Genomic DNA, 144,179 nt, shown 5'->3' with positions numbered 1-144,179 from the left:
TACAAGCTTTAGCTGCCTCCCTTTTCTGGGTCCAGTTGTGTTTATAGCAAATGAATAGACTGTCAAACCTCAACACGCCTTCTTAGTCTAAGTAACGTCAGCCCCCAAGTGGTTGTCTGCTTGCGTGTCTGCTGGAATTGAAGTGATATAACTATTTTTAGTGAACACCCACAAGAATCATATTGCCAGACTGACATTGTCAGTTAGAACCAAAAAACTTTTTTCTTTTTCATTTAATAAGCTACAAGTTGCAACAAATATAGTATATACACTGATACCTTAGCAAAAGTGTGGCTTAACACTACAACAAACACTCCTTGAGCAGAAATATAACAGAAAAGCAACTGGTGTGTCTGTTTAAAGCACAACCAAACAAACTTGTGTTGTTTTTAATAAAATAATAATTGCAACTGCGATTTGATTTCATGCTGCACATGGTGCAAGTGGTTTTCAACACAGCAGCAAGGCACAGTAGAGTTTACTGAGGAGTTGAGGCGCCTGTTGCTTCAACTCTTCATCTAACAGCTGACTGTGGCTGCTCTCATTCCATTACTCCCTTGCAAAAATTAAAAATGATCCGCCAACAAAAAAGTGCTAAAACAGCCATTGTTTTGTAGATGAACAATGAACACAGTCTGTGCTAACAGCAGTGACAAATATATTGTTATACAAAACCCACCCTTAGTTTCTGAAGTTTAATGTTTTTAATGTGACGCAGCAGCAGGGAGAATTACTAATAAAATTCACCATATAAAAGGATAATTACTGAATTGAAATAAATTGAATGGCTATTGCAGAAAAAACACAGACCATGAATATCAAAAATGACGTTTTATTTTATGAGAATCTTAAGGATTACAACTTTATGAAGTATTTATCACTTACATCTTCTTTAGTTGCCTGTTTGCCATGACAGTGTGTCTCTTCCTATGTTGTTATGGGAGTTGAAGATGTTTCCCCAGATGTCTGATATGATGCAATGCTGTCTTTAATGTGAAACCCATCTCGGAGCCTTTGAAATCTAATGGAGTTTCCCCCACCAAGGAATTTTTTCTTTCTGCACCTGGTGTCTGTCAAGCGAGGCCAATACAAAAGGCCAGTTGAGGCGTATCCTTTAAGAGGGTCATGTGTTCAGATTTCCTTTCACTTTTTCTCCCCTTGAACTTCTGTAGGATGCGCGTGAGCTTAAATGCCTCAGCCTGAGAGGGTCAAAACATGAAAACCAGCTACAGCGCCCTCCTGTTCCACTGATTCAGTGGAGCATTCAGGAAGGACTTTGTACTTCCCATGTGTGTGTGTGTGTGTGTGTGTGTGTACATTCATTGCTGTTTCCCTTTAACTGGTCCATTTAAAACTTTGGCTCTGACAGGTTTGTCATCTCACTGGGCCATAGAGAGAGCCAGAGAGGAATGGAAATGTAGTGTGAGGAGTTGTGTTGATTAAAGGCAGCAGCACAAGATCCCCTGAGAGACAAATGTGTTCTCTCATCACACATTTTCAATTAATTTGTGGAAGCCAGTTCTTTCATTTTGGTGCGACTGCTGACGATGTGCTTGTAGAAATCAGCCACAGTGCCTCTGCATGTGCCAAATAACAGGATGGAAATTATATAGAATCAAACAAATCTGCTTTGAGTTGACTTCATGATTCTTTTGTATTCTTTCAAACAATCCTCTATTGATCAGCATGTGTAAGTGTTTCTTCATGTACTTAGTTCATTATGCGTGTATAACCTTTCAAAATAATTGCACTGATACAAGTGAGCGTAGTCTGAATAGTACCTAACAAGACATTAACGAGAAGAGGTCATAGGAAAACACGGATCCCCGTGTCTGCCTCTTTCCCCTTTCAGCTAATTGTCGTAATAGTTGTTATCATCATTATCATTCTCATTATAACAATCAGTGCTTGTAATTGCCACCACTGCCATCATCACCACCTTTGTCACCACACTCTCATCATAACTGTAATCGTCATCACCCTGCCATTAGCATCCTCAGCATCCGCCCAAACAAAAGCCGAGTTTTCGAAAGCAACAGCAGAGTTTCCTTACAATCGCTCTTTAGGAGTTCCGACTCACATGAATGATCATGGAGCCAATTAGCATTTAAAGTTGCAGAAGTAAATAGAAGATAATGTTCTGTCATTACCATTGCTGATTGGAAAGGTTTGCCTGTTGTTTGACTGTGCAGAACTGATTTTAATTTGAGGAAACAACAAATATCTGGCTGGATGCCAGGGAGGCTTTTATTTTCCAGAACCTCCTCATCATCTGAGATGCTGCACGTCAAGTAACCCGGCCCAGATAAGATTGAGAGCTCGTTCGTCGATTCCAATTTGAGCCATGAAGCGGATGTTCCTTTTGAAAAAAACATTATCTTCTCACTTGACATTACTCCATTGTGTTCCGCAGTATCACTTATATATCGTTTTTACAGCAGCCCTACAGCAAGATGAGTTATACAGCGACTGTGTCTTAAGCTCCACTTATGATTCCTCTGACGGCTGTTCAGGCATGTCGCTATTTTCTGCCTCCGAACTGGACATGTGCATTAAGAGATTCCAGCATTCCTCACAAAATTCCCTTTTCCCTCCTCCACTTTTATGGATTCCACCTTCCTGTTCTCTGTGTTTTTCAGCCCAGACTCAGGTTAGAGAGATGGATGTTGTATAATGAGTGTAATTGCGCTAATCCTTCCGTTTTCACAGCACTTTAATTTGTTCATGCTGTTACCTAATCTTTATTGGGCCATAATTTGTATTCTGTATATGATTACATTTCCTCTTCCAGTGGTTTGGCAATTATGGGGCTTGCACTTTCATGCTGGCTTGTGCAATACTTGTTACTTTGACACGACTTGTAAATAACAACATGAAGACAAGACCTGTGCAGAGAATCCATGTTAACAAGGAAAAGTGGTTCATCCAGATGTTCTTTTTTTTTACGTTCAAAGTTTTTTACTCAGCTGCTAACCTACGCTGACATGACTTCGACGTTTAATTGAGTCATGATGTTCAATTATTTGGTGCCTGCTTGTCTAAGACTCTCAACATTTCGCTGATTTTTCACTTACAATACATTCACATTCAACAGTCCAGCAGAGGGACTATTAGGTATGTAATTTAGTGGTTTGTGGACTTCTTCTCGGTTGTGCCATGTGATGTCTGAGATGGCAGGGAGAATGCTTTTACAGTAGGTCAGAAGTTGTTTATTTTGAGAGCTTTCCAAGAGTTGAGAGAAAGAGCTCTGTCACAATCACAGCGCATTTGCTGATAAGCTCCACTTTACATTGTGCCTCCGTTCCCTTCATCCTCCTCCATCTGATAGGAGACTCTCAGATGTGTAAACAACGCCTGGATGGTGTCAGTCCCATGCTGTTTGAGTCTGAATGATGCACAAAGACGTCTTTGAGCTCGACTGTCTGCACTGTATCTCTGGGACAGGAATATTTGCAGCACAAGTAGTTGCGACAAAATGACTCCTGTAGGATATAGTTTTGGTTACCGCCCGCCTTATTCAATACCTTTGCTGCAACATCATGAGGAAGCAGAGCAGCGGTGAGGGTGTAGTGGATGCCCTGTTAGACTCATTATCATCAGAGGCACATTTTTCCCCAGCCGCACTGGCTTCTGCACCGCTAATCTACTCCATCTGATTCTCTGACTCCTCATTTCCCTGCTGATCCTGAGAGGAAAGTCCCTCCACCGCTATCTGCAGGGTCTAATTTAGCTGTCTTTACTCCATCCAATCTCTATTCACATGCGAGCGGCTCACGGGAGGTGGCTGGAGTTTGATGTAGGAGCTGACTTGACCTGGATGCCCATGTACAAGCCTTGATGAAGTAAGAGCAGCAAATCTTCTTTGATTAAGCCTCTCTTGATTTAAAACCCCTACAAAGGGTTTCTAGTAAATACGGCTGTTCAGCTCATGAAGAATGTTGCTTGTTTTCCAACTCAAATTTGCATTCATATGAAATGCATGTCAACGCAGATTAAGGGCAGCCTCCTAATACAGCTTATTATATTACAAAATACTGTATGTACTAAACACAGCTGCCTACATCCACTTCCCAGTGGCCGTTAGAGCCAGAGGTCAGAAAGTCAGAGATGACACAGGCCAGGTGGCATTTGAGAAAGAACAGCAGTGTAGTCATTCTTCGGAGATTTACATCGTGAGACGAGTTAGTGTGACAGAATGAATCAACGCTGACAGAGTCTCCAAAGTCAAGGACAGAGGGAATTTAGGAACCCATATTTCGGACTCTTTTCTGCCCCTGCTACCTCCGACTCATCAGCACTATGACCTACAGTGAAACACGTCAGGTCAGAATAACCCAAAGAGACAGTTTTGGGCCACGGTCAGTACCTCTGCAGTCTTTCAGGTTTGGTCAGTCAAGACAATGACATTTCCACACAACCACAAAATAACACAGCAGCAGTCTGCATTAGTGTTTTCCTGGGTTGATGGCTGACAGGACAAACCAGTGTTTGCTTTGAGCATTATCCCAGAACAGAGGGGAAGAGAATTGTAGGCTAATATGGTCAAGATCTCTTTAAACAATACACAATTGCGGGCCGTGATGCTGAGAAGACTGCACAGTTCATCGCAGCTCTTCACAGTACTGTAAGCAGCAACATTCAAAACTGAAAAAAAGCATTTATTTATTTATTTGCAAAAGAGATAATGAAGCCAAGCCAATGCTGACTTTCTGACTTGATTGAAACTTGAAATTTGATAAAGATGGTGAGTCTAGATGTTTGAAGGTAGCCAACAGTCTGATGTGGTTGATGGAGGCCTGCGAGTGTTGATACTAAACAGGAACAGATGCTGCTCTGTAAGGTCTGGGGAGCTGACACAGGAAGCAGACTCATACTGGTGTTAACCCCGAGGGGATCACATCACCTTGCACCGTTAAACCTGCCTGGGCAGCGTCAACACCGTCAGCATCTGGGCTTCGATGTTTCATGCTTAAAAGGAAGTTTGGTTCATTTTCAGAAAGATATCCTGCTGAATACAGATCAAAGCAACTCTTTAAGGATGAAGAAAAGGTTTTCATTGACAAGAACACAATCAGCTAAATTTAAGACACATTCAAGTCACATTTGAAGTCCAACTGAAATTTATTAGGCTGTTTTTATCCTGCAAAAGCTATCTGCACTGTAAATTATGTCATATGGTTACGAAAAAGAGAAAGGTACATTTTATAATTTTTCTCATTTCATGACAACAATGCTTTCCTGTGTTTGTGAGAATGTCATTGTTCCTCTATGTAGACAGAAAAAAATAGCATATAATTTCATTTTCAATGTGTTTGCATAAAACAATAACTGTCTCTGTTCTGTCATTGGCTGACAGTTACACTAACTGGCAGTCAGTGATGAAGTGCATCGCTAATGAAGTTTTGATACCCAACAGGCAATCTCACAGACTGCACATTAACATGTACCCTAGCCCACCTTCTTAGAGGCTCGGAAGCTAAAGGAGCATTTCTGATGTATTTCTGAAGACCCTTTTTATTACCCTTAAAATCTGTAATAACTGATTTTTTTTTGGCTACACTGAACACTGACATATCATCACATTTCATAGTTGATATGGTGAACTTGCTAGCAAACAGATGCTTCATTACACATCCAGCAGACAGAGAGCAACATTAGCATTCATCTGGAATCATGTTTTTTGCCTCCTGGCAAATGTAAGTCCAGTATACTCCCTTTGGCTCTGTTGTTGGTCACCACTAACTTCTGACAAAAAAAAAAAATCTGGCTCTTTAGCTGCTAAATGCTTTATTATGTTCATCAGCTAGTCACTAACTTTATATATCTGCCATTTGTGGCTGGGCAGATAGCGTACATTTGGATTTTAGAGCTGAAAACAGCTACTGCTGATTGGAACATTAGAAAATGAACCAAACAGTAAAATTGTGGGCATAAAACCTAAACAAAGCTCCACATAGCTGAGGGAACTGCAGAATTGGGTGACCCCCTTTCACATATTAGTATAAAATGTTGATATGAATTATTTATTGTTGAATTTTAACAATAAATGTGAAAATTGTCCTACAGATTCGTATTTCAAGAGCTTGAAATTAGAGTGTGTTAGCAAACTGTAATGGAAAAGCAAAAGCAAAGAATTGGACCCATTGTAACATACTAGTGCAGTGCCTGTTCAAAACATGCCTGTTTGGAACGGGCCGATTGCTTGACCTCCAGCCGCTGCTTTACCACAAAAATGAATACTGTTGATGTGAGGTGTGAATGAGTAAATACACCAACAACATGAAAGAATCTAACATTCTATCATACATAGATGTTATAAATAATAAGTACTCTAATAGTAAACAAATGTTCTTTTCTCATTTCAAGTAGCCTAAAATAAGGGCTGCATTTAAAAATAAAACATATCTATAATATATAATAATACATACATAATAATATAATGATACATGTAAGAGTCTTTCCATTTTTGATCAAAAGCTCTGCTTTCGCTGTCTACTTTTCTCTTTTTAGAGCACACCATTTGAAATTTTCTCTGTCTCGCATATTTCTCCCTCTGTAGTCTCTCATGAGTTCACACTCGACACTGCACCTCTTTGGGTTCTCAGCAATACACTGCCAAGTGTGAAGTCGATCAGATGAACGGTCGTTGAGAAAATCAAATATTGGCTGCTGGCTGAGGTAGAGAGTTAGACAATGCAGAGAGAGGGAGAGCATAGCCCAGACAACAAGACAGCCGAAAAAGTATTTTAACATGTAAAACATTGTGATGTTGCTGTTTCTGTATAGATACAGACACAACACCTGATTGGCTGCTGTATGTTGCAGCTATGTGTCTACATAGTCGCCATATTGGAGAGAATCAAGATCTGCAAGTAAACAAATGCAGCGCCGGTATTTGTGGCCGCCATATTGGAGAGATCAAAATCTGCTAAATGATGATTTTCACTTTGACAGACATCTCCACAAGAACTTTTACATAATTATATAGATTTAATTTCTCTCACTACGCCCTCCTGGCTTTGAGACCTGTCATTTTGCAAGAAAATTGAATATAATGTTGAAAGAAATGACTTCACTCCCTGGAATGAGGAGAAGAATTGATGTCTGATCAAAGGGAAGAACTTCCAAAAACCTTTTTTTATAAAGAAATGACAACATCAAGTCTACCCTTTGCACTGTTAGCAATAGAAGTTCTATTTTAGTTCTGTCAAAGCTCCAAATGAAACACTTTTGGCCAGGAAGCAGGACAAGGCATTAGAGAACATCTGCTAGAGATTATTCCTTCAGGGTGTTGATCTTGAGTGGCGTTCCTCATATCAAGACACTGATTAAAAGAAATCACAATAGCTGTGCATCTATATTTAACATGTGGATTTTGTTGGTACATTTGACATGCTAACATTTTTTTTACATTGTTTGACTTTTTCAGTGCAGTCAGTTGAATGCTCTTGAAATGTAGAGTGAGTAAAACCTTTTTTTTATTTGGGAGACAATATTACTCTCAGATCTCTAGGTCATTAAAATGTGACTATGCCTCACAGGTAAAATTCTTAACCATTTTGCCATATACAGTACACATCAGCAGACCGATACATTACACTCAAAGCTTCACAAACACTCACTGATGGGTTACAAGACAAGACATTATGATGTGATATTCACTTATTTTCCAACTTATTACCTCAAGTGTATGTCAGTCCATAAGGCCTACACCAGGTTCAGTGCTGTTGTCAATCAACTCGACAACCAAACTCTTGCTACATCAGTTTTCCATCTTCATTGCTTCCTCTCTTCTGACACAGGAGACTGTTTATGATGCAGGCTACACACTGAGTGTGTTATGTATTTGGGAGGGGACTGGGTGGGGAAGATGATGAAATTGAAAAATGTGGAATGCCACTAAAACTGATCATCGGAAAAATCTGTTTAGGAAGTTTTTTGTGTTTCCTTTCATTTCTGATACTATGAAGCCAATGTCATTAAAAGTCATAAATCATATGCTATTCCTTAAACTATTATTTGCAAGGCATTTTTCCTTTGACAAGTGAGGTTTTAACTAATATAACTAACATGCTGTGATTATGATTAAACAGGTCATAAAAATGCCTTGAAATGATTATTGTTGATATTAAAGGAACATGGTTAAACAATTTACAAAATACACATATTCACTTTTGAGTTAGATGAGTAGATTGATAAAAAAAACCTCTCCTGTCAGTACAGTAAACATAAGGCTACATCCAGCAGTTAGCTTAGCATGACTGGAAACAGCTAGCGTAGATTGCTTACCTAGCAGAGACAGAAAGAAAGAAAATAGAGGTAAAAGCTTTGTGAAGAGAGTGGTAGTAGCCACTGTAATTTTACAATGAAGCAACTACATCCTGTTCCATAACTGTTATCACTGCAAGAAAGTACAGCTAGGTTTGAAGTCAAAATTCAAACAAACACTCTCTGTCCCCCCTGTTTTTTGTGAGTGGAGCAGCTCCAGGTTTTGTCTCACAGATAACAGCCTTGGTTTTCTGGCTTCTAATTTTGGAGGAGAGTTGTTCATTTTCTTAAATATTGACTAGGGAAAAACTGATTCAGAAAGCCTCGGAAAAGCAACTGCAAATGTGAGTTCTGCTTGAGAATGGATATTTGCTCTGAATGAAGTATGGGACGTAGTACGAATGCCATGATTTAATATGCAAATTTTGAGTTGTTATTACAGTTATAAAGGTCATGTAATCAGCTGGAAAAACATTCTCAGTGATTCACAACTATAGCTATATCATGAATGTCCATAGTGTTCAAAAGACAAGCTTGTGTTGCACACAATAAAGTCAAAAGCAAACCCTTTAACTGTAAATCTGAATCTCCTTCAGTGCACATTTTACATTTTATGACAAGGCCAACCAAATAGGGCAGTGACACTGAACATTATTCATCATTCATATCAGTGACACCTCTCCAGAGCAGAAATGTCTCATTAGACAGGTCAGGACCTGACGGATGGCTCCTTGTTTCCCAGATCTCTCTTACCTGACAAGCAGCTTTCAGCCTGCAGGAGCAGACGTGCCTCAATTGTCCCGCATGCATCTGTGTGTGGATACCATACAGTCAGCACACAGATAAGCCATTTGATTCTCTGGCCTGGGAACAAGCGAGTGTTGATGTTTCTCAAAAACCCTGCCGTGATAAGGACACGCGATAATAGGAAGCAGCCACAAGAAAACGGAGATAGATTCCTCTCCAGCATGCCGTTTTGTCTCAAGCTTGATGTTTAATATGTCATCCTGAGGGTTAGATTTTATTCAGATCTAGTGGGGAAATTAGCTTTTGACATGAAAGCGCATCTCCTGGGTGTATAAATAGTACCCCAAGCTCACGGATATTATGTATCTCCTTCTATTCAGGTTCTAATGTGAAACTGCTCTGCTACAAAGGAAGTCACAACTTTCAAGCGAAAAAAAAAGTGTACACTATAAAAAACTTTGAGGAGATTTCTACAGTGAGGTTTAGCAGTACACTGTATCTCTGGAAAAACTGAATTTAAACCTGAATTAAATTATAGCCTAACTGGCACAGTTGTGCTTTGAGCTAAATGCTGAATGCAGGTATTATGTTTGGCACTTAACACAAAGTAGAGGCTTATGGGAATGTCATTAGTTTTGCAGGTATTTGGTCACAAGCCAAAGTATTAGACAACTTCAAATTTTGACCCGATGATGGCAATATGGCAATATCACCACAGTTATTGCAGTTCATCCTGAAGAGAAGATAGATGTGTGTACTAAATTGAATGGCAATCCATCCGATTGTTGTTAAGACATTTCATCAAAAAGTGAAAAGTTTGACCCAGTGATGTTGCTAGAGAAGAAGTCAGGGGATAACCAAACATCCAATGCAATCCATCTAGTACTTGCAAGACACAAAAATGTTAACCTGCTGGTGGCGCTAGAGGTGAAGTCAGATCACCAAACTTAGTAGGCCTCATCCACTGGGGAACATGAACATACAAAATATCATGGCAATCTATCAAATAGTCATTGAGATATTTCAGTCTGGACCAAAGTGGTGGATTGACTTATTGACCAATGCACATTGCCATCCCTAGAGCCACGCCGCAACCAGGGCTAAAACTCTTGGTCCAGACGCTGAGTGTGAGTTTCAAATATTAAATCTTAGTTTGAAGATGTACATAAAAAGATAAAAAGCACTTTTTTGGGATTGCTTCTATCACCTTGTATTTATTCACTTTTCTCGGTTGAGTTTGGGTTTCTTTGTTCCATTTCCCCAGACAATCAGCACCTGTGCATCTGTTTGATTTCCTTGCATTATTTTAGCATTTTCTTTGAAGCAGCATAGCTATTTTGTAATACCATAACAACAGTTTTAATCATCCCTTTGCTGATACATGTTCCCATTCATCTTTTCAAACTTGGCAACAGGCTCAAATGTCTCCTCACTCCTTTATTTGACTCAAGTCCCCCGACAGTTACCCTTAGCATGGCTAAGTGAGGTAAGCTTTGAAATTGGCTTTGCAAAGAGGAATGCTATGTTTGAACATCACTTGTACATCATCTACAAACCCAGCAGCATGCCAATAGGTCACAACATTTGGGGAGGAAAACCAACAGAGGAAGCTTCAGATGTGACTTTGATACACTGTAACAGCACAGCACGAGCAGAAGAATGCTCTCCCCAGAGCAGAGATCCCATTTCCACATAATCTGGGTCTGTTAGCGGGGGTCCTGCAGCTCTTGACCAGACTTCCTCAGGACAACAGAGAGCTTTACTGACCCATCCGTCAGTCCTGTTTACATTCCGTCTTGTAAACTCTCAACTAACTCAGTCTCTAACTGCCCCTTTCTCCTTTGAAATCCTTGCGATGATGGCACCCAACCCCAACCCCCACCACAGCTCTTTGTTTATGTATTCCATAGTTGTTCCAGATGTGGGAAATGATTGAGAGTCAGTGTTCTGAGAAATCGCTTACAGCTCAGTTATGTGGGGAGCTTTCATCAATGACACAGATCATTACAGTTTCAGTTTGCTACTGTGTCGACGGCAGGAGTGGATGCTGTCAACCAAAAAGGCAAAAACGTTAAATTACATAATGATGATGGATAAGGATATATCACACTGATTCTCCCCTGCTGTCAACAAATTTCAGAGTCTTACTGGTACTTATCATTGTGAGAAGTTGAATGTGACTCTCTTGGGTAATTTTTTGGGGGTAAGAGCTCATTTAAACCACATCAGAGCAGCCAAGAGATGATCTAAAGGACACACTGTCCACTTTGTCATGTGTCCCCCAATGCAGATAATTAAAAACAAAGAGGCAACCATGTTACTTCAAGGCATTCAAAGATCTATTCTCCTGTTACCTCAGAGGGCATAAGAAACCCAACATGGTTCAACTCAACTCAAGTGTGAGACGAGAGGAGAAATCAACGGAAGAATGGAAAATGAGGCAAAGTCCTTTCAAAGAACTTCCTGGCTTTACCTTAACTCAATTTATGAGTTTTCACAAGGCAAGGTTAGAAAAAGAAACAGGCTCACAGCTTGTCACGAACACCGGTAACAATTCAACCCAGATTACCAGTCAAATACAGGACCGCACAAATTTTCAACATATTTTAGTTGCAGTCTCACCAGCCACAGAGGTACTCTGATATACACGATACCTCTGCTGAGACTCTGTTCCTCTACTTAAAGAAATCGATACTTTGAAAAAGGAGCCACGGCTAAGCGAGCACCAAAACAACATCAAAAACGTAGAGCCCAATTCATCACTTTCACTGTAGCTATTCCTAGCTGAAGGTACCTGTGTTAGTTAAACAGTGCTGCTTTTCTGTACTCTATGTCTCTTAATGTGACCCAAAAGTGCATTAGCTTTCATCAATCAGACACGGAAAAAAAGCACAGCATCTAAGCGACCTTACCTGGGATATAGGGGAGGTATTGTTAATGGACCACAGCCATTTAAAGATAGTCTCACTTCGTGCCTTCATTTCTCAGCTGAACTGCATGCTTCACTTAATAGATAGGGACACACAGAGGAGAAAGCAGGGGCTGCTTCCGAACTTACCAGTAATAAAAAAAAAGAAGTTTACTTTCATCTCCAGGTATAACATAATACATGTGTTGTGCTGAACTTTATCTTTCAGTTTTGTAGAAACATGGTGTGATCTGGGATCAGGAAACAGGCTTTGAATTAATATTGTGTAGCTCTGACGTTAGCTAAACAAAAGCATAACTAACAAGTTAGTGCTAGCACCTGGTAAGCCTGGTTTTCATTATACATTGCAGATGTTTCTGGAAATCCACCCAACTTTCTACACTTCAAATACCCCAAACTCTCAAAAACCAGCATACTGAAATACATTTTTGCATCAAAATAAAGCAGCTATGGGGTGTAGAGTGAGTGGAATTGAATAAGCTTTCATTTGTTGCTGAAAAATAGCAATAACATCTGTGACAGCACAAGACAATGCTGTTTTTGTTATAATGCAGAAAACCAATGACAACTTAAGAAACACTTCTTGCACTCAGCCTCCATTTTTATTGACACTCTACCAAAAGCTGTATTTAGTTAATAATATTAATTATGTATTTTGTCATTCACACATGAGGAGAGAAAAAAGATCTCTGTGATATGATAGGAACACAATAAACATTAATTGTTTCATGGTTTTTATCATTTTTCCTTTGAGAGATGAAAAAGGCCTTGTCTTTAAACTGTCAAGTTACAGAACATTGAATGAAAACAAGACAATTTGGCTTTTCATAAATAGTAAATGGCTGCATTTACAGCATATAACGCTTTCATCCAAAACACTTTACAATGTTTCTGCTGCTCATTCACCCATTCACGCACACAATCACACTCGATGGCAGCAAGCTACCGTGCATGGGACTGGCACAACCATCAGGAGCAATTTGGGGTTCAGTTTCTTGCCCAAGCACACTTCAACATGTGGACTGGAGGAGTCATGGATCGAATCACCGACCTTCAGATTGGTGGCCAACTCGCTCTACCTCCTGAGCCACAGCCGTCCCAAGTAGTGTGTCTGGCGTCTGCATGGCATTTAAAAGACACCAGACATATGTCTGTTTAAGACACAGATAATGGGGATCAGACCACCATGGCTGTGACACGCTCTGAGTGCTGATATGGTTGATGTCAGTCAGTCAAGATCTGCTTCTGTCTTAAGTCCCATTTGCCATTGTTAAGTAAAGCAGTCCCTCCCATGTTTGGCTGCTCTAAAATCATACTCAGGCTAAGTAGGAAAGAAGAGACAGAATAAAATACTATACACTAAATGTTCATGAGAGTTTGAATCTGCAAAGTCTCATCAACTTGAAGATGAATTGGTTTTACCATAATGTGAGATTCACTGGGAATTTTCATATTGAATATTTAGGGAGAGTTATTTTAGGGAACCCATTTTTTGAGCGCTGTATAAGCCCCCTATTTCACTCGAGACAAGTTATCACATTTATTATGACTTTGGCTCTAATTAATCCTGCAGTCACCAAGTGTGGTAGTATTAGTGGTTGAAATATGACCTATTTTCTGCCTCCCAGTCCAGCCTATAACTAAGACATTCTTTAGATAAATAGCTTTTCAAAGAAAGCTCCCTTTTTTGTGGTACATGTAGCAGCTCCTTTTTTTCCCTCCTCTCTGTGACAACTTTGATGGCCAATTATATTTAATAAACAGTTAGGGCGAAGAAATAAATCAATTTCAGGAGGGCCTAATCCTCCTTCTCAAGCCGACTGTGAAGCCACAAGTCCTGAAGAAATGTTTGAAAATGAACTGTAATGGAACACATATGTCATGCAGCAGAGGTTCCTGGGAGCCCTGTATCCTGCTCGCTGCCTGCTCATTCAGCGAAGGGCTAACACGTGTGACACGCAAAGCAAAAACGCAGTTCTGTTTAGTTTATTTTTCTTACGGATTTGTGGACAATATTTTGAACCAATGTCATCCAGTGCTCATCAGGCCCCTTTTAATTATGTTGTCACCCTGGGGCTTAGCACATGACAGGGCCTACATTACAGCAGCAGATGCCCAGCTCCACACGTGTGGTTAGGATAGTTTACAAACTCTTGGGCAGGAGGTTTGGTGCTTTCACCAGTCTGGTTAACCCTGGGTACATCTGAGAGACACACCATACACTGCTGGTGAGGCCTCTCACACACAAACAAGTAATTATTTAAAATACGCCACTTACAAATCACTTCTTGGAAAGTTGTAATAGCCTCTCATTGAATGCGTTGTGTGCACATACACACCAGCGCTCCGTCAGCAGCAGCTCAACAATAGTTACAAATGTTTGCCCTTTTCAACACTTGCTCTCAGTGTTACACTTTTGCTTATTTATTAGCTCTTTAAACAGATGATTCAAAAACCTTCTTGTTTGGAGAAAGTGGAGCCAGACCATCTCAAAGCTGGTAACAGCTACTATTGATTTGTGTGTCTGTTTTGCGTCGTTGATTGTCCATCGCTAAGCAACAGTGGACAGCCGAGGCAGCGTTCAGTCATTGCTGGTGCCGTTCCAGAAGGTTAATGATGAGGCTTTGACCACGGGGGACTCCACATCTTTCCTGCATGTCCTCTGTGGTTTAATGCTGAAGTGGTTTCAGCGTGCACAAGCAGATTAAAGAAGAACTGGGGGAGACGGTGTGGGGAGGATATCGAGTTATGCAGCTGCCAAATCTCAAACACTAATTGCAGGGCAGCATCTACATATGTTGAGGAACAGTATGCTTTGCAGGAAATCCCACTTTTCGTCTTCTCCTTTTTTTTTTTTTTATCTCTGTTTCATGCTTCAAGAATAGATGTGTCACTGAATAGTGCTTCCAGTTAATTGTCAGATTTTATTTATGGTTTTATTGACATCTGTGAAATTGGCAAAATGGTGTTGGTATTTAAATACATTGGTATTGATGAAAAGAACCAATATTAGGCAGAAATACACTTGCTTTACAATAAGCCCTTATGCATGACCTTTTTTTTCCTAATTTGCATCTATTTTCTCCAGGCATGTTCAACACGGGCCAATTTACTATTAATAAATCCTCATGTATCCCCGGATATGTGTAAATAATCTTAATGACCTAATTATGATTCCACAAAGTAAATCCTCTCTGTTGTGAGAGAACACTGATTTGCATCCAAGAGGTAGTGCATATTAGGTCTGCTGCGTATCCTACAGGGAGGAGAATGTGTTTAAGTCAGGCTTACATTAACTAATATCATATAATGAGACCCTTTAAAGCAGCTTGTACTACCTTCAAGTAAGCATCCAGAGTTACTGCCAAGCTGAACTCCCCCAGCAGTGAGTCAGTGAAAGCCACAGGCTTGAAATCACTGGAAAAGTCATCTTTGGATCCGGCATCGATACCTCAAATATCATATGATATCTTACTTTGTTTGCTTACAAAATGTAACTCTATCATATGCAGATGTGCCTTCTCTATATTTTTGGTCAGCTCATCTATTATTATTGACACACTCAAGCAAAATGGTTTACTTTAACCATTTGATGATGATTTCTTTTGTATTAAAAAGACAAGAATGTTTATCTTAATAACATCAACATTGGAGAAATTGTGGTGGAACAATCATACCCGCAGTATGTAATGGGTAATATTTGATTTTAGACTTTGTGTCTTCAAGCTTTTAACTGTTTAACCTCATGAGGTTGTGGACATTTTCAACACTGCACACAAGAGTGAAGATTCACAAATGTGAACCTCACTTTGTCGTTTTTACAACATATTTGGCATTTATAGCCATGCTAGCAGTGTGGCAAGGGATGGCAATTTCAGTTGATTGGTTCACTATTTTGGTCAAATATGCCAACAACTATTGGATGGATTGCCATGAAATTTTGCACAGATACCTATGGTGCCCAGATGGTAAATCTTAATGACTTTGATGATCCTCTGACTTCCTTCAGTGCCACTAGCAGGTCAAATTTTTCACTTATCCAGTGAAATATCTCAACATCTATTGGATGGATTGACACAAAATTTTGTACAGACATTCATGGTTCCCAGATGATATATATTCCAATGTGCGACCATGAGTTTCACATTTGTAGTTTTGAGTGAAATGTCTTGACAACTGTTGGATGGATTGCCACGAAATTTGGTATAGACATTCATGTCCACCTCAGGATGAACTGAAATAACTTTGGCGTGCGCCATCATTGGCTTTGTTCAATACTTCAGTTTATTTGCATTTTTATTTATCATCCACATATGAGGTACAATCCAAGCCATAGTGGTTCAAAGAGAAGCCTTTGAGAATAAGTGCTGCAACACTCAACTCCATGTTCCACTTGACACAAGTGGTACAAGGTTGTAGGTGCATGAGCTAACACATGATTGCGTAGAGGATTTGATTTTTTTTATTTTATTAGAGACAGAAAGATAGAGAGGAAGAAAGAGAGAAAAAGAGAGACAGCATATTCTGCGAAAAGGTATATTTGTTCCACCAGCAAGGGAGCATACAGGAGAAGAGTTTGGATTGAGGTTTCCTGCCAGTGACAGTGGGACTAGTCATCGTTCATTTTCAGATAGAAGGTTCTAAAACCTGAATGAGTAAGTTCAGATATTTGGGACCTACTCTATTGGCAAGCATAAGTGACTTGAACTTAATGCAAGAAGAATGCCATGTTTTGGACCATTTTCAGAGGCTTTACTGGGCATGCTGGCAGCCCAAAACCTGCTGATGACCAAATATCTGAAAAGCTTATGACATCAGGTTCAACTCTACTCTAATGCTAATTAGAAAATGTTAGTATGCTAGCAGGCTAAACTAAGATATTCAAAATGATAAACATTATACCTGCTAAACATCTGCATGTTTGCATTGTTATTGTGGGAATGTTAGCATGCTGAGGTTAGCATTCAGCCCAAAGCACTGCTGTGCCTAAGTAGGCCTACAGCCTCTAAACCCTCCAGAACCCTCCCTCCAGTCTGAGTGGCACTCCCTATGACCCACATTAATTAAAATTGATGAACTGTCCCTTTTATCCTTACCTTTAATTTCTTCTTTTGCATTACCGACTTATTCATATAAGCCCTCCACGCTGATTATATGGTCAAAATCTAATTTGTTGAGAAGCTACCTCATTAACCATTACATTTTTCAATTTTGATGATTTAATTGAGCAAATTTGCCCCATATTATACAGGCCACAAACATTAAATTTACCACAGATGTTATGATTTTTGAGCACAGCAAGTGGTTCTCTGCTACTATAGTCAAAGAACACTTTCTATGAAGTTAAGTAGATTTGTAAGTGAGAATGGGGAGCTGTTCTACTTTGTAAAAACTTGTTTTATGTCAAAGTTATAGCTTTCTTGTGGTTTTACTGTGTTCCCATGAGCAAAGATATTGACATAGTACTTTATAACAAGAACGCTCGTCTGGCCACAACTCTAAGAGGGATGACATCATGGGCTAACTTCAAGCTATACTGGAGAACGTCCAGATAAAAGTGGCAGGATATGCAAGCCATATAAGCCCCATCTGGTGTGAGGACTGTGTATGCAGTCTCAGAGCTTTATTATATGTGGCATGAAAGGATTACAGCACAACGGTTTATTTAGGCTTCCTTGAATATCACTGATTTGGCCCTGCTGCAGAGTGAACATTTGACCTGGAGGGCAGCAGGGCAACCAGATGGACAGCTCTCACAGACCAGTAGACATGTCATGGCTGTGTTCGTAACAGCAAATACTGGGCAGCTATGAAGTATCTCTGAGATACTGAGCATCAAAGACATATCGTCTCATATAGAAGATAAAAACAAGTATAAACAATTTCACAAGACCATGAATATGAATGTGTAGATAACACAGTTTAGATTAAAATAAATAAGTCAGCTGGAACTTTAATTTCAAGCACACAAAATGCAAAAAGGTGCAAAGTACTAAGACTTCTTAAGAGTAGAGATTGTTTCCTGGATGATCATTATCTAGCTCATTACATGCTCATAATTTCCATTTAGAAAACAAAACTATTCAGGTGTGTCTGAAAGGTGTCTTATATATTAATGTGTTATTGATTCAGTGCTGCACACATCGTTTAAAAGAAAAAAAGTCTGGTTTTAATAAGCCTCGCAGTACTTGAGCTGACATTCTCAAGGTTACTAATGATCTCCCGATGGACTTCTTATTCTGTGAGCAGCGTTAGTTCTGCTTGAGCTGAGCTCAGCATTCAACCTGCCTCGTCATATAATTTTGATAGATAGTTGGACCACCCCCCCAAAATAATTCTTACCTGTCAAACATAAACTTTTAACAGTGTGGCTGATGCTGTTTCTTTTTTTTTTTTTTTTTTGACCATGTTATTTGTTTTCACCACAGCTCTTAAAGGGTCAGTTCACAAAAAAATACACGTCAAAATACATGTCATATTTTACTTACATATAGTGGTATTTAGCCATGCAGATAGTTTTGGATTTATTTGTCTGTGTTTTGAAATACAGCATCTCTTTCTGAGATTTCTATCTGCACCTTGGTGAAGCTGAATGGAATTTTGTTTGTGGTGCTCAGAGCATTGAAAAATTCAAAATTCAGCATCATAATGTTTGTTCAGAAACAATGTCCCTGTCCACAGAATACAGTGTTCGTAGGACTATTTCTTTGATAAAAAGTATATTTCCAACTACTCACACTGAGATTTGAGATGATCCTGAGTTATCAGAACATTGTTTTATAGAAAAAGGGCATTGTTGTTTTTTTGTAATTTTTCAGTACTGTGAGCATAGCAAAAATGACACCTTTATTATATTGGGATGGAGACAGAAATTGGATAAGAAAATCAAAACTATCCACATGGCTTTATACTACCAGAGGAAAGTGGCAAATGTTTTCTTTATAATTATCATTTCACTCTATACATAAAGAAGATTGTACTGAAATATTCAAATGCTACAAGAACAAGAAAATAAGTTATTGGTCCATGTCCTCCAGAATGACACATAAAAGCATTTCCTGATCTGGCGCCACTATTTTACCATCTGACAAGGTTTGGTTAAGTTTAGGCACTAAAAAACATTGTTAGGGTCACATCATGGTCGAGCAAAAATTACTACATTGTTAAGGATAAGAGACCTTTGTCGTCATGATTACAGTAATACCCACTTGGTTATACCCACAGTTAAGGAATAAAACACGGTTAGCTTTTAGAAGTTCTCACCCGTCTGAATGGTTGGCTAATGCAGCCCTCTCCCATTATTATGTAGCTGATTATAGTATTGAAACACTCAGCAGGGTGTTCAGTAAGACAAAGAGAGATGGAGTTGAAGTTCAGAACTTCACCACATAGAGTACTTCCACACACACCTACTTGTAATTTCCAAAGTGCAATAATGTGGTTCTGAAATGTGGTTGAATATGCATATACAGTACCGTATGCACACATATAAATGCATATATGTAGCCTATGAATATGCACATAATTAAAGATTCACCCATATATGCATATCTAGGTTAAGGCACTGTTAATACAAAAGAGAAAACATACAAAATAGAAGAATCTCAATCTTCCTAATATTCAACCAAGCACAGTCATGGTTAAAAGAAACCAACATTGACTGTTGGTTGATGTGAAACAAACAGCAGTCTCCTTTGTTAAAGAGCCATTTATCTACTCTGACCTCCTTCCTTTGTGAACTTAGCTGCTCCATAATGTTATACTGTTTACTCCTTTGTTCCCAGAGGATAAGAGCTATAATCACTATGACTCCTAGAGGGCTTTTGCTTTAACAAATGATGCTCTCATTTTTCTTTGGAGGACCGTCACCTGACTCATGTTTAAATTAAATATTCAGTGTGGTGCAGACATGCTGTACAATTTTGGATGTATTTTTCCTACCATTCCAGGCAGCCATTGGTTTCCATTCCATTTCCTACAGGATGAAAATCACCCTTTTGCAGGCTCTTGAACCTTGCTTAAGTTGTGTAACCCATAACAGTGAACATCAAGTCTGCATCAGAGTTACATTATTGTTAATGTTTGTTAATGCAAAGTGTGGTATTGTCTTGTAATCTATCAGTGTATTCTTTATTGATGTTGAGCCTGTACTGACCACTATTAAAGTTTGTCTCAGAGAAGTAACAGTCTTCATCTCAAATCTGAGGTGACAGGTCTACTAATGGTCATGTTCAAGTGTCCAGATGGCAAAAAAGGGTCACATTTGGAATATTGCTGTCATGTTGTGTAATAAAGACTTTTACTGTGTAATTTCTTTGACCCATTTTATCCTCATTTTCTTTTACTTAATCTTTCCCAGTTTTATTTTTCCTGCTTTCCCATTCATGCATAGAATGTATTTTTCTCATTATCTTTTATTTGTCATTTTACTGTTTGTACAGTACTTTGCTTATAAATATTTACTCCACACTACAAATTCACTTCTACATTATGTCATTGCAACAGCCAAAAGAGATGCACAGTGTGTTCTGAGACACAAACCAGGACAGCCTCAAGGTTAATATCTCCATATTCTTCTACAAGTTATTCAAGCGTTGCACATTTGCGTGTAACAAGTAGGTCAGAAACTGAAAGGCTAAATAGGATACTCATGTTTTGTACCAAGAATTAATATATTTTTGCACATAATATTTTTAAACAAAAGCTACTGCATGTTATTTTGGGCCCAGCCCACACACTGTTCCTTTGTGAGATTTATCTTGCACCGTGATCCACAGCAGAACAACCAGCATCTAAAATAGCCAAATAAAAGAGAATGAGGTTTTTTTTTCTCTCTTTATTTGGACAGTGTTTACAGGAAGGTTGTCTTCAGCTGTGGAGTGGAGGTATGTTTGTTTTCACACCGCTCCAAAGAATATAAGCAGAGACGGTATCTCCATTCCCATCTGATCTGGCCAGGTAAAGCAGCAGCACTGGCAGGCAAAGACTCCTTTGGACCAAATGGAGTTGAGTTATTTGCCTCTAAGGCATCTTAAGTGGGACAGGGAGAGGTGTACGGTATAAGCAGCCCTGCAATTATGTGATTGTGATTAAATCTTTGCTTTGCAAAATTAACTGATTGCTCATCACAAAAGAATAATTTATGGTAATTTTTAATTATATGTTCTTATGCTTTTACATATGCTACAGCTGTCTGGTAGGTCATTACTAAGAAAGATCCTTTTTTGCGTAGGTAGGTGTGTATTTTTTGACCATGATTATGAGGTAACATCAGCAGTGAGAACTAGCATGGCTGACTGAAGAACAACAGAAACTTAAATCCCCTCAAAACTTGGTTTCAAACATAAAGTATTTCTCTATAACATTAAATATCCTTGACTTAATAAGCAACAATATTATTATTATTATTGTTTATTAAGAGATAAAGTTCAAAAACTCTGCTTCAACAGGACTCTGTCGGTGTGGTTTGATCAGATACTATCAACAGTGCTGATAACATAAGCAAACATCCACAACCATCATCACATTTTTATTCAAGCATTGCTGCATCCTGATTGGTGCATGGCAATACATGACATCACCTTTCCCCAACCTAGCCCCATCCTCTTCAAACCAATGAGAAAGGCACAGACAAAAACACAAACTACAGAAATCTTTCATAAACTGTGTGTTTATGTAGGGCCACATCACTCACAGTAATGATTGAGAAAATTTGATTTTTATGGCCTTTAATAAACTTAATCAACAGAAAATTCAATAGTCATAGTGCCATTTTCATTAATTGTCTGACAAGTGATCTATCAAATCACTAGAAAAAGGCCACAGCTGTTTGCCAGAGATGGAAAAAAGAACAGCTAAATAAAAGACGAGTTAACATGAATTACCTCTTCAGGCTGCGTACTCACAACAATAAATAACATCAGAGAAAATGGCAACAATCACTTGATTATGTGGGTGTCTGTTTCACTGAAGGCTGCATTTAAAACTCCGAGTCTAAAAATACTTCATTTCAGCCACCATCCAAATCGAGTCAAACCCAGACCAGTGTTCCCCATAAGGGAAAGCAATAACTATGACCTCAGTCTGTTATTTTGGTAATGGCTAATTAGAAGGGGCTTGTTTCCGATTAGCTCCTAATGTTACTTACACAGACCATTGCCTTGTTTCCGTGTATATTGAGTTATCCCTCAGTGAACCCCACTCGCTGGTGTGCTGCTCAAATCACTGGTTGTTCCAATCAGGCTGTTTGTTTTTGTCCTTGATCGCATACACAATAATTACACTCAGTTCATTATTCTTGCTTTTTGCATTTTCAGTATTTGTCACTTAATGAAGGCGTTTCCCATTGAACTAATCACTTCTCTGGTTCTGAGAAACTCCCAGGAGACAGATTTGATATTTGGATGAATGGTTTTAATTATTCTGTGAAGAGGTGACTGGTCATGCTTGCTGGATGGACCCTATCGCTGTTTGTCACTGCCTTCCAAAACTGTCACGACAAAAGATTCATTGTTGTACCAAAAAGGATTAATAGAATGCTTTCGAATCTTAACTCACCTTGAGGTTAGGTTTGACTGAGTTTAAACAACTAAAACTATTCAGGGAATAAGTTTCCAGTAAGTCATCTGACTTTAGCCTCCTCACTTAAGGTGAAACTTATTTGTACCTTTCATTATTTAGGCTATGTAAATTTGACTGCAGGAGTGGTTTGACTTGGGTTTTTTTTGCCTGTATATATTCACTCCAGTACAAAACAGCTGTACAGCCAACTGTTCCACAAACTAGACATGATTTGCACACAGTTAGATAAATATGTCTCTTACTAACTAGCAGAACTAACTGACTACTGCTAGCATGTTCCCAGCTAGCTAGCTTGCAAGTGATAGCTCACCAGCTGCTCTAGTTTGCAACATGCCTCGTGAGTATTCACTATAAGTGCATTTCCATCCACCTTTTTATACTTGCATATTCATTTTGTGCATTAAATACCTAAGTGGAATCACAAAAATTTGAAAAAATATTTTCAGTTTTTACACTTGGTGAGGTGGAAAAGTTGGTGTATTGATAAAAGCAAAATGCCAAAAAGTGCAATGGAAACAGACTTATATAAATCACAACATACATGATGTATGTGACTTTTAGACTAGGGCAGTACACCTGTCAAATGGTAACTCAGGTGTGGTAAAGCAAGCCCAGGTAGGACAGAAACCTTCCATGGGGCAGAAGGCAGAAGGGCAACTGCTCACTTGATCTGGATTTTCAGTATGAGTACAGTACATAAACCCTGTTTTTTTGGATTTCAAGCAGGAGATATGAGAAAAGTTACCACAAACCTTTTGAAGTTTGACTGGTGCTCTTTTAATTACATCATCATGTTGCTTCCTCTTCTTCTGCAATGGTTTAATGGCCCCAAACTGGAAAATTAGCACCACCAGCTGTTCATCTCGATGACCCAACTCCAAATATTCACACAAAGGCAGTGAATAGAAATGAATTCATTCAAAATAGGCTGTTTTCAGTGACAAACAACCCGTGCTGTTGTTTTTGTGGTGAGGAGTCTCCATCAGAAGCACTATATAAATGATTCAAAACAAGAAGTCACACACCCCACTATTCTTGTGAAAAAAATATTCTGTATTCTCATGAGACTGGTGGAGCAGTGTAGCTCCACATATAGTTATTTTCTTTTTCAGCTCTGTGTAAAACCAGTATGAACACAAAATTTATGAGTATCCAAATGTTAATCTGAAGTTGACCTATTTTTAGCATTAGTGCATTGTAGTCCAGGAAGATAGGACAACTGTGAACGCAAGGCAAAACAGCCCTTAAATGCACAGTGAGGAATAAATGTGATTTTTGTGGCTAAAAGAGATTTAATATTTAAGATGCAATAACAAACACTCACAGTCAGTGTTTATATTCAGCCTTGTTATTTCCATTACCATATTCAAATATAAGTGATCTAATGAGCTGCTTGCAGACTTGTATAATAAAAGCCTAGAAATGTTGGCAGTGCTCACTAACTATATACAGAGTTGTCTGTTTGCTGAAGATGCATTAAAATTGCATTCAGAGCTAATACAGAATAGCATCTGTATGCGTCCTATCCCATCAACTCCCACTGCTTTACAAAGGGGATGTACTGTCACATTCATCAGGAGTCGCCTGCATATGATGTGACACAAATGGAGGCATAGTGGCCTCTGAGCAGCTAGCCTAGAGACTTTGTGGTGAGCGAGGGGCATAAAAATGTGACTTCCTCTTCCTTTGTTTTGATTGAGTTGAAGTCTGGCTTCAATTTCTGCAGGAACTCATGAAACCCTTACCTGGCCAGCTATAAAGCAGCTGATAAGGATTCTACTCTCTTTTTTTTCTTTATTTTATTTTATGCAAGATGAGTGATTTAAAAAAAAAAAACATATATGACACGGGATAGTACAAACGGGAGAAGCAAGAGAACTAGACAATAACCCAAACAAACAACAACATGAACAAATAAAGCAAATAAATAAATAAAAATTTGACTTAATACTAGATGCACGTGCATGCATGTGTGTGTGTGTAAGAATGTAGAGGGGAGAGAGAGCAGAAGGGACAGAAGAGAAGAAGAAGAAAAAGGAGAAGAAGAAAAAGAAGAAGAAAGAAAAAGAAAGAAGAAAGCTACAGTGCTGTTGGGGGGCATCACTGGTTGAGTCCCAAATACGATGGGTCAGGACAGCTGGGCCAGGGAAGAATTTATGTCTAAGAATTTATGTCATTCTTATTTATGTCTAAGTTATTAAACTCCCCTTTCTCTCCTCCTTCCCCTTCCTGGTTTTTCTTGCTCTCTCCTTCCACTTTCAATTTTAACCCTTTAATCTGCTATTTACTAGTTCAGGACATTTAGTACTACACAGGATCTGTTGTGTCTCTTTACTTTGATTATTAATTATTCTATCACAACTTTTCTTGGCTATACTTCTACTTTCAGTTTTTGTGGTTGGTATTGTTGTTCAGTTTAGTCCCCAAGAATGTAAGGAATCAAGTCGTGCTAGTATCATTCTCATGCTCATCAACTATGCATGAGCGGTTAGTAGGAGGGTGTAAGTGTGAACGATGCCTGTTGGATGACCTGTCAACACTGTTGTCACAGCTTGCTGGTTCATGGTTGCTGTTCTCATTATCAACAAGCTTTCAGCATAGCAGCTTTTATCTGCAGCTCCAGTTCCTGCTGTCGTTCTGCTTCAGGTGTTAGACTCAGGCAAGAACAGCTTCTCCAACGATGTAGATAATTTGCTGTATAGACAAGTCTGTTAAATCAAACAATGAAACAGATATGATACATCATCATGAGGCACATGCGGAACACGCATCTGTGTCTGCAGATCCATGATTGTAGTATGTATGGAACCGCATGCAAGTCCACAGCTGTCTGCAGAAGCGTAACGCAGAAAGTAAGAATTGGCTTTAAGGCTGATTGGGATTGGGCATTAGACAAAAGGCCACAGAGTCATTGTATCAAAAGAATTTATTTCTTTAGAAGCATATGTGCTCAGGTAATTGAATCTCATTAGAATATGAAATATCCTGTTTGCTGAACTGATATGGAATGTCCAAAGTGAAAAGCTGTCATCTCCTGGGGAGCATGAATGTGCTCAGCAAATTTCACTGTAGCCTTGCCATTCAAATATCTTATGTTTTGTATTCTATGTGAAAAACATTTGACTAATGATGGCACTGAATTAGGATCAGTGGGTGACTACAAATGTTAGAGTTTATACTAAAGAGACTGTCCATATTCATCATAGATTCAGTCACTGGTTTCTAAGATGGTTAAGTAGAAATGTGGATCTGACTATGCCACTTAAGGGAAAAATGAAGATCAAGACCAAAATTCCATTAAAATAGGAAAATTGTCAAGATATGTTGCTGTGGAGCGAAGTGTTGAAAGGACCAAACAAACGTCTGACTGTCCGTAGCAAAATGTATTAAATGTGCTTTATATGGATGTGTAATCAAAACCTTTAAACTCTGTGTGGTTTATCTTTAAATGTCTTTCTTTTTTTTTCCTTTTTTTTTTTAAATAAGCCACAGAGATAAGATGTGCCAAGTATACTTTGAATGTTATTTATGGAACCAGTGGGAACAGAGCTTCCAGAAAATCGGCAGTGCTTCACAGGCTTCAGAAAGGAACTTTTGATTGGAGATTCTCAAGTAGCCTCCTCCCCTCCTCCCCCCTGCAGAGGGACTCATCTGTTCCTAATATTACACACTTGTGCCCTGGAAAACTCTGTAACTAATGCATTATGCTAGTCCATCTGAAAAAATGCTGAAGGCTTTATACAAGATCTATAGCAGATCACACTCTGTATATAGTTTCAGGTAGAAAACACATGAACACATTGTCATTACCTGAGAATATGAGTTGTGATGCTGCATATGCCGCTAAATACTGCATTCATTTAACTCATATATGCACAGTTAGAACACACACACGCACACTGCTGTCTAAATTTATACTGCAGAATAACACCACCACTGTATAGCAATGTCGACTTACATTGTTAAAACAGGCTATAATGTAGGCTTAATTAAACTATTAGGTTTACAGTCCATTAAGAACATGCTCACTTCCAGATTGAAAAAAAGAGACAAACAACTTTGGAGACAAATTACGTAAGAACACGTGGTTTAAACCTGGATATTTTAGTCATAATGAGTGACCTGCTGCTTTGTAAAAGGGGTTATTTCTTTTACAGCTCTTACTCTCTCTCTCTGCTCCTTTTTTTAAAGGGCACTGTCGCTGTGCAACACTCAATGTGAAACTTCATTTATGAGGCTACATTAACCTTAGGTAACCACAGTCAACATTATTCTTTGATGGTAGGAGCTCCACATTATCGAACGCAACCAGAATGTTTCTATACATGAAATACTTGTAAAGAAATGTTGCATATAACTTGCTGCATTTGATTCAGGGGAGTTGCTGCTGCTTTTTATTGTGTATTTTCACTTCCTGTGGTTTTTCTTTATTAAAAACAGTCTCTACTTGAAAAAGCCCTTTACTTATTCACATTACCAGGCAAAGTGTTGCAACACGCTGACCACATAACATCATTAAGATCCAACTGGGAACAAGCAAGTATGTACATAGCATGTAATAAAGAACATACATGTTCATTCATGCACAAACCAATAAAGAAAGGTGTAGAGGGCAGACTTTCTCACATGATTATTATAATAATAGCTGCAGCAGTAGTGACAACACCAATAAAACTTGTAATAATGATAATCATTATTTTTGCTTTGGCCCAGAAATGCAGTTAAGCCAAAAGAGGGCAAAGGCGCCGTGTCTGTATACTCTTTCTACACGTCTGTGCCATGAAGATTTAATTAGCTACTGTATGTGACTGCAGATTTAGGTCAGATTTTCTTCTCAGACTTTGACTTAGTTCATATAAAATGGGGATTTTCTCCACTTGTGCAGTTTTGCTTTTGGGTAAATCTGGGTTCCACTGACCCACATCCTGTTTCAAACCTCCCTGAGAGAATTCATAACAGTCTGCTGTGAAAAGTGAGCATAATATTTATTGACTTCCTCTCATGTTCGCATAGCAGTTTGTGATAACGATCTTTCTAGCAACAGCAAATATTTTGCTCATCACTATCTCTACTGTGGATGTGTTTTTTTTTCTCTGCATTTGATTATCAATTGTGTTTAGCGAGGCGATATGCTTGTGTGGCTCAACAAGTTAACAATCAGTTGGAAGTGTCATACCTGTATACTATTAAGTGTGTCTTCAAACAACACCGCTGCTGACACCTGTGTTGTGCAATCATTACTAATCACACATTCACATGTTTATGCCTGTGAGGATGTTGTGACGGTTGAGCTGCTGTTCTCTGTCATAACACACCAACAGGGCCAGGGCCGTTGTTTGGTTCACACCATCTGTCAGTAGTGTGTTAGCAGAGGCCAGTGTAGCCTCACTGGTTTCACGTCATGAGCCCAACCTGCCCATAAGGTCACCCTGAGATCTTTCCAAACAGCCTTTAAAGTTACTCATTCACTCAAGGCGCTGGAGCCACAAAACTCCAATTCCCTTCGTGAAAGGCACAATAAGTCACTGATGTTTGTAAGAAAAACAAACCATACTATTGGCGTATAAATCATTTTGGGGCTAGACTCAGTTTTGACAATATTACTGACTCCCGAGGGAGTTGAAGGCGCATGGGAAACCACAGCGAAATGGATAGTGTATTCCTTTTGTAAGTACATCATGTTTCAGTGCAACATGAAAAGGCATCCCGAGGAGCAATAACTCATCTTTGCAGTTTCCCACATGGCCCTCATGTCTTTGACATATCTAAAGAAGAGTGGTGATGATTACTAAATGGCCCAGCTCCAAAGCCCTACAAAACACCCTCATCACACATGCTGAAACCTAGATCTCTCTGTTGCTTTACAACAAAGGCTTCAAGTAAGACGGTTCAACAATGAAATCCAGGACCACTCAGTCCATGTCACTCAGAGCATGCATTACATTGCACACTTTTTTTTTTTTGTTGCTCAAAATACTTGTTGCATCTATTAAGTGACAGATTATTAGTTTAAAATGAAAACAAAGCTTTTGCTCATTTAAAGAAATGTTTCAACATTTTGAAGAATATGCTATTCACTTTCTTTCCAAGAGTTAGATGGGAAAATTGATACCACTCTCATGTCTGTATGCTAAATATGAAGCTACAGCCAGCAACCTATTAGCTTAGCTTAGCATAAAGCTAACAAAAAGTTAAATAAATTAAATTTGTTAATTAGTGAGCTTTAGAGGTTTCTGATAGGTGCTTTTTGTTACCTTTGGACAGAGTGAGACTTGTTGCAGTCTTAATGCTAACCTAAACTACTGGGCTGATGGCTGTAAATTCATATTCAGTGTATAGACATGAGTTTGGGATCAATCTCATCTAACTCTCAACAACAAATGAGTCTATTTCCCACAACGTTAAATCTGAATCAGCTGGTGTTGTAAAGTCAAGACACTAGAAGTTTGTATTCTTGCGTGGTCATTATCTTCAAATGCTATTTTGACCTGTAGGTCTGTTGGGAGCATGTAAGTCCAGTCTGTCCTGATCCTTCATTCACAGTTTAGTTTGAAGGAGTGGGATTAACTCTTATCTCAGCTGGGACGCTGTCTGTCTTTGGGCTGTACCCAACATGGACTCGTCTAAGCCCCCTCTGTTGCCACTTCACCCAGCTTCATGGAAAACATTCCTAAATAGGCCATTCCCATCCACATACAGATAGCGTATCTTTAACATACTGTAGCAAAGAAATCCAAAAGCTTCAGCCTCTCATACTGTACATTCCTGCTTCCTCTCACTCCAACACAGTCTATAAAAACATTGATATCTTAGTTATACTGTTTGCTTGTTTATTCTCACTCCATTTTGAGAGCAAACATTTTTGAGACTGAGGCAGACCAAACAACTGACTCTCATAGTAAACAGCCGTACACAGACAGGCAGGTTGTTTGCTCCTGGGCTGAAATAATAAATCACAGGCGGCAGGTTGGCCCTGAGGTCGAGAGGCTGAGCATAGCTGAAAGGTTGCCGGTTTGATTCCGCAACACAGAGTATTATCCTTCTAAAATACCCTGAACAAAAGTGCTGGAACCTGATTTGATAGCGACCTTAAGCTCTGAACTGTGAAATAATATATAGCTTTATTGTGCCATATACAGCTGATGTGCATCAGCATGAAAAAAATCCAATTACCTTGTGAAAACTGACTGAGGAAGCAGGTGTTAAAGTGAAACACCAGTTCACTCTTCAATTTTTCATCCATTCATTTTTCCACATCTGTTTAAACATTTCATGACACATCATGTAAAAAAGTTTATTAAAGATAACTTAAAAAAAAAAAAATCAAGCCATGACCTAAAGTGTACCTGCTAAGAGAAATATGTAATCATACAGTTAGTATGAAACAGGCTGTATATACAATACAAGGACCTTTGATGTGTTCTGCACAGGGAGTTTTTCTTCCACCTCATCTAAGACATCCCATAACATCAGTGTAGGATTACCCACAAGCTCAGACTCTCTCTGTCACACTTTGTCCATGAAGTCTTTGATAAGCCCTTGTTTTTAGTTCTGGATAATGTACATATGGAAAGGTTTTATTGAGCACGGCATTGCATAAAACTGGATTTCCGAAAGAGGAGGCAACCAGTAGGAATGGATATCTAATCATGGCAGGGTCAGATCCTACTCTGGCTGTGTGTTCTGCCTGAGCAGCAGATCCTATTCTTTTCCTTCACTGAGCACATCCAGTGAGCCCACTGAGTTTCATCTACAATTCAAATACATTTAGTTCCAGAAGACCTCCTGCATGGATTAAAAATGTATTCAAATCAACGTGTCATAGAGGTAAAACAGAGTAATAGCATGCCCTCTTTACATAAGGAGTGTTTTGAGAGGTGTGTTCAAACACGAATCCTATGGAGGTACCTCAAATATTCATTTTCATACCACACATTGTGATCCAGGTTGATTTTCCCAACTTTCACCTGATCTCCTCCTCACTCAAAGTGTGTTGAAACTTGAAAGTCTCGCTTGTGGTTGTGATGGTAGTGTCCTTCCAAAGTTGCTTGTTTTCACAAGTGTTGTGCATGCCTGAACGCTCACCCACCGTGTTGTAAATATCTAAGTGTCATGTCACCTCGGCTAACATTTATGTAGTGGAATTTGGCAGTTCATCATTTAGAAATATTCAGGTGGGGAATATACCTACAGCATAGGCCTACATGGTAGACAGCATTGTCGAACTGTATTCTTATCCCATCAAAATTCCAGACTATGTGTGAGAACAAAAATTATAGGTCAAGTTTAACCTCTCACATTAGTCTCAAAAAGCTTTACACTGCCTATAATTTGAACCAATTAATGACAACCATGGTGTGTTCAGTTATTACAAGTACACAGTTAAGCTACAAAATATCTCTTGCGTATAAAACTTTTAAATCTCGACAGCAAAAATTAGCCAAATTATATTTTGTCCCAGTCTCAACATCTTATGCGCAGTTGTTAGAGTAGTTACGGTAGAAAGTTCCTCCACACTTTCGTCCCTAGAAATGTTGCCTTCACTGCCTGTCAGAATAGGTTCATTTACCGATTGAGGTCACGTGAACGGTGTGTGAGAAAGTTTGACATAGAGATAGTTTTGTGATAAACACACTGTATGTCGTGTCATCAAGAAAGACTTAAATCTTGGCATGTTGTAAAATAGACTATCTTTATTTTTTCATTCCTCTATTTACCTTTTAGGTGTCATGAAAAGCCTTTAACAACAATATTTTTCATCTAGATTTTGTCTTTTTCATGTTGTAGCTCCACAACAAAGTTGGTTCTATTTGAAAAGTCACCGAAAGCAGTTCTGCTGTATTCCTATAAACTTTTCTAACTTTTCTAACTTTAAAGCTTACGAGGCGCACCTGAAGGCACCAAAAAGTCTCGGTCAATTAGTTGAGTTTAGACAGTGAGGAGAGCTTGTAGTCGGTCTGTGAGCGCTCCACCAATGACCAGCTAAAAACGCCCCACTGCTCCGACTCAGATCTGCGGGGGTGGGGAGTCCAGAAGTTTGGATTCGGACTTTGAAAACCATGGGATTCGAGCTGGACCGCTTTAAGGGGACCGTGGACCCGGATTTCAAATGCAACTTGTGTAATAAAGTCCTGGAGGACCCGCTGACGACTCCGTGCGGTCACGTCTTCTGCTCAGGCTGCGTGCTGCCCTGGGTCGTCCAGCAGAGCAGCTGCCCCGTCAAATGTCAGCGGATCTCCACCAAAGAGCTGAACCACGTCCTGCCTCTGAAAAACCTCATCCTGAAGCTGGAGATCAAATGTGACAACCACGCGAGGGGCTGCGATGCGGTGGTGAAGCTGCAGCATCTGGCCGAACACGCCGAGATGTGCGACTACTCCCCGGCGAAGTGCAGGAATAAAGGATGCAACGAGGTGCTCAACCTGGGGGACATGGATGCTCATATGCGTGAGACTTGCGAATACAGAGCTGTGGGGATATGCGAGAACGGCTGCGGGCTGATGCTCACCCATAAGGAGCAGAAATTAAACAGCCACTGCTGCCTGAGAGCCCTGAAGGCGCACAACAGCGCGCTGCACTGCAAAATCATCAGCCTGGACAGAGAGTTCAAGAAGCAGACTATTAAAGCCAACAAGAGGGAGAAGTCACTGCTGGCACAACTTTCCGCCGTGCACAGCGAGCTGCAGATGACAGCGCTGAAATATCAGAAGAAATTCACCGAGTACAGCGAGAGGATCGACTCTCTTACTAAGACCGTGGCTTTCTCCTGCAAGGTAACTTAAACAACAAAGTTTCTACTGTCAGAGAGCACAAGCAGCTTTTCTCTCTCTCATCCACAATGCCTTTTCTCCCTGTAACTGAGGGAAAACCTGTTTTATATTAGATTAAAATGCACAACAGAGAGAAAACAGTAAAAAAAAAATACACATCTTCTTACACTTGTGTTTCAGAATGATCCCAAAATGTGAAGATTGAGTTTATTCTCATAGTGTAGACAGAGACAGTAACTAGCCTATATTTTCTTAAATATGTATCAGCAACATGCTGTATATTACTCATCTTTAGTGGCATCCTCCTGTACATATGCTTCTAGGTCAACTTTTATGGGCTCTAAAATATCTTTGCCAACATGTTTGCTTGTTTGCTTGAGCTGTGGGGACTCAGTGTCTCAGTTTTATGGGATCTCCATGTTGTTTGGGCAAGTATATTTTGACTTCTTCCCTGGTAAAAATAAAAGTCAAACTTTCTGTATTTTCTCCCCCCTGATAATTCAAGAGTCTGAGGGGCCAGTTCTCCAGGGCTCAGAAGTTTGTTTCTTTGCTGTCCTCTGCTTTGAGACATGGATGTCAGCTGTGCCTCTGGCCAGCTGGCAGTCAATGGGGGAGGGCCAAATATTTACTGCAGTTCTGTACACAACAAGAGCCAGGTTCCAGTTATATTGCCTCCTGGCAGCATGCTTGTTTGAGGCTTTCTGTCATCTGATGTTCGCCCCTTTTCCTTAGACAATCATAACAAATCAGAATCACGGAAGCAGCAGAGTTACTGGCACTGAAGTTTTAATAGTGTGGTGAGCCTCAACAGTTCTTAAAGGAGTTCTGAAGGACTGCAAGGCTTTTCAAAAAAAAAGAGCCATTGTTATGGGGATACTGCAAGCTGTGATGACGGGTGATGTTTTTTTCACTCCCACCTACAGTGTTACATGATGTAGTACAGTACCTGGTTAATGATGTATCTAAATCTGAGGGCTGGTGCAGACCCCTATTGCCGAAAAAGTGCTGTTGTAAGGAATAAGTGTGTTTTATGGTTCAAATTTGAAAACCTAATGCCTCCTTTAATGACCAATTATCAACATCATAAAGGATGCAGAAGTTCATAAGTCAGTTAATGAACTGAATTAGTGCATGGTTTTTGCACTGCTGCTGTGATCAGCAGAGGGGAGCGGTCAGATTGTAATCAGGCTTAGTTATAAAATCTGTCCAAGAACAGGAGGAGGAGCTTTTGATTCACTACAATTTGCACAGAAGGTACACAAACTGCTGGCAGTGTTACGTAAAGAAATCTGGATGAATGGGAACTTGGATGCTGGACTTGTTTCATTTTACACCTCATAACTACTTGTATTACTTCACTGAAGTTTCTTGCGCAGACACACAACTGCACGTCTTGTTTAAGTCACGTCTTTCAAAGACTTCACTTTTCTCTGAGTTTTCTTTTTCTTTTTCGGTTGGTGGTTTCATTTGTTCGTTATGGGCTCAGTTCCCAGCGATATGTGTTCCGGTAGACTGGTAAATTGCGCATCAAAAGCACCGATGCGGGGAAATGGTGAAATCGCTCATGCTGATATAAAGGAGCTTGCAGGGCCTGTAGCACAGCTGTTATCATAGTTCATTTGACAGCGGCTGCTCCTACCACTGAGGTAAACTGTAAGTTCAGTGCATTATTCCCAGTGTAACCCTAATAAAGTAATCAGAAGGAATAAATTCCCCTGTTCTGACACACCTCGAACGTATAGGCCTATAAAACACACAGGAATTGTTCTGGAAATTGTCCCCGAAAGAGAAGGAGCAGCCCGGGAAGAGATGAAACGACGTTTTGCGAATGATGTGGTTAGTTGGAAAACTTTTTTTTTTTTTCTAGAAAGGCTCTTTCACTGGGTCCAGTCAAGCAGTGAACAGGATTGTTTGATGGGAGAGGCTCAATGCACACATGAAACAGAGCGTCAAAAGTGGGATTAGCTGTGGGAGGCGGGCGATTCGTAGGCTGCCACTGAAACTCTGCCGGAGCACAGCTTCCTTTTTGTGAAGTCAGTGATCAGTTGTTATCAGATTTCATGAAATTCATGGCCTGTAGACCTTTTTCATGGGGGACATTTTGACTTGTCATACCAGGAAAAGTCCAGGTAATCATATTTATGATGTTATCCCTTTGAAGCGTCCCAGTAGCCAGCATGTTCCTCTGAACCAGCATACACAATGTCAAGGCATTGGAACCGTCACACTCAAATTGACCTCTGCCATTATTGATATTATGTAATAACACAAAAGGTCTATAGCATTATTTGTTATGACATATATTTTCCTCAAATCATTGTCAAAGAGTGAATACAGGCCCATCATTCCATGTGACGTTTGACGGGTAACCTACTTTAGTCTGTTTTTGAGTCTTCGTCTCTCCTGGGCTTAGGCTTCCTGAGCCAGATGGAGGATTTTAATGTCATCTTTTAATATCCAGGCGGCGACTGTGAGGGAGATCAAGATGACCTGGACATGTGGAATAACTGACTGGAGTTTCCAATAATAGTCCTAACACTTTTTAAACTTCTTCAGTGAGCCAGCAAGGGCAATAAACACAGTGAAAAAAAAAGACAAAGCCAAAAAAAAAAAAAAAGTGAGAGCTCAGATCTCCCTTTCACTGTCACACTTTCCGTTCAGCCTCAAATCTCTGTTTTGAACTGTGCTCCTCTGCTCTAACTGTGGCAGTGTTTGTGCTACTTGATGCGATAAAGGGCGTCTCTTCAAATCACAAGACATCAAACAGACTGAGCCTCCATTGAATTTGATCTGGGTAATCATGGGCTCAATCTGATTATGCTAATTGAGGTCTAATTTTAAAGCGTGAATCTATGAGATAATTTAGCAGAGTAATGTAGCCCATTAGTTATCTCCAATGCATGGGTGTCAATTGAATATGAGAGATCGCATTAATGAAAGGCATTAAGAAGTCACAGAAAGGATTTCCTGTTTCTTCTAGCTGATTTTATTTTAAAGTAATCCTTCAAACATAAGATATTGATTAAGCTGCTTCCTTTGTATATACTGTCTTTATATCTTTACTTCACCGCCACTCGCTTTACTTGACCGGCTCACAGAGTTTCTATCTCCTGATCACCAGCCAAAAGTTTAAGAATTAATATTTTTTTTGCTCTTGATTACAATACCAACACTATAATTAGACACACTATGTTAAGAGGCAGATGGAGGGGAAGCAGTTTGATGGAGGACAGGCTCGGAAAGTGTGACTGGTGCTGAGGTGAAGGCTCACCGTGAGTGTGCCAAGTCACCAGTAAGCAGTAGACGAAAGTTTCACTGCCAGTTTGCTTTCTTACCTCAGTAACAAAGTGCCCTGTGCTGCTTTTTCCGTAGTCACATTAAACGTTTGTTTACTTGACATTGCTCCCATGTGTTTCCCCCTAAATGATGTCAGTATGATCATGTTTTGCATTTTTGTCGGTAAGAACATTTTATTTTTATCACCTGGGCATGCCTGATGTTTTAGTAAATACACAACCTCCTGAAGAGAGACTCTTCATTTAGGGATTAGAGCTTTGCTAGAGTGTTCACAGATGTGCAAAAAAAAAAAAAAAAAAAAACACTCCTTAATTACTCTGAGTTCATTTTAATGGTTCTTGCAAGACTAAATGTGAAAGCACCTTTAAAATCCATCCAATTTGTTTTGGGGCTTGAGGCAGATTCAGTGTAACTCAGTTGGATGAAACTGTCTTTAATATGCTTGCTTTTTTGCTTTTCTTTGTCAAATACTCTGTCAACGGTTTTCACTTAATGCCCAACTGTCCTCTTGTTGACAGTAACGGCTGTAGTCACTATGATTTGAAAGCATGTGTTGCTAATGCTGCCGTGACATGGTGCAGGAGCGCACATTCCTGAATGGCCTGACATGCACATGATGGTCTTTTTAGCCTATACGGTGGTCAGGACACTGTACATACCGATAATATCTGCTTTATATTTAGTCCCTCTATGTCGCAGCATACTGGAGTGGCAGCTGAAATTATGTTACCTTGCAACTCCCCTCTAAGTCCCCTTTAAAAAAAAGAGATTAAGAGCTGACTCTGCTAGTTTCCCAGAGTTCTTCATGTCATGTTGCCACTGAGTAAGAGGTCCGCTGGTGTATTGATTTACATAGGACAACAGTTTGTGAGAGGGAAGGGCTCTTTGAACTGGTCACTTCTGGGCTTCAGGCTGGCTAAGACTCAGGGAATGGTGAAGATTATGTCTGAACAACTTTAAAAAATGATATAATTGTTTTTTGTTGTTGTTGTTTTCAGCAATATTGGGATTAAGATTTAATTAAGAATTATTTTTCATAAATTAAACTCCAGACATATATTTTTGTACGGTTTAAAACAAGATCATTTGTAGCAAGCATAAACACAAACTCACTTTGTTCTACAGTCATTTAATCTGTTACAATAATGCAATTTCTTGCTGTCACTGTTCCGCCAGAGTTTGTCAAACCAGTGAGTTGGAGAAAAGTAAAGTTTTAAGTAAACTTTCTCTTTTTCTATAGAAAAATTGAGCAATTTAGCCCACATTCATTAATACATTACATTAGTGGTTGATGTTGTAACATTCAGATATAATTGTGACATTCAACAATGGTGTTATTATTATTAATAACAGCTACATAGCTAGCCATTTATGATATTAATGAGTAAGTCATGTCTTACAATGTCTTTTGACAACCTAATGAAACAGCTCACAGCTCTGCCCTGTAGCTGCTTAAGCTAACGTTAACGTAAGACTTAGAGTCTGACTGGAAGAGCTGCTTCACAGTCCTGCTTTAAGATGATAAGCTTAAAATAATGATGTGATATACTTATCAGTTTAACCAGCAGCAGCAGTCTGTCACAACTGACAGCTACTAGCTGTGACAGACTGCTAGCTACCTGCTACTGTAGCTACCTGTCTGGAATATGAGGTACCTTGAATGTTTATTTTGAGAAAAAGTCACTCTTCTTTTGAGTGGTGAGTGATGTTTTCCTTTGACAAAACCATCTTTAACCGAGCGTTAATAATACCAACATGCAGAGAGCATATTAACTACAGAATAGTCTCATTTTTTTGCTGTCTGACCAGTTCACCCAATTAACATCAGTTAGCTACAACTGAGTTGAATTTGCCAGTTGTCATTATAGCTGGCAAAATCAGCAGTCATCTACTAAAACTGTCACTTTCTACATCTTGATAATTGATTGAATTATAATTAAAATTCCGGAGATTTTCACATCATGATTTTGATATAAAATAAAATGAAGATGTGAAAAGAAAGCTGTTACAGTTTGACATCACCCCTTAATGTCTAGAGGAGTGTATAATTAATTTCTATTACCCCTACACCTTGTTTTTTAGTGTGTCAGTGCCCCTATTATCTGCTAATTTGGTCGAGTATTTATTGGTCATTTTTTTCTGTTCTGTTCCTCTTACCCAGTTCAATCATTCTGTCGACCTCCTGGACGTGAAAATGGATTATTATGAATAACTTCCTGCCATCTCTTTGTTCACGTGTCTCTCCTCTGTCTGTCTGTAGGAAGGCGAGACTAAAAGCGTGACGGTTGTCCTTCTTCGTGAGGGCGGATCTCTGGGTTTTAACATCATAGGAGGAAGGCCATGCGCGGTAGGTTGAAAGCAGAGCGTCTTGGAGGTTTCATCTCCCCACGGTGATCAGCCAAGTGTCATATGGCAACCCAGGAATGAATAGCACATACTTGAACCACCACAAGCTTTCTCTGTACTGACTGACACAGCTTAGACAGTCATGCATGTGTTTTCTAGTCTGTGGATAGATGGACCGCATCTATCAAGTTTTTATTGTGTTTATATATTGGTCTGGTTTAGCGGATTTGGCATTACAGATTAAAAAAACTATAATTACTTTTATGAGAGTTAAATCCGGGATTATGGCTTTGACCGCAGTTGTTTTGTCTCTAATTGAGGGGATTTTGGTGGTGAGGTAAACACAGAGGAGAGGAAAGGGTCTTTTATCCCGGGCTGAACCTTTCACAGCCGCTGTGTTTTCTGCCTCGAGGCTCTGAAGTTAAAGTCATTAATGATGCCACACACTCTTGTGAGTGAAGGGTTGAAAATATCTCGACACCAGTCACAACTCTATTTTCCATACATGGAGCTTCGTTCTGCAGCGGAGGTCCTATTGAAATGGTGTTCCCTATATCTGTTTCACCGGGACTGAACTCAGCTTTAACAGGGCTGTTTTTCCACAGCCACAGTGACGCACTTTTCTGTAGCGACATACATTATCACTGTAAAACTTTTTATAGCGGGAAACTATAAAAAGATATGGACATAAAAAGCTGAGTCCACAGTCTAGATTTGCAACCTTTCTCGCTCTTGTGACAGAACCATGTATCAAACTCAATCATAAGAGAGCAGAGATAATACTTGGTTTTTGCTTTCCCTGCTAGCCTCAAATCAACAGTGTGTGTAAGGAGCTATTCCTTAAAATGGAAATAGCTAATATCCCTGTAGCCTTTGACACATATGTTTCATGTGGCTGTCATTCTGCCATGGCTTGGTAGGAGCAATCAGCTGCCAGGGTTTGTGGTCTCCAGAAGGTCTGGTTTGTCTACAAATCTCAAGATAGTTGTAAGGCAAAGTAGAAAGCTTGTCGAATAATTTGCCTCTGAAAGAGGAGGCGCACCAGAAATTATTAATTAGACAGATTGCAGTGTGACTTCTGAGGTTTCTTTAAGTATCCCATTAAATTGCAGTTGTGTTGCAGAGCTCAGCAGGACTGTAGTGTATGTTTCATGTGGTTTTAAAGAGAGTGCGAAGAGAGATCTTAGCAGCAGTTTACATTTTTTTTTAAAGCCGGTCATAGCTCTGACTCCGGGGTCATGGCCACAAGGTTCGATGCAGACTACCTTGTGTCCATGCAACATGTCCTCATGTCAACATATAGGCCCTTTTGCAAGCCGGGGTCAACCCTCCAGGCCTGGGAAGCATCTGAAGTTAAAGCTAACCCTTAAGTCCACACTCAAGGGCAGGGTGAAAAGGTCAGTTCACCCAAATTACAAAAAGACATATTTTTTCCATTTACTTCTACCGGTATGTAGCCATTCAAATAGTTTTGTTTTCATGTGCCCAGAGATTTGGAGATATCCAAAACTGAGATAGCTGCTGCCAATTAAAACAGATGACAGTGAGGATTGTGGATTACCCTGGACTGGGAAATTCCTCCTGGAGAGTTTTTCCAATATAATGTTAAATTCTTTTGAGCAGCACAAACAAAATTCCATTGAACTGCATTGTATTGGTGTTGAAGCAGAAGTTTGAAAGACCTATTTTTTCATTTTTTTATTTATTACACAGGGTCAAAGTTACATACATAAACATATAAAGGAAAATATTAAGTGTCAACAATGAAAACATACTAGAAAAGAAAAAAAAAGTTTGAAAAACTTAACAGCATGGCCAAATACAGCTAGGGTTTTAGTGATAAAATATGTTTTTTTTGTAATTTGGGTGAACTGTCTCTTCAACTAGCATGCCTTACAAAATTGGTTTGAATTGGTTGGTGTGGGCAAACCATTTGAATGTGTGCAAAATGTTTTTTCTTTAAAGTGATTCACCAGTTTTGAGAGTGTAATTGAATGTTTCTAACACTCCTTTTGTTCAGATGTCAGCCCTAACTTTAGCAAGGTTTCAAAGAATCTGTCAAAAAATTGTTTAGTAGCATTCTCCTTAACAATGTGAACACTGTGCTTATATTATTATGCTCCAGTGAATAACTGCAATTTACTCCACAGGACGACAATGACAGCACTTCAAATGAAGGGATCTTTGTATCCAAGATTGTTGAGAAAGGTCCAGCGGACAAGGAGGGCGGCCTTCAAATTCACGACAGAATAATAGAGGTATGTGACCTCCGCTGTAGTATACACTGTAATGTTTCATGATATGAAGGGAAAAAGCATAAGTTGACGTACTGTAGAAGGGAAGTTGGATTATGTGACAGCTGCTGTCTGCCCTATAAAGATGACAGCAGCGAGGAACCATGAAACCATCACTCAATATTTATATCCCATTGACCTCTGAAAATTTAACTCCAGCTTAAAGCAGCAAATGTGACACATCAATTGAGCATTTACATTTTATTTCAGCTCAAGAAAATAAATCTTGTAGACAGCTAAAGTTTCTACATATACTTCTACCAATCGACACTCAGTCGGAGGCTTTTGTTAAGTGGGGCATCACTGCATATAGATGGAGATAAACCTGAGGCGAGGCTGTCTGTCTTTAGTTTTAGGGAGTGAGAAAGAGCCCTGTGTTTTGCTTCCAAGCTGACAAATCCCCTATGACAGAGCTGCCGCGTAGCATCCTCCTCTCGCCTTTAAACAGAATCTCGTGCGGAAAGGCCAGCTCACCCTGAGGTCAACTTGAGGGATGCGTTGAAAAACCCAACATCACAAAGGTTGCTTTTATAGAACAGTTGTCAGCTAGAATCCTACACAATGGCTGCATTGAACAGAGAGGTTTATGTGGATTACAAGCGTGTATTACCGCGCCCCGCAAGATGACAAATACGGTTTGTCGCAGGCTTTATTCGAACCTCAATGAAATTGCCCTCCGAGCATTTTGACCAGCACATTGCTTACAGAGTTGTTTGTGGAAAGTGTTTACAAGAAAAGAAGACTACCACATCTGGACTCTGTTGATCACTCTATCCTGCCATTCATGCACTTGAATACTAACTGCTTAGAAAAATGCCACAACTCCTCTGGCACAAGGCTCACACTGTAGTTTTAAATATTGTGGTTGTAAGTATGGCAACACCATTACAAAGATGTGACATGTTAGTCTTAAGTTGTAATCTCTTCTAGTAACATAATCAAGTGTTTCTGCAACTTGAGACTTGTCATGAGATCCCCTAACAAAAGGCAGGTTGAACCAGCCATTCATTCCGATCCTGGTGACATCAGGCCAAAGAAGGGACTCCAAGTGGGCCACTAGCTGATGCTGGAAGAGAGATTAGCTCATATGTCACATGAATATGTATCAGTGGAACTAAAATGTGTGTCTTTGCATGCATCTGCAGTGTCTGTTTTTATGAGCTTGCGTGCATGTGTTGGCCTGGGTGTGTGTGTGTGTGAAGGCATGAAGTTTGGGGAATCATGTTAATGGACCAGATGTTGCTGTATTTGGTTACTTGAGAAGATATCTTGTGTAAGGCTTAGTGTTGAGATAGCCATTCACTTTTTATCAACTTAAAAAAAAAAAAGAAGGTACAGATTTTGCTTTAGGATAATGCTGCACTTGTGTTTGTCTTGCTGTTGAGCCATTGTGGGCGAAGTCACGGAATCTCTCCAGTGGGAACATGAGTAGAGAGAATGTGAAGAGCCTAAGGAGGTAGCAAAGCACCCTATTCAGTGACCTTTTCTTTTCATGAGGTGAGAAACTACCAGACAAAAACCGACAAAATTAATCATTCAGCCATTGAAATAGAAATGCATAGACAGTTCAGAGTTGTTGTTCCACATTAGTGCTTTTCATCGGATGGGAAACACGATAGTAGAGGTGGTTCATATTTCGAAGACTCCCTCTTTGTTGGCTGGTTAGAGGAAAAAGTTCCATGTCATGGTTTCTCAGACCACAATAAGACATGCAACGTCATAACGACATGTTTGCAATTGTGTGAGGTCTTTAACCTCGGGTGATTGGGTCTCTGAACTCTTGTTTATAGTGGTGAATTAAAGGAATTTAATCCAAGAGCCTAAAGGCAGTTTCATGTTCATGTTTTGAAACAGCTCGTTACTCTGTCCTATTTAGCATCCCGTGTGGGACGCAGTGCATTAGAGAAGCAGAAGCCTTCAAGTGGTTTCGCATCGTACCTCTCAGGAAGCATTTTTTTCAAGCACATACTGCATGACTCCAATGCCTTTCACTCATCATATCTATAGGTATGATTTTATTCATGTTTGATGATCTTTGCAGGGAAGAAACCATTGATGGTTTCTCATTAGACTTGCTGCTTCAACTATGTGTAAAAATTGTTTGAGGTTGAGATTTAAGGCACTCTGGCACTTAAGGCACTTGAAGGCACTCTGTTGTGATAATTATTATTAATATTACTTTCATGATTGATGAATCTATTAGCTTTAGTATAAAATTTCAGAAGAAAAATGAAAAATTTGATGTACCCAAAAGCTCCCTGAGCCCAATAATCTAACCAAATTTATTTGCATGAGCTTATTACTACCTCACTTTTCAAAAGTACTTTTGTAAAGCAGTCCAAACCCCAAAGATATGCAATTTGGTCATATAACAAAGAAAAGCAGACAATACTTGTGTTTGAGAAGGTGAGGTTTTGGGACTTTTGCTTAATAAATGACAGATAAATGACTAATCCATTAATTGGGTAAAAGCTTCAGCATTAATTAGAATTGTAAAAGTGAACAATCTTGAATTCCCAACGCAAACTTAAAAGCTTGAATGAAGTTGTAGCTGAAAAGTGTTAAAACTTTTCTGATTTCCCATGAAGGCTTTAGCTTCAGCATTTCGTAACATTCTATAATAACCACAGTCCTTGTGTTTCTGCCCACGTGACAAATGTATGCCCAACATTCACTCTTCTTCTTGCTCTGTTTAGATCCTCACCGCCTCCAGAGAAAAACATCTTTCTAGCTTGATAGATGCTATGTGCATTAGCTAGTTGCTGACTTTGTCTGCCTTCTGGTGCTGGTCTGGTAGTATATAGTCACTTTATCAGAGCTTCTTCTCTGAAAATAGCTGCTTGCTGCACCTGGAAATAAGGTGGATAAGAGTGGGGTAGAGGGCCAGTAAACAAAAACAATTAGCTAAAAGAGGCTAAAACACTCCATAGAGCTTAGGGAACTGTGAGATAGGGTGATAAATGTCTGTGGGTTCATTTCTACCAGCGATGTCTTTCACATTATATATAATTTGATCCATTGTTTATATAAAAAATAATTAGTGCAGTTTTAAAGAGTATACTCAGAAACTTCAGTGTTCCATTTTTAGTCATCATCACCCTCATTTCAAATTATAACGGAAAAGGAATATTTTTCCTCTTCTCTGACACATGAAATAGGCCTTACATGCCAACAAAAGCAATAATTTTGACAGCCATTCACAAGGCATAGCATAACACTGCTATGGGGATCAACCGCTCTGTATGAGGACAATCACATTACATGGAGCAGTGAAAAGCACGTTCACCTGAGGAAGCAGAACACCGCAGTACTGTCAACAGCCACAGAGCTGTTTTCTCTTCCTGTAGTAGAGGTGTTAGTTCCAGTAAGTCTATATGGATGTAACATGTACATGATGATCCACGGCTCGTCCTTCTATAACAGGCTCTTAGCGGGGGAGTGTGATAGCAGATGGCTGTCCTCTAACTGAGCTACAGGCTGGTATGAATCAGCACATGAATGCCTCCTTGTTCAGCCAGACATTTTTCTCATAAAAACCTTGAGCTGTGTTTGCTTTCACTAGCCCCCTCCGCAAGCTGAAAAATCTTTGCACTCTGGTCAGGATCTGCCCGTGTTTGCGGCCAGGATTTGATAAATAGGTTTTGATTCAGTTTAACTGTTTGGTCTGGTATGATGGGCACTGCTCCGCGGACCTGGCTTCTTCTCTAATCAGGTTTTAAGATAGTTGAGTGATTACATCTTATTTAGAGAATGTTTACAAGTTTACCGTGTAAATGTAATCCTAGCATTTTTGTCTTCAATCTCACTTCACCCTGAGCAATGCTGGAACTCTGGCAAGAGTTTGTTGCTATGTATTTTCCTGCAAAGAATGACCTTCTACTTTCTTCAAGCCTCTTTGCTTGTGCAATATGACTAAGCCAATGTCACAATCCCAGAATGACCGTGCCTGATCTCTCAGGGCTGAAGGGGATGTTTTCTGTGTGGGCTTCCGAGTGTGAAAATAGGAAGAGAATGGAGACGCCTGGGTTGCTGTTGTAAATATCGCCTTGTAAATCCTCAGCAAACATTCTTAGGTCGCAGAGGGTGAATGGCAACAACTACTTTAAAATAAACTGACATTGGGAGATGCCAGTTCTAATATGGAGGACGGGTCTGCGTGTGTGTCTTTGGGTGGAGGGGGGGAGGAGGGGGTGATTTAGCCAGCAGCAAAATGTTCCAGCTAAGACAATGTTTATATAAATATATAAACTGCATGTCATTTGAATTGGAAAGTGGAGACTGGAAGGGCAAAATTCAGCAGGACAACCTTTCTAGTCAGTTTCAACAACTCCAGAAGACATAGCATCTTAAAACTTGGAACCAAAAATAGCAGACATGTTTGTGCTGGCACAGTTTTGTAACAGATGATGCAAGTTGGATTAGCTGTTAGTTACCTCTGTTCATTTAACCTGTCTGAGATCGATAATGTATTTTTGCACGATAAGCTCGAGGAAGAGCAGGAGGATCATGGTGGAAAAATGCCAGCAGTTACAGTCGAGCGTGCATGAAATGCAAAGTCGTCTGCTCTGAATACAGCTACTTTATTGGCAACGAGGATATAAAATTCTTGTTGCTCGTCCTGAGACTTTGTAACTCACTACTCTCATATCAGCTTTATTATGTTAGACACAGCCTGGTCCCATAATCATATTGCTTTAGTTTTTACTACTTATAAAAATATATATACATATGTAGGCTTTTAAACTTTCAGATGAAATTAATTTCACTGTAGATGTTTAAAATGTAGGGAAAAGGATTTTATCCTATTTGGTACTGCAAAATAATACATTTGGTATTTAAACTTCCTAGTCTTTGATTATATAAAATATAGAAGCGTGACACTCTTTAAGGCAGTCTGCAGTTTCTTACTTGTCACTTGCTCAATGAGTTGCGAGGTTACCCACAGTGAGCCACTAAACACTTCAAACCTCCCTGCAGTTCCTTAAGTATCAAGTCACCAGGCCAGAGACAGCTTAAAACCCAGCCACCTCGCACTTAGCGGTGACTGACAGAAATGTGAAGTGAGCTGTGTTGGAGGCGGATCCGAAGTGTGCGTGTCGATGAGCCTTTTATTCCTCTTTTTTTTTTTGTGTGTGTCAGGGCCGCCATCCAAGGCAAAAAAGAACCAAGATATCTGAATAGTTTGGGGAGAAATTGGAATGTTAAGACATTCCAGATATTATTCCGATCCCTGGAAAGCTGTCATGACAAAAAAGTTTATTTCCATTATGATTGATTCAGTGTTCAATAATGTTCTTCTTTATGGTTTTTATGGCATGTTTTACAACACGGCTCTCAAGTGTAATTTTACTACAAAACGTTCGGTGCGTGCAAGCTCTGAATGAAATGTTATACTTGAAGGCTCCACTGATGAATATTGCTCTCAACCTTGGTTTGTGGAGCACATGTAATGTCATTGAATCTGACAGTTTCTTTCATGAGCGTGTGTCTAAAGGTGCATTTAGCATGTCATCAGTCCTCCATGGAAATAAAATGTCAGACTACAAGAGAATTGTGTGATTGGCTTGACTCCACTCTGACTAATAAGTCATTGCAGCACATGGCATCCTCAGCAGGACATGTGCCAAAAGTTCCCCAGGCGTTATTTCTGACCCGGAGGGCTATGAGGAACAGACATAGAAGTTATTTCCCTAAGGGGGATCACATGTTGTTTGGCATTCTGAGGCAAGAAGCAGGCCTTTGTCAAGCCTGTTATTGGATTTTGGTCCCCGTGCAGGCAGTGTGTTTATTCCCCAGATGGGCAAGCTGAATGTGGCCTTGCTCTGTTGCTCCTGTCTGACCCTAGACAGGATGAATCCACCCCAGGCCAAGCGGGCCAAGCCTAGCAGCGAGCCACATTCCTGTGCCCCGTGGTCCAGCTGAGGCAGGAGCAGGACATTAAATCAAATCTAACTTTAAAGAGTCCATAATCAGCTTCTGGTGGTAGCCGCTGCCCTATGCAGAGCTGGTTTTAAGAAGTGAGGACAAGCACATCTTTGTTTTCCACTGCTCCCTATGGGGTGAAAAGAAAAGATTTTTAAGATGTGGAGTCGTCTCAGTCTAGAGATGGTGTGAGGTGAGATTCTGCCTCGCTCTAGCCAGAAGGCTGCTTTTGTCTCTGTCCCTCACCGCACACAGAATATTGTATTTTCCACTGAGTTTAAACAGCTTGTGTCCTCAAAGGCGAGCTGGCGCTTGATGATTTTTGTGGAGACATACAGTCTGGGCCTACAGTAAATGTGTTTGCTCTGCTCCAACACAGTCTCTGCCGGCTCCTCGTTCATTGGAGTTAGTGTGTTAATTTATGGCTCCTAAAAGGTTTAAGGGGGGCAGAAATAGGCAGGTGTAATTAAGACTAATTTTCCTGCCAATCAATCACTGGCCTTGTGCAAATGGATCAGCAACAATCGGCTCAGGTTGCTCTGCCAGCTGCTTCTCTTGTCAGACCCTGACCCCCAAGCACAGACTGCCCACCGACTCCTAATTAACTACCCTCAATTAAACCCTAATAGGCTGATTAACAGACCCTTAGTTGTGCTGTAATGGCCCGTCGTTTCCTCCCAGTGCCCCTCTGAAATAATCACCGCCCACTCTCTCTCAGCCTCTCTCTCTCTCTCTCTCTCTCTCTCTCTCTCTATTTGCAGGGCAGATGTGAGCTTAGCAGACTTGACACAAGCATGTTCACGTCTAGATGGAATACATACACATTTTCAAAAGCATTACAACAGAAGGACAGTAGCTCACTATTTTCCATGTTCTCTTTTATGTTCACAATAACATTTTACATAACAAATTACCAGATATGCCTTTTTTTGCAAACATTAAATGACCTCTTTACATATAGTCACTCAATCCTGAAAGATAACAGTAAAGGAACATCCCCAAACATGAACAATAACCCAGTAAAACTACACAGTGTTGCTTCTCATGTCCATGACAGCAGTTTTTAGGTCAAAATTCCCATTATTCTACAGCAATGAGAGAGTTCAGCTTCAAAGTTCATTCTTGGCTTTGGAATTTGACAAAACAATATCACCTCAAGGTCCATTTAGTAGCTGTTTTGGAGCCTTCGATCCTGTCACATGATCTTCATCAGCATTTATAGTTATCCCAGTTGAAATGATAGATTTTTAAATTTCCATTTTTTCCGAGCACTCGAAAGATTTTTGTCCATGTTGACTTAAAAGTTAACAAGTTTAGAAAAGCTTGAGAGCTGCTTCTAAATGGACCTTGAAGTGAATTTGAAAACTAGATAGTTTAGCATTCCACCAATTCTATATATATTTTTAGATAAAAATATATAAAATTACCATGTTTTTGAACCATCTTTTTGTCAAATTGACACCAGTCTGCCCTCACATCAAGAAACAATATGTGTGGCCGAGAAATGTTACCACAGTTTAATATGTGTGTCAATACCGCAATTTATGCCAGTTTTCTTACAACTACATCTACTGAAAAATCTCTTTAACTGCACCAAAAATAGCACAGCTCGTAAATGTAGCTTTCTTATTATTTGAGATGATCATAGAACGATTCTCACGAGGGAACGAAAGAGAAATAGGAAACAGTGGTGCAGTCTTAAAGCCATCATCTTAATGAAAGTGTTGACAGTTTTTACCAGATTGATCATCCGTTGTGTAGAAGAGTTTAAAACTGTGTATAACTGCATTGAAAAAGTTGTAAATCTTTCTCGCTTGCTTTCTTCTGCAGTGGAGTCAAAGTCATGAAGGCTTGTCTTGACTTCTTCTCATGTCTGTCTGAGCTTCAGGAACAATAAGCAGAGATGACTCTACATGGTCAAATTCTTCACCACTGTAGTTATGTCAAATAAAATAGAGGTGCTTAACATTAGGCCTGTATAGAGGTAGTTTATTCCACTTAGAGCTGATATATAGGGGCATTATGGCAAGCATAAAAACTAAATGGGGACTGGTGATAGAGGGAATGCTCCATGCAGGGAAATCAATTAACTGGAGAAACAGACTGCCAAGACTCAGTGGTAGACTTAACAATAAATCACAAGATGTCGACATGCGTGCAGCTTTGTTTACAATTGTTATTGTTATTTTTCATTGGAATCTTGTTTTTTTTTCAGTTGGACTAGACCTACAGTTGTATCTTTTTTGACATAACTGGATTCTCGTGAGTCTATTTTACAACCAGTGCCAACATCATGATGATACACGAAGGGGACTTTCCTGTTTTATTACACAGATTCCATCTCTTACTTGTTGGCGGCAGACACCGTGACATATGTATTTGTCTCTATGGGAATGGCTATAGGCTGACAGTGATTTAAACATGGTTTGTGTGGCACTCTGTGATCCAACATTGGTCATTCAGCAGATTATAGGCTATAGATTTCCCTCATCTATCAAAATGCCAGAATGTGCTTGTCTCCCTCTCATATGGAATCATTACAGTTGTTGCTCCATTGAGATGATGAAGTGGACTTTATTCCTTTTCCCACAGCTTTGTATTACTTTAGATTCGACTCGCTGTTCGTCATGCACAGTAGTTTCAGTTTGTTTTTTTTTCCCAGAATGTGTCACCAGTGCAACAGAAAAGTTCACAAATCCTGCCTTTCACAACTTAAAATTTCCCTAACTTTCTCAATATGTAGGCCTATATACTTCCTCAAGCACTTTGTCTGATACGAATTTCCCAAACTATGAAACTTAATGGTTCTTCAGAGCTACAAAAAGTGCAAGACAGTCAACAAGAGTCCATGGTCACAGCTGGTGACTTTAGCATTAATGCTAGCTGCTTGCTAGTGTTCAGGTACTTTACATTCTGGGCAGGGTGAGAGGATGTGCCTGAGGTTGCTGCCTTCACTGTAGAGCAGGTGATGACGGCCACACAGTGCATGATGAATGTGGCCCGGCAAGCAATGCAGTGCATCCAGCGGTCCAGTGCACTCAATCTCTGCTTAATGCAAATAGATCCGACCGGCACAGTGCGCTCGGCTCACGGAACTCAGATCAAACTGTCACGTTTAGGTATTTCAGGTCGATTTTTAATAAAAGATTCAAGAATTGCATTGCCTATTTATCACTGCAAATGTTATTTGATTGGACTATGTAGGTGGAACATGTTTGGGCTTCCCTGTTTTTGCTATAAGAACCATTACAATACTTAATTTGCTTAAATTCAGCTAAATTCTAAAAAAAAACAAAACACTACCTTTACTTAAATAATATATTTGTACTTGACTTTTCTGAAATGTATCACTCCTTTACATCAAAAAGTGCCAGTCTGACTTTCAGAAGAAGTCTGAGGCCCGCATTGAAGTGAGATTAATCAGGCTCTACTCACAGCGGCGCTGTGGCCATGGCCGATTCTGCTGCCAGCAGATGTTAGGTTTCATTTTGTAGGGCTCCATTAGGACTTCACAGATGCAAAACACACAGAGTTGGCATCACTGTATCATAATTGTCCCTTCTGTACATGACAGATGTTCAGTAATATCAGAGTTAATTGGACTACATCAACACGTTTGTTTTTTTTTGAAAGAACTATTGCACATGTGCCTTAACTTGACATATTTATGTACAGTAGTCCTGCAGTGCACACCTGCTCTTTGTCAAATCAAACATGTTGAGCATCTCCCCTCTGTGTAGTGAATGGCATTAGCTGTTAGTGGTTTGTTGGTGTGGTACAACATGGTTAGACTGGCGTTGATGGACCACAGCTAAGAAGAAGAAGCTCGTCGTCCCTTATCAAAATGTTTCCTTCATTCTGACGACTAATCCCGGCGATGCATCCTGCTTTGTAGTTTGCCACTGCCCCCCATTCTCCCCAGCCTCTCTTGAGGAGGTTCGGAGCTTTCCTACATTCACCAGCCAACTAGTGGAACGGGTGGCCGCTGCGCCGCCTTTTCTCATGCAAATGTGTGCAAATAGAAAACATTGTTCATCAGCGTGGTTCTCCGTCTCTGTTACGCCGCTTTGCTCTGGCCTTTCTCTTGTTCCCTTGAGAGAGATGTTCCCTTTCAAGTGTTACCTCTCTGTCTCATTCAAGACTTCCTCTTCCCTTTCGACAAATAGCCTGGAGGAACGGTCAGCGTCGGCTCATTGAGCAACCTTTATAGGGACGGGGAGAAAAAAGAGATAGAGATGTTCTGCAGGCGCCTCCCTCACACATCCCCACTCAAGTCTTATTTCTTTTTTTTTCCTCCCCTCAGAGGATGAGTTATTCCAGTGGGAAGTAAAGTGTGCTCTCTCCCAATACTCCCTTTTCTCTGAGAATATACAGGTGCCCTCCCTGCAAGTGCATGCTTCCCTGTCTTAGAAAGAAATCACAGCTTTTCATATCTTCTCAAAAGAAGCTGCTATATTTTTTTAATGGCGCTACTCAGCGTCCGTCTGTGAATATCTGTTCAGTTATGTAGCGATATTTCAGCATGAGCTTGCAGTTCTATTAAACTCTTTTATTAAAAGCATATGTTTAATAACTTGTCTCTTCCATTCCTGCTGATCTACTGAGCATTCAGTCGTCTCCTTAAAATGGCACACCTTGTACCTGGGGTTGAATAGGTTGTGTCCGCAAATTCCTTTAGATTATGACATACGATAGTGCTTAGGCAGAGAAAATAACTGGCAGGCTCAGGAGAAGCCCAGGACCACCGGCTGAGAGCGCAGAGCCCTGTGCCAAGGTCAACGCCAAGGTGTCAATAAAGATACCTTTACTCCCTGCTAACAGAGGAGTGCTTTGATTAGCAACTGGGAGAATATGTAGCAGTTAATCAGGGAGGCATGCCAGCGGATGCACAGTGGCAGCCATTTTGTCTGCATCTTGCAGCGAGATCCAAGCAGATTTTTCCCCTTTCTTCCCTCCGTATTCCAGCCAAGCGCTTGGCCAAACGCGTGATTGATATGTGCAGGTGGTAAAGGATATCCCCCTGGGTAAAAGTTCCCAGCTAACTTGAAAGAGAACATTTTCCCTTCTTGCCATCTTATAAAAACAGTTGTCTCAAAGCTGAAAGGCAAAGCAAGCCAGGAAAAGAAAAAGAAGTGTAATTTAACGTCTAATGTCTCTAACGTCATGCCTATCCTGGTTGGACAATAGGCCTTTGTAAGTCTTTGTAGGCCTGTTTTTTAATGCTCATAACACCATAAGCCCAGCTGCCTTGGGCTTACTTTTAAATACAAGGAAATTAAGCCTTTTGTCACTGTAGTTTCCACACTCCCCTCTTCTGCGACAGTATACCCTGAATATAAATGGAAGGAGGCTGCAAAGTGCCAAGTGGGAAGATGGAAAATTATTGTGAGGTAAAGCAGGCAGCCTTTTCTCTGGCAGAGTGCTGGGATGTTCCAGTTTGTGTGCAGCGGTGAGTCTACATTCGCTAAAAACAATTGATTTTCTCAAACTCTTAATAGGGTTGTTACGGTACACAAAATTCACGGTTCGGTACGTCAGGTTTGGGGTCACAGTTCGATACAGAAGGAAAAAAAACATTTAGAAAATAACATTTGGTCTTTTATTTTCAAAAATGTAAACATCCAACAAAGGGTCATTGGCAGTAACTATTACTGAATCAGTTAGTTGTGCTGCAGTGGAAACTATTACGGAAACACTGCTGTGTTTACTGCTGTGGAAAAGGAAAACAAGCTTTCTGTTTCTTGCAAGAAGTCAGGACACCTGCTGACAGCTGTTTTGTGCTGATTTATTGTCTAACTGTATATAAAGTAGTTGAAACTATTTCCACCTCCAGTAGCTACAACAGTAACAAGCCGCTAAAGACACTGATGCTTCAGCATTAATAAGCTAATGATGTCATATATAATAATAGTCAGAGGGACCAAACCACTCCTTTTGACTTTCATACTTTTTGAAGTACTTTTGAGCTTTCTCTCTCAGAACTGGTTCTTGCAACATGCCGTCTGACCACGTCAGAAATCAGATGTTTTTATCGTTTCTGAACGGCTTCACTCAAAGGCGAAGTGAAAAGCTGACTGTCACAGAGAGGGGAGGGGGAAGGGGAGACACGGTATCATTTCGCCACAGAGATAACGATGCATATTTTAATAATAGTGTTGTATTCAGTCCAGTGTTATGGGTCTCTCATTTGTCATTCTGATGGCAGCGACACTACAGTGTAACCAGGGGTAACCAGGCTACCTTGGCTAAGCCGGCTAGCATACACCAATCAGTATGCTACACAAGCGTGTCTTGCAAAGAAAAGCAGTGGGATCCATAATAACGTGTATGCTACTGCTAGGTGGTGCGCTGCAAAAACATTCTGGGTGTAACTCGCACTCTACAATTATTGTTCAACACGTCAGAGTAAGTGGATTATTAAACTATTTTGACAGTAATCGTTTGGGTCATGGTGCATATTGTTCGTACGACTGTACCGTCTGTACGACCGTCCCATCCTGAACCATAATATCCATACCATGACAGTTCAGGACGAATACACATACTGTTATACCCCTAACTCTTTTGGAGCATAGAACTGAAATGCTATTATGTACCTGGCACGACAAAGATGAAATGTCTTTCAACTTTTAAGAGAGAGAGAGGCCACAGAAGCTTCTTTTATTGTCCAAAAGAAGACAGAAGTTGTTTGTTTTCTCTCTCCATGTCTGTTAGGGTTAAGGTTAAAGCCCCCAAACCCCCCTTGAATTCTTGATTTCTGCTCTATCTAGTTCTTGCTAAGCACGAGGTCACCACCATCTTTCAGACACGGCGTAGATTTACACCAGATATCTATTTCTCTTTTGTTTTCATATCGTTGGGCATCATCTAGACTTATTCTGCCAGGGCACGCACTCTTGGCGATAACAGAACATAAAACAACATGGAAAATATGAGAGCTCAGGAATCCAGCCACCTGAAGCAGACTGATGTAGATAAAGCAGAATTTGGCCACAAAAAGAGGGAAACTGCATTGCTCTGTTTGGCTTTGAAATCCCTTCGTGGACACTACATTTTACATTATTCTTGAATTTTACATCCCAAAAATTCTCTTATTTTTTGCATCAATAGCGAGAGCAAGAGCACAAATGTCATTATTTTTTCCTCTGCCATCATTAAAGAAGACTACCTGCAGTCTTTCTTAGAGAGAGAGCCTGTGAAAGAACAAGGCTGGTTTTAACAGTGTGGCCTCTCTGCTCTCTAGCCATGCTATATCAGGCCAACAGCTGCTGTCTCTCAGCAAAGGCATGCTGACTGCTGGGGCTTGGCTTCCACACACACCGGATCTTACACAAGGCCCTTTATTTTTGGGCTTATGAGTTCGAAAAAGAAAAAGAAAAAAAAAAAAAAAAAACACAACCCCAGCTCTATCTTGGATTTTATTAGTGTAAGAAATGAAAACATTTTTTCATGTTTGACGTGAAACCTTGAGTGTCTGGATAAACTATAGTGTTTGTTGTGCCGCATAGCTGCTGTCTTACCCTGGAGTTTAAAGATTTAAACAAGGTATCTCAGGTAAAGAGTGTGCAATGTTCTCCATGACTCAAATTCCTTGAATTAGAGCCAAAAAATGTAAACCCTCTTCCAGCTGTCCCTTGGCACATCAAGACAAGGCCTTTATCTGATTTTCAGGGAGTTTGAGTCGGTGCTGTTTGAACAGTACTGTTCACAGACAACAACCTTACACAACATGGGACGAATGCCACTAGAATCAGCGCCCAGTACAAGCTCCACTACATCTGTAGAAGCACATCTATAACCAGTGTTTTTTTTTTTTTTTTTTTTTTTTGGGGGGGGGGGGGGGGGAGCTTTTTTGTCATGCCACAATTTGCTTTACCTTTTTAAAACCTGGTAGATTTGATGGTTACAATAATATTTTCAACCATTATCACCGTGTGTTAAACTTGCTGTGGAAATAAGAACCACATGTCCATTCGTTTTTCTGTACATAAAGGTATAGGTTAAGGAAAATGAAAGCTTCTCTGTCTCATCTGGACCTCCTCCCAGTCCCTTACCTCCAAGTAGCCGACTTGCTCCTGCAGACACACCACAACCACAGCGTGTAATACTGACATACTCTCCTGCCCCTTAGAAAAAGCATTTCACCTCCTGCGAGAAACATTTCCACTTCCAGAACTCACATAATTCAAACAATAATTAGGAAATGTTCATGGCACCGACTAGCCCCTGAGTTCATGTTTCAGGTAGGGTTAGAAAGAGAAGTGGTTCCAGACTGTTAATGTCTGTCACAGCAGAGTCAGAGCCCTGTGATTATTTTGGTGCAAAGGTCCAAATAAACCCTGTGGGTCACGACCTTGCTGATCTGAACCAAATGTGCTGCGCTTTGCAGCCTTTGTTGAAAGCCTTACCGAGCCGAGTGGCTGGATTGGAGCGACAATGGACGTTTTTTTTTTTTTTTTTTTTCCACTGTTGCTGTCCTGCTAAGCTCTTCTTGGGTAGAATGTTTGAGTAGTAAGAACAGGGCGTCTAGCAGGCCATGCTTCATCTGCTCTCAAGTTGGTTTTCAGACAAAGGTTTCTTAGACAAATATACAAATCCTTACTTGAGCCAACCTTTTGAGGGCTCCTTCACAATGTGTCTAGACAAATACCTTTCCCATCGATCACTATCCATTTGCGAGTGTTAAACAAGTGGATTCGGTTTTTATCTCTCCCGCAGCTGCATTAAAACTGTGGACATCAGCATGTATGTTACACATCCATCGGAGTGGGAAAACATGGTTCATTATGATGGCATTTCTTTGAAAGGCAAGTGATTCATCAAGTGGTGAAAGTCAACACTTTCAAACATGTTCAAAGGCTAAAGGACTCAAGCGTGTTCCAGCTATCTCCTCTGCTTTTCTGCAGCCGAACAATTTACATGGCCCTCAAAATTCAGTCAATATTTATGTAAGCGTGTACATTAGGGGCAGGCCGACAGAGCTCTGATCAAACGTTTCTTTCATCTATGACCTTCCTCTGACTCGAGTCACAGAAGCCTCGAACCAGGCCGAGGGTAATCAGATGTCAGGCCGGGTGTTTCGCCAGGGAATTGAGCACAGCTTCATACACGGGGGCCAAGGCTTTTGCATATCCCGCCCCCCCCACCCCCACCCCTGTGGACTACCTATCCGCGTGCCCTCGGCTTTTCACTTCACTCTGACACCTTGCAGTGACAGAAGTTAAATTCCTCTCTGTGTACAGCTCCTAACAAGGAATGAAGGATGGGCGGGAATGGAAAGGTGGGGGCAGAATGGAAGCGTTCAAATCCATTGAGAACATATAATTCTACCCAGATTCTATGCAGTGTATATTGCTGTGGCCATGAAATGTTTCTAAATCAATTATCCGACTGGATCATGTGCTGCCTCACATACAATGGCTGTTAGTGGTACGTCTCGGCAGTTGAAGCTGCCTTTAGTTCTTTTTTTGTACTGCTGTAACTGTAACAATCCATTTATGTAACCATAACATCTCTAAGAATAGCCAGACATGGCCCTGCAGGATTAAAAAAAACAAATCTTTACCTTTTTGTGTTGAGAAGAGCATGCCAACACTATGAAGTCAAGGGCTATAAACGGCCACCAGTGGTACCAGTATGGCACAGGCTAGCAATAAGATCTCATAGCTAGTTTCAGCTCTTATTCGAGGACTCCCTGTTTGCAGACTAGAAAGGGGGGGGGATTAACTTTGTTATTAGAATCCCTTGAAATGTTTTCTCAGATGTTTTTGCGCTCATTTGTCTGGCAGTAAAAACACAAAATCACAGTCATTCATAAATGACTGTTGTGGTTATAGGCTATGTCTTCGTCCTGTTAGAGCCTCACTTGGCTGTGTTTTGCCGCCCATGAATTAAATTACATGATGCAGAAACTCTAGGGGGCCAGACTGGAGACTCCACTCACTCAGTGGTGAGGGGCAGTCAAATAACTCTCCTGGTTTGCCTTTTCCAAAAGGATTCTGTGCCATCGTGCTGAAATGACAAGTAGCTGCTCCTGACATTGAAAGCCTCGCACTCACTCTCTCTTAGCCTTCAGTGTCTCTTTTGCTGTTTTCTCAGATGGTTCTCTCCTCATCTTGAGCACACATTTATTCTCTCTTCCCCCAACCTCTGATTAATCAAGTATGACTCTCCGAGGAAAAAATGCAACTTGGTGGTTTTGATGCTTCGCTCCTTGTCAGTGTGTCCAAATATGGAATTTTTGGAGCTAAATATTAAGTCTGGACTTCGGGGGAAAAATGAATGTCATCCCTTTGCAGTGTCCATTGTGAATGGTGTCATTGTAATCGTACACTCAAGCTGCTCCTGTTAATCATTCAGAATTGCACAGTAAGCCCAAAACAAGGCCACTGAGTTGTGGTTTGACTGACACATGACATACGGTTTAAAAAAATATATCTTGGTAATGAGGTGCAACATGGTGTGATTTTCACAGCATGTGTCTGTGGTCTTACACCTCAGGACTTCTCCATAAAGTTCACATTTAAAGCCACTGTTTTACCTGTTTTGGGAAGGAAAAGAGTTTTAAGTGAGGAAGAGGAAGGTTCATTTGGGGAGAAACACCACTGAGCTGCATATCATTTACATCACTTAAACAGGGATTACGGTAATCTTCAACTTGCATCACCTGGTTGTGTTGTCACCCTGATTCCCTTGTTGTCGTGTCTCCCGAGGAAACCGTCACACCGGCTTTCACAGCTGACTGAGCTGTTTGTCCAGCTCCTACACAGAGAGTAAAAGTCAACACAGAGAGTAAAACTGCACTCCCCTCATCACGAGAACAAGAACCGTCCAGCTGGAACCAGAGGAGGAACGCTCACCCACAAACACATGATTCACTTTAGTCAATTAGCCTGTTCGCTCAACAAAGCTTTTTATACCGCCTCAAAAATATCCTGCCTTTGTGCTGTTCATTCCAAAGCTTAATCTGTAAATTGTAAACAAGCGTGTCTTAAAGGAGAAGCCTCGATGAAGGAATGACGCAGTGGACATGTCAGGAGAAAGTGATCAAGAAGACTCAAATCTCAAGAGGACAAAACCTGGAGCGAACATCCAGCAGCACCTGAGATGAATTATAAATTATTCGGAGTCAAATGAATGATAAGAACACAAACCTCTCTCTGTCTCTTAGACACATACCATTTATAGTCTGCACCATTTAGCCATAAGTCATGAACTGTGTATATAAAATCAAGTTTACTGTTTTTGCATTGGTGCCAAGTAAAGAAAAAAAATCTAGTATGTCAAACTTAATTAGTCATTTGTCTACATTTTCAATCCAAGGTAGAGCAGTATAGACATAATGTGGCAAGGCATGCTTGAGGAATGCATCGTTCAGATATTTGCTTTTGTGAAACTACAAAGAAGGCAGTGTGCACGGCTCAGGTTAGATTGGTTAGTTTAGAATAAGCACGACATGCTTGGTGTAGGAGATTGGACACAGTCCTAGAGAGACGCACCGATGGGAGAAATGAGTCTTGGAATATCAAAACTTTTGGCATACACTGTATCTTTCATGAACTGTCAAGAATTCTTTGTTTCTTAACATGTTCTCCTTTGTCAACTTGATTAAGATATGCTGAATTTTTCACAAGAAGAAGTAAAGTGAGATCTGACGACTCACATGGCTCGCTGTGTGCTAGCTCAAGATGTTGGCTGTTTGTGAGGAAGAACAGGAACAGTTTTTTTTTTTTCTTTTTTTTTTCTTTTTTAGGTGCAACATTTCCACTGTGAGGGATTCTGCTAAAAGGGCAAGTTGTACACTGATTTGGCAAGTGTGACATCACCAGCTTGTCAAGTCTATACAATGATTGTGTTGAAGTACTGAAAGGAGCTTTGTATACTGTAAAACAAGACGGGACAAAAGAGGGGATGGTGTATGTCTGGTCACTGTAGAGAAGGCTTGAGAAAACATTCCTGTACAGCTTCCCATCTGGAACACAGAAAAAGGCTACAGAACCATATTGATGGAAGAAAATATGAAGGAGACAAAGAGGGGAGTGGAATTTAAACAGGATCTCCCTATTCCTGCTGGTTAATTCAAAAGCTGCAGTGCCTGGAGGCTGTCTGCCTGTCTGCTGTATTACTCTAAGGGGCAGATCCCTCTGGTTCTGCTTATCTAAGCACATCCAGTCTGGTCCAGTTTTTTGACCCACTGCTCACTTTCAGCCCCGGTGTTTCCTCCTTTTGAGCTGGATGTGTGGTCCATTGTGAGTGTGGCAAAAGGCTGGCAGCACAGGGACCACCAAAGTGAAGCGAAGGTCCCAGTGGCCCCTATCAGCAGGGGAGGCCAGTCCAGTCTGCACCAGATACCAAATATCACATATTAAACACTATCCTCAGTCTCTCTATCTGCTTTGCGACAGTTATGTCCTAAATATTTAAAGCTGCATTGACACGCAGCTACCTCGGTGTGGATAAGGTAGCTGCCAGATATCAAAAAGTCATGTGTAAATGCAAGCAATAAGCTTTTGAGATGGATTCAGGTGCGTTACCACCAATCTCTGGACTGGAGTACGGCCGATTCTGATTCATAAATGAAACAGTACAAAATGATATCTGGATTTTATCTGGATAGAATGCACTTGAAATGAAAAGTGTGTGTATTCTCTAAGCCTAAGAAATGTGTTAAATGTATTTTCTAACTCATAAAACCTTTTTTGAATCCTGCGTTGTTACATCTGTTCACATCAGCCAGCAGTTTTCTCCCTCCCAGACGTTTGTAGGTGCATCGTTACGATTTTGCCACCAACTCACAATCAATTCAACTGTCAGTTAACATAGAGGCCTAGCTAGTTATGTTTCCAGTCAAGGCAATGCTGGGACCAGACTACACATTAATTTTGTCTCTGTGTCAGATAAGGTGTCTGGTTATAAATTCTTTCTGGGACTCGGCCAAGAGAAATGGTAGACTACAAATTGGATCCTGACCAATCATAGCCTACTATCTTGTCAGAGCATGTCGTAGAACTTGTCAAATTAGGTAGCAGAAGGCCAAAAAACTGACACCGTAGTGTTTTGTGGGTATGTTGTAAAGCATCCCAGATGCAGCCTCATTTGTCTTTGTTCATGACACACTACACAGGGTAAAAAGAGCAATTGTAGCAGCTAGCGCTTATTTTTGTTCCTGCCGCCCCACGTCTGTCGCCTTGAGCTATAGTTAGTTTGATATTGTCTGGTCTGATTCTGGCATAAGACGCTCTAAAAACATTAGCACACCACACGGCTCACTGGAATCTATGGCCTCACCTGCATGTTGTTTTGTGTTTGGGATACAAGCAAAACAGGGACCTACTGATCAAAACCTTATTCCACTAATGGACAAAAACTCCACATGAGCCTTTAAGCTGCAAAATGAAATAAAACCCATCTCACTGTAAATCAAACTAGGGTCTCATTCTCTCTGATGGAAACATTGTAGATAAGTCATATGACATATCGGTGTACTTCCTAAGCTCGAAGCCTTATATATTTTCCATGATAACATCCATGCTTGTACATTATGGTGATTATTGGATCTTGCATGTCAGCAGTGAACTTGGCAAGGTTACTCTAGTGCTCTGTGACAGATCTGCAGCCATATTCATTTTCTTCCAGCTCACTTGCTGACTCATCCAGCCTCCACAGCTCGTAGGAGCAGCTGGGAGGCTCACATGTTGCAAACACATTATTAATGTGTGTGAGCAGAGCAAGACTAACAGTGCCAATAAAGATCTCAGTTATCACTATGTTCATATCCTTGATGTATCAGTTGGATCCCCTTATAGTTTTGAATAATGAGCCTGAGACTAATGGATGTTGTGGAGAAAATGTCATGTTCTGTTGCCTATCAAAACACCAGTTTTCAAACTAGATAGTGTGTTCATATTTCATCAGTTTGACGTCAGAATCTGGAATTTCATTTTTTGGAAAAGAAACACCTTGGCATAAAGTAAAAGGAGTTTAATTTTTACAAGATTTTTTAAAGAGATGTGTCGTTAGAACTGCGTCCCATTTTTCACTCCATTTTTATTTACTAGTTTGCTTCTCACTGCTTTTTCGGAGCATTTTAGCATCATAACAACTGCTTTGGCTGCATGAACAGCTGCACAAAAGATGCAGTTTGTGAATTTTTTTCAGTTTCAGACTGATGGTTTGCCAGTTTAGCAATTTACTCTCAGTTTACTCTCCTTTTTTTCAAAACTGTTCACAAAATAAAAAAGAATAATCAAAGAAAATTGGGGGTTGTTAACTAGCTGCTGACTGGGCTTGTCACCCTCCATGCTCTCCCAAATCAAGTCATCAGTCCCCTGCTCATATTGACCGCAGTGATGACACAGGCCCATATGACACCATACCAGCCTCTGATATGCTTTTTGTCCGTAGAACAAGAGAGTGTCATTCCACACATTCCTGAGCGGAGCCTCTGTTCTCTCAGGATGACCTTCAACTTATCTCTCCATCAGAGCATGTCTGGGAGGGAGAGGAGTAGGGGGGGAGGGTGGGGGACAAAGGGGAGGGGGGTAGGGAGGAGGGGTGCAATCTCCCTCTCACACACACACACACAAAGAACCGGTCTAGCTTATTGGCGAGCTAAGAAAACCCACAGGACTGGCTCAGTATTATTCTGCCGGACTCTGTTTGTGTGTGTATCTGTGAGGAATTAAATCTTTATGTGTGGTTTGTGTCCATGTGCGTTCTTGTATTTCAATCTTTGAGAGAGCCAGATTGAGCTTTAGATCAGTGGAGTCAGGAAGTTTTGTGAAGTGAAGTCATTTTGGCTTCTTTTGAGATTCTATTTTAAGACTTTGGTTCATTTACATTTAGGTTTGACATAATATAGAGAATTCATTTTGTTTATTGATGTGTTGGAAGACAACCCAGCAAATATTTCATGATGTTCGAGATGAACATCAATCTAGACTAGCTAAGATTTCACTTTATAATGTAATATTTAGGTCCCCAACTGTCATTTTAGTCTCTCTGGTTTCTCCAGGCTTCCCACAGAGGAAGATGACTTGAGAGCCTGGTGATGGTTTCCAAGGTTGTCTCCACAGTAACATCATCGCTGAGTCCCCCTCCAGTAGAAGAGGGTCCTGACAGTTACTACATGTACTGTTGTAGATTAGGTTCTTGCGGTTTCAGCGGCCCTGCGCACTCACGCACACGTCTGACAGGATAGGAAACAGTCCTGGCGTCCCTGCTCCAACCTCTCAACTTCAGGTTTCCACTTTCATACTCAAAATGTCAGCTTCACTTTATTAAGTCATTTCAGCCCCATAGGATCCAAGAACAGTACTAAATCTGTCACTCGTTCGAAATGCAGGGCCAAGAAAGCATTGAGCTCTGTTGCATGAATATTACCTCTTGTCACGGTAATGGAGTCATTTTGAGGAAGTGAATGAAGGTGGGGAGACTGGCTGCTGGCCTCGAATATGTACAAGTTTGACTTGCCGATCTGATCTGGTAGCTGTTTTTCTGCTATCACGTACGTGCCGCCTTAACTATGTGCTTGACTAGATAACACAACAAGATTTACTGCTGTTGGATTATCTGTGTCCTACCAGAACAACAGAGTAAACCCATGTTGATTTATGGACCTCTACATGTCAGAAAACCATTTTCCTACAAGCACTTTAAGTCACAGGCATGTAGTCAAATTACATTTTCAAAATTGTACAAATTTAAGTTTTTAATTCTACTTGGAATCCAATGTGGAACACAGAGGAGATGTAAGCAGGGCTTCAACTAACAATTATTTTCCACAGCATTGCTAATAGCTCTGCTAATTTGTACTTAGGCACAATGGCGCTTTGAGCTAAATGCTAATGTAAGCACTCTAACATGCTTATAATGACAAAAAACAAGTTATGATGTTTTCCATCTTCACTATCTTAGTTTAGCGTGTTTACTAAACTCAAACAAGAGTGGAGTCAGACTGGTTTATGACAAATTGAAAGCGGCAAATCCTAATATTTGAGAAGCTGGAATCAGCAAATGTTAAAATCCTTTTTTGATAAATGATTAATCAGTTCAGCTTATCAGCAGAATGGGTGATGCTTGGTTTGTCTAATCTTCTAAAAATCTAAACATTTACTCAAGGAAATGTTAGAAGAAGCGTACTCCACGTCAGCAAACAAAAAGCTACTGAGGTAGTGAAGAAGAGTTATCAGGTGTTGCCAACATATCGGTGTTCTTGTTGTTTCATATCACTACTCCAACTGTCAGATTGAATTACCTCACGCTCTCAGCAACTGTATGCCTGAAAAAACAAAGATACTCAAGAACAGTTTTTTTTCTATTATGAGTTCATATTTCGCTCGTGTGGGGAATAACAGCACTTCAGTGGAGAGTGGAGAGTAAGAAGAAGAAGTGCACATTATGCTGTACACATCATTAGCTGGCTCAGTGGATGAGTTCTCTGTGATGTATTCTTCAGAACTGTACGCTGAATTACTGCGTCTATTTAAATGCAGTCTGTGCACATGCATTTTGTACGTGCGACCGACGTCAGCTTGTGTCGATGTGTGTGTGTGTGTGTGTGCCATGGGGTGTGAGAGAGAGAGAAAGAGAGAGAGAGAGAGAGAGAGAGGGTTTTAGTAAAGCCCTGCAGACTTTTCACATAACTCCTCTTATGGCCCCGTAAAGCCTGATAGCCAAACGCCACAGGGCTAATTGGAGAATGTGTGTCTATGTACTTGGATACAGCTGAGGTCGCAGGGTGTCATAACCCAGCTAATCAACATCAACTGCTTGCAAATTACCAACACATGCTGCCTAGTTAGAGGAGGGTGTGGGCTTGAGTTGGTCCAGAGGGTGGAAACTGCCTGATGAGTATTCTTTACACTGGGGGGGGGGGGGGGGTGTTTGGCTTAGATGCAATCAATATCTTTTATTTTTGATTGCTAGCGCTCATGACTTGTTATCTTTTCAGTCTTTCAGTCCTATATTTGTACTGCCATTGTTATAAAGCCGGCTGGAGGGTAATTGATTGACGGATTTCTTCCCTCAGAAAATCAGCGGATTTACTTTTTGCTTCTGTAAGATCTGCCGCAGTGCAGATAAAAACAGTTTTCTATTCCTCTCAGTAGAATAGCAGAGTTAAGGACTTCATGCAGAGATGAGTCCCAGTGCACATTACACATTCGTCAAAACCATGAACAGCTAGTAGCTCTGAGCTCTCTGGGTAGTGCTCTGCCTACTGAAAGCTGCCCAGATGGCTACTTAACTAACACCAGAAATTCTGACTTGGAGGTGACTCAGCACTCAAGTTCCAAACAAAGCTCAGCATGGATTTTTAGCACACTTTACACTGCTGCTAGCTACCACGCATGGCAGAGAGAGGCATGTTGTATGTAACACAATGTTCAGTGGTGGTGGACTCACTGAAAACCGCACAGTCCCCAGACTGCTGCTCCACTGCTCTCCTAATTAGCTGCTCTTAGTTTCAGTCATGATTTAGGTCTGGACCAAAAATCCCCCTGTTCTCCCACCGGAGACCATAAATCTGCTTAAAGCCGGCCCAGTCAGAATGCGGGCAGCTTGCCGAGGTCCGTGTACTGTAGCAGTGTTCACATCCACACAGATGAGCCATTCTAATTTCATTAGCAGACTACATATACAGCCTCTGTGTCCCTACTGCGCCAATCTGGCTGGAAACAACATGCAAATGAAATATTGCATCTTCTCAGGAGTGTTGCTGATTTAGAGTGGTTCTGATTTAGGTACTGTAGCAGGCAGCCATGTTAAACTTGGCAACACAGGTCTGCGCTGGGCTGTGCGGGGCCAGGGGAGTGGCTGACTGAGTTAAAGCTTGCCTCAGCATCCAGCTGGAGCTGAGCTCATCTCCCTGGTCTGACTCAGGCCTGAGTGAAGAAGCAGATTATGTGTTTGTGTGTGTGTGTGTGTGTGTGTGTGTGTGTGTGTGTGTGTGTGTGTGTGTCTGTGTGGGATTGGATTAGAGAGAGGTGTATTTACAGACATTGTTAATATCTCCCTATCCTGTGTGGTCACATTGTTGGAGTTAGACATCATCAGACAGGACAGGGAGAGCAATGTTTAGTGGCTTAAGTAATTACCTTAATCTCTTTCAGTGTTTTTAAAGCTGTCCCTTCAAATTATGCTCATAACTATAAAACCTTAACACATTTAACACTGTTGCTGCTTGTGGACCATATTGCTCACATCTTGACTCTTCTGTTGACAAGTGACTGAGTCTGTGCATCCCTTGTGTAAATGAAGAGTGTTAAAAAGCCCCAAATCCTGTTCTCTTATCCAACATCTCACTATAATGATGGGCCCCCACATAAACACGCTATTTACTACCAGTTAAAACAATGTTGGTTATTTACATGAGAGATTTCTGCATTTTGTGTTTTTGTCTGTGCTCCTCTCACTGGTTTGAAGTAGGAAGGGCTCCACTAGAAAAAGGCGATGTCACCTATTTTCGTGCACCATTGAGAATGTAACAGTATAAGAATTAGTATCTGATGACACAATGAGCTTTTTGCATATGTCGCCAGGGAGAAGCCGCTGTCCATCCCTGATGAAGCAGACTAGCTGAGTGTTGATTGTTAAACTCATACTAATAACTGAGGATGTTTTTATTCATTTATTTTTTGGCCACTTTAGAGGCAGCTGCTGTAACAAAACATTGAGATTACTATTACAATTTATCCAAAGCAACGTGAGAGTTAATGCAACACAAGCAAGGATCTCATCAGGAGAGAGCAATGCGAGTTAGCATCATAAAGCTAAGTTCAGGTCTGATAGGATGCAGGTGCCAACAGGCAGAGGCAATGCATTGAAGCAGATAATAGTTTTTTGGTTTTTTTTAATTTTAATTTATAAGTCCATTAGGTGCGGAGGTGTTCACAAAAGAGCTGAGTATTTAGCTTTTTCTTAAAGATTGCGAGGGACTCTGCGGATCAAATGGAGTTTGATAACTTGACCCCCACTGGAGAAGAGTCTAGCTAGCGACTTAGGGCGCTGCTGTGTTGGTAGTACCAGGCACCTTTTTTATTTTTTATTGCTCATATTGCGAACAGTTGCCAATTTACACGTCCAGTCACACAGTAATATCAACCTAAAGTTTGCTAACATTAGCCAACATTAGCCACCATAAGCTACTGATCATACCAAACCAAGAAAGGCTGTAACTCTTGAGGAAAAACATGCTATTTCTTCTTTCAAAAATGGCATAGTCTCTCTTTAAAACCTGACAGTAGCATGACTTTTATAACATTAGCGTCATGTCTGGGTGCCATTACATTTTTGGTCAAGTCCTTGGCGGGACAAGTCAATATTTCATGCCCACCCGCTAACAGGTGTCACGACTGTCTTCAGTATACGCTTCTCCATCACGATCAGTCTTGCAGGTTACAGCAGAGCACTTGATCAGTGCCCGGATGGGTTTTTGTCCTCTTCATACGTCAGTTATCTTCTTCGGATCCTAAATTTACAAGTCTGCGTCTGGTTTGCACACTCTCAGGCTGGCATCGATACCTCCACTTGAAAGAAGAGCTGTATATCAGCCTTTAATTTGGCATGAGCGAAACCGATCTGTTTTATCGCCACGCTTGGGTGGCACGAAGTGTCAAAGCAATCAATGTTGGTGGAAACTAATAGCATTGATGAGCACACAGCCGTGTAACTTCATCTCTAGCCTGCACATGCCTTCATGTGGATTTACGCTGATAACCACCTGCATAAACTAGTGCTGAGTGCATATAAAAACACATATATCCAAGAGGCAGTGCGACGGCTCATAAACAGTCTTTATTAATAGCCAACGCTTTTATATGTCGGTATTCCGTTTGCATGGGAAGCAGCCAGGAGGTATTCTGGGTACTTTGCCTCCTAAAACACTGGCATGCTGTTCACTCCATAGCACAGACATATAAACCTTCTCCTCTACCGCCCAGCTATATGTTTATCCTGGATTAGGTCATTTGTATCCTTATACCAAGGAGACCTGCTTTTAGCAGCATGGCTGAAAGTGTGAGAGGGCTCTGTCTAAACCTTTGAAGTATTTTCTCGTCCAGATTGTCGCACAGTGAAAGAGATGGTGTGCGGTTGCTCACTACCATCGCAGCTCAGTTTCTACCGGCGTTGTTTGTTTATGTGATACTCACGAGCGGCATGCGTCCTGCATGTGACATGGGGTTTTAATTATGAAAAGTTATGGCTGCCGTTTGTATGTGCACCCTGTTTTCCAACTGTGTGTGTGCGCCTCTCTGCTTACCTTCATGCCTGCCTGTGTGTATATAACTGTGTGTGTGTGTGTGTGTGGTTTACTCTTAAAGGTCCACATTCATCCAGTGAGGCCCAGCGGTGGCCAGCAGCTCGCCAAGCGCACAACAGAGCGCCTGTTGTGTGATTGGCCTGAAGCTGCGTCAGCTCCTTTGGGAGAAATGTTAAAAAATGTCTTGGTCAAGAATCCATTTTCTGCATGCAACATTTAGTCCACCCTAAGCCTGGATTCTGATGATACTGAGTCAGTCATGAGTCAATCTGAATGACGTTCATGCAAATTAGCAGACAGTGCCGGACAAAAAAAAGTGGCTCTTGTTTATACAGTCTTTTTTTCACCTTTAAAGAAGATTTTTTTGTCTTACCACTCATCCCTGACCTTTGCCTCAGGAAAAGAAGTAACACCACAGCATCTTAACTGATAAACACTAGAATTTTACCATGTTTTCATAAAATATTCATGTCCTCCAGTCCTTGACTCTTCCTAAAATAATATAATGCAGCACCCCCCGTTGTTAAGAAAAATGTATAACTATAACCACCACCAGGTAAAATTTAGCCGTATATGAAACGCATGTATTTCTGCACAGTTTATGTTTAAACTTTTTAAGTTGCTATGCAACAACATTCGTTGGAGTGTGTGATCTGACAACTATGTTAAGTCTCAATTAAATGATAAAACGAGCAGAGGAGGATGACCTGCAAAAAAAAACCTTCGCCGAGTGTTTGAAGTGCAGGAAAGCTGTGTGTGGAAAATTCACAGTCAAGGTGCTGAATGTCTGCTTGAAGTCTGTTTGAGGGACACGTATAATCAGATATATTCAAATGAAGATGATTTAGCCTCCTCACAAACATTCATTGTGTGTGAAAGTTATTTTTCATTAATTGATTATTCATTCATTTTATTTTTGCCATGTTGATGTTTATTGTTTATAGGCTATTTAGCCTCATTTGCCCGTTGCCTTACTCCATTTTCATGAACATGAACATCAGAAGAGAAATATATATTTGCATTATGATGTTATAAATTTAAAAAAGAAATGGTGCGCTTAACTTTGTCATGTCGATTTTGTTGCAACATTAAATCACCCATAAGTGCGGTGGTTGTTTATTGTTATTATTACGGTTCATTATTGTCCATTTGGGGTATTTAGGCTACATTGGTCATTTACATTGGTCCCATAACATGGGTTATCTCATTATATGATGAATGTTGTTCTATAATAACATCACATCACCCAAATATGCAAATATTTCCTTTTAATACCCATCTTCACTGTCATTTTAGACTGATTTATACTGACGGCCATGCAAAGCAATGAGTGTCCTCAAAGGTACTTCAATTATAAAACAACAGGACCAAAACACTGGTGATGATTAAAGAAACTCATTTGGTGATTTTAGATATTCCTTTGTGAAGACAAAGCCTTAACACGATGACAGAGTACAGTTGTTAGTATTAGAGATGCGGTAGCCAGGCGCACGGGTACATTTTATAGCAACCCCTGGCGGTTCTAGTGTTAAATCTGCATTCCCACAATACTATCATTACTGTGATTGATTAGATTAAGCTGACATTTCATTTTAAGTGTTAACATGTTTTGAAGCAGCTGCGAAACGAAAAACTTGATCTGTTTTTTCATTTGCTTAAGAATGTTTTGTTAATGCGGCAGAGACGGTTGTCACCACTTTCCACAATGTCAAATATAAAAAAAAGAAAAAGAAAAGACATACCCAAAGAATATCAAAGATGCAGCAGAAAGTGAGGTGTTTTTAATCAGGTTGTGTTTACACTGATAATGATGTTGCTAAAATTAAAGCAGGACATGACAATCACTATAATTGCCTTTTAAATGCAGCACACAACCACTCTAATTTTTTGGAAACTGGGACACTGAGAACATGAAGCACCTTCATAAAATTTACACTCTTTGTGGCTGGAAAGTAAGTAAGTGCCTGTCAACAGGATGATTCATCTCGCTACAGTAGATTCAATTTGCAAGGCTCCATGCAGGACATAAGTTTTGGCCACCCTAAATAAAGTGATGCAAGACATTATTAATTCTCTCTGTTCTGAGTCCTATTCTGGAAATGTCACACAACTTTATCTAAAATGTCTGGCAACATGCTGCTCTGTCATTCTGCTGCAGCTACATCTTAATTTGGTCTGATTATTCACAAGATGGCTGAACTCCGAGGCAAGGAAGGGAAAGCAGTTGGAGAGACTGATGGACAAAGGCAAAAGGAAAATAAACACAGGAGGAAAAGTAAGCAAGCCTGTGCTACTTTCCATTTTTAAGGCCAGGGGAAGACATGAGCACATTGAAAGAAGAAAAATCTTACATCGTTCCTTGCATTAAGTTGTAAAATACCATTTTTCATAAAAAGTGGAAAAAAAAACCTGCCTGTAAAGGGTTACGTACTTGAGAAATTCCCACAATGCAAACTTATTTTAAGAACTACTTTGAGTCAAGTGACATTTTCTTAATGCTAGTGGAGTCATCTGGCTTTTTCTGTCTTGTTTCAAGCTCCCTTGTGGCTTGAAAATACCTGAAATATGTGGCACTGCACTGGGCATAAGGGAGTTAGCTGTCCCATTTCACAGACTTTTTCAGATTTTAAAGCTGAATATGAGAAAAAATAAATAAAGCTTCCACAAATTTATACAGAAAAATATTCCCTCGATCAGATTAAGATCAAATGATTCGAACGCATGCTAACACAGTCACCACGTCGAACATGACGGCTCCCGACTTACAGCTTCTTCGATTTTCCGTCATTGTTGCTGTTTTTTTTACGAAAGCAGTTTTTCCCATTCTTCTTCCCCCCGGGTCACTCTAGGTTTGATTTGTATTATATCTCCCAAATCCGCAGCTCGCTACGATGGCATAACTCTTCATGATAGCTGGATTTGGGCTAAAGCTGCTGTCAGAACAGGATATCTTGTTAATGTGTTGAGCAGGCCCGGTCCCGACACAAGAGACAAAGAGAGACAAGAGAGAGAGAGAGTGGGTGGAGGAGAGAAGGGAGAGAAAAAGAAAGAGAAGGAGAACAGAATAGAAGAAGAGAATTTAGAGATATAATGACAAAATCCTTATTCAGTTTACAGTGACAGAGGTGTAGAGGATGAATTTGTCTGAGATGTCGATGCTTAGATCTAAGTCGATTATTTTAGGAGAGAGCGTGGCTGATTCTTCTCCCTACCTCTCTGTCGCTCTTTTTTCTTTTTCTCCTCCTCTCTCTCTCTCTCTCTCTCTCTCTCTCTCTCTCTCTCTCTGGCCTGACAACAGTGCACAGCTGCACCCACAGCTGTGCGTCAGTCCACAGCAGACCCTGCTCTTTATCAGCTTGATTGGTCACATCTGGTGTCATTACTTCCACCTTGGGGTTGTCCAGCGTGGAGTAGGGAAAAGAGGGAGGAGGAGGAGCAGGGTACCGGTGGACAGGAGTGGGTCGGGGTTGGATTAGGCTCTTGGGGGCCGTGGTGCTGGATGTAAGGCTTTAGCTAAAAGGAGCATGGCTCTGTTTGTGTTTGCTGGCTGGGCCTCACCTCTGTTTTTGCCCTTTGTGCCCTGGAGGTCTTCCAGCACACTGGGCCAGAAGATTGTCTGCAGTGCAACAATATTTCTTTTCTCAGAGGTGTCTTCTTCTGGGGTCTGCACAGAGGTGTTGGGGGAAATTGCCAGTTGGCCAGCTTGTTAAGTTATGCTATACTAAGCTATGTAACACTGCAACTAAAGTAGCCTTTGTCTGCAGTGGACAGCTGGCTCTCGTGTTTGATACTAACACTTGTTGAGTTGAGTGATTTATCTCTAAAGTGATAAAAATGAGAATTCATAGCAACTGCGAATATATTGTGGCATAGCAAAGAGTATCGAAAGGCTGGTATTGCTTATGTGCTTAAATTCTGACTCTTGTTCTCTTATTATTTGATCATAAATCATATTCAGTTTTTTAAGCAATGTTCTTATATGGCTTCTTGCATTTACATCTGGTTGCATCGCATCCATACACAACACTCATTTTTGTGTATTGGCAGTAATATTGAAAAACTTCTAACAGCTCTGGTGAAGCAATGAGAGCATTAATAGACAGCTGGCTTCAGTGCTCCGTGTTAGCACTTGTGGTTTTCAGTGATTCATCTCAAAAGTGAGAAAAATAAGTGTTTTTTGGAAAACCTATGCTTCCTATGTCAAATTAAGGTTTGGAGAAAAGTATATTTTTGGTATTGGCAACAAAACTACAATTTCAAATGCTACCTAGCCCTTATGCTAACTTTTTGTCGTTGTGTTCAATTTATCTTTAAAACGAGAAAAATTAGAACTTATAGCAAGTCTAGCAAATGTGAATGTGTTGGGCTGAGTTTGTCAGCTTTGTGTTCGAGAGAGGTATGTACATGAAATATGGCGCAAGAGTAACAAAAACAAGAGACTACTTGCTTTGTTTATGTAGGAAATGGCTTTCCTTTGACATAACCCTCTGACATGGACGTCTCTCATCCTTTTACTCATGGAAGGATTTCTTCATTTCTACAGAGACCTCACCATACCTCTCACTCTTTGAGGCAAACAACCTTCATTTTCCATCCTCTTCATTTCCATTTTTTTTCTCTCTTGCACCACCACTCGTAGTCCAACTCAGCCCCCACAGTGATGCTACCACAGAGCGCGCTTGAAGTCTCTGTCATTACGAAGCTGCCTAGAAGCAGTAAAAACAAAGCTAGTGACAAATAAGATCAAGACTGTTGTACGCAGGCGGGGTAGCATGTTACATGGAGGCTAAGTAACAAAGGGTTTTTAAGCCTCCGATCGCTGCGTAGCCAGCGCTAATTCCCTGCACATGTGCCGAGTAGGATCCCTCCGGCTCTCCAGCAGTGGAGTTGTGATCCAGATGCAGATACAAGGCTCTGAACTGAGCTGACCTCTCTGTGGCACAAGGATCTGCATCAGGGACTCGTGCCCAACTCTGTGATCACTGTGAAAGTGTTACTGGCAGGAGCAGCGCTGATGACGTACTGTACGGGTAGAAATCCGCCACCTACACTTCAGCCGTCATAGCTGGATGGGTTGGGAAGTGGAGAGGACGGTTGTTCTGTCTGTAGATCTCTTTCTCTTTTCTCTGAGAAGACATGAAGTGGAACCCCCCACCTACCCCACCACCACCACCACCACCACCACCACCCCCCCCCCCAGAGGAACCAGTTTCCTGCCATGGCTCCATGCTGAAATCAGATCCCAGCGTCGCTCAGGCCTTGTTTTTCTTGGCAAGGGCCGCACACAGACACTCACACAGAACTGAGGCTCCCGATCATTTCCACCCACCGTCGCTACCTCTCCTTTTTCCCCCTCGCTCCTTCTCTCCACCTCTGCTCTGCTCTTCATAAATTTACAGGGAAACAGGCCCTTTATCTGCTTCCCCCCCAAACTAGTTTTCACACTACCAGAGCGTAAATGTTTCACCGATAAAGCTGTGTGTGATTGTGTGATGTGAAAGTTGTGATGAGGTGAGATGCTAGACTCGCATATTTCTCCAGCCATTTTGGAGGCTGTAATTTGCAAGTAGCCCTCACTGCAGCGCGCAGGTCGGGCCATGCTCAATGTGGGCGGACTCAAACGTCGAGCACAGCCCGTTTTTGTTTTTTGTTTTTTTTTCAAGGCACACATTGAATACAAACGTATTTCATTTTTGAAGATCATAAGAAATATGATATAAAATGGTACCAGCACATGAGTGACGAGCTTCATGTTATACATCTCAAACTTTGATATAAGCTACTCATATTGTTGCAGTGAACAACTACTGTTTCTGCTTCAAAACTTGCTTGACTTATTATATATGTTGTGTATGTATGTTGTGCTATATGCTTATATTGTTTCATTTTTCTGAAACTCCTATTCAACATTGAAAATCATTACTGATCATACTGTTGTTTCACCATCCATTTTTTCATATATTTCTATCTTATTTGATCTGTTTTTCTATTCTATTGTTAGATTTACATTTATTATATTTCATTTCTCTAATTGTTAGGCTCACTCTGGAGCTCAGCACCTAAGAATTTCACTATACGTTATACTGTGTATGATTGTGTACATGACAATAAAACTTGATTTGTTTTACTTACTGAAAGGCACCATGTGGTGACAGAAGCCGTGTGACACATTCACAAACATCGAAACTGCATGAACATGAAATTATGAACACCGCAGCCTAGAAATCATATTAAACTAGTACATTTGCAATAGAAACATTGCCTGCATATACAAAATAAAGATGCAATTGCAAATTGATGTGTCAGCTGAATTAAATGAAATTATACAAAAAATACCATGGGGTCCCTTATAAACAATATCGTGCTGTTAACAGTGTACATATACCAAAATAGTAAACATGAACAACCTTCATAGTATCAGTTAACCTCTCACATTTGCAGCAAAAAAAATAGTTATATAAAAATCTGGAACATAATCCCAGAATGTGTGAGTTAATGTCAAATACAAAAAGTTCCATTGTTACTGTATAATCAACTCCAGTACCAATGTGAGTTGTAACACTAGCTGGAGATGGATTAACAGTAACAGAATGTTTGCGGCCCAGACAGTGAAATTGACAAAGGAAGTTTAAAGAGGCTTAATGGTTCTGTTTCCACCCTGCCAACTTCATCTGCAGCCTTTTGAAATAAGTCTGCATATTTTTTTTTCCTCCAGTGCATTCCAGTCCATTCATTATTTTGTGAAATATGGGTCATATGTTAATTTTGATAAATGTTATAACTTATATTATATGATTGAACATATATATACAGTTACCACACATCCTGATTTATGATGCTATTTACTTTCCTCATAAGAATGGAGACAGACTATACCAAATAGACATAATGACAAGCTGAATGTGCTTTGTACATTTAGTTATACCAGCTCCAGTAAAGAGATCAGAGACTCTGGTGACTTCTACGTCATCTTTACTAAAGAACATAACACAACAAGTGACACAATTAACACAGCAGACTAAAACAAGGTGTGACATCTCCTCATAAATGGCTTCACTCCTGCTCCTCAAAAGAGGAAAAGACTTTCATTTTCCTCTTGTCAGCTGCCTCCACACAGAAAATCTCTCTCTGTAACTGAAATGAGAACATGAGGAGAATATTCTCCTCTTCATCCAGGCCATCGTACAACTGTAGTTCTTCAAGGGTTGTTATGCACATGGCTGGATGCTGATGGTATGTCTGGTGCTTCAGAAACCTGTTGATTAGTGTTGCTGTACGATAGCAAAAAATCAAGTTTGTTGCATTTCTACAACTCAAGCCACACTTTATGATTGTGAACTCTGAAAGAGAGGAATAACACTAAAGTAAGAAGTTATAAAATTAAATTAAATACGTAGTACTGTAACTGTGAAAAAAATGGACAAATCCAAAACGTCAACATCAAATATATTCAATAAACAAGGAAAGAAATAATACCACTGCCTCACTGAAACATGAACTTAGTTGTTGACCATATATTGTGCAGCCTTACATGTGCAGAAGGGGCAGTGATGCAGTTGACTGCTGCTGCATTTTTCTATTTTGGGACTCTCTCCCTCCAATAACACACTAATCTCAATACATCAAAGTAAATTAGCTTACACATAAAAGGCATGATAATTAGAAAGGCATAAAATAAGCAATAGGCATTTAATTTCATTATTGTATATACTATATGTAGGTTATGTGTAACTTAGGTAATGGCCATCAGTATCAATGATACACATTCAGAGTCAGGCCAAACACAACAAGGCATACATTGAAGAAACACAGACAATCAACAATCAAATCAATAACATATCTGTACATGTAGACGTAGGCTTCCTGCTCAAGTAGGCAAATTTGCCCAAAACGATGACCTCATTGTAAGCAATTAGCTAACATCAGTGCGGTAGTTGGTTATATATAAATATACCACTGCACTGGTGTAACAGGAATATTACAAAGTGCATTATGCATAATACAGTCTCACTTACTTCCATGGTTTATATTTTTATCAATGTAGGTCAGGTTCGATTAAGATGTGCTTTCATTGACATTTGATACCTTCAACGTGAAGCTCAGGAGAACTTGAAGGAGGCCAATGTGGGCGCCCACATTGAGCACGGCCCTTCCCGAACTACACACTGCATTGAGGGGCTTCTCGTAATTTGAGCCCAACCCGTTCAGCCAGCCCATATTTTAATGACATTTAAACATCTCCAGATGTAATTTGAAATAAGTCCAAACAAATGCCTCATGAGGCTTTTAAGATGATATTTTTCTCTCTGTAGCAAACCGATGCATCATGTTTTAGAGATAAGTTTTACGGTAAATTTTTTCTGACACTGAAAAACCCGAAAGTCCTCAAAGGCTTGTCTTTGTTGAGCAGAGCAGCATTCCACCAAGTTCATGCACAGGATTTTTTTTTTTTTTTTTCCCCCCTTCCTCCGGTTTGGAGCTTTACTATCCCCCCGGCTTGGCCCAAGTGAGCCTAACTTGACAGAATGTGAGTGATGCAAAGTAAGCGTATTGTTTTCCAGCGCAGCTCTGTGGCTTGTGGGAACAGGGTTGTAAAGAGGGTTTGAATGACAGAAGCGTGCACTCTGGTCAGTCTGCTCATTGTCGTCTGGTGTTTACATGCCTTTGGCCCTCACACCACTGCCATGGCCTGGGGCGGTTTAACTGCAAACCTATGAGTTAGTGCTGTCTGTTGAAAAGGTGCTCTGTCTCTCAGGGTCTAGCGGTGCGCAGGAGTGCTGAGTATATGTGCTTTTTCATGGATGGGCACACAAGGCTCGCATTCCCCCCCCTGCCTGTCTGCTTGTGTTTGTGTGGTTATGTGTGTGTACGCACATATGCATTGGGGGGGGGGGGGGAGTGCTACAACAACAAACTGGGCTCATCAGTGACATTAAACAGTCCCATATTTCAGGAAGAAAGCAAACAGAACTGGCTGTTGCTCTACATTTGCACTTATTACAAGTGCATGCAAGTCAGCCGAGCACTTCAAGGAAGCACCCTTCCCACAAGGACATTAAATCCAGAATCAAAGTCATTGATGGAAGTTTAGTTATCTCAGGCTATTAACCCTCCACCTCCCTCTGTCCTTCTCCCCCCTCTTACCTACAGCGGAGCACAAATGAAACCCATATGCCACTCACGCAGGCATTGTGAGCTGCTGAATCGAAAAATGACCCTGTGCTTGGATTTCCATCTATTCCTCATGCGATGTTTTCCACTGAGGTGCTACAGAGAGGGAGGGAGGGAGGGAGGGAGGATGGGGCAAGAGGGGGGGGGGCAGAAAGAGGAGTGGAGGCCCTCCTTTGCTGCTCCACGTCACCACCGTTCCCACCCAGCCGATGGAGTTATCACACAATTACAGCTGTTTAAATACATAGACAGGCCTTGTAATATAGCCGGCATACACTGACCACAGGCTCCTTCTCCCCCACCCCCCCCCCCCCCCCCCCCCGCCTTACTGGAGCCATCACGTGTCCGTCCCTCTGCTCATTACGCAAGGCTACAGCTGAGCCTCCTTTTTTTTTCTTCTCTTCTCTGCAATTTTTTTTTTTTTTGTCTGCACTCCCTAATTTGATTTTGGGCTCAGCGGATGTTACAGCTTGATCTTTGCACATCACAATGTTGTGTTGTTCTTGCATGTTGTAAAATGTTGTTGTTTCCTCAGCTTTCCCATGGCTAGTAATTAGAGGCGTGTGATGTGTGGGCAGAAAAGGGGGTGGAGGGAGACAAGGTGGGTCGGGATGTGATTTTTGGGGATGAGGCTGGGGTTGTCTTCCCCACAACCCCCCCCCTCACCCTCCCCCCCTCAAGCTAAGCCCCCACCCGCCCCTGGTGTGTGCGTCTCTTCAGCCAAGGCCAAATTAAAAGCCTTTGCAACTTGCATTCACATTCAATTAAAAGCTCCCCTCTGCGGCCGCGGAGAAACAGCTGCACAGACTCCACGCTGTCTGTTCTCCTCAGTTGTTGTTGCCGCGGCTTGGAGAGAAGGTCGCGGCTCGTCTCCTGTCGGAGGTTTACAACCCCCCCACCACCCCCACCACCACCTCCCCCCCTCCCCCCCTCCCCTCTATCCCCCCCAACCTGACACACACGCAGACACACATTAGACACTGGGAGAGAACAGCGAAGATAACAAGAGCCAAAATCACATCCAAATGTTTACATGAGAGGCGGTGTCCCTGTTTCATCATTTCCTTATCGCTCTGGCATAATAAGGCGCAATTACAGAAAAGATAGCACAATGTGGACAACAATCCAGCAAGAAAGGGAAGTGAGTAATAGCTTGTAAACAGATACTCTCCGGCCCATATTCTTTGATGGAAAAAGATGTGTTTCTCAAAGACCTGAATGAGCCCGTCTGCAATTATGCGTTATTTGTCGATTTGCATGCTGGTCAGACTTTCCACATCAGAGACTCTGATAAGACATCTCACTATTATCATTACCTCTGCTTGAACTGTTGTTTGCACACTGCAACATCAGATGGAGAATCATTGTAATAAGTCAGTGCTTCTCTCTCTCTCTTTTTTTTTTTTTTTTTTTTTTTTCTCAAAATGTTCTTGTCAGAGTGAACACAAAGAAAAGTGAAACCATCCCCTGTATGTTTATATATACAGTGGAAATTTAGCTGGTGGTCTAGAACTTAAGAGTATAATGTATACAGTATGTTGATTTGTAGGTGGGAAGTATGCCTGCAATTTTAAACCACAATTACTCAAAATGAGACACTGGAGTTAAACATCACAAATGTCCCAAAACACATATTCATTAGCTGTAAACACGTACTCTTAAAGCAGAAGTTAAGGTAATACATCTAACAGGAGAAAATGCTTTGCTTTGAATTCATTGCTGCCTGGCAGTCATGAATAGGCTCCTTAAAACCAGAGACTTCTGCATGCATCAAGTCAAGTTTAATGTTGGGTGGCCGGCCGCGTCCTCCTCTCTTAGAGGTGAGGAGAAATGATAATGTGGTCTGCGATGGCTTCCACGAGTTACTCGCCCGGGCTGACTATGAGGGCGAGGGCCGAGGCGTCGCGTCTGATCCGGCCTAAATTTAAACCTGTGGACAGACAAGTCTAGCCAGCGGCCAGCCTCATTCCAGCCGCTGATCTTCCACGGCATGGAGAGAGAGAGAGAGAGAGAGAGAGAGAGAGAGAGAGAAAGAAAGAAAGAGAGAGAGCCAGCTTTGGGCCTTTTAAGTCTGTCCTCCTACTCCTCTCACTCCCTCCTCTGCTCTCCTTCGCTTTCCTCATGTTTTCTCCCTCGCCTCTTCTTTTAACTCCTGCTTTGAAATTATACTTTATAACTTAGGCTATGTTCTTCCAGCCTCAAGACTCTCCAGAAGTGGGCGAAAAAACTGTATATATTAGAGTACTTAGAGCATTGTTGAGGTGAAATGCAGAGCACCAGCAGGATTCACTTCTCAGTCCTTTCAGTGCTGTCGTTTAGCTTTGGAAAGTTGTCATTTTTAACTAATTATTCAACTAATAAAAATTATTTTAACTAACATTTTCCAACAAATACATCTGACTTCTTTCAGCTGCTGATGGATCTAATACAACAGTGATTCATCGTGCACAAAAGCTGTTTTCATTTGCTGGTATGAACATATGAAGAAGATGTTTCCCATGAAAATCCTCAGGCACACTAGAAGGGATGCATTTTACAGTGTCAACTGCAGCACAATAGGTTTGTTTGGAAGACTGGTAAATAAAATATGAAGCAACAGCAGTGATAGTCACCAGGCAAAGAAAAAAACAAGCATTAGGAGGAAATCCAAGGAGCAGATATGACAAGATGTACCCAAAAAACAATTTAAAAAAAGCAAAGATTTTAAAATAAATCCTCTGTAATGAACAAATTAATTGCATCTTGTGGTTTTCTTTCCACATTTTGAATTTTGAATACATTGAAAGTCATCTGACCTCAACCCTGGTAGACAGACACGCTGTGCTGGACCGACTTGTTTGGGGTTATGATAATAGTAGTCTGTTGTTCTGGAAAATGTTGGCTCACTCTCCCTCATGTACCTGCACAGCCTTTCCTTATCTCCTCTCTGAATGCCTCGCTCCTCAAATCATGTAATAGAGGAGAGAGTTTAGACAGTCTCAATGGAGGATTGGAAAAAGTTCAAAAACATGTGCAGATGTTCACAGAAACAGTACTGCTATTATGCTACATTTGTCTACTTAGTTTTATTGCCGCACTGAGAATTAGTCTGCCATTTATGTGACAATGGAAAAAGAGCTTAGGTTGTACATGCACGTGTGTGTCTCATATCCCCAAATGCAGCCAATTTGAGAAGAGTCCCACATGGCTTCAGCCTTCCAGGACAGTCCGTTCTCATTCCCAGGGCGTCAAATACCGAGGCTTTGTCACGCCCCTCGGCATCTGATACCGACACCCTTTAGTGTCTGTATGAGACGCACCGGGCTTTCAGCTAACTCCACTGTAAACCCATCCACGTCATTATTAGACGCCATGAGACTGATGATGTCTATATAAGGTGACATTTTCCTTCTTAGGAGGAGCTGTGTTGGGTGGATGGCTGGATAGTTATGGCAAAAAGTGGACTCTGCTGCAGGAAACCGCTACTCGCTTCCCGCTTCCAACTGCGACTCGGGACAGTTTTTTATTGTGGTGATTACTGTTGTCATGACAATGTTTCAAGTGATCATTTTAACCCAAACCATGATTTTTCCCTAAACCCAACCAAGTGGTTTTTGTGCCTAAACCTAACCAGACCATGCCGGTTGCTCTGAGCATGTAATATTGTGGCAGATGGGTCTACATTGGATTTAGTTGAAAGCAAGGTGCGTCGCTATACAGACTATAAGGGTGCCTTGTGCTTCTATATGAGATGCTAGAAGGGCGTGACAAAGTGTCGGTATTTGGCAACCTGGGATGAGAACGTGTTGTCCAGGACTGAGCTAAGTCAGTGAGGAAGTATCAACTGTTAGCTGAACGGACCGCACAAGCCAGACAGCTCAGAGACAGACAAGATACTGTATGTTTCCAATCTCGCCCCATCCACCTTCCTTCCTTCTACCCTTCCTTCCTTTCATCTCTGTCTTTCTGTCCTGTTCTCTCTCTGTCTGTCTCTCTTGCTCCATTCTTCTCCTCCCTGTAATCAGGGCCCTTTGAAGTGCGCCGAGTAGACAGATTTAGAGTGGGACCTGCAGGGTCTTTGACCTGGGGTGCGTCGGGGACGAGTAATTAGACAGGGAATTAAGAGGAAGCCCAGCCCCTCTCTTTCTCTCTCTGTTTCTCTCTCATGGATTGTATGTCTGCTGTAGTGGAAACATGCTGCTACTTTGCTCAGCTTTTATTTTAGTTTTTAGTAAAATACTGTCTAGGAGTAGCAGGAGTAGCAGTAACAGTACTAATGAAATCAATGTACAACAATCAGACATTAATGCAAGAAAAAGCAGCGTAATTAAATACCAAGATAACATTTTTTGGGAATATCATTTCTGTGGGTTTCAGACGCTCTTGACCTGTTATACTGAGTGGGTACTGTCATCAGGAATCCCTATATGAGATAATTTATACCACCATACTTTTATTATAATCAAAGTAAGCAACAATGTCTAAACAATGTTTTGTTTGGCCCGTTGGGACGGTGCACCAAGCTGTAAACACAACATTGACATAGTGTCATCTGATAAAGTTGATAATATATAATAATAATCTGTAATTCTGTGGGTTCATCACTACGAGCAACACCTTTCACAATGCGTGTAGTCATTTGATACATTGTTATTGCTTTTCTCCATACGATGCCTCCTCAGTGCAGGGCCAGGATCAGGAATAGTAGCATTAATAAAAGAAGAAGTAGTTGTTGCTGTAGTGGTAACAGTTAAAACTGATAATAACAGTAAAAGCTGTAGCTGCATCAAATAACCTGCAGTCACATCTGTAGTGTTACACCAACTTTACTCATGAATCATGTACATTTGCTTGTGGTGTGTGTGTGTGTGTGTGTGTGTGTTGTTAACTCTGCAGCAAGAGGAATTATACCCATCAGGCCAACCAGCTGAGACCAGGCATTGTGTTATTAAACAGAGACCATGTAGAGGAGCACCCACATGGCCAAATATGGACATCCAGTCACCCTCTCTGTCTCTCTGAGGGAGAGAAGAATGAACCCAAACCAACTGGCTGACAAGTGACAAACACTCTGTGCTAAAGAAATACACTTAACATTCTGCATCTCTGTCTTTTTTTCTCTTTCTCTCCTGCAGGTAAGAGAGATTTCCAGTGCTATAAAAGCTTTTGTGATCTGCCATGTAAGTAAAGCGTCGCAATTTCAGGTTCTCTATACTTCTATCTCCTTCCTGACACCCTTTTCCTGTGTGTGTATTTATTTGGTGTGTGTGTGTGTGTGTGATATCCCCCAGGGTACCTGTTGTTGTGACAGGCTCTTGACTTGAGCGGTGTTAGAAGATAGCGTGTAAATTGTAATCTGGGAGCTCCCATTCCTTAGCCTGTGTCATGCTAATAATGCCGCGCGTCAGTCAAACCTGGCCACTGATTACAGGCACAAGCCGATGCTATCTCTCCTCCTTTTTCTATTGTGCTGACACCACAAAAGGAGCCATTTACCAGTGGCAATTTAGCGCCAGGAGAAGAGTATTGGCTGTGCGATAATAGAGACTTAACCTGTATTGACTTACTCCTTTGCATAATCCTTAAGCTAGTGTTAAAGAGTAACTTCCAGTCGGGAGTGTGTGATTATTACAAGTTAATAGCGCAGGGGTAAACAGATGAGTGACACTGGCTGTAATCCTTCCTAAGGGGCCATGAGCTGAGGCCCAAAGAGGAGCGAGGCTCGGAGATGGAAAAAAGGCAATCAATCTTTGCAATATCTATCAAAAATACGAGGAAGTTTTGGTTAAGGAGAAAGGAAATCCCTCCTTTCCTTTTATGCCGTAGCTTTTATTCTACTTTTAACCTTAGCTACTTTATGTGATCCAGGAATTCAGTTCTACTGTTGAACTCTTGCAATGTCAGTCCAGATTAAAGTTTGGGCTGATGTCTGAAATACAAATGGAGCAGTGTTGGTTTTTGTCCAGAGGGGACAGGGAGGCCAGACACAGTTTAAGAATGGTGGGTGTAGGGTTTTGTAGTAGAAATACCACTGAGAACAACATACCTCTATCAGCACCTAGACATACACACACATTCACACACTTCCCCCGTAAACCCATAACTCTTGCTTACATAACCCACCTGCCTATCCCCGACCTCAGCCACATCCTGGGAGCAACAGGGAGCGGAGGAGGGGTGGATGACAAGGGGCTGTTAAAGATAAGAGCGTTCACTCTAACATTGTGAGGAAGTTGTAGACATTCTTATCAGGTACAATGAGAAAAAAAAAGTCAACAATAGACAAACATTTTTATCTTAACAACCGTTTCAAGAATCTGTTAATAAGAAATACAAAGAAGAAAACAATGTTTAGGAAAATTGGAAGCACAAAGTGTCTACTTATTGAGAATATCACATAAGGTTTCTCTTGCAGTCCGAAGTTATAAAGAGAAAGTTGCAACAAAGGTCCTTGGCTGGAATTGGGGGTACGTTGCGGTTAACAGTCACCATTTTAACCCCTAAGCCATGGGGGGGTGCCCCTGCAGTCAAAATTTACAGTAGCTTTTGACCAGTTACATTGACGACTAGACTTTGATTGTTTCTGCACTCAATACAGCACAGTAGCACGGCTGGTCAAGAGGCAGTGATGACAGAGTGTGTACCACAGTCAGGAAGGTTAATCCCAATGGTGCCGTCTATGACAACCTCAAGAGTAGAAGCAGAAATTACTGCTCCGCCACAATGTGTCTTTTCTTTCAGACTAAGGTGCCAAGTAAAGGAATAAGAGCCTAGCATTTATGCTGCGAAGAGCCCTTTTAAGATTTGACATTTTGACCTCTGATCTCACCACATTTCAAACCAAGAGACATTTCTTTGTGACCAAATTCTATCCTTGTATTGCTTGTGACGGCTGACATCATCACTGTTCTGCCCATTAGGTTCGCCTCTCTTGAGAAGAAACAGCTGCGTCACCCAGAGACCACGTTGAGGGTGTATTTAGGTTCCTCGGTTAAATAGAACATTTGAACTCACTTCTCTAGAGGGCCAGCCAACCCAACTATTGGGATTGGGGAACAGAGCATGTTGTGCAGTCTCACATTCAACCTCATTTCCCTTCCAAACCTTCATCCACTTTGGCCAGACCACACATCCTTAAACGTTGATAGTTCTGCTGGCTTGCTCATATTCTCCCTTACACACAACCGCGCAGTCACGACCTCAGATAGGGATCACATTCAGCCTCGCTTGGCTGCTAACTACCCTCAATTGCATTTAGGGTTTACAACCTAGCAGAGCTTGAGGTACCCCTCAGTATTTATAAACAGTTATGATCACATTTGCTCGATAAAATGATCTGAAATTAGTATTTTTCTGGAAGGTCAAGAGAAACATGGCTGTCAAATGGACCAAATTTGCACTGTGTATTCTAAACTTGTGCTGTTTGTGCGGTTTGGTGTCAGCTTGGCTGCCAGTAAAAATGCACAGTGGATGGGTTGAGCGTGAGGTTACAAAGGACTCCAGCAGCCATGATAAAACTACATGTGGGCAGCTGGTAAAGTGCACAGACTGGACCTTCCAGGAATGATAAATCCAGACCTGTTTTTAGGGTGCTTTGTGCACAGGATTCAGGTGCTTAACAAGGTCACGGTGGGAAGAGTTAACAGAGATTCTGTCGTGCAAGCCTTGAGCTTTAAAATTAAGTTGTACTTTGAGGCATGTATAGCAATTGCTAGAGCTGTGTGAAGACTGAAACTGATGGGTGTATTCATTTTCAAAGAAATAAAAATTCTCCCAGAGGCAATTTTGTATTCCTCCCCCACAATAGACATCTACAATGAATTCTCAAGGTGGCAACTCGTCATTCAATTTGATTTCAGATTTGTTCAAATTAAGGGAATTATTTCCTTTTGTAATTGTTGTGAGAAAGAGTATCTGTGATTCGGAGCCAGTCGAGGCTGCATGCTGCTCACCATGTAGGCATAGAGGCCATGCTGGGTGAGCAATGCACCGTTATCAGACGAGAAGCGAGAGGTAGGGGTGGTGATGGAAGGGGTGGTTGATGTGCCATGTGATGCAGAGAGAGGTGATAATGAGCCTTGTCTTCCACATTCCTCCCTCCCAAACACTTCCATGCTATCGGTGCCATCTGCCGCTCTGATTGTGTTTCATCTGCAGTACAGTACCAGTGACGGACTGCTGGCAGCCCTCCCTCTCTCCTCTGGGTTGTCTCTGTGAATAGGCATGTGTTCTTCATCAGCCTCTTTCTTTCTACACATTGTATTCTTTCTTCAATTATTCTCTCTCTCTCTACAAATCCCCTCAATCAGCTCAGAGTTGAGTGAAGATGCCAAGGGGGCGTTCACTGATCAGCTGATGACTTTCACAAAGGGTCAGGAAAACAAGGATTACAGCTCATGATGAGCTAGCAGCTCCAGCTCATCAGGGTGAATAATGGCAGCACCTTGGCATCTGTAGTTCTGGGGGGCATCAATGTGAAATGACGCAAGTCGTAACTGGCTGGCAGCATTCTGACAGATCTGGCTCAAATGCCACTTTGCCCTTCAAAACTGCCAGAGCCAGCTTCAAGAGTCAGTGAAGCATCACTAGTTAAAGCCTTTTGGAAATGAATTCCGGGTCACTGACATTTATCTGGGAGAAGATCATTTGAAAATGAGCCAGGCTGTTGTAACTAAGAGATCCTGGGTTTAACAAGAGTGCCAACACAGCGAGCTGTGTAGCATGCCTTTAATTTAACCCCATTGGACTGCAGCACAGCTGGAGGGAGCCCCGTTCACTGGATACAAATCCTCTGCTAGTACATTGTGTAAAACCCCCCAGAGCGACTAGCACACTAGGGTGCATTCCTCTTACCCAGGGCAGGGATTGGTTGGAGAATCTTTCACCCTATTTAAAACTGTCCATGTAGCAACTGAACCATGCTTTGGATCAGGTGGGAGTTACTCAGAGAGAAAAACATGTTGTGTGTTTGTCTGTTGTTGTCTGCCTTTATGAGGACCAGAAGTCCTTACAAAGACAAAAAGATGAACAAATCCAACTAGACTGAAGACCTTTCCTCTACTAAATGCTACTTTTGGTTATTTTCGGGTTTACAACCTAGCAGAGCAGCTTGCTAGGTCATGCAACTTGATAGTATCTTCCATAAAACCACCCGTGTTTGGTAAATGTTTGGTAAATGCCCATGCCTTGCAAACTCCAGTTTTGTAATACTGACTTTCTGTTAAAAATATTGAGGGCCAAATTTTCCAGGAGAGAAAGAGAGAGAACGGCAGCAGGTCCAGCAGCTCAGAGCGGAACAGGTGGAGTTGGAGATGGTGTTGATAAGGATGTTAATACTTAGGTAAATGCAGCCAAATGCACACTGTACATTTCTTCACAAAAGACACAAACAGGCAGTTGCAGCTGTTAGTGATTTTACTGTTCATTAATGCCAAGTTAAAATTCAAGTTGGACAAACTCAAACCAAAACTCCCCACTGTGATGCAAACTATTTGTTAGCATCACAGTAATCACATATGGTGTTCATATGCTTATCTGCTTTATTTTTCTTTGTAATAATTATATTTTAGTTGTACACAATCCTATATTTAGTTTATGTATCCATGTTTCTTTTCCCACCACAACCCTCCTTGTAAATCCTTCTAGCAATATGGGTACACCTTGTTTTGAAAGGTTGAGAATTTCTCCCGCAAAACTGACCGTCACAAAGTCTGTGACTTTAATAAATCCAGTGGAATACATAATCACCTGTTAATATGTCTCTCCTATTATTTGCATGATCCACCCTGAAGTGCATATGAGGAGAGAGACGCACCTTGCAAACACAAATGATTCTGATCAATGGAGGGTTCTCACAAGGCTAGAAACACAATATTGTGTGTGTGTGTGTGCGTGCTTTATGCTTTCACATGCATGTGTGTCAGTGTGTACATGTGTGCTGCACATTCCATGGACTCCTTGTTAGTACAATGTCAGACATGTCCATCAGTGACATCCCTCGCTGCTCCATAGACGAGCCCCAAGCCGCAGCTCTGACGCACATTTCACCTCTCTCACTGTGTTTACCTCTTCACCCCCATTTTCCCATTTCTGTACTCTTGGCTTCTTCTTTTCAATTAACTTTTCAGTTTCCCATCTTAAGACTCTCCCCTGTCTCCCCACATCCTTGCCTAAAGTGTGAGTAACACTTGATTATGAAGCATCCCAGGGTCTCACAGAGTCTTAACACAGTTTTGTTTAAATCCTTATTTGATGTCTATGAGCATGCTGTGGGAGAATTCTTCCTGACCTTCTCTTTCTGTCAGCTTTGGTCTGCTTTTCTGAAAAAAAAAAAAAAAAATGCTGATCAGCTCAAAGTTTGTGTCACACCCTCTTACACATCCTGGCACTTTTTTTTTAAGCCGGGGCTTACCTTCTGTAACTGGCAAACTCAATCAAGAGCGGGTGAAGTTAAGACTTCCCTTGTCACATTTGGCTGTTGGTGAGGCTCTTGCTCCAATATGATGAATCTAATTCAATTAGTGGGAGCAGAGGTAGAAAGACTGTACATGGCTCAGTGGCATGAGGGAAAGTGAGAGAACTCAAGGCCGGATAGGTATAATCCCACTCCTCCTTATCAGTGCTGACCTCTGGGAGGCTGTGCGTGGATCTTGACTCTCTTGGGGCTCCCTTTGGGGGGGAATGCCTTTTATTTCCCTGTCTGATCGGACTTCAAAGGCGACAGAGGGAGTGGCGGTCATCCTTTCTTTCATTACGGGGAGCTTTGCGCTAATCTGCGAGGGCACACCTGACGCCCCTCCCCTCTCCAGATCCTCCAAACACACACCCTTTCCACATTTTCTCTCTGCCAGGAGGGCTAAACACTGTGTAATCTGGGTATAAAGGAGCCTTAATCCTCGGCAGTCGGGTCGTGTACTCCTGCACACCGCTACCTGAAGCCTGGACAAATTCCCCAGCTTGTTAATTTGTTAATCAGAGACGAGTTAGAGGGAAGGCCCGGCAGGGATCAGAAGATGAGTCAGAGTAGTTGTTGGTTGGAGGGGTAGGCACTACTTCTGACCTGCATGCATGCGTGAGAGCATGTCTGACATACAGACACACATTTAGTCATGGATTAATGAAACAGAAAGACATGATAAAAATAGCCTAAATCCTGCCACTGCACTTAGCTGTGAGATCAGTTTAGTAGCCTGCGTGTTTGGATTTTGGACTGTTAGACAAGACAAGCCAAATGTCACATTGGGCTGTGAAAATAGTGATTTGGAAATGGTGATTTTTTACCATTTTCTGAAATTTTATAGACAAAAACAATTATCGGTAAGGAAAGTAAATGTTGGTTGCAGCCTTAACGAATACAACACATCAATAGAGGAACTTTTTTGTTTTTTTCTGAGGGGTTTTTACAACTTTTGGCTTACAGCAGACAGTCTTTAAAACAGCCGGGGTTTCAGAGAAATGTTTGACAAAAGAGCTCTTGTATCATTCACACAGAAGTTGTAACTTGTTACTCAAAGTTAAAGAGTAACCCTTAATCGACGGCTGTTGAAGCCCCTTCAAAGAATAATAGCCACCCTGAGTGGTTTTCACTTGTTTTTCACTTCAGATCAAGGTTTGCATGTTGCAAAAATAAGGCGCTAATTGGCTAACACTGTGGGGTTTGTTAAGGGGCCTTTGTTATAAGAAGTGAAGGACGAGCAGAAAAACATCAACAACAACAGCATTAGTGCAAAAGTCAGTTTAATTTTTAGGTCTAGCTGAAAATACAGGACTACAAACAGTTACATTTCCATTTCTTTCAAGGGATATCTTCTTTTCCTGAGTTTAGCTTGGGGAATACTTGAAGATGTTTCAGCCATAAGCTCACTTGGAGCTTTCTTTAAGGCATGTCAGGTCACAGGCATACGAGAGCAGGAGACAAAACTTGGAAAAGATTGTACCTTTTATTTCCCATTGTAACAGGAAAATGAATTTCCACTAACTTCATTTTCAGCACTCTGGCTCTCAGTAGCATTAGAGTTGATTTGCCAAGGGCCTCTGGAAAAGAGAACATAACAAGAAGTGCTTGGCCTCAGAGAGCAGCGCTGGTGTGAACTGCACTCCCTGCCCCGGGCCTGTTCTCCATATAATTCTTTACCTAGGAATCTGTGATAGATAAAGATCGATGTGAGGGTTGGAACTCAGATTCAGATTCAGATCAACTTTATTATCCCACATGGGGAAAATCGTTTGATCCAGTGCTCCAGACATAAAAGCACCATCGGATCCACAGTAAAAACAATGGAATACCCAATAAGACCACAGTATAAGCATAATGAAACACATTTGATCACATTTAGACAGAATAAAACAATAAAATCATATCAAAACAAACAGTCAATCCAAAATCAGTAGAGTCTAATTTGATATAATGCCCCCCCCCCCCCGCCACAACCCTTTACTTCCTCCTCCTCCTCCTCCTCATCTGCTTCTTCTCTTCCTCCTCTAAATCTCTATTCATCTTCTCATGACCAGCAGTAATTACAGCAGCTCATCAGCCTCACCGCCAGAATGAACTGTTTACATTGGGCCACTTGCCTCTGGCTGCTGTGGCCAGCCTCTCATCCCCCATTGAGCCCAGCATGAGCAGCCACACAGTCACCGAAACGCAACCCAGCGCGACCCAGTGCCCGCCAGTCCCAGCTCACCCAGACTCCCACCCAGCTGCTTGTGCTCCGCCCCAAAACCTCACAGCTCCATCAGTCATGTTCTTCATACAACCCTCTTTTTCCTCCTCTTTCTAGCAGCAGCTCGCTACAGTTTGGATTTCCAGCCCAGCGGAGGGAAAACCATTTAATTTGTTGAAGGTTTTAGTGTAAAGAGGCAGATCTAGGAGCCAACAGTTCTACCACACGCTGTTCTCCTCGGTGTTTTCTGTGCCTGAGGGTTGAAAGAGAATGAAAGAGCGTAGTCCCCTGTGCCACTGCCGCATACAGAGGAGGTATGTTTGTTTACACACAGGCAGCCGGGGAGTGCTGTTTAGAGCTACGGAGCCTGCACAGGATCCTTCTAGTCTAGTTGATGATGTGTTGCGATGGGTGGGGCTGGGGGCCCCCACCACTCTCCGGCCTTTGGACCCAGGTGCTTCCTGTCTGCCTGCTGGAAAAGTGCGAGTGTGCCCATGATGGGCCAAGTCAACCATGAGCCTTGCGCCGTTGCTGCTCCTGCAATGTCCTGTGGGACCAGCAAAAGGCCTTTAAACATCCAACTTTTTTTCTTTCTCTCTATTTTTCTAGTTTTCCACCTCCCACGCTCTGTGCTTTTCTCTTGGACTCTTGTAATAAAAGAGATAAATTTGTCACCAACATCTGCAGAGAGAGTTAAATGTGAAGCAGGGAGCTTTGCATTTCTCATCTTATATTGTGTGTCTTCCAATTCTCAGGTGTGGCCTGTTTCTCTGGCAAAAAAAAGAAAAGATTTCATATTTTAATACAAATTTAGCCCGACAGTGTATTGTTTTGGATTTGTCACTTTTTTTTTGCATTGTTCTCCAAAGGATCCCTGGAGTTGTACTCCAGTAATAATCCCAAGACAAAGGAATATTTTGGCAGATTTTGTCACAAATGAGAAGGGATTTACAAGTTTTAGTGCCAGCTGTGGCAGTTCCATAAAGTATTTATATGCTCCCTAAAATATGCATTTTATATGTAACTGGAGCTGTTGTCAGTTAAAGGAGCGCAGGTCGACCTGCTGGAGCTGTGTGCTCCTTGCAGGCTGGGTTTTGTGTCTGGATAGAGGCTTAGTTCTGTGAAGATCATTCTTGACTACTGTCCAGCTGGCCTTGCCCTAATCTGCCAAATAAAACACTGGAGGGATGGAGCGACCCCTGGTGGCCACAGCGTGCACTTACAACACCAGAGCCATTTCATTCTTCAAAGCAGGTTGTAAAAAATGGAAAGCCCTAGTGAAAGGAGTATGTTGCTGGTGGTTGTTGTGAATTTTTTTGTCTGATCACTCTCCACCACAGTTACATTCACTTCCCACCTGTCATGCTTATGTTTTATGCCTGACACAAAAGCATTTAACCAGCAAGGTCTGATTTATGGCTCCTCTGAAAGGTGTAATTTGAGGTTTCTGATGGAAGCTCTGAAAAAAATGTGTGTCTCTTCGCTGTGGAATCATGCGGGGACCAGCCTGAGCTGCGATCATTTGCACCCTCTCCCACTCTGACACCCAAAGGTTCAGGCTTTTCAACCGTGCAGTGAAGTCAAGAGGTGACAGAATACATTAACAACACCTCTTCTTCTTCTCCTCCTCCTCCTCCTGCTCCATAACATGAGTCATCAGATGAGTCTGTCTGAGAGGAGTAAGTGAACGGTGGTAATAACGGACAGCCCCGGCTGAGGTATGAGAGTACATTAGTCGCTTGTAAAAAAAGGAAAAAAGAAAAAAAAAAAAAAAAGCTGATGGCACTCACTTGGCAGGCTGTTCCTCCATTGTCGGCATGTCATTGGTGTTCCCCCTTGAGGGTATCTCCATGGCAATGGGTGCAGTTAAGGTGGTGTTTATTTCCAGGTACGGCAGTCTGCCCCGTCCGACGCCAGGAGTCTGCGTCTGCTGATAAGGCCGAGACTGGCTGGGAAGAGACAGGGACTCAAGGTTAATACCCGCAGTCTGGGAGACGTTTGCTTTTGCTTTAGGGTACAGTTGTGCAAGAGAAACTTTATTGCCATTTGTCCAATGTAACAGCAAATGTTTAAAAGGTAAATTACTGTTTTTCTCTATAGCCTTGTGGAGTAGTTTATGGCAGGGACAGCAGCGCTCAATAAATCATGAAAGTCTAGTAAAACAAATCATCCATAAAATAAAAAAAACATCTTTTCTCTCTCTTAAATGACCATTTTTTTTTGTTGCTTTTATCAGAGAATCACATTATCCACTGTTTATTATGTTTTTTTTTTGTTAAGGCTGAAAACTGAAAGAACAGAACATTTAGGTCAGAAGGGTCATACCCAGCTCGACCCCAAGAGTCATCTCACATCTTGGTGTGAGCAGTGACCTGAGCAGTGACTGGCCAAGGTCAGTCCCAGTGCACGTTGGTCTCTGTCCTCCTCACTACCACGCAGCCATGGCACTCTGTTGAGGACTTCAACCTTCCCTGCACCACGGAGGTTCAGCCGGTTCACCAAAGCTCCAGTTTGCTATCTGACCAATAGGGTCTTTCTCTGTAAGAGGGCTGGTGAATAATTATGGTTGCACTGGAGCAGGTAATTGTAACCCACTTTAAAGTTGGCTCGCATACCATAACTTTTATAGACCTGTATGTACATAATAAGTGGAGGGGTTTTTTTATTTTCTCTTTTGGTTCTGTGTCGGGCCTAGATGTGCAGATAGACAAGGATTGACGGGCCTGGAGCCAGCTGTGGAAACAGAAGATAGCAAGTGAGCCAGTGAGGAAGTGAAAGGGATTTGGTGTGCAGGATCTGCACAGCTCTGCAGAGATGGAAGTTTTCATTTCCTCAGGATAGCTCTGGCTGTTTGAACAGGTGGGCTACCCCCCCCGCCCCTCCGCCCCCCGGGGGCTGTAAACGCTCCAGCCACTCTCATGTCGTCCAGTTTTCGCTCTCTCCTGGACGTCGCATTCTTCAGTCAACAGTACAGCAGAGCCTCTGGAACAAGGCTGCACATAGAGGCCAGTGCTCAATAAAGGAAGCAGCCTAGCACAGATCTATCTTCCCGGCCCTCTCTTTGCAGAAAGCCCAAACAGACTCTGCACTAATGCTTTTCCAGTCACCCTCCTGTCATTGCTGTTATTACTACTCTGAGCAGCTGGGCTAAGAGACATGGAAATGCTTGTTAAAGGGGGAAAGTGAGTATTTGAACACACTGATTACAGAGGGGTGAGGAGGGGGAGGGACAGTGTGTTTTGTTACATGTTTTGTGTGTTTTCCCCAGGGGCATGGATGCTCCCAGACTGAGTCATGCTAGACTGGAGCCATGGCTCCAGCTCCCTAAGCTCCTTTCCCTCTTTTTCCTCTTCCCTCTCCTCCCACTGCCGACATAACCAGCTGGGCTCCTGAAACATCCAAACACACACACACACACACACACACACACACACACATGTTGGAGAGGTACTTGATGGGCGACATAAGGAGGGAGGGAAAGATGATGAAATGCCAGGAGAAGTTGGGGCGGGTGGTGTGAGGCCCGCATTGAGATTGATGTGCTGCTGTAGAATCTAGCAGGTAAACACCAGTGTGGCCCCTCCTCCCCCTCAGGACAGCACTCTGGGATTAGGCCACTTGTTGAAGCTGTTTCCACAAATTCTCAGTTTGCTAAAAGCCACACGCCCCCTCTTACTCTCACTTCATGTCTGTCTACTTGTTTATGTTTTTCTCCTTTACTTCCTTTCCCCACAATCCCCTCTCCTTTTTTTTCATTTTTCTTCTTCCTTACTGAACATCTGTGAAAGTCATTAGAGTGTCTCTGTTTAACATTGAAGCAACATGAAAGCAAAACACAAAGCTTTGAACATTTCGACGCTCCTTTGCTGCTCAGCATCAATGTTTTTTACCCGCAGACATTTAAATATCACCAGTAGGTGGCGATATGACTCTTCAGAAGCTCACTCAGAGCTCTCTTTAGTAAATAACCTCTCTTCCTTGCCCTTATTTGATCCCACACCCCTTCAGCAATGCTACTGCATTGTGTGATTTTTTTTTTTTTTTTAAAGAAAAAGAAGAAAGAACTGCTCCAACTCCAACTGCTTGATTCTGTTTTCCTCTCTTCTTGTAATGAGACAGATGAATATGTATGTGACAGTGGAGCACATACAATCCCCCAAGCTTTGGAAATACTAGTAGCATATGAGCTGTGTTTGTGGACAAATTACCTGTTGGGTCACTCAAACTGTAATATTTACAGCATATTTTCTCACAATATAGTGTATTTTTACTGCTTTGAATATACAGTAGTGTGAGATCTTCACAAGGAAAGACTGCTATGGATTTTTGCTACAATATAAATTGCAGTGCAATATTCCAGCTACATCGCAGGTCAATGTATGCATTGCATTTCTTTGCCATTAGGGGATTATACAAGTCTTTAGGCCAACAGTATTGACAGATTTCACTCTGGCAAAAAAAAAAAAGCTCTTTGCATCCTCAGAGAGTCCAGGTGGTTAGCTGTTAGGTAGGTTATAGCCTGATAGCAAACCTTTAAAGATAAACTTTTTAAGATTAAATATTCAAGTTTGCCGACCTACCACAATACCTATCAGTAATTCTTTCTCTTTCTTGCTGCCTGTGAATGGTCTGACCTTGCGGAAGTAACCTCAGGGTGGACGTCCCCTTCTATCACTCTCAAATAACATGACCTCTCTGTCAAATGAAAGTAGATCAAGTGATCACAGCTCTCTGAGGGTTGTTTAGTCTGGACTGCAGAAAGGCAGCTGAACTCCCAGAGGCCCCTCTCTCAGCGAGCGTTTCAGTTATTATGTATGTTTTGCATGGAGCAAGCTGCTTGTTGTTTCTCCATTGGCGGTGGAATGTGAGCAAATTTGCATGCCAGAGTGAGTGTGTGTGTTTGTGTGCGTATGCCATCCGGGGTGGATTCTACAATCCAAATCTCACTGCTGCATGTATTGGCAAAGGACAGCAGCTTGGGGCAGATTTGTGATGTAATCGGGAGTTAATCTCTGCCCTGTTGCTTGCTGATCAGCCCCCCAGAGCAGTCAACCCAGGCATGCATGTAAACCTCACCCCCGCCCCCAAACACACACACACACACACACACACATACACACTCCACATATCTGCAGCTCTGCCATCGTCCAGCCCCTCCAACTCCCATCTGAACCAATAATCTCATTACCAAAGCGAGCGCACCGAAAGAGAACAAAAGCTCCACTTCACCTGAACCCTTGTACTCATTACACATCAAGAGCAGCATTAGAGCCCGCTGGACGGAGTAAATCACACTCTGGGCCCAGCTCAGGTTGCATAACATGACTATGTGTGTAGCTGAGCTGGTTGAACAGCTACCAGAGCTGGAGCTCAAGGCCAAGCCCCGCTACTGTAGACGGGGTTGGATTGAGCAGCCAATGAGCATCATGTTTTCATCCTCAATTTAAGAAGAGAGGCGTGAAGAATATCAGAAGTTAGCATTTCTTGGCATGTTTGGTGATTTTTCGACATCTGAATTCTTTCTTCGCTAATTGGAAAGGATTATCTTAGATTATTATAAACTTGAAAGGATGGGGCGGGTTAGTTGAGTTTGCGTAATTTTTAATCGTAGAGCATTTTGCTGGAAAATCCCATTCATAACCACTTGTTTATGTTTTGTAATATTTACTCTGATGCCTACAGACGAAGACAGATAGCCTCAAGAGAGAAATTTTGAACAGAGCCCTCGACACTTTCGGGATGCAGGTTGCCATAGTGATGGTCAGAAACAGGTTGTGTTTCCTTGGTGACTGGGGTCCTCTCCAGTGTGTGCATTAGCTTCATTGTTACTGTCCTCTTAGATGTTACCTGCCTCACTGTCTCTTCATCCCACTGACCCCCACACACATACTCAGGTACACAAACACACGCATACAAAGGTGTTCTGAGAGAAAAAAAAATGGTCAGGTCATTATGGCTGCATCTAATAGCAAATACCAGAATGTCTAATCCAGTTTAATCAATCTAATTTGATTCTACTCAGTTTTCAAATCCAAAAATGTTGATGTGACCTGTCTTTCATCTTTTTTCATCTGTTCTTTGAACAGTCTTTGAGTGACACTGAGGTTGTCTAATGGTTTTCCCTGCTCACCTGTTCCTCCCATTAGGAGCCTCTGTGTGGTGAGGCGAAGGAGAAACAACAGCATCAAAGCAGAGGGGTTAGTGAGACACCATGTCAACCTGTGACTCTCAATTAGGAGAAGGAGGGATATTACCCTGGGATGGGTAATGACAGTCTCCAGGGACCTGTGAGGGGGAGGAAGGGAGAGACATGTGGGAGTTTGGGTCATAAATCCAATCATCTGTTCTCCTTTTCTGGTCTGCTTGGGTTGATTATGGCTTGTTGTTGAACTTTACATGCAGTCAGCCGAATAGATGATTATTTTTTATTCCATTTGCATATTTACTCATTTGAGTTTCATTAAAGTTTCTTTTTTTCCTTATTCAAAGTCAGCAATGTCCCCAGAGTTTTCTCTGCCACTGAATAGTCATTCTTTGCCTTAAAATTGGACTAAACTTAAAAGAATTAAAGTTGGTTTCAGTGCAAAGTGTGTGTGGTGTTGAAAGGTGTGTCAGATGATTGTCCTCCCTGACAATAATGCAATTATACTGGAAAGGAAGCACCAATCCAGCTTTTTCTCAACCTTCCCAATCTGCTTAATAAGGTTGATATCGCACTGATACGGATCTGGCCTGTCATATTGATGCATGTCTAGAAACACTGAAACTTTTAAAAGCCTTCTTGGCATGAAAATTGCCATTTAAAGATACAGAATAGCAGCACAGAATCATTTCTAGGCCTTTCATTTAATAATTAGTCTCTTCTAATTCTAATTTTAGTCTCATTTTCCTTCAAGTTTGCTTCAGAAATGAAAGGGTTACTGTCATGAAACCATGAAAATAGAGTTATCCAGATTTTGTTGTTGTTGTCTCTAGGCAGAGAAAAGGTTAGCTGGCTGTTAGCATCGTGCTAAGCGATGATTACTTCCCTGTCAGCCAGTCCCCTTGGAAACCTGTTTGCTAATAGTAGTGCATTTATTAAAGCTCTAAGCAGCAGACCAAATAAGCTCGGAGACAAATGTATTTTTCTTTCATTTGTACATGAAAAATAACAGCACACATGACTGTTTGTAGTTTTGTTTGTTTAAGAGAGAGAGCTGCAAGCTGTTTCTATGCACTTCCTCCTGCTGATTTGGAGTGATTTTTTTGATTGCTCTGATTAATAAATGCATTCTTTTGAAACAGTAGCCTTATGCTGTTGTTATTTAGCCTTTCTGGGGCTATTGCATGGTTAAATCAATGAATTTTATTTTGGAAAAAAATGCCCCTTTGCAATTTTTAACAACCCCCTCAGTCACTTCATCCTGGCGCTGGGCCTGAGAGACACAAAGGCTATTTTGATATCCTTTGACAAGAATAATATATATTCTGGGTGGCCAGTTTTATATTTCCAGTTGTTATCTTTGTATGGTGTTCATTTTGTAGCCTAAATGATCTCTGTGTTTTTTGTGACTTGTTTACATTGAGTAGATATAGAGAAGCCAACAAGGTTAAAATGATTGGTGGGGACTAAGATCTAATAGTCACTGCCGTTATCATGTTCAGATCTTATGCCTGTATAATTACAGTACTGCTGTGAACAGTAAATCGGCCAGTGTTTACTGTTTGCAGTTTTCTGCTTTACATTTAGCTTTTTGCATTCAGTGTTGATCCTCAGGTTTGTTAGTGTAATTCAGTGGCCTCGGTTTGCATGATATACTGTCTGCAGCCGTTCACTCCAGCTGGCAGCACAGCCAGCCGTGACTGGCACATAATACCTCCTCACCTCTACTACTCAGCAGCCAAAAATCTATCTTTTTTTTCTTGACTGAGGGACGTCCACTGGCTCGGAAGCAGTCTGAATGATAGTGTGTTAGCTGAGAGAAGTAGATAAGGAAGTCGTCAGTAGTGGACTGAGGAAGGAGTACTTTGTAGTGAGAAGCTTTGACAGAGATAGACGGAGCTGAAAGAACTTGGAGTGTGAACCTCAGTGGAAGGGAGAGCTGAGCTTCTTCTTGGCATATGGCACTGAATTTGAATACTACAAATATAGCAACAGGGTTTAGCAGTGAACCATCATGTTCTTTGCTTAAGAGTTTATCTTATCTGTGTTTGGCATATTTTAGTCGAGCATGAGAAAACCTGGACAGTGCACAGACAAAAGTATGTATAAATCCAACTGTTATACCAACATGTGATTGTTGAACTTCTCATTCCAAAATCATGACTGCTGGCCATTGACCGCAAGAGCATTAATGACGTTGGCCACTGATGTTGGCCGATATGGCCTGGCTCACAGTTGATGTTCCAGTTCATCCCAAAGGTGTTGGCCAATCAGGTTCTTCCATACCAAACTCCAAAAAAACATGGACCTGGATTTGTGCACAGGGGCACTGCCATATTGAAACAAAACATGGCCTTCCTCAAATTGTACCTAGGAAAATCAACTGAATGAGGAACCATGAATGATATTATTAGCAGATTTTGGCTTATCACAGATAAATCTGTATTGATATTATATCTTTTGATATTGGTCTCAATTCTTCTTTTTGAAATTTAAGACATTGCATTTAAGTTGAAAAAAAAAAAATTGGCCAATATATTGTCTGTCTGTCAGTGGGTCGGTCGACCCACCGCTGACTGAAATAGACTGAAATATCTCAACAAGTATTGGATGGACTGCCATGAAATATATTAGATATCCATGTCCCCAGAAGATGTATCCTAAAGATGTTGGTGTTCCCCTGACCTTTCTTTTAGCGCCACCAGCAGGTCAATATGTATATTCCCATCAGCCTCAGCTGTACTTCGTGTCTAGTGCTAATTAGCAAATACTAGCATGCTAGCATACTAAGCTAAGGTGTTGACCTTGTTATCATTGTGAGTTGGTTTGCATACTGATGTTAGCATTTAGCTCAAAGAACAGCTTTACTAAACCGCTAGTGTAGCTAGATCAGTATCTGCCTCAAAGATCCTGTATTGGTTGGGCTCTACTTTTTGGATATGCCGTTATATATAAAACAATTGATTTAAACAATCCAAGTATGGCTTGAGAAATATTCATAACACCTTGGATATTTATGGACACAGAACATGTCATACAACCTGATTTTTTAGGTTTCTATGAAAACAAGATTACAAATGTGCCAGGTAATGACATAAAGTTGTTTAGAAAACAATAATAACTCTTCTTTAATTTGTGTTGCCCAGAGCAGTGTTGTCCTGGCTGTTCTTGTAGCACCACATAAGGTCTTTAAGGATCTATTGTGCGTGTCTGTCCCTATATAGTCATCTGTTCTGTTGCAGAAGACAGCTGCTCTGCCTTTCTTATTGTTATGTGATGTTTTTTCAAGGCACAGGGAGGGAATCTGCTGGTGGGGGGCTGCTCTGTGGTCAAGGACCTCTCACCTAACTCGCTTCTCGAGGCAACCACCAGCCCCTCGGCAGGCTGTCCATGTCACAGCTTGACTGACAGGTACAAAGTAACCACTGTGTTCTCTGTGGTCCTAAACTCACCCCTGTCACTCAGCTGTCCCAGCACAATGCCGGGTCGTCCCACCCGCCGGACCTGCCTCTTTTGTGTCCTTATTGAATTACAGCACAAGTTGGTTCTGTGCACTCCCGGAGTAATTGAAAACATGTGATTAAAAAAAGGCAGGGATGTGCACCAGTGAACATGACTCCATCCAACAGGAGCACTGGTCAAATGGAGCCTGTGAAAGATGATATCGGCATGTGGCATCCTCATTATGAGGACTTAAACGTTCCCTTTGTAGGTGTTGAGACCGGAGCCAGGATTTTGAAGCGATTGAAGGAATTTTGCCAACCTCAAAATGAAGTCATGTTCCAGCAGTCTGCTGCAGACAGAGCGTAGCCTTTTAAGGTGCCTCCTTACTCTTGGCCTTGTCAGGACATCTGCTGGGGTACAGAAGGACTGTTGTACCTCTGTTTGCTTCTGTAGTGAGTGTAAGGATTTGAGAAAAACAAAGTCCACTTTTTTTATATTCTTATTTATGCTGGATTTTTTGTGATACCCTCTGTCTTTATATTGTATCCGTGCAAATTCTTAATCCAGACTAAAACAAACTACTGATACTGATCCAATTTTAGGAGCCAAAACAATGTTTTGAGGATTTTACATTGGGACAGTGAGTTCCTGTCCATGTTGCAAAAATATCTTATATTAAATTAGCTTTTTCTTTGCTCCTTCTCCAGTTAACCTCTCATGGTACACATTCAGCATTCTAAGGTTGCTATTGGCCAGGTGTAATGGAGGCACCCAATGTCTTCAAATTGCTAGTTTTGTTCAATCAACAGTCCAAAACCCAGAGATATTCGATTTAAGATTATATAAAACAGCAAAAAGTTGCTGATTTATTTTCTCTTTACTCTTTCCTACAAGGTTAACTCTTGACAACCGCATGGTTTTTGTATCTCAAATATCAACATTCGGATAACTCATGCCAGTCAAGTTGGACTGAAGTGCTGTCTGTACCAGCTAAAAGACACGTGTCCTCATAAAGTGGAACAAAGGCAAGGTATCCCATTAATGGGGGGATGGGGTTATCCTGGGGTATTATTTCACACATCTATATCTGTCTGCAGTGGCCCCCTTCTGTCATGCTGAAGTAAACTACCACAGGCAAAGATGATGTCTAGGTGTGTACACGCTCACTTGGGAGAGAGGTGGGTAAGATGCATAATTGTTGCTTTCAGGGAGTGTCCAGGCTCATGAATGTGTGCTCTGTTCTCATTACTACCCTTGATTACCTTAATCCTCCGTCTGAACTCAGGCCTGTCACACGCACCGAGGGATCTGAGAGGTCAAAGATCAAACCTTCCCCCCTGCTCGCTCCTAAAAGCACTGTCTCCTCATTAAACCACAGCCTTCTCTGTCTTTCCCCTCTCTCCCTCCTTTTTCTCTGCATCTCTAACCCTCCTCCCTCCATCCACCGTTCCCCTCTGTCTGTTCCTCTTTTGTTTTTCTCTCCTGTCGCTCCTCTGCTCTTCTTGACGGGGAAGATGGCTCTCTATCTCTTAATGGACCGGCTCCTCTTAGCATCATCACAGCATTGTACGCTGTAAAGGCAGCATTTGAAGAGTACTTCAGTGCAAATGAAGTTGGAACTAGATTAAAATTATAGGCTTTGGTTCCTTAAAAGCATGCTTCTATTTTTCTCCCGTTCCATCTGGAAGGGAATAGGGTATAGAGGGGGAGAAGGGTGGAGTTATTGTTATTTTCAATCAAACACACTCCTTCTGAAGATGTGTTGGTGGAAACAGGGCTCGAGAAATTATATTTGGGTTAATGATGCTCAGAGCATCAAAAGAGAAACCTGCACTTTGGCGCCATTTTCCAATTCCCAGTTTGATGTGAAATACACTGAGCCCACTGGCTAAATGAGAAATGAAATGTTTTCAACCAGCACCCTATATTGACATTTTCTGGTTGTCCTGACAGCCAAGTGTGCCACCATAATTGTAGCATATGTCTTTCATTTTGAAAGACATGCATGCTAAAAAGGCTTCATTATGATCCCTTGAGTTGTTTAGTAAAGGCTCTAATAGTCTTGTGTATGAGGGAAATAAACAGAAAAATAACTGCATGAACAGCTTTTTGCAGTTGCCATTCATATATTCATTTTAATTCACAACTCTGTGCATGCTTTGCATAGCATTAGAACACTTGCTGAATAACACATTAGCGCACTGAATGTTTCTCTTTGCACTCTAGGAACCACTTTGCACAACCATTTCAGTACATTTATTGACATATGTCACAAATTAATTTTCCATCTGGGCTGATAGCATCAGCTTTTCCTTCGTTAAAAGCTTCGCTCTTTTGGGTAATCATTGGATCAGTAGTGGAGAATGAGGGCATTGTAAACACTTGGATTTCCTGGGAGTTGATAATGAAATTTACTCAGGGCAAACCTGGTTTGTATTGTCATGAGCAGATGTGTCATGGGAAGCATTTGAGAGGAGTTTATTGGCAAAATTGAATTCATTACAAGCTACTCATAACTGCATAATCAGTAATGTAAAATCCTGCAACGTTCAAACTCAGTAGTCTCACTGCTTTTGTATTGTATGTTATATTAACTGGTCACAAATTTGTTGTGTTTTTTATTTGCTAGTTTTACATCTCACAATCTGAAAACCCAGTTTTCTAAAAAATATATTTTAGGTAATCCAACAAATATTTGCCTTTATTTTCAAACTAGTTATATTTTGAGCTTTACATCCTGATTTCTTTCCATTAGAGCACTGCAGTCTTGTAACATGTGATCTTTATATCTGCTCCTCTTTGGCTATATGGATAGGAGGAATGATGAGGAGCAAGGACAGATAAGTTGAATTCACCATCAGTGCTAAATGTGTTGCTCAAAGACAGTTTAACTTTCAAAGTGCCAGTGACAGAGAAAATGAATCTTGTAGTTCGTCTAATCCAAAAGGTCAGCCTTCATCATCAAACCAGATTGTCTCAGGTATCCTGTGGGATTTCTTGGTTAATGATGATATTCAGTGTGTCATTTCACACCTCTAAAAATCCTGGAATGGTTAAAGAGACAGTGCTTTTCTAAACCACAATGCTGCCAGCTATTTCATTAATATTGGAGGCTTGCGATATTTGGATTCACCTCAGTGCCTTTTCCTTGGGATTGGAAATATATTCTGAAATTCAAAAGACCAGAAATGAAATGTTCTGGACCGTTTTCTCTGCCAAGGGAACAAGAAGAACTGTGAAATGGCTAAAAGCTCTTACATCTTGCCTCTGGATATACATGAAGAGGTTTATTTAGTCACATTTAACTATCAGTCATCATGATGTTTAGAATAAGTGTCGTCTGGCATCCACTAGAGCTTGACACATCTGAAGAGCAGCGGACATCTCACTTTGAAATTGCTCACTGGCTCAGCGAAAACAACAGGGAGGCCATAAATCGGTCTTCACTGCCCGTAAGGTCTCTGAGGTCACTGCCTCGGCCTGACTAATGGGCTGGGGGTCATGTAGTAAAGAGATTTACTGACTGGTCAAGACATCCAGTTAGCATTGCTAGCAATTTCATGAAATTCCTGTCAAGCGCTAAAGACGGGCATGTATGTAAGAATAATATTTCTCCCTCCAGGACTTTTGGCAGTTAAACCAGGCAGCCCATCTGGGTATTGAGACATTTGAGTGATCTCAACCAAAATGTCAGTCACTTACCTCTCAATGACCTCAGCTCTCACTCAGAGCTTTTCATTTGGAAGAGCACTGTAATGTAATGAGATTGGGGGGCGAAACACAGACCTTTGGCCATAACTCACTCTTCAGAACCTCTTGCTCAAACAGGTTGATGTATTCCCCCTTTCCACTACAGCAACAAAACTAAATGTACTGTAACGTGTAGCCATTGTCAAGGGGTCTGCTATTATTTCCATTTGCAGTTACTTTCTTGCATTAGGGAGAACTTCTAAATTTCAACCCTGCTCAGGAGATGATAGTAAGTTGCAGGTTCTTGCAGAAGATACTAGCAGTGCTTTTAATCACTATTGGTGAAGCAAAGGTTGCACCACAGAAAACTACAACAAACACAAAACCATAGCCGCAATCTGCAACCACATCTCCATTCATCAAGGGCTGTCTTGACAAATGAAACCATTGTAAACAATGGGGGAATTAGGGCAAACAATGAAATCCAAACCTTTGATAAGCATGGGGTGAAGATATCATTCAAAGGGAACTGGAATCAGCTGTAAGAAATGTGTACCAGAGAATATGGCAGCATTTGGAAGATTGGAGATATAGTAGCACATGGCGAAACCGTAAAGGAAAAAGATAAAGAAAATAACACAAGATCATAATGGACAGAACCGAACTAAGACTAAGTTGATGTGTTGATGTTGAAGTCCAGTCCAGTCCTCTGTCCAAACTATCTGATTGTCTCTATAGAGCCTCAGCCTCTGCCTGAAGTACAAGTAGCATGTGCACCCACACTTCCTCACTTTGCACCCAGTGTAGCTGGAGGCTTTTGATGGTGACTTTGGCTGCCAACATGGAGCAGCTAGGAGTGATGAAGGTTTGGGGAATTAGCTGGTGACAGGAACTCTTGTGTGGACTCCAGAGTTGGCAGAGCCCTACAGGGAGCCTCCGAATGGAGTCACATCATCAAGCCATTCTCTCAGTACAGGAGAAGGGTTGAAATATGAACTCCTTTTAATATCCCACCTAATAACTGTGTTGACAAGCGCCATGAGTTACCTTCTGCAGGAATGTCATGGCATTTGGATAATTAGCTGTAAATAGTATTTTATTATACCTCGCCATTACACAGTAGTGAAGACGTTTTTATAGTAGCAAAGGTTAGGTGGTAATTTTACTAGGCCTATTATGGAGCTTAACACAGCTGGATACAGAGGTCTCTGAGGTGGTGAAGGGTTGCAGGGCAGTTGGCCAGGGACCAAGCCAAGAGAATCACTGAAAAAGCTTATCTGTCTGCAGCAGGGCCATTTAATTTACACTTAAACCTATCCTGGCTTTGCCTGCATCCACTTGGCACTGATACTGGCTCATTTAGAGAGCCAGAAAGCTGTCCTCTATACTCCTTTGTGAATGATGTTTGTTTTTATTTGGAGAACCTGCCGAATGGTTCTTTGGAAAAGTGGGGAATCTTCCCACAAGTTGGCAGCAGGACAGAGGTCCCACTCTGATGAACACACACACAAAAACTGATAATTACTTTTGTGCCATAATGTTTGTGTAAACCACCTCAGTGACCACACCTCAACAAATGCCTGGAGCTGTTTTTTCCAAGCCAAAAAAAAAAAGTGATTTTATACAGCCCAGAGCAAAATTATGTGCATTTTACTGTTGGGCTGTTGATAATGGGAAACAGCCTCAGGGAGCTTGACAAGAAGAAGCAGGTTGCAACATTTACATCTTCTGTTAACAAAAAGAGTATAAGCTGTATCCCAAAAAGATCAAGTGTCATACATGGGAGGTTTGTGTGAGAAAGGGGAAATATCTGTTTTAGCTTATCAGTCTTGTTAAACACCCCGTTATACTTAAGTAATTACACTAAAATGATAGTGATGGCATTATTAGTTGTTTGAGTCTCCAATTAAACTGTTTCGGTGGCTGTCATTCCTGCTGGCTGGGGTCCCTGTTGGCACAGGATCTGGCTCGCAGAGTAAATAGGAGTACAAAGCTGACAGCTGTCTGATAAATTATGCACAGCCCAGTGTTTCAGAGGTGGATACACACACACGCGCACCCACAGACACACACATTCTCGCGCGCTCGGGCCCCAGCGGTACAGTTGAGAGGAACTGGAGACTCATTAAACTCCTCCACACATTTAGTTTCTACCCTCCTCTGTGGGTTCTGTCTGTCTCCCTGTCTCATGTGTCTTTCCTCTTCACACCTTCCTTTAACATCCCTTGTGTTAGTTCTCACTCTCTCTCTCTCTCCAATCCTGTTCGCTCATCTGGTGTCTCCATTAGCATGGTGGCATTGTAGCTCCCTTCTACTCTCATATCCTCTGCAGATTAGAGGGCTGATATGAGAACTCAAGCCAGAGTCAAATGGAGGGGGACTAAGATATGGCCAAAATCAACCCAGTGAAGGCCTTCTAATCCCTGTCTATGGTGGACTACCTCTACTTCCCTCTAGAAAACCTGTTGACTGTTGCCTGAGAAAATTCATGCTTGAGAAAAAAGTGGTTTATCAGAGACTTACTAATATTTGTTACTGCGGAACTGATGGCTTATTAGAAAGTGAGAAACCCTTCAATTCTATTAGTTATGATTTATAAACCCTTAATAAAGGATGCCATATTAGAAAGTAGTACACTTTGCTATAAGTATCTGCACTGCCCTGCACTATCCACCACAGACTTCTTTAAGAGTGTGACCATCCAGTCATGTCGGAAAAAGGAAAATTTAAGCATCGTCCTGTTTATGTTATCCGGTATTTGTGGTTTCACCCCACAGAATTATGAACAGTTGATGACAGTGGAAAGTCCTCATTTCTTCTTCTGACCTCAAGTAATGTGACGTAAAGTGACATCAATCCAAGCCTCTGCTGCTGCTCAGAACAATGATACTCTGTACAACAGACAAGCCACACTAGGGCATTCTCCTCATGGATTTACAATATGTGGCCAATTTAGTTTTCCCCATCGCTCTATCGTTCCTCATCTTCCACCCCCTCCTCCCTCCACTCTCCCCTCATCCTGCCGTCTGGACAGTGCATTAGAGTTGTGTGAGACAACCTGGACATCATGCTTTTTCCTTGTGTTATCACTCTCAGCCATCGGTGTCCTGTTTCTTCACATGTTGCCACGTCGTCACCCTCTACAGATTTTGTCCCCACACCCTGTTAAGTCCACTACTTTTTTGAAATCCTTTCTCCGCTCTGATCACTGAGATCTCACTTCCCACGATGTAGAGATAAATGGTTTGGCATTTTGCCACGTGGCAGACTCAAAGATTGAGGTCAGGTTATATTAATTCCATGGATCATGCAGCGATGCCATCATGAGGACCGAGGACAATGAGGGTCATGTATATTCAATTACTCTTTAGTCACCTCCTGTAAATCTCCAGTTCGCTTCTTGGCTTCAGGCAAAATATGGTACTACCTTAGACCCAAGCCATTAGTCGATTAATCAATTAGTTGATCAACAGACATTAAATGACAAGAATTCATCAAGCAAAGATGCCAAACTGTTTAATATCATTGTAGATTGAATAATTTTGAGGGCATTTTGCCCTGTTGGTTGGACATTAGAAGCAAGATTTTGACCTTGTGCTCTGGGAAATTGTAATGGATTTTTTTGAGTATAGATGAATCACTTCATTAAAAAAGATAATGAAACTAGTCAATTCTAGCAGCTAGAGATGTCCAGATGAAGTTTTTTTGGCCCAATCCCAAACAATTAATATTTGATATTTGCAGATTTGGTACAAATTTGGTACACATTATTTTTCAAGGTAAAAAAGAACTTGATTCATTTGAATTATTGATATGATATGAATGAAAGTGACTCCTGACCACACACCAGGTTAATTTTGGTCTGTCATAAAGTTGCTCACAAAATGAATGTAAATGAGCATTTGTCATTTTAACTGGTGAAAGTGACTGTCAGGGCCAGCTAAAAGTGAGAAGCTTCTATCTGAGTGTTTTCTTCACTGCTCTTCACCAATAAGAGAGAGAGGAGAGATAACAAATTCGTTAGCATCTGACTTCAACAGATCTGTGTATTTTGCCAACCTTGGTGTCAGAACTCATCGTCAGTCGCAACTGTGAGCCCAGATAACTTTTCACATCCTCACTCTCTAATTTTCACTCTCACATGCAGCGATATGCTGGCACTGCAGTATATCGTAAAGGTAGGTTGAGGTGAACAGAACACAGTAGAGCAAAGACAGAATCAGCATTTGATTGGGTTTATTGTAGCCGATACTGATGCTAATATGCACGGAGCAGCCCTGATACCAATCCTTAGGAACGGCTTGGGACATCTCTACTTGCCACCCTAGTAGTAACTAGAAGCCCTGCACTTCAAATGAAATAGTCAGTTTGTGAAGTTAGATGAGGGGCATAAAGCAGCTGAGACAGAGGGAAGACGATGTGTTAGAGAGTTATAAACCACACAGAGACGATGTACGCTGTAGTGATCGCCACCTGATCCCACTGTGACTGTAGTTAAAGCCATGACTCTTAAACTGGGCCCAGTGGGACACCGACACAACACCAGGCAGCCTCTATGAATATGAATGATCTAGCCAAGCATAGATCAAATGCACAGAACCCGAACACCACATTGCTAATTGGGAGGGGATGTGGTAACCTCTAGCCCCCTTGTTTCCATAAAAAAACATACCCAAATGTTGATGTTTATTATAACAAACCACATGACATTATTATTGTTTCAGTCTCGCTCCTGCTGAGATAGCAACCTCCGACACTGTGTCACCAGCTAGACCAGTAATGAATAAAAGCTGAAGTGTGTGTGTGTGTGTGTGTGTGTGTGTGTGTGTGTGTCTCCTGAGCCCGCAGATCAAACCACACCACAGGGACAGAGGAGAAAGGTTTCGTCACCAGAAGGGTTCAGAAATTTAATCAGCACTGACAAAATTAAATCTCTGAACACAATGACGGACAGTGTGCAGACACTCCACCTGCTGTTTGTGTTTGAACAGGCCCTCAGTTGACTTTTTTCTTGCTCCATATTTCCATATTTTACTGCTGCTGATTATTCATTAATATGCTTTTTTTTTTCTATAACCTTTGGTGCAGTTGTTCATATCAGAGCACTGTCTCCGCTTTGACTTTGTGAATGGGATAATCTCAGTGTGAAAGAAAGATTAGCCGGGTGAGAGCGCCGGCTAAAACTCTCCACTGATCCCAGCCCCAGGCACAACAGTACGGCTAATGTGAGCGTAGAATTGGTTTTCATGCTACATTGGATGAAAGTTTGAGCCTAGCACCCAGACAACCAAACCCAGAAGTAATTATGAATGATTGTTCACATAGATACCTTCAGTTTGCCCGAGGCAACTCCTGAGGCAACTTTATGTCGCCATTACTTCTTCTGCCTTAAGGATTTTATTGTAAGATCTTTGTTTTTAGTTTGTCCAGTATTCCGTCTAGTTAAAGGTTTAGAGGAAAAAGGTGAATTTATTCGAAGGCAACCTTTAGTTGAGAGCTGTTGGACTGAATGCAAACATAGAGATTAAATGGAAAAGTGAAATCTCATTAGCAGAATTCCCATCCAAGTGTTAATGTAAATTAGAAGTTAGGGAAGCTGAATAGCCAATTCTGGTAGAATTATGAAAAAGTTGCCTTGAGTCAGGAGGGGATTTTTGCCAGTAGATAAATTATGCTTTAAAAATGTGAAGTGTTGCATCTGACACAATTAATGTAGCAGTGTCTGCAGCCAAGTATTGTACACTAAAACCTCCCAGAAATGCTGCACATGCTGTCTGTCATGCTGATGTACAGCATGAGGTTCCCTTTGTGGATGCAGGGCCACTAATTTGTGCTTTACAAAACAATACTTGTGCATTATAGCATGAAATATGAGAAATATTAGTTGACAACAAATAACATCTTTCATTTTCCTTTCTTCTGATGTAGTTCTCTTTTGCATTCAGGCTTCACATTCAGTTTTCTGTTGGCATTTGAAAAAATTAACATAAAAATTTGTTTGACATTTGATTGGAAACCTTTGAGCCTTGCTAATAATGTAGCTGTCTTGGAGAAGCGCTGAAGCTGTGGAACTGCTGATAGATAGGGATCAGTGGACACATCTGGCAGGAGGAAATACCACTATCACCAGCAGTCAGGGTCCTCCCGCAGGACCACCCCACCCCCACTTTTGCCATGAAATCTATCCAGGTATGTGGCTTAGCACTGCGGACTAAATCGAAGCAATCCTTTCTATCTCAAAGTGAATTGGCTCGATAGAGTGAGATCAGATCATGAGGGGGTAAACTAAGACATCAAAGTGGGAAGTTACCACTTTATTACATCCTCTGCCTGCAGAAATATAAAGTTTTCCATCTCTGACCCCTACAAACTATAACCAGAAACTGCATTTTTGCCACTTCTTGTTGTCCCTATTGGACATTTATCTCTGTTTGGCGACATGAGCAAACAGCGGGACTGGTGCCAGGTCTAGCTTATGCAGCCATAGCAGTTGTCTGCACACAGAGCAGCGGACACCGTGAAGGACCCGGAAAACAGTGTGTCACTACGCACAAGATGCTCCACTGGGTGAAGTTTGTCGGGCTGCGCTGGAGAGGGCCAGCATAAATATTTATCTGGTTTATTTGTTTTCCCTGGCTCTGGGCCTGTGTGTTTGGAGAGAAATACATGAGGAAAGAATGCTCAGTGTGTCTTTCTGCTGGATTAGTATACCAGAGGTCACCAAGTGCCGATTTAACTGGAGCATGGAAAAATCACTTTGGGTTAATACAGCACCAGTGGAATAGTGGGTTAACTTTACCCGATACCCATGGGTGGTACCCAAGCAAAGAGCTTGTTTTGGGCTGGGTTATTTACCCAAACTAAAATGATGGTATGTTTGCAAACTGTTATAATTTTCTCTTTTTAAACTTGCATGTCACTATTTGTCTCTATTATTTAATATGTGTATGCTTTACAGTTGAGAATGTCATATCATTTTGCACAACAAACAAACAAAATGTGACAATTTTAAAGTAAAGGTTGAGCTTCTTGGTTCAAAATAACCACATTTAGTTTGTGTACACAAACAACTCACACAAACAACCCAATGGTAGAGTGTAAAGTTAACCTAGTGTTGCGTCTGTGCAATATTGACCCAAACTGGGTCAATTTTCAACCCACTGATTTTTAGTGGGAATATTGTAGTGAATCTGCTGAGCATACAGTAGCTTTAGACACATGTCACCAATATTTGGTGTTTAATCCGCTGTCGTAGATGAACGCCTTCATGTAACACTCATGTATATGGGGCTGGATGTTAGGTGGACCCAAACGCAGGAGACTGCAGGCAACAGGAACTTGAAGGATAAATCTTTATTCCGGTCTGAGTGCAGGCAGAGCTGAACTGAACAGAACAGAACAAAACAAAGGATCCAACAAGACTGAACTGAAAACCAGGGAACAGGTGACCAGGCAGAGAACAGGCAAGGAGCTGATTGGTTGGGGAAAACGTTGGGAGCAGGTAAGGACCAACGAGGCTGATAGAGGGCAGGTGTGCAGGGAAAAGCAGTACAGAAAACTAAAAACCCAGAAAACACAGTATGTCAACAGTATGTCATCAGTACTTCTCCCACTCGGTCCAGTCTAAACAGACAGGGACAAAGTCTGAGGGCATCTGGTGGACTGGTGGAGAATGGCAACTAAGGGACACAGAACCAGACTGTGACACTGGATTTCAAATTACAAGTGTGGAACTGTTAACAGACAAGCCCCTTGAGAGAAACATATTTGTCTTGTCATGAAATGAAAAACCTCCCTGTCACTCAGCATCTTTCTAATGATGCTTATTAATTAAGTAGACCTTCTCTCGCATAATATCAGCCTCTCTAGTAAACCTCATTCATGAATAATCAATGAGCAGCTGCTTAATAAACATTAGGGGGTGTATATAGCCAAGCTCTGACTCCTTCCCCCGTAAGCTCAGCAGAGTGCCGGAGAGCGACGGAGAGGGAGGGAGCATGTGAGGCGAGGAGGGGGGGGACAAGTGTGTAGAGAGTAGAGAGACGAGGCTGAGCGCAGAGATACAGCCACAAGCTGGGGGGAAGTCAATCCTGTCAGCCAAAGTCGTTGTGTGGCTGTGGAATAAAGACACAGAGCGGACAGAGGGAGTCAGTTCAGAGGGGAAAAAGAAGAAGAAAAAGAAGATATCTGCTTCTTCTCTCTTCCTGCCTGACTGGCTGGAGAGGGGAGCCTGGATGTTGTGATCTGCTCCACCATGGGATGCAGCCTCTGTACCCTGCAGAAGCCTGAGGAGCAATATAAACTACTCTATGAAGTCTGCCAGGTACTGTGACCAAGCTTCCTCAAGCCTCAGGAAGAGTTTTCAAGGCTCTTTTCAGGTTCTTTTATTGTAGTTTTTGTTATTTTGGCAAGAGCCACAATCCGTTTTAGTATTTCTTGGTGTTTTCTGACTTGTTGAAGGGGTCACTGGCTGAGTGGGAGTAGAGTAGATTGGAGTGGAGTGAAGTGGAGTTGTTGCCGGCTGGAGCTCCTGCAGCTGAGCAGCCTGAACTCTGGCCGCAGGGGTCAGCGAGAGGTGGCGCGCTTTGCTTAAAGGAGGGGGTGATGAAGAGGTGACAGCTCTCTCAATGTGTCTGCTAGTGTGTGCCGATCACTGCCCACCTCCTCATTGTCAACTGAATGCTGACTCGGGAGCTTTCCGGCTTTAACCCCTGTTTGACTTTCACTAAAGTTTATATTTAACACTCCAGTGCTTGTTTTGCACATTTTTTTTCCACCAAAGAAAACAGAGCAGGCGTGTTATAGATGCACCATTAACACATAGAGAGAATGTTTTCACATGAGAGCCCACAACAGGTTTTTATATTCTTCTTTTTATCATTTTATTTTAGCCTCTTTTTTTTAAACAACCTGTAGGAAAAATCCTGATTAGTGCTGAGATTAATCAATAAATTGATCTACAGAAAATTAATTAATTAACACTTTGATAGTCAGTTAATTGTTTTTCAAGGAAATTACAAAACATTTGCTTATTCCAGTTTCTCAATTGTGAGGATTTACTGCTTTTCTTTTGGTTTCTTTGGGTTTTGGACTTTTGGTCAAACAAAACAAAGAATTTGATGACGTCAATTTGGGCTTTGGGAGATTGTGATGTGCATTTGTTTTTTACTTTTGTACTTTTACTTTCTGACATTTTATAGAGTGAACAATTAATAGGTTAATAAAAAAAAAATCCACAGTTCACTAAATAATGAAAGTAATGTTAGTTCCAGTCCTAATCCTATATTCAAAATACATTCTTGGCTTACAATATTTACATTTTGGTTTTATTTAAAAAAAAGTTCTGCACAAAATCTCTTAATAAGTTGATCTTAATGGAGTTTGTTTAGAATCTCAAAGCAATGAACCACATGTTTCCTTGTCTTCCAATTTTCTGTCTGTCTCTGCCCTCAGATGAACTCAGTGTGAACCCACCTTCTGTTGTTCTCACAACCATCCGGTTGTAGATTTTAGCATAGCAAAGGAAGATGCTTCACATTGCAGCCAATATGAAACTCAGCGGGCCAAATCATTACATATTCCTTCAGTTGAGAACTGGTTGGTGTATCATTCGCTGTGTGACTGACAGCTTACAGTGTGTTGCCATTCTCTGTTCTGTGCAGGCTTTGCTCTGTGTCAACTTCAATTGAGACAACATGCTCAGAGTGCTGGTTTATTCATTTGAGTGTGTTTGGATTCAAGAGCCAGTCTGGACAAATGAGTGAAAACACTGACCCGTCTTGACAGCAGACAGTGTCTGACTCTGACAGACTGTATAATACGTCTTTGAGGACTGGTTTCTGTAACACGCTCAAATCTGTGTTTTTTTGTTGGGTTTTTTTTTTTGTCTTTCTTTTCATCCATACTGGACCCCAGCCAAGTGTTATCCTCCTATCACACCAAATTACATCTCCATTTACTGCGCAGGGTGCCGGGTGGCTAGTGGCTGGTTTAAATGAACGTAATGATCAAGCTCTCTGTGGACCTCGCTCATTATTCTCCCCTAAAAAACAAGCTCCCTCCCATCAGGGGAAGATAACAGGGGGAGTCTGACATTGTGCCTGCAAATAGTTCAGCTTTGATCAGGTCTGTTCAGAAAAAAAAAAGACTAAAAGGTTTTGGCTTGTCTCAAAGAAAGGATGGGTGTTATGCAGTGGCATAATAAATGGATTATGGGTGCTAATATTAGGGTCAGAAAGCCCTCCATTCCTCCACTCCACCCCCAACCGACCACTAATAACAGCAAAAACATGGTGTGGGGAAGAGGTCTGTCACTTCTTTTGTTCTGCCTCCTCTTAGGTCACAATGTCACCTTGCCTGTCAGTTATCCTGGATTGGCAGGCCGTTCACCTACATTAGTCTGTTTGTTTTACAGCAGTTACTCCGTCTGCCACTGAGGCTCTGTAGAGAAAGTCAGCATGTAGGGTTTAACTTCATCAGTCGTTTGTCATTTTCGCTGCTCTCAGACAAGCCAATCAGCCGCCCAGCCTGACAGAAGAGATGACAGAAGATGTCTGGTGCGCCATGCATGAACAAAAAGAAAAAGAAATGGTTTTTTTTTTTTTCCTGTACTTCATCTCAAAGGATTGTGAGGAGTAATAGTGATGCTTTTTGAAGTGTATGAGGAGTCATGGAAGAATTTGTCATTCCACCCAATTTTCAGCTGGGTCACTTTTTCTTTTATCGGGTTGTTTTTCAGATGTGGAAGCGATTTTAACCCTTTTTCTTTTCTAAAAACTTGTCTCACACTAAAAGCATCACTCAACAAAACCATCCGACAACTGCGATTACCTACATTTTCCTTTAATCTGTGAAACTAAAAATACAACTGACAAGTACAGGTTCTCCTGTTGTTTAGCTGGAGAGAAACACAGCTCTAGTTTAGAAGTCTCTGTTTTTGGTAGTCACCAGGTGGATCTGACTTGAGATTGGACTCAGGTGATATCTTGTGTTTGTAATTGTTTTGCCTTTAATTCAGAGTATGATTCAATTAAAGAATAAAACTTGGAGCTTCATTGTTTGTCTTTTTACCCAAGGTTTTTGATGGCCTTTGTCAATGTAGACAGCACAGCACAGCACTACAGGTCAGACAAACCAGTCCTGCCCTGTGACACACTTTTGCATGTTTAATCATTAGGTGTGTCCTACTAGAACGTGCATCCATGGACTTTTACTAGTAGCGCTGGTTAATGATGTCTGAGTTCAGGCTTTGCAGTTCAGACTCTTTTTTTTTTTTTTTTTTTAATCTATCCCGTCAGGCCTGCATTCACCATGTGTTGCTGCAGGATATTGTAAGGATTTTGTTTAATCATTGGGATTGAATTTGTGATTGTCCGGAAATTGTGTATCTCTGCAAAGTGCATTAGAGTCACATTTGTAATAAGTATTGGCTGTGCAAAAGTTTTTTTCCCCTTTTTGTAGTACAAATTATTTCATAACACAAGGAAATATATGCTTTGAAGCGACTAGGTCTCAGTTTCTGGTAAGGTACTAAAATAATGTTCATGGTCAGCTGAAATACTTACATGTTAAATTTGTTAATGAAAACTTGACTTGCCCTCAAGGGCTTGTAACTTGACTGGAGACTTGTCATCAGACAGTGGTTCATAGTGAGTGCTATGTTGATCATGGCCACACAACTAAAACATAAACCATTTCTATTCACACATTGACAGTGTGTGTGCATTTTTGCGGTGCACGTTCCTCTGTAGCTGTTCATGGTAGAGTAGGTGGTGATGGATGAAATTTGTGTGAGTACATCCTCAGCTTGTACTCCTTGGGGGGGGGGGGGGGATTCTGGGGAGTCTTATTTCTCCTCACTGATAATACAAGCAGATCCTCTTGATCGGTGAGCCTGGCACGGCGCCCACTCTGCTCTCCCCGTCAACCCTCTGAGGATTTAATAATCCATGAACACTTGAAATCTTTCCAGTTCATTAAACACCTTAGCTCTAAGTCCCATGTTGGAAGCATGGAAAATATGGTTTTGCACTATTTTATAAAAGTCAGCAGACTGTATCTCATTCTTTACCTGGAGCTATTTTATCAGTCCTGGCAGAATTAGAACTACTCGCTTGACTTGGTAACTTTTGCAGTCTGTTTGGAAAGAATTAATTAACAGGCTGTTATTTTCTCCAAGGAATTGCTCTTATGCAGATTTTTGTGTACAGCGCTGATATCAAACGTTGTTACAGTCTATTAAGAGCAGCCCACGCAGCTTTCAAGATAAGCGTTTTCCCTTTTCGTTATGATCATTAAAAGCCTGAGCTGTAGCAGCCTCGGTGTTCCCTTTTAAACTTGACCCTTCTGACAGCGGTGAACCCCTCGGCCCTTTCTTCAAAGCTAAAGGTAAGCACCATGTGGAGATGTAAGCTCAGCTGCTTTTGTCAGGGACTTAAAGGTAGAGGCCTTGGAAACTCTGTTTGACAGTCCTAGGGCTCTTAATCTCTCCAGAAGCACTCTGTAATGGCTGTGGCGCCGTGCTGCGGCTCTTCCAAGACCCAAAGCTTAATTAGAGCCTCAGCACAAACTGGCTATTGAGGCTCTGATCCACGCTGAACTGATCCAGACTATTGTTTGCCTACTAAGTCCTTTGCTTTGCTAGGTCTCCCTTTCTGTATCTGCCTTTCTCTGGCTATTTATCTCTCCCAGTTCCCCGCAGAGGAACAGCATCTTAAACCAAAAAAAAACGATTGATCTGCTGAGCAAAAGAAGTTTACAAATGGGCCCATTGGAACATTTCCTATCTGAGGCTTTCCAAGTGCCAGTGCCTAATTAGCCATATTTCTGATTGAAGGCTGTAAAGATGTCACGCTCAGCTCAAGAAGCCAAGTTGTCACCGTGCCAGATGGTCTCAGTATGACATCTTCTCAATCAGACAGACAGAAATATTAGATGGAGATATTTGTACAAAACAGGCCCACATCCAGTCAATCCTCTGCTCCCTCTGTCCCACTGTCAGAGACCCCCGTCATCAAAGCAGTTACCAAAAAACAAGGGAACTCGTAGTGATACAGCTCGGCCCGCTAGGCTCCCGGCCCCGTAATGAGGCTTGACACAGGCGGCGTACAGAGACAAAGCAGGGATCACCAGCGCCCGAGCGCGGCCACTGGAGCCTGACACTGTGTGTTTTTAACAACGGCTAAGATCAGCCCTGGTGTGCCGTCACATCTGTTAAACACTGGAGCAGGTGGCTGGCTGCCACAGGGGAGCTCTTACGGGAGCCTGTGTACTTACTGTCGGTCCAAAGGAAATGACAGAGAGGGATCGCAGTCACAAAAGAGACGTAACAAGATCCCCATAAACAGCCGAAGAAAAACTCAAACTATGAGTGAGCTTTGAGAGCATATTGAATCAGAATGTTGATGTAGAGAGGAGATGTAAATAGCACCAGGCAACATTTTTTTCAGCTCAGAGGAGCAAAACAATCCCCAAATCAAGATTTTTTGCTGAAATTATTGTAATGTTCACAACTAAGATATGGAAATGAACCAAATATTAGGGTTTGGAGAAAAGGCAATATATATACTGTGAGATGAGAGATTTTGCTTTTGGTTAGACTGAATTGCAACTTCACTTCATTCATTCAGCCTGACAATGCTTTGTTTCGGGTAACCAACGTCATTTTCAGTCGAAACTGACTCATTTCTCCAACCAGTCGTCAATGGCCACAACACCAGACCTAGCGTTTGAATCGCTAAACAGATCTGACATGTTTCATGATTCAAGGGTCTGGAACCAGGCCATCCATGTGTTTAAGTCCTTTCAATTTTTTTTTTTTTTTCAGTTATTTAATTAACAGAATTATCCAAAAACAGACATGCACATGTGATTATTTATTACTCATAGGACATATACTCTTTTATCCTTCACCAACATGCAAACAACACCACATAGTTTAAACAGAGATGATTCCATGTGCTAGATATTTTGCAAGCTCATTGGCTAAACAGGAAATCAGCACAACTGTGACCCATAGTGGAGTCACAGATGTTAGCTTGTGGTGTGCTGCACACCACACATGAGTCAGCCTGATCTTTTTAGAAGGAGGCTTGAACGGGATGATTTCGACAATGAATAGTCCTCGTCACATTTTCTGCCTCAAATAAGAGGTTTGTTTTTTCATAATTCATTGCTCTTAGTTCGCAACAATCAGCTATTGTTTCACAAGAGCAGCATCTCGTTAACCTGATAGTCACGGTACATGATTATGAGTTTGCTGAAATTAGTGTACATGCATCTTTAAGTGCCTCATTTGTATATACACCCTGTAATGAATAAAACATGTGTGGCCCATGTGGGATGTGAGCAGTTGTTCAATAGCTTCAAGTTGTTGGGCACATTTGAATGATTAAGGATGATTATTTCTCATTATCAGGCTGTATAAAGGAGCCCCTCCCAGCAGTCTTCATTATGTGTCACTAACAATGTGATTTAGACTCAACCGTGGATGCCACCTGCATCGAGGGAGCTACGTTCCCTCTGCGGAGATGAGAATTATCCCATAGTTTGGGGTTTTCGTATCATGTCCGCTCCCTCTCTCTCCTCCTTCTTCCAGTGAGGTGTATCTCTGTGCAGCTGTGTTTGATCACAGCTGGAGCAAACTTGACTTGAACAAACAGATTTGGCATTGAGCTGTGACACCTCAGAGGGGATGGGTGTGCATGTTTTATTGTGTGTGTGTGTGTGTGTGTGGAGGTGCTAAGGCTAATGAGGGGATGTCTGCCTGAGGTAGTGGGGTGAGATAACGGTGCTGATGAAGCAGAACACGCACCAGGGTCTCAGTTCGTTTGCTGATTTTACCTTCCCCCATGAACTCCACCTTTCACTTTGCTCTATACTATACACTTTGCTCATATCTGCACTGAGGGACAGCTGCTTTCTAGTCTTTTCTAATGTACATTATTGATGTTAGGTTTATATACACAGCATCTTTTATTGTTTGACTCCACAAGCTTTCCATTCATCATGTTTACTGTCTATTTGCATGGTTATCTGGTTTATCAGCTTTACTTTATGCACTGTACCTCACTCTCCTGTGTGCAACTTGGCTTTCATGTTGTGTCTTTACTCAGGAACATGCTTTAAGGCTTTGAATCTGCCTTTCAGCCCTGATCATTTTGGAGTAGTTTCATCTTTTAATTCAAAGTTTTTGTCTGCAGATTTGGGTCGAGGCTGTGTCACTATTTTTGTTCGAATAATAACATGATGATGATGATACTGCAGGTGGGCGAAGGGCTTTTACCAATTCCCTGAGCCAGAAAATCATCCCATCCATTTAATTTTTAAATTAACGGGCTTTTATTAGTACTCATTCAAAAACACAGTGAATTAAATATTCTATTGTACTGGGGCTTAAAAGAAAAAGAAAAAGAAATAGTAGTCAAATAAAATTCAGAAGCTCCCTGACGCATACCTCCCACCTTAAGTTATGTTCACTGGACCAGAGAGAGGCAGCAGGAAATGTACGGAAGTGATTTGGGTTCTTAATTGATCAACTGTGGATAACACAATGTCCCATGCTTAAATCAGATTAGGTGAAAGTAAACAGTGGTGTCTCTTTCAGCCAGCATTAAGTTTTTAGCTGTTTGTTCTGTAATCCTCAGTAAGCTCGCACGCTGCGGTAAATAAAGACCGCTGTGTTTTCAAGCCTCACACCATGGAAAGTTGTCTGTCGAAAGGAATATGTGCAGATTTAAAGACACACTTAAAAGCATGTGTGTGCATCCACACACACATACACACACACACACACTTTGAAATCACTGGCTGGTCCTTGAATTTTATTCCTTTTGTATGAAAATGGTTAAAAGTGAAATAAAAGAGGGATTAACTCTGTTTTTCAAGCTGAATGACCCACATTCAGACTGCTACTCAAACACTATATAGGCCCCCCGAAAATAAGCCTTCATGCTCTCTATCACGTCAGCACTCCTCTCTGTTCTGAAATACAGACTTTGAAGAATTTGTCTAAGAAGTGTACCCGACCAGAAAGAGGAGGCGAGCACCCTGGCTCTCAAGACTTTTTAAAAGGCTTGTCTATAGAGTGAAGTTCCCAGGGTTTTCTCTGTCCATCTCTGAAAGGCACCGTTAGGCTGGCAGAGTTTCCACTCTGTTCACCTCACTCAGGCTCGGACTGGCAATCTGGCAATTCTGGCAAGTACCGGAAGGGCTGGCCCACATAGTGGGCCGCAACACCACCACCAGCAATAAAAAAAAATCCCCACAAAAAGTCCAGCAGGTGATACTGCTAACATTAATTCATGTCGTGACAGTGTTAACAGCAGTGCTAGGCCAGAGGGGATTCATCATATTGAGTGCAGCTTTTCAACTTCAAAATGCATCAAGAATAGATTACGGAGCACTACATCACAAGAGCTTAGTGAAGCGTTCATGCTTATGGCTACAGAAAAAGATATTTTTATGGCTTTGGACACTGATAGCAGAGGAGTGCACTGGTGAGACGTCTTCTCACCACCTAAGGTAGGACATGCCATTCTACTTGCCGCTTAAGGCCGCTGTGTTATGCTGTTTTTTTAAATGATGTCAGCTGGTTAGTCACTCTTGGTCCGCTCCAGTAGGATGCAGGCATGCTGCTTGTCACAGCCTGACAATAGCAGTGTTGGTAGCATGAAATCCTGACATTTAAGCCTGATGTGTGAATTGAATCAGATCAGCTGCGCACACAATGTCAGCTGATTGACTAATAATGCTGTTAATGTCTAGTTTCCGACACATTTCCGGATCGTCATTAGGCCAGGCCTATAGGAACGCTTTTGTTCAGTGTGAGAATGAAGTTTTGGTTATTTTGTTTCATGATGACAGCATTGCATTTTATCATAGACTACATTCATGACTGTTTTATGACAATATATGATTATGTCATATTTGTTTTATTTGTGAAGTTATGGATTAAGTTTGCCGAGAGCTGGGTTGCCCATATCAATTGTCAAACAAATAAAATCCTAAGTGTGCCTCTTAGGGTGCCGACTTTTTCTCTAGACTATTTATTTAATACATTATTTTATGAAACTCTGTAAGTACACCTGTAGTTAGGGTGCCAACTTGATATCTATTGCTTAGCCTATATGTTATAAATAGCCTGACATTGCTTTTTGCAACTCATAAGTGCATATGTTGGGGAATAATGGGGCCAGTCCAGATGAAAATCGCGTCAGGGTCGGATTTTGTTCCCTGTCCGACCCTGACCTCAATGCTTCTGTTTCCCCAAGGAACAGAAACACTGGCTCTTTAATGATGTTCTTCTCCTCTTTATTAAAGGATTACGTGGTGATTGAATGGCTGTATCAAAGACTAATGTTATACAACACTGTCAGTGAATTGACTTAATGTCCTGCAAAACCTTTTCCTGCATGATAATGATTAGAGGAGTTAATTGTGTTACTGCCATAATGGTGCTTTTCATAGTAGTGTAGTCTCTGTCAATGATATTTTTTTTTATTTTTTGTGGTCACATATTTAACAGCGTTTGGATGTTTGGTGTCTGTCTTTTTTGTTTGCCTTTCCAAAACCAAAAACACTGGAGCAAAAGTGTAAGGAATGAATTAAACTGTGTGTGCTGCTTTAAACTGCTTTAACGTTAGCATAACACTGCATGTCCGGCTACCTAGCGTGTTACCTACAATAGTAACCGAGCATTACTTCCCGGGCAAAGGAGCATTTCATGCTACATTATTTTGTGGGGTAACAAGTTATGTAAAAAAAAAAAAAAAAATGCTAACAATAGTAAATACACTGTGTAGTATTTTCTAACTGTGTGGAAGCTGGACCTGAATGCTATATCTGAGTGTAACATTAGCCTTAGCAGCTCTTTATTGGATTTGGGGACATTCACATGGCAGCAACCCTGGTGCTGCGTTTCCCAAACACACTAGCCTGTCACATTTCTCTGGTAATGTTACAAATGAAACATACTGTTTGAAAAATATGGGGGTACTCTAACACATGCTATAAGCTTAAACCCCGTCTTACAGCGACTCAAAGGGGACACAGCACCTCAAATGCAGAAATACGCAAACAGAAAAGTCAGTTACAGTTTTAAAGTGCATCTGTTGTGCAAGAATGGAAAGCTTGACAGCCATAGCAACAGTAACAAAGGAGGAGGGGATTTAGCAAACAGTCAAGTCAATTTCATTTCATGCAGATATTATTTTCTTTGTTAGTTTTTTGTTATGAGAGTTCTCATGAATAAGAAGGCTCAATTTCTAAGAGATTACCTGATTAAATAAAGAATAAATGTAAACCTACCATAATAACACTTTACCATACCATGCCATGAGATAGAGCTCTCTGCCTGGGAGATAAGCATCTTTGGCAGCAGGTTAGCAGTCAGTGAATAGACACACACACGCAGACACACACACACACACACACTAGCTCCCACATCAACATCTCAATTCAGCTTGATTTGCGTTCCAGGGATGATACCACGCCGGGGCTCCCAGCACGACTCACCCCTGCTGCCCCTAGTTATTACCCAGAGGGCTGAAGACTGACACAGCTACTGCATGAACAGTCCGGGAAAACTGAAATCCTGAATTGTTCTGAAACGGCCTCAACCAAATCCCGCACAGGCCTACAGGTCCCCGAATTTACTGTTGCTTCACAGGTCAAATGTGATATTTTAATTTAAAAAAAAGGCTGCGAATAACAAAGCCACAGCTGTGTAAATTCCTCACCAGACACTGACACAGCAGACGTGAGATTTAGACCTAATTAGTATTCCTTTAAGTAGGGCCTTGCTGCCTTCTTGTCATTAAAATGGATTTAACAGAGACCCCTCTCAGAGGATGCACCAGAGGTTGACAAAGTAATTTCTGCATGACAGTCATCATTGCTTTACGTCAACATGAACAACAGTTCAAGTGTAGCCTCCAATTACAGTGAAGGAGTATTCAGTGTACTAAAAGTGTTAAAGTCTGGTTATTTCGGCTCATTACCACATTAACTTGTTATAAATTGAGTTTTCCGTGTTCACAAGCAGCTGAACTGTCTCTGTGTTAAGGCTCGGGGTTAATATGGCATAGTTGGAGAGCTCAGCGGTGGTGAAGCAGTGTGTATTGTGTCGGGGGAGTGTTGTGTGTTTTTTCCCAGTGTGCTGCAAAGGGCCGCTCCGTGTCAGAGGTGAGCGCAGTGAATGGAGGCCGTGGGACCCCCTCCACAGCTGGGAGGAGACTCCCCCCATTGAGAGCACTGAGGCAGAATGCTCTGGGCTCAACAAGAAGGGGGCTAAAGGCTTTGTCTCTGGTTCACTGCCTTCAAGTAGCCCCGGGATTCCTGGCAACCAGGTTTGACTGCTGGAGCCGGCATGCAGAGAGAAGAAAGCACAAAGGCGCTTGTATTCCTCAGCTGATGTGCAACATCGTGGCATGCTGTGGGAAACAAACGGGGATGAGGATGAGAGGGCTTGTGTGATGTTAGGAAGGCGTATTATTGATAACAGCAGTAACAACAAATGGGAATTGAGTTGTCTTTTTTTTTCTTTTTTTTAATTGTGATATTACTTGTTTTGATGGTTCAGCTCACAGTCAAGGTTATTGTGCTTTGGTCCACCAGTGGTCTTAAATCTCAAGGTTGTTGTTTTTTTTTTTCTCAGTAGGATTTCTTACATTAGTATTCTCCAGTATGAGAACTCGCTTTTCTCAATGTCAAATTATTCAGAGGGAACTGCAAATAAATGAGCTGTTAATTTTTTTGGCCAAGTTTTGATGTAGAAGAAGTGGAAGTTTAAGTCCACTGAGATGATCCAATTATCCTGCAGGCCTAGGATTAGCATTAATCTGCTCTGGTTATTAGTCGGCACATAGCCTCTTCTGACTTCTGCATTAAGTTCCTTCCTTTTCCTGCCTTCCTCATCCTTCCTCTATAAGCACACACACACACACACACACACACGCACAAGCTCAGTGCCTTTGATTTCTATATGTACTCCTCTAAAGAAATATGTGCTCAGCTTTTACATTGTCTGGGTCAAAGTCAGGTTTGGTATAGGCTATATACTGCATTCAGTCCCTGGAGGCGGTGTAATATCGCTGCTGCTCCTGATGGGCAGCGCCACAGTTAAGTCTGCAAACTATGACATGAATTCGAATGAGACAGCCACAGCCAGAGGCAGATACACCAACCATCCACATGTTTATCAGAAAATGAATCCTCAAATACGGTCTTGCATGTATGTTAGATGTCAGGGAAGGTGAGAGGGGACACTAAAGATTTATGACACTCCTAATGACCTGCAACACTGTATGCTCTTGCTGGAAAGTAAAGTATTCTAAGGAGGCTTTGAGCCTGTGTGTGTGTGTGTCTGCAGTGGAGAGGCAGGAGGAGAGGAGACCATGGGAGCTTGTGAAATGAGAAGAGCCCAAGGCTGAGATCCTATCAAAGCTCTCAACACATCCAGGAATCACAAACCAACAAATTCCGTATGATTTGGTGATTGAAAGCGGAACAGCAGCTCTGTGTAAACCCTGATAAAGCCAGTGTGATGACCCAGGATGCAATATGCATGCGGGCGCCTGCGGGGGACCTCCACTCTTAATAAAGTTCAGGCTACTGCTTTTTTTGAGTCTTATGTCTCCTTTTTTTGTTCCCACAGTAGTTGCTTTGGTGAGCCTCCAGTGACATGATGGCATTTGGGCCGGAGCGAAAAATCTCAAATTTAATCCGTGCACTCTGCCTGACATTTTGGACAAAATAGATCTGTGTGCAGACTTAAGTCTTTTTTATTTAACTTTAAGTCGCATTGGATCCGGTGACACATTCTATTGAGAGCGGGGACTTTAGAGGGTCTGTGCTCATCTTTCATCAGCACACAGAGGCCTTAAATGGCTCAACCAAACTTAATTAGCCTCTTCTCTGTGACACGCTGCAGCCTTTTGCTCAAATTAATCTTTTCAGGTTAACACGCGGGACCCACTCCACTGTCTCTGACGGGAGGTCAAATTTATCCTCTGCTGAGAAATTACTTAGCTAAATGAGGGCTCCTCCATGCAGCCTCAGCTAATGACCTTGATTAATTAAAGAGAGACTCTTCCTAATTAAGGTCTTATTCTACTTGGTCCAACTGTGACCCTGTAAAACAAGCTGAGGCAGTAATGACTCATTTCTCAAACAGAATATTGCTGCTGTGTTTGTGTGGGCGCAGTGCTTCATGCGAGGCCTTAATCATCTGAGATAATGATTGCATCAGTCTGGTATAATGAATATCTTCTTCAGTCTAACAAAGCCCGTATCTTTTGCGTCATCTTGTTTCAGTTGTTTCCTCTCCGTCAGGAAATACAGGCAGAATCCTTTTGCTGATTCTTTTCTGTCTACTTCTCACCCTTTCCCTCCAGGTCAATGGCAAGGACCTCTCTAAGGCCACCCATGACCAGGCGGTGGAGGCCTTCCGCACCGCCAAGGAGCCCATCATGGTACAAGTCCTGCGCCGGGACCCGCACCCCAAACTGGTCAGCCCCACCGCTGACACCCAGGTCTCGGATATCAGCACCCAGACCGACATCACCCTTCAGCACATCATGGCCCTCACCAAGCTGCCTCCCCCTTCACCCCCCATGACAGTGCTGGAGGAGTATCTGCTGCCAGAGGAGTGAGTACCAACTCAGTTGATGAGGAACTAGAGATAAAGCCAGATTCTGCAGTGTGATAGTGTGCTGGTTACTGGAAAAGGAACCTGACCATCCCACTCACATTTGATTCCCCAGTGCCACGCTTTGCTCTAAATGGCCAGACTTGGCTGGCTATCTGATGGGTCGAAAATTAGTTTTAGGACTTGGAAATTTTTATAGCAGCCAGATATAGAGAACTGAGGTCTAATAAGCACAGACTCCAGCAAGAAACTGACTTTAAAAAGCCAGCATTTAATTGCAGTGTCGCTTTGGTACTTTAAAAAGAAAAAAAGTATGAAACATGTTTTTATGTCTGCTGTAGAGAGACTTTTTTTAAGAATGTTCGTTTTTATTCAAGAGGATACCGGGAATCTTTGGTGTCAGAACTCAGCAATATTGAAAAAGTGACTTAACTCTTAGAAACAATCAGACCTTTCACCCTAACAGTTAATTAAGAGAGTGACACCTTATCTTCTTCACCAGACCACACCGCTGTGATCACAAAGGATGTGTCTGAAGTTTGAGGGGAAAATGTCCCTGTCACTTTCAGGAGATGACAGCTCCTCCAGGGCATACAGCCACATTAAAATGATGCCTCTCTTCATCTGTATTTGCATATTCCCAAATTGCGCCTGTTGTTTCTGTGTGTGTTTTAGGCCCCGGAGCTCTGAGAGTCTGGCTACATTTTCTACTCTGTGGCAGCAGCAGTTGCCCTTTAATGAATAATCGTGATTTCTTTAAGTGATTTGTGAGAGTCAAATTAATAACGCAGCATGTTAATTTGTGATTATCCTCCGGGTATAGCTACAATATATCTGATTCAAGTGTGATTTCTACACTCAGTTCCTATTATTTCCTCTCCGCTTCTCATTTAATTTTCAAACTCTGGGGCGAAATTAAATCCAGATTGACAAATGTGTTAGTGGGTGTGTTAAATTAGCATTCCAGTCTTTTTCAGTTTATCTTAAACTCTTTTTCATTTCTCAGGCATCCTCCTGGGCATGCGTACTTTGACCCCAATGATTTCCTGGAGGGCATACAGCAGGACATAGAGCGTGAGGAGCTGGAATATGAGGTAAAACACCACCTCCTTCCCTCCTTTTCCACTGTCTTCTCAATGAAGATCTACACTCAGAAAGCAGTGCATTATTGCTCCATAAGCAGACCCGTGGCAGCCTCTGTGTCTCCAGTCCAATGGCCTTGCTGGCAGCCACAAGTCCCGATATATCATAGTTATTGATAGGGCACTCCTCCCTACATACAGACACTGAGATGTAGGCCAGACAGGAATCAAATAGCTGGTTTGTTCCAGCAGATGCACAACGGTGACATCATTACTTATTAGTGACAAGGCCTAATAAGTCTTCGAAACGAGGCCCGGTAGATAATTAGATGGCACAAATAATAGGTCTGCAGTGATGAATCTGATGATGGACGTTAACAATGCCTGGATGAGGCCATAATGTAGCCGGGGGTAAGAGGACTCTAAAGCCTTTGTTGTGCTCCGTCAGTGACCTCCGTCAACCCTGACCCCCTCTACCGCTAAACCCCAGCCACCTACTGCTTGATATTAATAATATCCATGCAGCTATGAGGACAAGAGAACAGAAAGTTGAAGTTCAGGGCGGCTAATAGCAGATGCACAGCAGACTAATACTGACTATCCTCAGTGTCCTTGTAGAGTGACTCTTTGTCTTAGAAATGAAAGGCTGAGAAACAATCTAGTGATGCTGTGTTTGTGTCAGAATCTGTTTCGTTTAATGTCCCGCAATCATGCTTTGTCACTCATTGTCAATCATTTTGTTTCGAATTTGATCAGAAAAGATATCACGTTTGTCCAAGTGACTACTAGTAGTGAATAAAAGCAAGTTGATTATATGAAAAATCTCTCTTTTTGAAATGTACTCTATGATACCTCATTTGTTTAATATGCGCAAAAACCAAAGTGTAAAAACAACAAGTTGAGGTTTTACGAGAGGTCATGTGCCAGACCTTTGAATAGAGAAAACTAGCTGTTTCCAGTCTTTATGCTAAACTAAGCTAACTGGCTGCTCGCTTTGCTGTAGCTTTATATTTAGCATACAGACAAAAGAGCAGTACTTCTTGTCATCTAACTCTCTACAAGAAAGCCAATAAGTATATTTCCCAAAAATGTAAAAACTATTCCTTTGAGAGGCGCTTCATCATTCAGCCGCGACCCAGTTTTTTGGGGGCTTAACCCTCGCAGATCTTGTCCTCTGCCCTCGAAGAACAGCACAGCCAGTATCTCTATCTGTATCTGTGAGATTACAGGTGTTGACAAGTGAAAAACGGGACTCTGTCCGTCTGCAGTCCACTGCATCATCTCTCATTCTGTCAGTGGGCCTCTGAGAAAGCCAATGTCTTCCCTGTGTCCAGCTGAAAGATTCATTACCGTGATTGATAGATCACTGTTGCTCCGTGATCCCATTTGGTAGTCGATATATTTAGTCTGTCCAGACAAACATGGGCAAAAATTCAACTATTTTCTCCTCAATCTTGGGGGAAAAACCAATTACTTAAGACGTGTGGGATATTAATTTGTCCATGTGTCTCACCAGGAGGTGGATTTGTACCGAGCCAACATCCAAGACAAGCTTGGCCTGACGATCTGTTACAGGACTGATGATGAGGATGAAGCTGGGATCTACATTAGTGAGGTATGTGGTATTGCTCTCCTCTTTCTAATCACTTCTGGGTGCTCTATAAATTATATATTATACATCTCACTCACTCCAATTTTATTTCATTTTCTTACTCTCTGATTGTTGCATCTCTTTTTTTGATAATTCTTGGTGACTTAGGAAGTGAAGCTTCTTTAAACTTCTGCTCTAAGTCAGAAATGTACCTGCATGCCAAAAATGAATTGGTAAAACACAAGACAGGGTGCTCTGTGGGTGGACAAAATCAGGCAGATGTTAACCTCCTTCTTGATTTATTCTTTTTATGTTTTATTCTCTATTTACTTTAGATTGATCCAAACAGCATTGCTGCAAAAGATGGCAGAATTAGAGAAGGGGATAAAATCATCCAGGTAAGATCTCTATAATCTCTGCAGAGGAAGCTGCTTGCTTGTAAACGAATCACCAATATTTTTTAAAAAAAAGGATTTTACCTACTTTGAGAGCTGTAGTTTTCACATTTTAGCATTTGATGACATTAAACTTATTTTGCAGGTTGTGGTTAGAATGTAATGTAGCTGTAAGAGTATAAACAGTTATTTCTTTTTAAAAGGATCAAGTATTCTAATATTTCTTTTCTCTGTCCTTCAAGATCAATGGCGTTGAGATCCAAAACCGGGAGGATGCGGTAGCGCTGCTGACCAGTGAGGGGAACCAGAACATCTCTCTGCTGGTGGCCAGACCAGAGATCCAGGTAATTAGGATGTCATTATGGGTGTGAACTCTGTAAAGGTTAATGACAACAAGGCGTTTCATGCTAAAACCTCACATTGTTGCTTTTGGAACCAAATATGTTGTTCTTCAAAGTGAATTCTGTCTCAAACCATTAAACAAAAGAAATTGTAACTCAGAAATGTTATTTTTTTTTAGTTAAACTTTGCTGCAGTTGAATATTTGCGTCTAATGAGGTTTCTCCTCTCCCCACTGTGTCTCAGCTGGACGAGGGTTGGATGGATGATGACAGGAACGACTTCCTGGATGACCTCCACATGGACATGCTGGAGCAGCAGCACCATCAGGCCATGCAGTTCACTGCCAGCATGCTGCAGCAGGTACGCACACACACATACACAGCGTGAAGAGGCAAAGAAGGACTATCAATCTGCACTAACACATATGTAGACTACTCTGGCTGAGCCAATTCTGCAGAGAGTAGCAGCTGTTCAATTGTTTTTAGCAGCTGTCTTTCCATTTGCAGAAGATGGAGAGTGTGACATGTGGAAAAGCACATTGGCAAAAAGAAGGGAAGCACTTTGTTTTTAGGTGTATTTTTAAACAAGGTTTCATGAACAGTTATATGTAAGTTAAAAGTTGTTGTTGTGTAGTAGTAGAATCTTAATATTCTACAGTATTCCAATCATAACTACATTACCCATACTAAAAAATAGTGTTAACCCAAATTATAATTCTTATATTTTTGTATAAAATTACCAAAGTGTCCTGTGTATGTACCCCCTATAACACTTTCCATTCACATTCAGTGCACTTTCTTTCACCTTGGATGCAGAACTATTCCTGAGCTGTTTGCTGTCTGTCTTTACAGAAGAAGCACGAGGAGGATGGCGGCACTACAGACACAGCCACGCTTTTGTCCAACCACCATGAGAAGGACAGCGGAGTTGGTCGCACAGATGAGAGCACGCGAAACGACGAGAGCTCGGAGCAGGAGAACCTCGCTGACGACCAGACCACGGCCTCCAACACGCTGGGCAGCTGCAGAATGCTGACCTACAGCCAGGACACCCTCGGCAGCACCGACTTGCCCTTCAGCGGCGAGTCATTCATCTCTGCAGACTACGCTGACACCGACTTCCTGGGCATCCCGGCTGATGAGTGCGAGCGCTTCAGAGAGCTCCTGGAGCTGAAATGCCAAATGAGGAACAGTGGAGCGCAGGCTCTGTACTGCCAGAGCGGCGGGGCAGGAGGACAGGACCAGGAGGGTGTGGACAAGGAGCTGGAGCTGCTCAACGAGGAGCTGCGCACCATCGAGCTGGAGTGCCTGAATATCGTCCGCGCTCACAAGATGCAGCAGCTGAGGGAGCAGTGTCGTGAGTCCTGGATGCTCCACAACAGCGGCTTCCGCAACTACAACACTAGCATTGACGCACGCCGTCACGAGCTCTCAGACATCACAGAGCTGCCGGAGAAATCAGACAAAGACAGCTCTAGTGCCTACAACACTGGCGAGAGCTGCCGCAGCACCCCTCTCACTCTGGAGCTGTCTCCAGACAACTCACTCCGTCGAGGAGCAGAGAACCAGGCCGGAGCGTCTGGCTCCAGCAGCTCCAACGGCAGGATGCTCAAACCTCTCCTGTCCCCTGTCCAGGAAGTTTGTGGCTCCAGCCGTAGCAGAGGTTCCTCCAAGGATCCAGATGCCCTGCAGGCAGAGAGCAAGGAGAGGAAGCTGGGAGAGTCCAGTAAGTCTGGGCGGAGCTTTTCCCAACCACACTCGCCTTACAAGCATGCCCACATCCCTGCCCACGCCCAGCACTACCAGAGCTACATGCAGCTGATCCAGCAGAAATCCGCCGTGGAGTACGCCCAAAGCCAGATGAGTCTAGTCAGCATGTGCCGGGACCACATCTCCTCCAACGACCTGGAGCCCAAGATGGAGTGGAAGGTGAAGATCCGCAGCGACGGTACACGCTACATCACCAAGCGGCCTGTTCGGGACAAACTGCTGAGGGAGCGAGCCCTGCGCATTCACGAAGAGCGCAGCGGTATGACCACAGACGATGATGCCATAAGCGAGCTGAAGATGGGCCGCTACTGGAGCAAGGAGGAGAGGAAGCAACACGCCGTCCGCGCCAAGGAGCAGAGGCAGCGCCGCGAGTTCATGAAACAGAGCCGAGCCGATTGTCTGAAGGAGCAGGCCGGTCCAGAGGACAAAAAAGAGCCCAACATCATAGAACTCAGCCACAAAAAGATGATGAAAAAGAGGAATAAGAAAATATTTGACAACTGGATGACCATCCAAGAACTGCTGACCCACGGTACCAAGTCACCAGACGGCACAAGGGTTTACAACTCACTCCTGTCTGTGACCACAGTCTAAGTCCTGCTCTGAGTTCAGGTGGCAGGCCAGCCAGAGGACAGACTGAGTGTAATGGACTGTACATAGGACACTACCAGTTGGGGTAGAGATTCCTGCCTCGTTCAATGTGGCAACATTTTGTAAATAGGAAATAAGGAAAGCCTTTCCTGGACGAACATTTTCCTCTGCTGTGGTGAAGAGAAGGTCCTTTAAATGATGGTTGGACTTGACATGAATCGGACATGGCTGTGAGGATGATTTTTGGAAAAGTTTTTCAAATTCTTTCAATAACCTTTTCTACCTTTGTGCTTGCTCTTTTGAATAATTTTGGAAACAAAAACACAATATCTGACTTTTTGGAAGGTTTTGAAAGTGTGTAAAGACCGTGTGCCATACATAAACAACCAGCATTAACACTATTTTACATTATTTTGTTCGTACTATATATCTCTTATCAGTATTTTACGGTTTTGCATACTCGATGCTTTTATGGAAACAAAATATTGCTATTTTCCTGCGAGGTAGAACACGTAATCCTTTCCAAAAGGACTTTTGTAAATTAAAAAAATAAAATTTTTGTAACAAATCCACTTCTTTAGTTTTAATTTCTCTCCTAATGGTGCTGATTTCCCAAAGTTAATACCACCAGCGACATACCATCTGTTCCATATTGTAGAGATCGTCATAATGTGAGATCATTGTGTATGTACGTATGTTTAGAGAAAGATGTTTCTCACATTGTTGAAATTGAAATGTCAGTGTTTGTTGAAGCACACATTGTAGTCGCTTTTGCTTTCTTAGGGCTTCATGTATTGAACAGAATAACAGCGTAACAAATCCTTAGTTAGCCACACAATTTGATGTCTTGTAAAATGAGAGAAATAATAAATTATTGTTTTATATATGATGAGCTTTCACGTGGTTGGATTTTGTCATTTGTAAGAACTGTTGGATGCACCTGGTCCAGAGTAAGTCAGGAAGTAAATATGAATGAACTTGAATGAACAGTGTGCAGTAGAACAGGTATGACAGTGTGTTTGGGACCAGTCTGAACTATTAAGTCTCTGACATACAGCTCATAATGTGAATGAAGTTTCTTTTTTACTGCTGATGTTCCACTGTTTTGACTCAGAGTTTACATTTACATTAAATCCAGTTGGATCCAATTGGCTCCTCCTGGGCTCATAAGCAGTAATGAAAATGTGTTTGTAGCAACAATAGTCAAGAAGTGAGCCTGATTATTGGTGGTAGTCTTGTTATTAACAAATTTGATTACAGATGGTGTACCTTAACCTTTTTTGTAACAGTAAAAGTTGGATTATATTTTTAAACCAGGAACAAAGTCAAATTTGAGACACATTTTGTCAAGAGAAACCAGCCCAGCACTGATTCTATATAAATGTATCCCATTATTTTTGAGAGCATAAATCCCTGCCAGGTTCCTCTTATTCTCATCATAATCCTTCTACTCAGTTTCAGTTAATACTAATAACTTTAATATGAACTCATGTGTACAAACCTGTGATCCTATCTTTAATTTATCAGGTCAGAGGAACATAAAGCCAAGGGTGGCATTTAACACAGGATATGTATAAATGCAAAAATAACAGAGAACCTTTTTGCTTCTCTCAGCTCATTGTTTTGGTTTTACAGCCCACAACTTTACTTTTTTTGGTTCAAATCACCTTCATTTTCTGCTGCAGCAGGCGGCTGTTTAAGTGAAACAGCTCTAGCTGATGAACATAGTGGAACATTTAGCTCCTAAATAGACAGATATGTCTTCCTCAGGAGTCATGAAGAGTCAAACAGAACCAGTAGGTGAATGAATCAGGTAACCAGAAACTGAGAATGAATGCTAATGCAGCTCTGTGTCTGCTGAATGTATAAATAGGCAACTGTTTTTTCAACAAGTTAGCCATAGCAATTTACAACTTGTCAAACCTAGTTTGTTGTGGAGTGCTGCCCCTAAGTGTCCAAAAACTGATACTTAATGAAATAATCCATTGAGGGACCTACAATATCCCTTAAACAAGACAAACAAGTAAAGGTAATAATAGGTAATAGGTAAGGTGCCATTTCTCATAATAAGATCTTGTTAAATTTCTGTGTAATACTGACATTCAACAAAAGAGGTTTTTATGTCACTACTTCTAACAGTAAATGAATCCACAATTATATGAAGAAATGAGGTGTAAGAATCAAACATCACACTTCTGCATTCTCTCTGTTAACATAAGTAAATAAACAATCACTGATCTCACCTTCACAAGCCATTGCTCCCAGTACAGCACTTTCTTCCCATTACACAGGAATGTGTCACTCCACCTCTTAACTCATGTATGTCATTCCAAAGATGGTCAATATGACAAAAAACAAAGGCTTTTTAACACTTGTTTGATTTGAATCCTTGTTTCTTTTGTGTCATTGCTTAATCAATTCAATTTGAAATTGGGGTTATTTTTATAGCTGTATTATCACCATCTCAGATGACAGATTGGACTGTGCAGAATTTGGTAATACAAACCCCCATACTCTCATATTGAATACATTTTAAAATAGAGGATATGCATTCTTAATGGAATCACAGAATCAGACTCTCTTTTCATGTAACGTCTATTTGCCAACTTATATTCATGATAGTAGAAGTCCTGAGGCACAAAAGAATTCTATTGGCTTTGTCTGTTTCATGTCAGAGCTCAAGTAGGGCAACAGTATGTCAGGCTGGCGTTAGCGTAAAACAATCCAATCAGCAGAGATCCCTGCTGTCCAGATCTGATGCAGCTGAAGGCTGACAACAAAGATTTATCTCTTTTGTCTTTCCCTCACATGGGTCTTGCAATGGTGGCTTCCTTCAGTCATCTTTTATTGCTCTTCCTCAGCCAAGCAAAGTGATCCATCAGTTCATAACTAAGATCTGAAATTACACTATGTTGTTTCATGTTGTAACCAAGTTGTTAGTGAAGCTGGCATGAGGCTCCCTCACATGGTGATATCTCCATGCTGGGCTAATGGTTTATTTATCTGACTCCAGACTCCTACCATCTGTTAGAGGGACCTCGTACCCTCAGTCCCACATGATCCTTCAATTAGCAGCTCAGCGCCTCATTACTGAAGGCAGCGCGCGGTCTCTGCTGATACATTATTTTTGTCATTTTACCTCCCATCAAACATAACTTTTGTTTTTTAATGAAGCAACAACAATCGGGGCAAAATTAACATGCATGTTGTGCTTTGTTTCATACCCAGGTTAATTTTTTAATTCAGTACCTCAGAGTTTGGCTTGTATCTTTTTTAAAGTACACACCCATATCAGTTTGTAATGCTTCAGTTAAGGTATATATGAGCTTAAACCTGAACTAGTAGCTGTTTGTAACAAAAAAGCGCTCAACAAATGTAGCAGTTAGCTGGTGAACATAGTGGGGAGTTTAGTGGCTAAAGAGCGAGCTATATGAGGTGGTGGAGACCAAAGACAGAGCTAAAAGGAGAGTGAATATTGGACATTCAGCAGGTGGTCAGAAACACAACTCCAAATGAATGCTACTTTTCTCTGTGTCTGCTTGTTTATGTTAGACATACCAAATTTTAGTAATTATACCAATGTTGTGTTTACAGCTTGTTCTGCTGCCCCTAAGTGAACAAAAAAAAAGCTGCTTTAAATTGTTGGTTTTGAACTCTGTTTATCTCCTGAGCATACTATTTAAAGGGGCACTTCAGCAATTTAGTATTGCACTTTGATAAAGCTGATAAATATGGAGCAATTGCGAGAGACAGATTTACAAAATTGAAGCAGCAAAGGACAAGATATCTGGGTTTTTACTTCCTATTATGGGTCAAGATCCAAAAATCCAGGATCCTACACTACCCATCATGCAACCTGATAACATGCTTCTTTAGACTTTCCCTGGTTGGTAAATGTCTACATCAACTACATTCCCCAGGTTTGTAACACAGGCTAAAAATTGTTCTCTTAACTACAATAACAACATTTGCAGAAAAATTACAAATCTGTAGTCTCAAAGCCCAACCTCAGATTACTCAATGAATGTCATTTGAGTAATTCTTATCAGGCTTTCTCCAAAACCACAGAAGACACAAGTGTTATCACACGCTGAGTACCCAGCATGAGTAGGAAACTGACTTTGATATGTGACCCTTTAAAGTTTTATTAGGATTTATTTGAGGTTTATCTGTTGACACAGTGTCTGATCATGGCCGTTGACTCCTGTTACAACCTCCAACTACACCTCACCACAAAATATCCTCCTCTCATAAAACAGACACTTGTCAATGCATGATTTATTTCAAACAAGATTTACTTTATACTAAACAACTATAATTCCTTTACTAATGCTGAGGTGCTGTCTTCAGTTTGTATTATTTGTCATGCCTGATAGTTCATGAATTCATCTCTTGTCTCTGTGTTTGAATCTGCATCACTTTAGGGGGGATGATTATGGTAATGAGAGCAGCTGGAGGTGCAAGCTCAGCCTCTTCCTCTATGTCTGGTAGAGTATAATTGATTACTCCTCCTTAAGCCTGACCGAACCCAAGCCTTGTGATTTATGTCTGGGTACAAGACTCTGTACACACTCTTTTAATGGAAGATAACAATATGGCATGCAAGGCAAACAAAAAGCTCTAGCAATCAATTTTGGGATGTCCCCCCCTCCCAACTCCACCACAGAATGCTGGGAGATTAGTCGATCACATACTTGGCTTTGCTTCTCCCATGTATTTTTATTATCTTTGGGATGAAAGCGTTTGTCTACCCACCAGTTTGACAGTCCTGTGTTTGGGCTGGAGAGCAGGACTCATCAGTTTAAACGTCAGTGTGGAGAACAGGCCGACATTCCAGTGTATTCATCCATTAAGTGATAAGGAGGCGGCTCCTCTGCTGCCCACGAGTGCTGCTGATTCTGACGCTGTTTCACTGTGCAGACTGAAGGTACCTGCTCAGCGAGCTTGGACAATATCCTTCACACATTTACAAGTTGACCATCATAGTCACAATATTCAATTTTTGAAAGATGACACTGGAAATCAATTCAGGGAACTATTGACAAGATATGGTAAACATCAACTTGTAGATCCTGATTTTTTGCATGACCTAAATTAAAATACACCCATGTTTTTATTTCTATTTGGTACGATAAACCTCGAAGGCACCTCATTGCTCCAGCAAGTTCAGCAGGTGAGGAGACTGTGTTAGCACGTCTCACATCGTGGATTAAAGAGATCAAACTGCTGGATAAACAGAAAGAAATGCTGAACCACATATTCACACTCTACATTATGTCTGAACATCAGTCAAAAAGCTAGGGTGCTAGATGTGGAGCCGTCATGTCCTTTGAGCTGTTTACTTTCTCAAGTTTTTTTTCCTAAAAAATGTGATATTCACAATGAAACTTAAAGCTGCGCCAAAAAAATAAATTGCTGATGTGAAACTGGAGCTCTGCATGGAAAATGAAAATATTGCAAAATATTACTTTCTGCCTTGAGGCAATAAATTACCAGAACTCACTACCAGGTGCAATCATGAAATAGGGATTAGTGTACTGTTTTCCAAATTTTAATTAGTGAATATTTGTGTCTAGAACAATCATTCTGACTTTGACCTGCATGACTGATCAGTGGTTGAAGTCCATAGTAATAAGATCACTGTGATAACCCTGCTAGGTGTAAACAGCTCTGGATTTATGGTTTCACTAAAAGGAAATGTGGCTTTCTCCTTAAACTGAAGAAATTTTACAGTTTGTGTGAATAAACTTTTAACTTAAACATTTTTTATGTACTGACCCATTTATTACCTCAAATATGGTTTTCAAAGAGGTCTTAAAACATAAAAACAGGTATGAGCGAGGAAACCCATTTCTATTTTTGTAAATGTTTTCTTTGTGACATTAAACAACAGCACTTTGTGAGTGAGCTGAGCACTGGGACGCTGTGAACCCCAAGTGCTTCTGTAAAGAACTGTAAATGACTCTTATCTGTATCTTAATTGACTTCATCTTTCATTCTGCCTGCAATAATATCAAACATGGCAACGATGAAACACGAGGTCTAATCGTCATGTCATCACCCTTGTTTTGATCAACGAAAAAACATGTTTGCTGTGAAATCACATGACAGCCAGGAAAGATGAGCAAACCTCCAAAGGTAACTAAATATATCACGCACGTAAAATGCACAAGCTATTCTGATTCATCACAAGCATGAGATTGGAAGAGCAAAGAGACATTACAACGAGTAATGGCAGAAAAAGAACACTGGAACATGTTGTTTACCTGCAGAAGATATGATAAAAATGTGCACAAGCCTGGAAAACACGCAAGAATCTGGCTTATCAGGTAGACTGTAGTATATTATCAGAAGCAAAATATTGATCATATTTTTCTTGTATCTTTCTTGATAAACATTCCTTAAAACACTGCCAAAAAGAGAGATATCTGACATGTTTTAGCATCAGCTGCATGTAATACAGTCACAATGTTGTACCATAACTTTATGGAATCTTGTTCATCTTTGAACAGTCAATGTTTTCTTAATTTCTCTGTCAACAGTCAGGAGCACAAAGTTACACAGTATTTTATACAACTACAAAAATCTAGGTTATGAGTTAATGAAGGATAAAACGTCTTCACATTAAAACAAAGGGAAAGGTAAGGAATGATTTGATGTTCTTTGGTTCATTTCCCATTTTAACTGAAAAATCTTAAATACTAAGAATGTGGCCACACTAGTGACTCAGTGAGGCTACTTAGGCACAACGGTGCTTTGAGCTAAATGCTAACATGCTCACAATGACAATTTTAGCATGCTGATGTTTAACAGGTATAATTTTTTACCATGTTCTCCATCTTAGTGAACATAGTAAACATTCTAATATTAGCAAATGTTAGCATGCCAACACTTTAGCTGAGGCTGATGGGAATATCATTGGTTTTGCAGTTATTTGATCAGTAAACAAAGTATTAAAATTACAGGGTGTAAAGTAGTGTAGCTCAAATTGTCATGAAAGGTGGTAGGTAGGCAGACTCAGGAGACATCTTGATTTCACCGAGGTGAATATTTATTTACAGTGCTCTCCATTACACGTGTAACTCAGGCAAAATAACGACAAACAAACAAAAAAAAAAACAACAAGGAAAATAACAAACAAAAGGCACGTCTTTTGGTAGCTCAGCCTGAACTCTGCTTCCCAGGAGCCAAAACCCCAGTTGACTATATAGAATGTTCAATTCACACCTAGACTGCTTCACCATAACAATAAGGGGACTTACACAGTAACCTTAATACAAGGAAAACATGCAAAAATCACTGAGTTACATAATTATGACCTCGTAAATTCATGATTACATCAGCAGTTCTTACATGCCAACAGCAAATGGAGAAAATCTAGAATAGTGAAGCTTGTTGTTTTGTCACGATGAGTTAATGTCTATATTAGTATTGAATTTGTCTTTATGACTCTGAGGAGATGCAGACCATTAGTGTACAATGACAAATCTGAAATGCAAAATAAAGGAACATAATGTCTTTGTAAGTGTGTTAATATGAACATTAGTCTGTCTGCAGCCTTTCGTCAATGAAATTCAAAAAACAGCAACAAGATATGTGGCTTTTAAGAAACTCTATATGAAAAAGAGAGAAAAGGAAAAAAAAAACATGTTTGACTTAAAAGTCAAAGAAGAAAGTATTATTTGAAAGTTCAGTTTCCCCATTAACTCTGAGTGACCTTCACAATAGACTGAAACTGTGCAGTGGCACCGTGATAATCTGTGGCCGAGCCTTCGTGCTGCTGATGCTTCTGTCTTTGAGACATTTCTTTGCACTTTGACTAAAAGGTCAGGACCAGCAATAAGGCAACAAGTACCCTGTCAGCAAGAGGAACGAGTGTGTCATCTAACCTTCCCCTTAACCAGACAGAGGCCTGGCAGGAATGGGACTTCCTTTCAAAAATGACACCGAAATGACACGACTATGTTCTGCTAGAATAAAGGAAATCCGTTTGTTATAATTGTCAGTTGTTACAAATGGATCCAGAAGCGTAATTTATTCACTTGCCAATAAAGAAGCATGATTTTTCTGTGTGGAGCATTGATTTTTGCTTTTCACCCTCATTTGAAAACATTACTGTCTCACCTTTGTACATTTTTTCCATCAGATGAATGCAAAATACGGGCCAACTCTTTGAATGCCAAAGACACATCTAACTACGTATTTGACCCTTGCATGGTCTTGTTAGCTTCAAAGGCCCCTTTCCTTGTGTTTTGTTTATGGCCTAGCGGAGCCATAACTCACAGCGGTCCGTCCTCCCACAGCTCGTCCCTCTCTGCACAACTATTCTCACAGCAGTTTCCTGGGTCAGATCGCATGAACCTCTATGGCTCCCTTTCCCCAGATTTATTGGTTGACAGCTAATTTTTCCATTGTACACATTCCAAATTATAGGCTTCGGCCAGCAGGATGGCTGCAACAGAACAAGGAAGGAGAGGAAAAGAGAAAGAGAGGGAAAGACATGCTGTCATTCCTCTGTACCACCACATCTCCCACTGGATCCACAGGATTTATCTCACCCTTGTGCAGAGCGTATCAGTGCTCATGTTCAAAGAGTCTGTGCAGAGTGCGGTGCTTGATAACACCTACATCATTAAGTGTTAAGTACAGCACTGTCACAACAGGACGACTGGATGAATGTAGAAAAACCACAGCCAGCAAAAAACGAGCAGATCGAAGTTTAGTTACAGACGCTGCACACTGACTATATATATGCTCAAAATGTTAAGAGGCTCTGCCATAGCGTGGATAACTTTTTGATTGTTAGTTTCGGAAAGCCAATAAAAACTGCATGAAGGGGACCCCTGTCCAAATGTCATGACTTTTCACTGTTTGTCTGAGCAGCACTTTTAAAGAGGAAGTGAATGAGGTTACATCTTCTAGTAATCATTCCCATCAACAGTAAAAATCAGTATATTGGCAATGTCACAGAGTTTCCAAAGCATATTTGCATTTCCTTGCAGAGCTGGTGACAGAGAAGATTACACAGTAATTTTTGTAGTGTTAAAGTAACACTTAAAGAGTTCAATTTAATACTATTCCTGAGTGTATTTGGTCCCATTTGGAATTGGTGTTAAATTGACACATGCCCTAATGCTAAACTAACCCTAAATACAGTAAAAAATCACTAACACTATATAGTGTTATTTAAACTTAACACTACAGATTAAATAACTGGAGAGTGTAAATATTACTCTCTCTAATGTTGATAATTTACTCTTCTGCGATTCAGCTGTGATTGAGTTAAATCCCAATGCTCATTAACACTGAATTGAGTTATTAAAAGTTAACATTTGAGGGTCAAATAACTCTACTTTTGTAATGATTTAGTGGCATCTAATTAGTGTATAATCACCTGAAAATAAGAATCGTTGTGTTTTTGGTACCTTAGAATGAGCCCTTTATATCTACATAGGGAGTGGGTCCTCTTCCATGGAGCCTGTTATGTTGCACCACCATGTTTCTACAGTAGCCCAGAACAGACAAACCAAACTCTGGCTCTAGAGAGGACCTTTCATGTTGTTCGTGAGTTTCACAACCGCCGTAGGTTCTCCTACACGCTTGGAAGTGGAGGCGGAGGGGGAGGGGTATTCAGTTGGTTGCAATATGCAACCTCACCGCTAGATGCCACACACTAAATCTTGCCATGCTAAATCCTACTACTACAAGATAATGCATTTAACAACTTTGGGCCAAATCCACAGAAGGATTGCATGGCTTTTGCTGCTGCTAAACGGGTGCAAATGAGACAATAAGATAGTGTGTGATTCACAAAGCACCCACAAAGGGTGAAATGCACCACAAACTGCACTGCCAAGCAAATAGCATCATGGTGCGCCTGTTCCATTTGCATGTATGTAAATTAGATAATATTCATACATTCTGTGCAAAATTGGCCCCTTTCTATGCAAATAAGCCTCATTGCAAAAACAGTCTGATTCACAGCACCAGCACTGATTGCCACATATAATTAGGGCGGAGTTATTGGCATCTTCAGATAGTTGGTGTTAACTGCATGCACTCTCTCTCTCTCTCTCTCTCTGTCTCCTCAAATATTCAAGCTTGTGAGGCTTGATATTGAATTGATTGATATTGAATTGATATTGAATTATATTAAGAGCGAAATCTACAGTCAGACATTGGAGGGATCAAGTGGGGTTGTGGGCTTATATTGGATTTGAAAATAAAAATAACTCATCCATACAGCAGCCCCTTACTGTATGGATTCATCTATACAGTAAGGGGTTGCTTTATTACAAACAATTCCACCATATAAACCTGAATCCGTGTGTAACAGCTGACCTGTAGATGTGTAGCAGAACATAGAACATTTATTACCATCAGATCCTGACCGATCCAGTGTTAATGAAGTTACTGCTGCTGTGTCACGTGCGTAAACGTGCACAGCCTCTTTCTCAGTTTGGAGACACATTTATCGTTTCAGCTGCTGTGTGATGCTTCAGCCAGCTGTGACACACAGCCAGCTTTGGGCAACAAACAGGACACCCGTACTGATGTTTCTTCAAAATCCTGGATACATTCAGTGACACCTGCACAACATTATTGTAAGATTCAGGCATTAATCTGACACATTTTAGACCTGCCTGAGTCACATTAATAGCTGTATTTTGACATTTGACATTTCAGTAGATTATGTTATAGATGTGAAATACTAGAGAAGTAAATGAAGCAAAATACATGAAAGTTGGTTTGTGTTTGTGGAAGGGTCTGTGTGTGCACACCTCTGTTAAAGTCATGCAATTTGAGGCTTTTGTGCTCTCTGCAGTTTTCATTATGGACCAATCTGTGTGCTGAAATATGGAGAAAAGCCTGAAACATTGGAAACAGCTCAGCTCACTCAATCAAACACAAAACAATGGCAAATGGAAAATCAGCTGCAAAAATGAAAGCCATGGCGATTTTAGTGGGTGGCCTGGGGCCATGGCCACCCACTAAAATCCAGATATGATAGGTCATTGGTCAAGTTCATCAACACAATAAGGCGGGACAAACACAAGTCAATCAATGAACTGATTGAATCAATGACAGCTGATCAGCTGATGAAGGGCCAGTTTGCCATTTCCATTCCATGGATGTAAAAATGTAAAATTAAACTGTTGCTTAAAGCAAAAATGTGCTGAAATTTGAGTCTAATTATGAAAAAAAAACTAAGTTTGATCAAATGAACATTATCCTCTAACATTTCTAAAGTATATAAGCTCCATCCACCAGTTAAAAGGCGGAAACATGTGCGAGCCAGAGATACGTTGTGTGTACTTGTGGTCAAACTGTTTGTGTGTGTAGTCTGGCGGGGCTTTTATTGACCATTAGCATTTATTAATATCTCTGGAGAGCATGAGGTAAGGCTGAAGTTCACATATTTAGCCAGGCTTGCTTCTTACAGTTTAGATGTCAACCTCGTAATATTTACAGTCTCCATCTCACTTGTTCATTTATAATGTATGTGCCATGACGTATCACTCGTAATTCAAGTCCTGTGCACATAATATGCTGGTCTCCAAACCTCTCACCTATGTGAGTAACTCTTATTTTCTGCCTATTGATTTAAAATATTACAAGCAGCTCTAAATGTGACAAGAGGTCTATTGTTGCAGTGAATGAACTGTGCTTATGACACACATTTTTTTCTGGCCTCCAACAGCAGCAGTTCTCAACCATCCATAGCATGTTCTCACAAGCTACATTTCAACTTAATGCTCTTCCAACCAAAAGTCAAATCAATACAGTTTAAGTGGCCATCTTAAACGATTCAATTTCATTTGCCTGGTTTTCAAGGCCTCGAATAAATAAATGCTAATTGTGCTTAATGTAAGGAGTTGGAGTGAGCGGTTCAGTGAGTTACTCATTTATTTATACCTTTATGCTGTCAGACATACTCGAACCACAGACCTGAAGACTTGCTATATGTCAGCGTTTGCTTGGACAGGCAGGAGCAGCTCTGACAGGGCTGACTCTCCTGTGTGCCTCTCAAATGTGGCCTAACAATCCATTATCATCATCATAAAGCATCGAAGCAAGCTGCCTCCTCAGCGGCAGGATGCACATATACAATCACACTCAACCGCAGTATCACCACATACACACGCAATTGCTGTAATTGCACCTTTATTAGTCTCCCATTCACACTTTTTACAACCCGGTGCAAAGAGCAGGTTGCATCTCTCGAAATGGCCTCTAAAAGCATCAGGCTGTTATAGACAAGACTGTCCAGTGCCATTAGACTGAGTGGCTGGTGGGGGCAGACAGGCCCTGTGCTGCCAACATGTTGGATAAAGTCAATTAGTGTACTTCATTAGAGTGTAGTAAACTTACAGACAGGCCATAACCTGATGAACACAGGTCATGTTTCTTACTTTAGATGGATATTTTAATACGGATATGAATAAATTTACTGTGGACACCGCTGACATATCGGCAATGAAAAAGCTTTGAGAAATTCATTTTTTTGATCTTGTAGCGAGGTTAAGTGGGGATGGGGGAATAAGCTGGAAGTTGAAGGTTCAGACAGATTTGAGAAAAAAGAATACTGAATACTGTCTAAGTCTTCTCTCCAGACTTGACTTTAAAAAGCCAAATAGTCAGTTAGTTTTCTTCAGAGTTTCCAGTAAAAAAAAAAAAATCACAACAGTGTCAACAATCAGTGGAAATGTTCTCCATCTAGCTTCCAGCATCTTGCTGCACTGTGGGAATAAAAGTAGGTCTGTCTGGTTGAGATGTGCAGCAAACTCTGAGGCTGTGGTGGTTCATTGTGTGACTGAAGAGCTAGCAGTGGAACGGTGGAGATGATGCAGTGTAGTACACCGACCAGAAAAGGGAAAAACCTGCTATCATTTACCTAGTTACATATAAACATAAACAGCTGGTTGTCACACATTTTCCTGCAATTTAACAATGACAAAATAGTCATTCCTGTTATCGGTGCTGAGGTTCTAAGAGGAGATATGTTTACATCCAGTCTCTCTGTGCCTGGAAAGTACCACAGAGGTAATCACTGACATTAATTTCCAGAGTTGTGTCATCAGCATAACAAAAATAGCCTTTTACTTACAATCAACGATGAGTCAGTAAGACATACTTTCTTTTTTGAATGCATCAAAAGATAAGTAATTTTCTGGGCACTTTTGCTTTTAGCAAACATTACTCACACAGGAAATAGTGCACTTGCTGAGGACTATTTTCAGCAGTATTTACGTCAGCAGGATGTTGTATGTGGGATGGAAAATAAATGGTTGTTGTTGTGTGTTCATGATTCATTGCTTCTTTTGGTCTTTTCTTTAGATTTACTGATAATAAGAAACATATAGAATATCACCAGATTTATCCTTTAAGGTGTCAGTGTGCTTCAAGCGGAGTGCTTGTCAGATCGTCTTCATACGAACTAGTTTGTTTCAAGAAAGGCCTAATATGATCTGATTTAATGATTTTGATCACATTAATAGAACTGATCTTGACCTTCATATCAAATATTAGTCTCTTAAAGGTGCCCTGTGGAGTTTTCTTGCAAACAATCAAAAGTTATCTTTACATTCACTGTTACTCACCGAAACTTACTGTGTTTATCACTGTGATCTACAAATGTGTTGAATCAATTTCCTTTCTCATAAAACATTTGCAAATCCTGCATTTTTTACATCCATGTTTACTGGCTTTCCCTCTTCTTTTCTGCCTTTATTGGTGCATTGCTGTGTTCCATGGTGCATTACAGCCACTTGTAGATCAGTGGAATAGTGTGAAACGATTGGCAGGACTGTGTATCGCGTCACCTGTGTACACATGCATGTGATTGTGTCTCCTTGTATGCATGGAAGCTGCAAACAAAATGGGAGCCCACTCATAAAAAACAGCTCCATAGCACTTAAAGTCAAAAACTCCACGGGGACCACCTGGGTATGGTTGAAACCAACCAGTTCATATAAAGTGTCATCTGTCAGTCTGACAGACATCTGAAAGCAAAGTGTTTCCATACTGTAGGTTTAGTTGCTAACAGGCGTCCTCAGGAGCTAAATGCCACTGTTAGCTGTGAAACTTTACCAGTTCATGAGAGATATACTCAAGATACCGTAGGCTGTTAAGCTCAGCGCTCAGCACAAATTCCCAAATCAGTTTGTCTTCTGTATGAACATGTTAATTGAAATGCTGGATATGATACATTTTACAGTGCTAAACTGGTGAAGCACACAAGCTGCATTGTCAGAATGCTGTGGTTGAGGGTTCAGATGCTGTTTAACGATCTGCCAAGCACTTTGTTTCAAGCGTACTGACACCACCAGGTCATCTGGCACAAGCCTTCTGGTTGTTCCAACATTTAAATCATAAGTTGGTTGAACTGCTTACTCCATGCATTCATGTGTATATATAAAGTGCACATTTAATGTGTTTTTCTTCAGTGTGAGGCACATTGTATTTCTGCTGGAATTAAAGATGTGAAATAAATAATTTGTTCTTGCTTGCTTTATTTTGTCTACTGTACAGTATTTTTATGTCTTTGAGGCCAAGATGCATTTCATGGAAACATAAGGTTAAGTGCTTCTGTAGGAGTCTTTTAACACTAACCTGATTTTCCCAGCCAGGCTTGCAGCCAGCATTTTATTGCCAACCATAAATGTCACCACTTTATGTAATGTGTAATGTCTCAGAATTTCCCAACTTGGCATATTTGAGGGGACCTGAAGCTGTTCTGAAAGAGGACGCTGATAGGCAGTGACACTGACACAAATAGACCGGCTGAATCAAAGCAGTCTTCCACTTACTGTCTCTCTTTCTCTGCGATGATGCCATACTGATAGAGAAGTGGAAATTCAAACAGTAGCCACCTGAGGTCGGTGCCTGCTGGGCGTGCCGCCCCCACACTGAGCCGCATAAAAAATCCACTCCTCAAAGCCACTGGAGCCTGGACATCAAGATAATTGAATCTCTACCTATTTCCACTGACCATTTCAGAGCATTACATAGTATTTCTCACTGTCCCCACTTTGCCAGAGCGGTCCTTGTGAAGTCTGTCTGGAGGCCTCCTGCGGTGGAGCCTTCCTGCTGCCTCCATTTTTAGGTTCGTTTGGTATTTTTGAAAGGGGGGAAATAATATTTTTTTCCCCCAGATTTTTCTAGTCTGCCAACACACTGAACAGCCTCCCACCCACTGCTGGTGTTTGCCAGTTTGTCAGAGTAGTTCAGAATGTTTGACCCTGCTGTGTGCCAAATAAT

At 41.3% G+C, this 144,179-nt stretch overlaps 1 protein-coding gene across 3 annotated transcripts; it reads left to right on the top strand.

Moving 5' to 3' along the window:
- Window positions 1–31,258: 31,258 nt before the first annotated feature.
- pdzrn3b (PDZ domain containing RING finger 3b) lies at window positions 31,259–129,815 on the top strand. Of its 3 annotated transcripts, XM_044349199.1 has the most exons (10): window positions 31,259–32,298; window positions 37,853–37,939; window positions 40,089–40,196; window positions 122,895–123,148; window positions 124,155–124,242; window positions 125,747–125,845; window positions 126,157–126,219; window positions 126,459–126,560; window positions 126,802–126,918; window positions 127,410–129,815. In XM_044349199.1, the coding sequence occupies exons 1-10, from the start codon at window positions 31,585–31,587 to the stop codon at window positions 128,919–128,921; spliced, it is 3,144 nt and encodes a 1,047-aa protein (XP_044205134.1). In that variant the 5' UTR covers window positions 31,259–31,584; the 3' UTR covers window positions 128,922–129,815. The 3 variants fall into 3 exon arrangements, with proteins under 3 accessions (XP_044205134.1, XP_044205135.1, XP_044205136.1); XM_044349200.1 differs by lacking the exon at window positions 37,853–37,939; XM_044349201.1 differs by lacking the exons at window positions 31,259–32,298; window positions 37,853–37,939; window positions 40,089–40,196 and adding an exon at window positions 117,736–118,023.
- Window positions 129,816–144,179: the final 14,364 nt, after the last annotated feature.

The sequence above is a fragment of the Thunnus albacares genome, chromosome 4, assembly GCF_914725855.1.
Source record: "Thunnus albacares chromosome 4, fThuAlb1.1, whole genome shotgun sequence".
NCBI classification, from domain to species: domain Eukaryota; kingdom Metazoa; phylum Chordata; class Actinopteri; order Scombriformes; family Scombridae; genus Thunnus; species Thunnus albacares.
The sequence above is the reverse complement of the archived record's forward strand: the minus strand, read 5'-3'. Positions and strand labels throughout refer to the sequence as shown.

What these genes read in the sequence shown, in the direction of transcription:
- pdzrn3b (XM_044349199.1), top strand. Translation starts at nt 31,585, where the DNA reads ATGGGATTCGAGCTGGACCGCTTTAAGGGGACCGTGGACCCGGATTTC. An exon ending in GTGAGGAGCTGGAATATGAG is followed by an intron (nt 124,243 to 125,746) that starts GTAAAACACCAC and finishes GTGTCTCACCAG; the next exon opens with GAGGTGGATTTGTACCGAGC. An exon ending in CTGCCAGCATGCTGCAGCAG is followed by an intron (nt 126,919 to 127,409) that starts GTACGCACACAC and finishes CTGTCTTTACAG; the next exon opens with AAGAAGCACGAGGAGGATGG.